This window comes from Ochotona curzoniae, unplaced genomic scaffold (genome assembly GCF_017591425.1).
Source record: "Ochotona curzoniae isolate NIBS_2020 unplaced genomic scaffold, NIBS_Ocur_1.0 scaffold_4506, whole genome shotgun sequence".
In the NCBI taxonomy this organism is placed as follows: domain Eukaryota; kingdom Metazoa; phylum Chordata; class Mammalia; order Lagomorpha; family Ochotonidae; genus Ochotona; species Ochotona curzoniae.
The window spans coordinates 38,978,506-39,122,684 of NW_024467119.1; the positions used below are offsets into that span (position 1 = coordinate 38,978,506).

General features: G+C 36.9%; 1 protein-coding gene across 1 annotated transcript; it reads right to left on the reverse strand.

The window, feature by feature from the left end:
- Nucleotides 1-40,810: 40,810 nt before the first annotated feature.
- EMCN (endomucin) lies at nt 40,811-113,224 on the reverse strand. The gene is made up of 11 exons (XM_040967194.1): nt 113,013-113,224; nt 79,118-79,240; nt 71,725-71,799; nt 65,903-66,013; nt 61,047-61,085; nt 54,363-54,461; nt 54,092-54,145; nt 52,248-52,343; nt 48,773-48,797; nt 47,648-47,709; nt 40,811-40,885 (listed from the first exon to the last, which is right to left on the reverse strand). Exons 1-11 carry the CDS (start codon nt 113,203-113,205, stop codon nt 40,851-40,853), a joined length of 912 nt encoding a protein of 303 aa, XP_040823128.1. The 5' UTR covers nt 113,206-113,224; the 3' UTR covers nt 40,811-40,850.
- Nucleotides 113,225-144,179: the final 30,955 nt, after the last annotated feature.

The window sequence follows — 144,179 nt, forward strand, 5'->3', positions numbered from 1 at the left end:
AGGCTATGTTGGATAGCTTCCACTACAACTATAGATCAACTTTCATCCTTGTAAGCCTCCATCACTGGCTTAGGGGACAGTTTTATATGGATTGCATCACAAGCTTCTCTGAGTTTCAACTAGATGAGGCCAGCAGGGACCTCAGGCAGATTTTAACTGGAGTGAGATCAGTGTATTTGTTCTTCTACTTCTTTTCCTGTGAATCCTCTTTGGCCCAGCTGTGTGCCTTGACTCAACATCACCAGTGTTTTTCAAGGTAGCTTTTTCTATATGAGCCTTTTTACTTGTGTGTTCTTGTCTGTCCTGACCCCTTGTCCTTTCAGGGTGATTTTGGCAACAAGCTCACCAGCACATCCCTGTGATTCAGATCCAGCCTGCCTACACCTTTGTAAACAGAACCTAATTTTAAAACTCCTCTAAAATTATCCAATTTGAGAGTACCATCTGTTTCCTATTGGGAAACATACCTCACACAGCCATCTCTTCTCCTAACTACACACTGTTTATTATTTAGAGCTCATGCAACTACAGGTGACAAAAATATTCTGACTGCCCTTGCTTAAGCTAAAAAAGCATAGAGGCTTATTGGCACAAAGTCCAAGGGGTGGTTCTGTCCACAGACCTGCAAGGCTAAGCACTCACATGATGTTGGCAGAGTGCTCTTCTTTGGCTCTACTTTCTATTCTCTCCTTTTCAGGCAACTCTTCTCAACACAGTGACAAATGTGGAGACTGGCAGCTTCTGGCTTTCAGTGGCTGTACAAATTACAGTCTGAAAAAAAAAGAGCATAAGAGATGCCCAAAGTGTCCTAACATGCATCACAATGTGATTCCAATGACAACCTGCTGGAGTAGCTGAGGTTGCTGCCCTGATCATGTCACTCCTCTGCAGTTCTGCCAAAGAATGGCTGTGAATAGACAGGAAGATTGCCTGGCTCAGAACAGTACCATCTCTCAATCCCCCAGTTCAAGTTCTCTCTCTCTGGAAGTGTATATTTGAAAGCAAGAAACAATACTAATAGAGGAAGTTGGACTGCCAAAAGTTAGTTCGTTTGACCTGAAGTCTCTCTCACTCTTATATAGCATCACTTATCTGAGTTGGAATCAACGCTGATTTGGTAAATCCACTTGGAATTGTCTCATTTTTATTGGTAAATCTAATAACAAAGTGAACAAGGGTTTCCTGGGGGTGAACAGAGAGGCATATTTGCTCAGAAGATTTCATAAAAGTCACGAAAGTCCTTTTGCATCCTTGCATTTCTTCTTTGGAAACTCATTCTGCAAATATGATCTGGAGCAATGTATGTGGACCGCCAAGATGCAGAGCCAGCTTGTCTAGAAAGGAAGATGGTTTCTACTTTCTATAAGGACTGATTTGTAAACCAGCTGGGTATAGCAATAGAGGCAACAGACAGAGAGGGTAGGGTAGGCTCCAGATGGGAACAACTCACATTTATATAATTAGGAGAGTCAAGAAATGCCTTAGGGATCTCATATTAAATTGAAGCCTGAAAGTGGCAGGCATGGAAAATGATTTTGGCCATGGTGTTAGGAGGCTGGTGGGAAGGGGGTTATAGCTGTCTAGGAAGGGAGTGTCTGGGGTCTAGACAAGGGAATTAGCAATTTCCTAGGGGAAAGTAAAATGAGGAGGTAAAAGTATGTTTTATGTTGAAAACAGAATAACATGTGTCAAGAAATAGTAGGCAGAATTGATTTGCTTCTTAAATTCTTGTTTATATACATCAAGCCAGAAATTAAGGTAGTACAGGAATACACACTGCATCTTTTATAGAACATATAGCATTTTGTGACTGGTGCTTTTGGCATGTTTTACTCAACAGATGTTTATTGGACTCTTTATTACTGTGTGCTTGATACATACTACGAAAGGTAATTTCATACAATGAAAAATATGCATTTTAGGATCAGGTAAGACAGGTCTTGAAAGCCTGCTTTACCACTTAATAACTTTGTGCTTCTGATGAAATAACTGAATTTCATGTTAAGAAGTAGGACACAATCCCCATCTCAGGCTGCTACTGTTGGTATTGAATTAGATAATATACAAAAATGATGGCTCATAAACCATTCAAAAATGCTATAGATATTGCCACCAATTCCTTAATCACAATGGATTTATTAAAGTCAGGTTGACATTACATTTGTTTCATGTGGCATGCAACTACAGAAATATTTATTCCTTCTATCCATCTCACTTTAAATTGTTTGAGCAAATGGCTGCAAGAATGGGAGATGAGGTGAACCGGAGCCAGGAGCCTCCTCCAGGTGCCCTACAGAAGACACTGGCGCCAAAGGCAGAAAATCAGCTTAGACAGAACAGGCCCCTCTCTCAAGTACTTTTAAATCAGAGAATGTGGCTAGTATTTATGAATGTAATCATTCTGGAAATTTTCTATTTGCTTTCTGCTAACTCTATTTGGGAGCTTGGTTTTGTGTTTTCATTTTCTCATCCATTAGCCTGTATTGACTACTTCTTGAATTTTCCTACTTACATAATTGGAAACTTTCAGATATTTGTCAAAACAGGAACATAGCTATATAAAGTAGAAGGCCCTTATTAGAGCTTTACATTATCAACTAAGGGCTGTGTGACTACAAATTTCTTTTAGTTTTTATTAGTAAGTGTGTATCTGTGCTTAAATCCTCTTTGGTACTCACCTTTTTATTGCAAAGAAAAAAGAAAAAAAAAAAAAGGGATGCAGATGCAGGGTACAAACATTATTGGATTGGTGCGAGGTCTGTCAGAGAATATGCAAAGCTGAGTCTGTGCCTCACTGGAGGACCACTGCAGAAGATGGAGCATTTCTGATGGTTGGCAGTCAGGGTTTTAAGTGCAGGTGCCTGTAAATATTGCACCACCATGTTATACACATCTCTGGTCTTGTTACTTCCACTTCTCCGACTGCTAAAAATGACTGTGACAGTCAAACTTTGTCTTTTTAAACCCCAAGAAATGGAGAGTCCACAGAAACAGAGAAAGGGAAATAGAGACTGTAAGAGAGAATTTGGTTAGATGCTGTTTGTGAACATTGTTTTTCTCAAAGTGCTTCACTGACATGGTATCATTCTTTGGTCCAAAGAGTAGGTCCATTTGTACCAAACTGAAGTCTCAAATCTGAGTGGCTATTTATTATAAATTCTGGATATTTATTTTTCAGCAGGAGATGTGGTCATGATAAATAATCGGAGTGAGACAAACTCTATCTTACATATACTGATATACACAATCTAGAAATGTCTAATAACTGAAGTAGGTACCACATCTCACATTCATCAAGGTGTCTACCATCCTAAAAATAGAAAATAATGAGCTTTGGTGAGAATGTGAAGACGCCGGAATCTTGTACATGACTGATTAGGATGGAAAATGTGACGTTCCAACAGAAACAAAATGGTGAGCTCTCAGAAAATTAAGAGTGATATGATTCAGCATATATTGAATTTATACTCTAAAGAAGTGAAAGCGAGGTCTTAGAGGAATGTTTGTTAACTCATGTTCATAACAGTACAGTTTCCAAGAGTAAGAGAGTAGAAGCAATGCAAGTGTCCAATCATGAATAAATGGATAACAAAATGTGATTTATACATACAATGAAATATTATTCAGCTTCAAATTTTGTCACAAGCTATAGCATACTTGAATGTACCTTGAAGACATCTTATAAGTGGAGTAAGCAAATTACAAATAGATAAACACTGTATTTGTTAATCTAAAGTAGTCTAATTCACCACAAAAAAAGGGTGAAAGGATAGTTGCCAGGAGTTGGGGAAAGTAGGGACAGAGGGAGGGGTGTTTGTCAGTTCTGCAAGAAGAAAACAGTCTTGGAGACAGATGGGTGGCTGGTGATGAGAGTATAACAAAGTGAAAGTGCTTAATGTCACTGAAGTGAATATTTAAACATGTATAAAATGAAAACTTTTAAGACAAATTATTTGTGGGGAAAGCATTTAGTGCATTGGTTAAGATACTACTTGGGACACTCAAGCCTTGTAGCAGAATGTCTGGTTTGAGTCCAGTCCCTGCTGTCTTGTCATTCAGTAGAGGAGCTGGATGGAATTTCTGCCTCTTGAATTTGGCCAGACTCAGACCTGCTTATTCTGGGTATTTGGCATCAGTCTGCATGTAGGCCATCTCTATTTCCTATCTGGATTTTTACCTTACAAATAAAAAAGGAAATAAATAATGAAAAAAATTTAAAAGGGAAAATTATCCTAAAAAATGTAAAAGCTTTCACAAATGTATACGCAGCACACACACACACTCATCAAATTCATATGATATTGTGAAAAAGAGTTCAATTTTTATGATCAGTATGCTAACATTTAAATTCTGCTTGGAGCACCCTACAGCTGTGCAAACTTGGGTAACTCAAGTTCTCTGGTTTTCAGCTTTTGTATTTGTAAATGAAGATACTAATTTTTTACCTAATGAGATTGAAACAAAGATCAAATGAATTCTTACTACACAACCATGCTGACACATGCTGACAATGTACTACATGCTCAAGAAACAGTAGTTCTTATTTCTTTTTGAATAAATCTAAAATAAAGTATTTTACTATTAAATTGAACATATAGCATAATAATTTTGGCAGGTGCATTAAATGTGGAAGGATAAAAGGCCTTTGTTCTTGGGCATAATAGATTGGTTACTTTAGGTCACAGCCTTGTGTATTTTTATTTTGTAATTTGCTTTTTGTAACCATTTACAATTTCATCATTCATTTAAAGAAAATATATTTCTGCATTTGGATATTTTAGCTTCTCTTTCTCTTCCACTAGTTTTCAGTAATTTTTTCCTGTTAGTTATACTTGGTTTATGTTTCTTGTGGAATGATTTAGTGAGCTGCTAAAACAAGGCTGTGCATATCCAATTTTGCCAACTAGACTAGACTAGACAAAGGATTATATTTGCATAATGGTCTTAGTACAGCTAAACTTAAAATATTTCCTTGTACATAACAATGACATTTACATTATTATACTGCTGAGACTATATCAGTAAACTAACCCAGTCAGGTCCCAGTTAATATAACACATGCTTCTCTTTCTCCTGAATATAACTAGTGAAATTTTGCTTATTCAAGTTTTCCACATCACAATCCATACAGGCCTCTCATGATTATGCATGTGTGAGTTTTTTTGGGTCAGTGAAATTTTTGCTTAAAACAAATTTAAAAACATTTTTTTCCGATTCATTTTTACTCCTATAAAAATTAGTTTTATAATATATATTATAGATAAAATTTATTTTCATAACCCAGTAAATATACATGTTAGCATAGTAATGAATTTCTACGAATGTATCCTGTAGAGTAAGAATAAATATCACGTGATACCAGAATGTTATTTTTATTTAAAAAAAACACATCAACTATAGAGTTGTTGTGACTATTGAAATGTCATGGTTTATAATGGAAGATAGAAAAATTCCCCAATTCCCCAATTCTAGCTTTTTCCTCCTTTGCCCTCAAAAAAGCATCTATAAAGTTTGGTATTTATAGGCTTAGATCTATATTTTGCCACTTATTATTTGTATAACTGGGAAAACTACTTAGTTATTCTAATCTTCAATTTTCCTATAAAGTATACAAATGCCTCCAGTTTCATGGGGTGGTAAATGACAAAATGCCTTTTCTAGGTATGTTTGTATTTACCATTTCTAATGCCTTGAATTTCTTCCTTTGTCTTTTTAAAGATTTATTTATTTTTTATTGGAAAGGCAGATCTGTGGAGATGTGGAGAGAGACAAAAATCTTTCACCTGCTGGCTCACTTCCCAACTGGCCACAGCGACCAAAACCTGAGTCAATTTGAAGCCAGGACCCAGGATCTTCTACTGGGTCTCGCATGTGTGTGCAGAATCTGAAAGATTTGGGTCATCCTCTGCTACTTTCCCAGGCAAAAAGCTGGATGGGAACTGGAGCAGCTGGGACACAAACCAGTGCCTATATGGGATGCTGCTGTTTGTAGGTAGAGGATTAGTCAGTTGTTACCGCACTGGACCATGCCTTGAATTTCTTTATGTCAATTCAAGTTCCAACCTGGTGTTGTTTTCTTTGTGCCTGAGGAGATTTAGTTTGATAAGATCGGGCATTGAATTTTAAACTGAGAATAAATCAAAACTTTTCTTTGTGTGAAGGAGTCTTTACTCCACTTTAGTATTGAATACAGTTTTGTTGGATATGTAGCTTTGAATATTAGTGGCCCCTAAAGTTCATGTGGAATTTAATGCATGACGTAAAATACTGCAATTTGTAACAAAATGGTTCCAACTACAGATCATTATGATCACTGAAATAAACCAATCCAAAAAGAACAAACATTATATGTTCTCTTTGATACAAGACAAACTTCATGTAAAATACACAATAGACAGGTATATAGATGAACAAGTGTATACACATATTCTCATAGTTTATCTGTGTACTGGAGACTAGCATACCAGGAAGTGAAGATATGTTGCAATACATGTCTCTATCTCCCAGTAAAAGGAGGACTTTCAATGAAACAGTTAAATACTGTGGTAGTATGATACTGGATGTTCTAAATCTTTGCATATACCTACACTGCTGTGGAACACTTAAGTAGCAGAAAGTGGAACTTGCAACTGTTTCAAAGGACTGTACTATTGTAATAATATGATAATTGGTGGGGCAAAAAATGGAGAGGGAAAAATAGGGGAAGGGAAGAATCCCTATACCTGCAAAATCGTATCATGGAAAAAATAATAATGATATAAAATAAAACACACAATATTAAAAAAGCATTTTGGGTTCACCATGGAAAGGGTTGGTGTTAGCATGGGAAGGTGGATGGGTGAGATAAACGGCTCAGTTTTCCCTCCTGTGTCTGCAGGGGGCGAGGAAGGGCAAGGGAGTACAGGGAGAGGAGGAAGGGTGTGAAGCTCCTTGCTGTTACACTGCATCAGTGCTCCATAGATGGAGGCAGTTGTTTGAGACCTCAATGTGGGGAAGAATAGAAGAACATTCCTAGGGCGCTTCTTGAGCGGTCTTGCTTGTTCTGAGTATTTGCTGACTTCATTACACCAAAGATGACAAATTCATTCTACGGCCTGTTGGTTGTCTTTGTCTACTTCAGCGTACCCATAGAGCTAGTTGCTTGATATAGAGCCTGTCCCGGAGTTTTGTTTTAATTGTCTTTTCTATCTTTTGTTGAGGTACTCAGTCTTCTGTCAGCTTAGATTAACTGGCTGTCTTGTGCTATGTATTCATCCTGATATGCTCTCCATTCTTGTACGAGTTTTTGTTACTAAAGTGGTCCAGTTGTATAGTATGTGCTTCAGGGTTGGAGCACTTGCCTATGTAATTTTCCCTGAGGCTGAGGATGGCACACAGCAGCTTAAAAAAATCTTACCTGGGAGGTCCTCTGATCTTACTTTTATACATGCTAGTTGGTGGAGGGTCAGGGTCAGTCTACCCCTTGCATCAGCCAACGTATGTACCAGTGGGTGCAGCTGCTGATCAGACCCACCTACAACCCTGTCTCTCATGCAAACTGGAGGATACAGCAGCCTAGCCCAGCCTAGCTCAGCACAGCCCAGAGCCAGCTCTCATGTTCACCCGTGGATTCTGTGGCCTAGCAGAGGCATCCCCCAAAATCTTTTACCAGGCCTGTCCCAAGCCCTTATTCTTGTGCATGCTGGAAGGTAGAGAAGTTCACTCTAGCATGGACAGCTGCCACCCATGTACTCCCCAGCTAGTGCTGAAGCCTAGCCTGGCCCAGCTAACCCTCAGGCCCAGGTATCACATGAAAGGAAGGGGCTGCTTAGTAAGGGCGATCCTAAGTAACTCATATCAGACTTGCTTCCAAATATGGCTCTTGAGCACACTGGTGGGTACTACAAACTAAACTAGCCTGGTTTGTCCCAGTCCCAGCTCTTGCAACCACGGGTAGATGCTTTGACTTGATTCACGAAGGTCTTCTGGATTTTCCCTTCTGATTCACTCTGTCTCAGTTTCCTTGATTAGCTGTGGATACAGTGGCTTGATTTATTGAAGCCCCTAAATATCTATACATGTCAAACAAGCCCTCAGTAGCCCCCATACTGATCGGTTCCCAACTCCCATATTCTAGCAATTCGTAGCTGCCAATGTGTGTGTTGGTGGTGATGGCAGGGGGTGGCCCAGGCTAGTGTGTACCCTTAGTGGCATAGTGGACACTTTGCCACTTTCCCCCTAGATATTAATGAAGAAATAGATTCATAACTACGCTGACATACTGCTATAATTAACATAGAGTTGGGTTGACGTTAACCTGGCGAGCAGTGTAACACTTTTCTAGATACAAGACTGATAGCTGTGGCCCTTTTCCATAAATTTTTGGAAGCATTTTAATTTTTTAATAGATATTCTTCCTTTCTTCTGTTTCTTTCTTTCTTTTCTTTCATCTTTTTTCTTCCTTTTGTTCTTTCTTTCTTTCTTTCTCACATGAAACAGTTCCATAACTACGGGATTTCCCTTCCCATCTTCCCAAATTCCTCCCCACCCACTGATTTCCCCTATATTATTACAATATATAGTCCTCCAAAAATATTCATTGTATCCATCATTTTGCTATTTTAGTATGTCTTGATATTGTAGGTATAGATAACAGTATAAACTCTAACATTCTAGTGTCGATATATTTAACAATTTCATTGGGAGTGCTCTTTCTTATATCATGTGGCAATTTAGTTCCTTTAATTGATATGTTTATGTCATTTACATTTAGCCTAGTTTGCCCATCTTTCTGGAACTATCATCTTTTTGAAGTTATTAAGTAGTAATATTTTATTTCAAAATTTAAAGTTTTAATTATTTCTCCTTTTCTGATTTCTGCTAAAAAAGTAAACTTATAATTATAATTTGATATCCTCTATTGTTCTCAGCAATGCTAAAATGCAGTGGCAATTGGTAAGAATAGCTAAGATCTGCCTGAAAGTTACATTTGTCATTGATATTCCTGGCTATTCACTTCTTTATAACTAGAGTAAGCCCAAGATAAGAAATTAATTCTGTGGTTCGTGCCATTGTACATGATTGACCACTATTTGATGCCTGATTGGCTATTCTCCCTGCCAGATAGTTTTCTTTTGTTGTTGTTGTTTTCTCTATTACAAACAGACCTGGGACAGGTTCTATCCAAGTGCTTCTTAACGAGTGGTCTACAGAGTATGTAAGCATTAGAATCTTTTGCAGTATGTCTTATAATTGTAGACTGAAAGGCATAGTGTCAGGCTCACAATATTTCAGGCATGTAAATCCCAGGAATCTGTATTTTTAATAAACTTACTAGATGCTTCGCTGAAAAGCCTGAAAACTAACCTGTATCCTGAGCTCTAATAATGGAAGAAATTTAGTATCCATCCTCTGAATTTCTACTATATTAATGTCTTATATTTCTATTTAATTTTTACACCTGTGTTAATATTTTATAGAATGATGGGCAACATAGGCAAAAATAAATTTTAAAATATTGATGTCTAAAATAAATGAAAGCAGAAATTCTAGTTTTCTATGCCTGCATTCTAGTGAGTTATATTTTTAAGACATCATGTTGCACACTCCCGTTTTTAACATTGGGAGAACTTAATACAATATGGTGTATTTTTAAAAAAATTTGTAAAGAGAAACCAAAAGGAATATTTAAAATGCATTTTTTTGCAAATAGCTCTTCAACCATGATGATGTCTAGAATATAGCATAGATCAACTCCATATCAGTGTGTGATAGGATTCAGGCTTTGGCATTTTAAAAAACTTTCTATTACAATAATCCTCTGCATGCATGGAAACTGCCTGGAGAGCTTGTTAAAGCATAAAAACTTGGGCTTCACTTGCAGGTGGGTAGAAATCTCATGCTTTTAATAATCTCCCAGGTGAAGCTGATTTTACTTGTCCATGTTGCATTTGGTAGCACTGTGTTACAGCCCCTGTATCCTTTAAGATTGGTCTTCATCACTAACAATTCAGCTTTTAGAATTTAAAGCCTTGAATTTAGTTTGTTCCTATATTAATTATTCTCTTAAGGTAAAATTATTATTTAAGGTAGCTTAATCATGATTCTTTGCTGGATGTTTAATGGGGCCCAGTCATTCCACTTTTTAGAAAGGACAAAGCTGACAGTAAGTTTTGGTACCTAAATTACATGATGGCCACATGATCTAGACATGACTGAGACATATCACTACGTGTATCAACCTCTTATTTCTTCATTCACAAAATTTTCAGTTAATGTGCAAATTGAGGACTAATTTGTATAATTATGTTGTTTCTTTTTTGTTTTTCCTCTCTAGATTTAGGTTTTCCCAAACTGCTCAGGCGTCAGTTTGTATGCCTGGACACAGGGCATACAGAAATGAGGCAGTTGTAGCCTATCTTTGCCATTAATTTTCTGGGTGAGTCTAAGAAAGGCATTAAAACTAACATGGCCTCATTTTTCCTTGACTATGAAAAAGGGATTTGGATAAGATGAGTGTTTTTAAGTTCCTTCCCAGATCTAAAATTGTCTTCTCTATCATTTTACAAAATACTACCCAAGCCAGGCAAGTTGTTTATTATGTGAAGGAGTTTGTGATGGTTCAGTAATTTGGTACATTAAAAAAAAAAGTTCAAATGCTTAGCTTTCTGAGGCTCTAGCCTTTCAGTTTCCACAGCAGACCAAATACAATTAACATGGGTATAGTTCCATAGTGGTTTTGAAACCTCTCCATAGAATCTGTTTGAAACAATTGAAACCATCAGTTTTGGTCCCCCTTTGGCTGAACAAAGAAGCATATTTTGCTGGTAGAAATTCTATTCTTCTGTACAATAATACATATGCCAATTTTTTTTAAAAAAGTAGTTGATTGTTGTCAGATTCCAAAGAAGGATGAATAATGATTTTTTAATAAGGTTACAAACTATGGTTTCTGATCTGTTGCCCTCTGTTCAGTTGTATGCTTGTGATTTGTTGTGAGAGGGCATTTAAAGGTTCAATTTGGCTTATCAGTGATTGTGAGGTCTAATAACTTTGTTATACACACGCTTAGAAAAATAATCCAAGAAACACTTTAGGGGTCTTAAAGAAATGTCTGGTTATTTAGCAACTTCATTTTGGATGTTTTTAGTAAAGAAATAGTTAAAAATGAGTTGTGTTACAAGGTTAGAAGTTTAGAATTGGGATTAGAGTCAGGATTTAACCCAGGTGCTTGGATACAAGCTATTGGCATCCCCAAAGGCATCCTAAATCGTATCAATTACCTACTCTAACATATTTTATAAATAATTCCTGCTCTCCTCATAGTCTACATTTATAATGTATTTTTAAATTGTTTCTTGTGAGACACTTGGATATATTAATCAACTTACAGACACTCCATTGAATTAAGGTTATAGTAATGAGCACTGGAGTCTCTTAAAATGAGACATTTAATTTTTATTTTTTACTCCAGGGTCTGAAATCATCACAGAGTTCTTTGGTGTATCTTTGACAAAAATGTGATTCTCATCAGCGAATAAGAGCAAATAAGGAAAACTTCTTTTCTTTCTTTTAAAGGCCCATTATGAACAATTTTTATATCCAAAAATGATGAAAACCAGAATCTAAGTTTACTTCTTTTGAAACTCCCTGGCTCAGAATTTGTTTCCACAGTTAGAAAACAATATAGATTGCCAAAAACTCAAACACATTGACAATCAAACATGCAAACCTTTGTAAGCTAATATTATAAACGAGAACATAGTGAGTAGATTAGGGGTAGATAAGCTCTGTGTATTGATAAACATTAGTAGCAGCATGAAGATAGTTCTAAATATTAAAAACATTTCCAACTGGAAGGAACCTAAAATTGTCATTGCTCCTTTCTGCACTTAATAGAAATTTGTTGTTGCCTTCATTGGCAATAATTTTCTCTTTTTCTTTCGATATTTTAAAATCATATGTTAATGATTGTTTTTCTATCAGTGTTTTTTTAATATGACAAAATAATTTATCTGGAAAGTTAATGCATTGTTATGCATGGTGATTTTTGGTTATGTCTCTTACTTTTTCCTGTTTCTTGAATTAATGTTTTCCTATTCTGGCATCCTTTTCTGTCTTCTTGCTCTGTCGAGGTTTGGTTAAAAGTCATTATTGAATATCCCCTATTTGCATCTAATAATTTACAAATTATTATCTGTAAGGTTTCTTGTTATTTGACAACAAATTTATCTTGATTGATTTTCAAATGTCACATTGAATTTATAATAGGAACATAGAACTGAATTTGTATTAAATGCTATGGAATTGTTTCATATATTGTTGTTTCTGATACGGAATTTTTAAAGTGCTGTTTGCCTCTGTATCTCTGAGATAATCCCATAGATTTCTTTTATTGCCATTGTTCATATTTGCTATCTAAGCAGTGTCAACTCTTAATACAAATTGCATCAGTTGAGAGTTGAAAGACTTTCTTAATTTTCTCCAAAAATCTGTATATAGTTGAAATTATCATGAAGCTGGAATTGTGGCATGCCAGTGTAAGTCACTGCACTCAGTGCTGACATTGCATATGGTTCCCAGTTTGAACACTAGCTGCTCCACTTCTTTCCCAGATCACTGCTGATGTGCCTGGAAAAGCGGTGGAAGATGACCAAACTACTTGCGCCTCTGCACCTAACTGGGAGATCTGGAAGAATCTCCTGGGTTTGACCTGGCCCCACTCTGGCTGTTGTGGCCGTTTGGATAGTAATCAGCTGATGGAAAGCCCCACCTCCATCCCTTTCTTACTCTCTTTGTCTCTCCCTCTATTTCTGTAACTCTTTGAAATAAATAGTCTTTTCAAAAAGAATTATTCTTCCTTAAATGTTTAGTGTAATTCATCTGTGAACCAATCTGGACATGAAATTTTCTTGGTAGAAAGTTAAGTTGCTGAATTAATTTAATATTAAATCCTATTTTAATTTTTGTGTTATTTCTTTGTTAAGATACTACTTTTATGAAGCATCTTAAAATTGTGATTTATTTGTTTTCATTTTTATTTGAAAAGCAGAGAGATATGAACATGGAGATATTGTCCATCTACTTGGGCATTCCCCAAATACTCAAAATAGTCAAGGTTGGAAGCCAGGAGCCACAAACTCAGTCAGGGTCTCCTACACGAGTGACATCTAGGCACCTGAGCTGTTATTTGGTGTGTCCCAATGTGCACATTGGCTGGAAGTTGTATCACAAGTGGAGTAGCCTAGGTTCAACCAGGCTTCTTATATGGACTGTAGGCATCCCAAGCAATGACTTAGCCTGTGCCCCATACAGCAGTGGAGACTGTGAGCCAATCCCATAACCCTCCTCAATGACAAACACCCTACACCATCAGCTGCAAAAGGGCTCCTGGCAGAGCCTTTTGGGTTTTCCTGAATGATAAGAGCTGCCTGATTCAAGCTGCCTTGCTCCTGTTGGTGTCATGGATCTAGTAAATGATAGAAATGGGATATAAATGAACCCATCTCTTCAATTTGGTACAGTGCCTTTGGTCTGCTTTAAAACTCCCCAGAGTATCAACTGAATTTGTGTCAAATTTCATCAGATCAAGATATCTCCTTCTACCCAATCTTGTTTTCTTACTTTTCCTCGACAAACACTGACCCCACCAAGAATACCTTCTAATAATCTGATGATGGCAGAGCAATCTCTGGGCCAGTCTTCTTTTTAGAGGGAAAACATCTATGACAGAAGACTTTCCAAAGAATATAATTTCCCACTTGAGCACTAGAATAAGTATATAAAGGTATTGGGCGGCAAGTACCAACTTTTCTTATGGTGGAAGGGTAGAAGGTTTTTGCAAGAATATGTGTACTCGAGTGGAAGGGTGGGGATGAAACAGTACCAAGACAGACACTGATAGCAAAGTAAATTTTGTTTAGCACAAAAGGATCTTTTCATCTTCCTTATAGCTGAAGATGCCGGGAAAGTAAAATTGACTAGAATCTCTATGCTCAAATCTTCTGTGAGAAAGACCTCAATCATATAAGGGGAGCAGGTTTTACTTAAATAGAAAAAGCACCAATTTTTGAAGTGTATTAGCACTTAGCCCACAATAAATGTTTGCAGATAAAAATGATTGCTGAGTGATTGTAGAATTTCTAACTACCAAGTTCCTCATTAGAAGTCCATTTCACTGTTGACTTACCCAGCAGGATTCTGGAAAATGTTTTTACTCTTTTGGGACCACACAGCCTTCTCCTCTTACAGCTTGCAGGCAAATGGCACCCAAAGGGAAAATTCTGCATATTGTCAGTTTTCAGATACGCAAGTAGATCACTGCTGTGCTTTATTAAAGGCATCAATCTGAACTTGTGCTGAATACGTACAAAGGTATTTTTTTTGTATGTCTTTAGGACATAAAAGACTTACTCCAGTTTCCAGACACAGCCTTTTTACCATCTTATTAACTGATCAACACCACAATAATACTTTCCAATAGCTGATCCCAGTGAGAGCTCTGAGTGTCCTGTGCTTTAAATGCAGTTAGTGCTGAATGTCACACAATCATCAGTAAGACCCAAGCTAATACTCGCTTCTTCAATCTTTAGTAATAAATGCAGGAACATCTTGCTTTGCTGCAAAAATTGTAGTTCAATATTAAACTTCAGATAGAAAAAATATTTATAAAGATTGTAAGAAAATCAGAGTAGGTAAAGTCAACAGAAAAGGAATGAAAGGAAGAGAGGCAGATGAAGGGCTAGAGCTAGCTGTATTAACTGAAGAGAACAATCATTTTTTTTTTTTTTGTAATGATTTGTTCAACCACTTGAAAACTCTGCCAGGAAAGCTGGCCCATTAGCTTTGCTCTACAACCATCAGACCATAGCAAATTCTCTTTCATGAGAGGCTACTTCAAAAGCAATATTACAACTCATAAACTACAATGTTTTTGGATGGAGTTTCCTGAAAGAATTGCAGGTAGAGTGATGTTTTGCAGTTTGTATTTGGATAAAATTAGCTGCTGTAACAATAAAAAAAAAAACAACCACAGTGGAACAGATTAATATGTGCAAATTATCTTTCATAGATATGATAATCCAGTAAGATCTAGCTGGATATTTTTACCTTACAAGGAGGATCATAAAAGCAACCTATACAAGCTATCACTATATTTTTGGAGATTTGGTGGATAGTTTAACTTTCTCTTCCACATGAACAATCACTATCTTATGCTAACACGAACCTCCTTTTTTTGTTTTTTGAATAATTTCTGCATTGGTAAGGTCACGCCTAACCTGTATGCAGCATCCTGTATATTTTTAAAAATTGCATTGGAATCAAAAGTATCATTAAGAATGCAATGTTATTGAGTCTGCATTGTAAGATTCCATAAATGATGACAGGTATCCTGAGGTGTGTTTAGGGAATTCATAGAAAACATTTTCAAATCATGTACAATTCCAACATTATGTAGTGAATAGCAGTCTCTGTTAATATTGTTGGACATATGCTCTTCCTGTATTTTAATGAAATGCTACTACAAATGAATTAACTGCCACCAACTCAAATGTGATTATACAAATTTTGACATGAGATTTACATTATGCCTTATGCTAAGAACAGAGACAAATTTTATATGATTTTACCAAATCCCTAAGACAAAACTATTATGTAGAAAAATTGCTTTGGATTATTCAGTTTAAAGGAAACACTTTTAACTCTGTCTTTTTAAAATACTTATTTTATTCACTTGGAATCAGAGATACAGAAACAGGGAAAGAGAGAGAACTGATTCACTCCCCAAGTATCTGCAATGGCCAGGGCTTAGCCAGGAGGAAGTCAGAAGTAAGAAACTCTATGAAGTCTGCTATGTAAGAGGCAGGGCCCAAAATACCACCATCTTCCACTGCCTTTTTAGGTGTCATTATCAGGGAGTTAAATCAGAATTGGAACCAATAAGACTAGAGTTAGTGGTCATATCATATACATGTGGTGGCATAATCTGCTGACCCACAAGGCTGTCCACTCAAATCTGGTTTCCGAAATAGAGGAAAAGAGCCTAAGTGTCATTTTAATTCCAAATCATAACAAGCATGTTCATTATTTATTGACCAAGTTATTGTCTTATAATCTTCACTGAAAAATGATTATTGACATTTGGGTTTAATTGGTTCAAAAGTTTTTCTCTGGTCTTAGTAGCTTAAGTGCACCAGATCTTATTTCCTGATGTTCTATTGTAGAGTAGAATTATTTTAGTAATGATAATCTACTGAACTTCCATATCTCAAAAACGCTAGAAATGAGAGAGACTTTGGGACTGTAGTTAAGGTGTTGTTTGGGCCTGTGTTTTGGGGTTTCTGGTTCTAGTTCCAGCACTTCTGATTTGATCCAGTTTCCTATGAATGTGAGCTCTGGGTCATAGTAGGAGATGACTTGACTGTCACCAACTGAAACTTCCAAACTGAATTCCCAGGTTCTGGCTTTGGCTTGGTCCAGGGCTATATGCATTTGGAAAAAGAATCAATTAATGGAAGACACCTTCCTCTCTGTCTTTCATAGAAAATAAAGATAAATGAATACAAATTTGAAAATACGGAAGAAATACTTTTATTGCTTTCACCATAAAAGAATTGTCCTGCAGTTGAAGAGATAGAAATTTTATTGTTATTTGGGCATTACAAGATCTATCTATCTAGCTAGCTATTTCAAAATATAACGTATATAGTTTTTACATGTCAATTACATGTAAATTAATAAATACCTCTTAAAAATAAGAGTATAGCTATACACACATATTAAACAATTCTTAGTGCCAAATGGACTGCGCCTTATTATACTCTCATTTTCCTGATTAAAAAAATGCATTTTGGATCTTTGTATGTATCTAGGTATTTGCAGTGGAAGGAAACTAATCCCAAAGAGCCTGGCTTTACTGTTTTGTGATCTAAAATTTGCATTCAGCCACTTGATATCTCTGTTTCCTTATGTGTGAGTGCAGAGTTTGATGCAGTATGAGTTGATTCTGTCAAGATATCTCAGTATCATTATGCTGCTTACATAGGGTATTCAAACATCAAGAAAGGGGCTTCAACAACAGTTCTTTTGTTGTTCATATGTAAATTTAGGTCTGAGGAAAAATACCATCACTATTTGGAAATCAGTTTCGATTGGCTAATTTGCTGCTTATTCTTTGGCTTCCTCTGTTAGATTTTGCTTCTTATCCTGTTAAGTGCAAATTATTAACTACATGCAACCTATTTCATGAGCTACATGGCTACAAATTTGCACAGTTCCCATGCTTGGCAAAGTTTTACTGAGGATGATAATGCATTAAAAGTAAGTAGGCTTGGATTTTGGAATGGTTCCAATTTTTGATCCTTGGCAGAGTTAGACTTCTACTGGAAAGTAAAATTAGCCAAAGCTCCAGCTCAAAATCTTTTGCAAGATAAAGCTGTGGGGATTACTCTAATATATTCAAGGTGTCCATGTACTTTGCGTACAGCTAATAATAAGCTCCTTGGAAAATATGAGAAAGACTTTGGCAGATTATCAAAATTCAACAAAATCAACTTCATACACATCTGAAATGATTATTCCCAAAATGGATTGGCAGAGTTCAGGTCTATCATTTCATCTGGATTGCTAACTTTGGAGCTGTGGGAAACATTTTGCATAAGCATAAGGATGGGGACAATCAGCATTGTCTCCCACATTCAGTGGGTATCTATCCACTAATTTATCTTACATCAGAAATTCAGAGCAGCTTCCTCCCAAGCAAAAGACCACCCAAGAGTTGAAACAAAAAGAGTTTGCAGAAGAAATTGTGGTAAAATTTGGCCATGGTCCTGAAAGTCCCCTTTCCTGTAGTTTTTGAAAGTATTGAATATCTGAGTACTCATTAAGGGAATAAATGTTCTGCCCAATACACTGAGCTTTTAGGAATGCTGGAACATCACAGTGTCCTCCTCACAGTGCTTGATATTTGAAAGTGAAGTGATTGGAGCACTGCTTTGCTGTTCCCAGATATGGAAAAGCTAACGGAAATATCTCAGATTGTAACAAATAATGCAGCTACATTTACGGTTCATAGAAAACAGTCCAATTTTCATACATGAACAAATAAACTCCCTTTCTATTCAGGAATTATATAACTTCAGCAGTTGTTTTCAGCTAAGGAGGTGAAATGCAGGCTATTTTGGATTCATCTGTGATACATATTCTCCTTTCAACAGGCCTTCCTTTCTCCAAAAGATTCTAGCACATTCTTGCCTATGAGGTAGCATGGATAGAATCTGCCACTGTGATCAATAGCTGCTTGAAAGAGTGGGCTGTGTGTCCTGGATACGGGGGTGAGAAAAGAGGTTGAGAGACACGGATCCAAGTCTTGTACCAATGTTAGGGAACGTTATGTTTACTGATAATAAAGCTGCTGCAGCTGCTGGTTAAATCATTGTCTCATTACTTCAAGCTGAAATTTGCATGAACTCACAATGAAATGCTAACTCCTGCAAACTCTTGGAAGCTCTGATGAGCAGTTACCTGTTCTTTGGCAAATAGAAATGGAGAAATGAATTTCTACTTAATTACACCTAGTCATTTGATAGATGAAATAATTCAAACCATGAGACACATAGGAAAATAATGATTAAATGGTAATTTGGTAGCTAGGTATGGAAACCTAAAGTAGAATAAGCAGCTCTGGGGAAATACTTTGATTTACCTTAATTAATATTTTTTATAGTAGAAATGTATGCATTTATAAATGCTCAGATGTCTGTTTTGTTCTACAATAGATAGGGATGAGAAAAGAACAATGACTCTATTAATTAGGAATAAATTTGTATATATACTGGTAGCCATGGTCAGGTATTAATTCTAAATATGATCTTTTAAAAGTGTTCCTGTCTTATGTGCTTTGGTAGATTTGAATTCCACGCCCTTATTCTTGCAGAGATGGGTGCTGTGGGTGGTGAGATTGTGGGAAGCTAACTTCAGAATTTGCTTTTACAAAATTAGTATCATCAGCAAGTTCTAGATCTTACATAACCTTTGAATGCTTGTCCTTAAAAGTGTTCTTTCAAATGCAATGCTCAATAATATAGTTCCTGCAAATTTTCTTGTACTGGATCATAAATTAGTTTTGGAAGACAGGATTCACTCTATTGCAGAATTAGCCAGAATTTCTAACAGAAAATAATGATTAAGAGAGTTGTAAGAAAATTACAAATACCCAGGGCATATTTAACTTCTCTGGAGTAGAAAGAGATTTTTCCTGTTCTCATTCTTTCTTCTAATTCCAACTCAGACTACTGAAGGAAGGACACAGAGTAAAAGAACTTTCTTTATTGGGGAATACAACTGTGAGAAGGCTGATACAGGTTCAAGATAAACAGATTTGATTGCCAGGATATAAATTAGAGATTGAGGAAATAAATTGGAGTGCCAAAGCTACTTCATGGAAGCATATGTCTACATCCAAAACCACATTGTGTAGTTTTATCTATATGTGCATTACATATGTCTCAGAAAAATACCACTGCTTTAAAGTCCATCTTTTTGACCTGCTTGAACAAAACACACAAATATATTATCAATACTGCCGTAATTTACTCACTTATTTACTTAGCAACATTTCTTTTTAAAGATTTATGTTATTTTCATTACAAAGTCAGATAAACAGAGAGAAGGTGAGACAGAGAGGAAGATCTTCTGTCCGATGATTCACTCCCCAAGTGAGTGCAACGGTCGGTGCTGTGCCAATCCAAAGCCAGGAGCCAGGAGCTCTTCCGGGTCTCCCACATGGGTACAGGGTACCAAGGCTTTGGGATGTCCTCAACTGCTTTCCCAGGCCACAAGCACGGAGCTGGATGGGAAGTGGAGCTGCTGGAATTAGAACCGGTGCCCATATGGGATCCTGGCGCGTTCAAGGTGAGGACTTTAGTCGCTAGGCCAAGGCGCCGAGCCCAACTTAGCAACATTTTCACATTCTTGGGCTGATACTGACCTATGCTGTTTCCAATATTTAATTAGTGCATATCAGAGCTCCTTAAAAAATTTGAACAAAAGGAAGTTGGGCAGAGATCAGAAAGAAAGAGATGAAGAATGCCAGATATTTGCATTGTGACGTAGCATTAAACAGAGTAAGCCTTTTGAATTCCCTTGTTATGTGTCTGTTTCCGCTGTATGGTGGGGGCCATAACTGAAAAGTTAAGAGCAGTTTGGTCATGTTTTCCATCTTGTGTGTGTGACATTTTGTTCTTGTTAGTGAGTTTTCCATCTGGATAGTTGAAGAAAGAGGAAGTTCAGAGCAAATGACTTGAAACTGACAGGCTGTATGGATGCCTTTTGCCAGTTACACATTTATTAAGAGAACACAGAGCAAAGTGAGGAAGGGTTTCCCAGGTCTCTGTGTGTTCTGAAAATCTAACTCATACTTACCTATCCAACAATCATAGGGAACAAAGGATAATCCTTGCTCATTGGTCGGTGATCCCAAAGTTATACTCAACTTGGTTTGAACTTTGTGACATTTTATCTGTTTCATGCTCCATTGTCATCTTAACATGTGGTATAGTAACCTGTATGGCTCTCAGCCATCATGAGCAAGCCAGAAATATGACACATTCAAAATATGAGCTTGGACTTGGACATGGAAGTGTTGTGGGCAGAGCCACTGATGGACAGCCCCACTGATGTCTTCTGAATTCAGGTGTGTGTCTACACAGGACCAAGGTGGTTGACCCATAAAGGTGAGGGACTGACCGACTCTGATGGCTTTCTTTGGTTTATAGATTCACTTAGGGCTGGCTGCTGCACTAGGGAGTAGTACTATAGTGTGAGACTCAGACCAGCCTCCCTTCCCTTCTCCTTTCCTTCCCCTTGGAAGCTTCTCTGCCTCCTCTCTTAGCTCCCATTTTTTCCCTCATGGGGGTTTTCTCCAGTACATATCCTGCAAGACTAATATGCAGTTGGTGTCTGCTCTGGAGAGGATCTAAGCACCCAGAAGAAGAAGATGCTAGTGACATGCTAGGAAACATCAAGAAAAAGAAAAGCATATATACAAATGATATTCCAAATCATTCTTTTCCATCCTCTCTCTTACTAACTTTTGCCTCCCCCCAGGTGCCAGTGCAGTGTTGGATCATTTTTTGTTTTCTGTAAAGAATGAGACACGCTCCCCATTCTTCCTCTCCCCAGTATTCTCCTCTATATTATTACAGTAGAGTAATCCTCAACATTAGTCACCAGTCCATCATTCTATTTAAGTGTATCCTGACCTTGTGGATATAGATAATGTTAGACAGTCTAGCATCCTATTGTCAAGTTGTATTTAATAGTTTCATCAGGAAGTCCCTCTTTAATTCGGGAATAGAGATGCATACTGTGATGTATCTTCACTTCTTGGTATGTTAATCATCATTATACAGTTCCTCTAGATGGGGAGGGTGGAAGAGGAAATCCCTGAGTCTATACGATTATATCTTGAAAAATAGAAATTAAAAAAAGAGGGAGGCAGCAGATGTCCTATGCTTGCAGGCAAGTACACAGCTTTGCTATTGGGTGAAAACATTCACAGGACATGTATAAATTAATGGACATGTCCTTGTTCTGATAAAGTTTTATTTAAAAAACAGGCACCATGGTATATTTGGGTTGCGGGTGACTATCTGCCAACTCCTGGTCTATTGAGTTTATTTCAGAGGTCCTTTGGCTGGCTTATCCAGTCATTTATCTGGGCACATGGAAACAGAAATAGTTTAAAGGGGAGCATTCATTCTCTGTGTTAACATCTTCTATTTTAGAGATGTTTCATCCTGTGATGAGAATGCACATTGCCCTTCTCCGAGGATCTTGTGAGTGTCTCACTGCTCCTCAGTTCCCACTCCCCAAACTCTTGGTCACTGGCTAAGTACCCCACTTTCTAAGTCTTTAAAATGGGCTTCATTTGTCTTATTGCTGCAAATTTTAAAACCTGAAATATAACAATAGGATCATTGCTTCTTGCAAAGGCAGCTAGAAACTACAATAGGAGTCACCATGGCAACTCACATTTTTTGGATTAAAGTCTTTTGGAGTGGAAATTGGTGAGAAGAAAATGGTGCATGCAGCCAACTAAAGGTTTTGACTTTAACTAGAAAAATATCCTGAAGTTTTCTCAAAGGCATTAGGATTTAGAAAAAGGAAGCAGTGTTAATAGAGGTCTTGTGGATCCCAACAAACCAAAATTGGATGTGAGTCAATCAGGTAGCCAAGAGCTCTGTGGCTGCAAGTAAAATGGGAAGGCTTTCCTCTCTTGCTTCCACTTAATGGTGAGCAAAACTGTTTTGTTATCAGTGTTCTGCATATGGTATCATTGCTTCATGAGTATGCTTGCTTAGATATTGCACTTGGATTATATCCTTCTTCAAGAGAGGGTTTAGAAAAGAGCATGGGACATGCATGGTTTAACTTTGGTGCCTGTTGTTCCAATAATGTAGAAAATAATGGCCTCAAATATTGAACTAAAGTATAAATTAGGCAGCATTAATCTTAGCCCTACATTTTGGAAGAGATCCGTGGCTCACAAGGGTTTTCCAGACTTTGTTTCATTTAACTTTATATTCTAACCTCTCTGTCTTTTCCACTTCCAAAGTCATTGTGCAGGACTGAGACAGAGGCACAACTGCAAAACAACTATCAGCTGATAGCACTTAAAATTTACCAGGTACCCCTTTAAAATGGTGGCAGTTGCCTGGCTAGCTCAGTCGGTAGAGCATGAGACTCTTAAAATGGTAGCAGTGTGCAAGACTTTTAATGAAGCACCTATAATTGTGAAGGTTAGCATCACGTTAGTGACAACTTGGCATAAGATTAACACAAGTTATTAGCAATACTAGTGTTAGTGAGTGGTAGACTAAGGATACTCATAATGACGAATAAAATAAATAGTGAAATGCATATTATCTCATGTTGTTTTTCATACCTTGTAACAAATTTAGGCTCAGAGTTGAGTTACGATTAAGTAAATCCACCAAACACATAAAACTGACAGTTTGTGAAGCTGAAAATTTCTGAAATCAAAACTGCTGGTTGTATTTCTGTCCTATGAAGATTGGGACAAAGGAACAGGACACAAGGACTGTGGAACCAAATGACCCGGGTTTGAGTTGCTCTGCCTCTTCCATGGCAAGTGACTGAACCTCTATGTGTCTATCCCATAGATCCTGGAACGTTTAAATGAGTACTGTTTGGATATTGTTAGAAACTGGCTTCAGCAGTCCATTTGTGTTTGTTAGTAAAGGAAATAAACATTCCACAGTTTCTTGATAGTTTTATAATCTGTTTGACCCTGGGATATTTAGCTGCTCTGTTTAAACTATATTTTTTTATTTGTCAAAACTTAAGTTGAGTGAGTATGAAGACTTTAACATAGAACCTGGAATCTGTTCAGTGCCAGTTTGTTGGCCATTATGGTCAGTTTGTTGCTAATTATTTCTTCTATTTTTTAAAAGTTTAATTTTTTAAGTTTGAAAAGTAGAGTTACAGTGAGTGCACAAAGGAGAGAAAGAGAGAAACAGATACAGAAAAAGAGAGATAGAGAGATTTTATCCATTGCTTTACAATCCAAATGGCCTCAATGACAGTAGCTGAGCTGATCCACAGCCAGGAGCCTAGAGCTTTTTCTGGGTCTCCAATGTGGTTTGCAGGGGAGTCTAAACAGTTGGGTAAGCTTTTGCAGGTTTCCCAGGTCATAATCAGGGAGCTGGATTGACAGTGAGGCCATAGAACTGGAACTCATACTCATATGGATGCCCATTCTCTCAACAGAGGCTTGGCTTGCTAAGCCACGGTGCTGGTCCCATGTTATTGTGCTACCTTATGTTAGATACAAATAAAAGTTGTCTTCAAAAGTTCATGGAAATGGGAGAAAGTGATGCACCAAAATAAAATTATTTAAAAATTACATTTGTCATGAATTTTAAAAATCCCTCTTTCTATATGTCTGTAGACATATATATACATATACAGATATATATACATATATATACAAATATATATAGATAGATATATACAGAGAGTACATATACATGGAGAAATACAATATATATGGAGAAATTAATTATATAAACATTGAAATGTAGGCATATAATTTGGATCATTAATATGGATAATGCATGTGAAGTTTCCAACATTTTAGGACACATAATATTCAATGAAAAGCAATTTCAACTATGTTTTAAAAATATTTCTTCTCATAGAGATACATCTTGTTCATGCTCAAGACAGTCTCAAATTAATAAGAAGCTGACTGAAAAGGCAATCAGCTCTAAGCAAACTGACATATAACCTGTTATGACTTTCCATTAGTGCTGGGATTTTAATGCATCATTTGACAATAGGCTTTCTCCACTGCTAAATTAAGTCAGAGTTCTTGGGACAGAGAATGCCCCTGCAGATGAGTGGAACTTGCGAAACTGTTCAGATGGTTTACTAAAAAAAATCCTAAGAAAATTCCTACAAGCAAAGCAACAAGTGATGACACAACACACAACTGTTCTCAAACTGCCATTGGGAATATGTCAGCTCACGGCCATGGTAGCCCGGAAGGCCCCCGTCCCTGTCTCATCCAGCCCCTGCCTGCCTCTTCACCACCTTCTGTGCCTCAGTTGTGCGGGGTCCTTCTGAGTTCTTTACTTCCAGTTCTTTACTTTCGATTCCAGACCCATGGCTCAAGTGTTTACATTTGCCCAGGCAATGATGACACCATTGTGACTGCTACAGGGCTAAAGTGATTTGAAGATGTATATCGTTTTTTTTTTTAATTGAATGTGTCATTAACCAGAAAAACACTTCATACACTCACATCAGAAGTTCTGTGCATATAGATATATAGTTAAAAGATAAAAATCCATGTAATTATATATTTATATATAATTTATAGATATATATTTATATATAATTTATATAAATTATAGATTTATGTGTATATATACATGCAATATTGCTAAGTGACTGTAACCTCTTGTTTATCAAACCCATAGCAGTTCTCTTTGCAAGGTATTCAGTCTGAAGGCAACACTGCAGTGAGCTGTCTTGGTGTAGAACCCCAGCAGGGAGCCCTGGCAGGACTGGGAGTGGAGGAGAAGTGAAGTTGACTCCTTAGGAATGTATAAAATCTGTTCTCACTATATTAATAAAAAGTCAGAATGTCATGAGAAAGAATGAAATGAAAGTGTCTTTGACCCGGATTCACATATGTGTTAGTCTCCAGCTGCCAATGCAGTGGGACAGTACACAGAAGAGGAGAAAATGTCATTCATGGTGCTTTCAGTTCTTTATTTCTACTTGGGTAGATCTGAACCATTTCTATTTCTCTACAAGTCACATTAGTATTTCAGGAATATTTATTAGAAAAAAAAATACACAGGGTTTTACCTTTTAAGTTTCTATGTTTTTCTTTTTTAAAAAATTTTACTTCTTTTTATTATTATTATATGATACAGTTCCATACGCCCTGGGATTTCCCTTATCCCCTCCATTTTCCCCTCCCCCCTCACTGAGTTCCCCTATATCATTACTATAGTATAGTTCACAGTCAAATGTCCATTATTGTAGGCATGGACAATGGCAGAGAGTTCAGCATCCTATTGTCAAGATATAATAAACAGTGTGAGTCCTTCTTTGTCCGGAAGTAAGTAAGATGGTTACTGCATTATATCCTCACATCTGGATATGATGGTCTCCATTATATAGTTACTATACATCTCCTTAAGTGAAAAGCCACAATACAAAATCAACAACAGGAAGAAAAATAGAAATTTACAATGCTATGAAGTTAAGTAACGTGCTGCTAGATATGATACTCTCCATTACACAGTTATTATATATCCTTTTAAATGAAAAGCCACAAGACAAAACCAACAACAGGAAGAAAAACAGAAGTTAACACCACTATGATGTGAAATAACATGCTACTGAATGACTATTTTCTTTTGATAGAGAGAAAGAGGAAGATAGAGACAGAAGAAATCTCCATTTTCCTGGTCAAATCCCCTTTATTTCCCTCTGCCTAAAACCCCAGAGCCGAGTCAATCCAAAGCTGAGAGCCAAGAATTTAATACAGATTTTCTCATGTAAGCAAAAGGAACTAAACTGCTTGAGCCACCACCTGCTGCTTTCCAGGGCATTGGTAAGAAGCCAGATTGGAAGTGGAACCTGAAGTCCAACCTTGACCCTCCAACCTGAGAGGTGTATCAGAATGAACCTTCATCACTAGATCAAATGCCTGCTCCATACTTCTCCTCTTTAAGTAAAAACTATATTATATGTATTTACCATACATATTTTGTCATTCCTTTTTTTTAATCTATTTTTTCTTTCCCAATCTTTTCTTCCTCAATTTAATCCCTCTCTTGTGTTGATTTCCTTGAAATCTTCAAAACATTTCCTCCCATGAGTTGTCTTAGCCTTTCAATATGTGCTTCTTATATATTTTTCTGTTCCATAGAGTTCAAATTCTTTCTTGGATTACTCTCTCACTTGTCTTAAGCCAGCTTTAGACTAATGATCCTTCTCTGAATTGTTATTATCATTCCCTGTTCTATTCTACAGCTATTTTCCCCCCAACAGGCTGTATTTCATGGAGCTACAACTGGCATTTGTAAACAAAGTACATGAATTGACCCATCTCACTAGCCATCTGCTTCAGTGTTCTCTTTGTTCAATCTTAGGTTCACAGCAAGAAAGAGCAAATGATTGCCTCCTGTTTCTATTTCAGTTTCTGGAATTTGACAGCTTTTATTTAAAACAACCCTGTTCATGTTCAGTCTTGTGACACTCTTCTCTACTCTCCCACCCCCAACATTCTTCTGTAAGAATTTGAATCAGAGCAAAAGATTAAAAAAGAGCAATCTACCGGATATCGTAGTCCACTTTGTGCATCTTGAGACGTACTCCTGCAGTCTTTGCATGGACATAGAGACGGAGCTGTGATGTCCCAGAGCCAAGGAGAAAGGGAGATCCCTTCTGACCTATGATTTTTATCTCCTAAGACTTTGCTTGTATTTGGTTTTAATTAAAAAAAAAAAAAACTAGTAAAACTTAGTTTCCCTTGGCCAGGAAAATATGCAAGCTTAAACTTATTTATATGTCTTGCAGAAATCCACAGCTCATCAAATATTGACCAAATGGTTGTTACAGAGAAAAATATCACCCTTGTATTAACAATTTTTTTCCAACCATTTTGCATTGTTTGCTGCTGTCCCAAAGTTGTTGCAATTGTATTATTAAATAAATATGTGAATTGATGCTGATATTCTCTATTCAAGGAGTTTAAAACACTTTGTACAAAATTTTTCACCATAAATGAATTAATGAATCAAATTTGATAAAGACCAAGACAACTTCCAGTCTTAAGTATTTCAAGTTCAACGAACAATGGACTTACAGGTTAGAAGACTTGTCAAATGATTATGATGAGTACATACAGTGCAGTTAGAACTCAATTAATTGAAGTGTTTCATTATTAGGAGTTAAACATTTTGTGGAGAAAGATGTCACTTTTGCTCCCTCTCCTGCCTTTTCCTTACCCCCACCATTAAATTTTACCCATTCAATAAACACTGCAGCTTTTCACTGCTTTGTTCTTGCTGTTTAGGCTCCTTCTTTGAGACAGCCCATCTCGCTTTCCAATCATTATGTACATGTTGATAAATTTTAAATCTGAATTTCCAGTTCATGTATCTCTCATGAGATTCAGCCTTCTGCTTCCCATTACACCACCACCCAGACTAGCATGTAAGTATGTATGCCTCATCACAGAGAGTGCAATTTTTACTTCTGTAAAACCAACCATTAGATTCACTATCAATTGTCTCATGTTTCTTAATTGATTCAACTAGTCATCCAAGTGGGCTATCTGGAAATCATCTAAGAAGTAGTCATTGGCACATCTTTTACGTAATAGAATTTTGCTAAACTTTCCATTCCTTTTTTTCTTGTGACTGTTTTAACACAGGTACTAGTGCAGTTTAACTGTAACTACTTAAATGACACTTTTCTCCACACAACGTATACAGACTTATACAGAAACCAGATCCCCTTAGTATCATGGATTATTTTAATTTTCACTTCATGATATTTATTACTAAATACAACTGTTGAATTAATAGGTATACCTTCTTTTTGAAAAAGATGGAGATTCTGCCATTTCATCTCTTTTCCTTCCCTCAGCTTCTTTGGAAATTTCCACCTTTACCAGGGTGTTGGGTGCTTAGAAATTTTCTAACAGATTCAGGGTAAAAAGAAGGTAGGTATGAGAACAATGTAACAGGACTTTTGCAGGAAATTTAAGGGAGTATGTTGTACTTCAATAGAGTAAGTGAGGCAGGAAATGGAGATTCTAGGACATGTAGCTCAGAAAATTTGATCATATGTAGAAAATCAACTTGTGTTGAGCAATTCAATTAAGTGAATATAAGTTGGAATTATTTTTGGTTGCCTAAGTATGCAATCAAATTGTGCACCTAAAAAATGGTGATTCTGTTTACTATCTTGTAAGCCCTGATTAAAAAAAAAAACCACAGATTTAAAGGAGATACATAAATGCAAAGAAAACACAAATTATTCAACACAGAATAAATAACTGAGTGGGTGAATGAATAAATAAGAGCTTGACCAATAAAAAATTCATATCTTCACAGAATTCACTACAGGTTGTCAATGAGGAATGGAATACAATCAGATAATGCGGTAGCATCTGATCTAAAAGAGGCAATTTTGATTTAAAAATGTTCAAGATTAGAAGATAGTTATTTCATGACAGAAAAATGTTTAACAGAATTGTATTGCAGTAAGACTACTAAAAATTAATATGCAAACACATGTGAAAGCAACTACAACTGAATCTCTGATGAGATGAATAGATTCAAATTACATCATATTTGAATATTTTCTATTTTAATATGGCCAGTATTAAACTCTATGAGTATATGTGCTTATTTTGTTATAGATAATGCTCAGTTTATATAATTATCTGCCTTCAGTTTATTTATTAGTTATGATATTAAAGCTGTTACAACCTTGGCAACCACTGACTATATTTTTGATTACTAAAGCAGATCTATCCTATCACCTAGTAACTATCTAAACATATATTGTTGATTGAAACTTTAGGACATAATGTTCATCTTCCATGTTATTAACAATGGATTTTTTTCTATCATAACTTTATTTCTGTTTACCATGATGTGAACAATTTCAGAAGCTTCCAGAGATTATTAATAGTATAAGAGCAAAAGCAGAGTGATGCCATGCAGTTCACAAATAGTTCTTCATTATGAATTTTTAACATGGTGAGTGTTTGGAGCAATCTGAAAGTAATCCTACCTTTATCTGTATATTTCACACTTATCTGAATATTGATGCTTTGCAGATGTCCCTGTTGGGACCAGGTGCAAGATAATAGACATAAGGGCTAGGTGTTTTTTAAAAGGAAAAACAGGAGAATAGGAATATAGAACAAGGTTACTGATCTATAACCCAAGAGAATTATCTTTTATAAACATAACAGAGACATCTTTTTTTTTAATTGACAAATAAAGTAGTCTATCAGTAAAGACTGAGTCTGAACTAGTGCTGTGTTTTAGGATGATATTCTATCTCTGCTTTCCCATTTCCAGGTATGGATATTGGAATTTTTAAATCAAGAACTGGAGCCCCTAGAACTCTTACACCAGTAGTATCTAATAAAATAGCCATTAAACAGGGCCTATTGAACATTTGAAGTCCTGTTAATCAGTTGAGACAAGCCAAAATGTCTAAAATCTCCCCTTCATTTCAAAGACATAATTTTTGGAAAAGTATCTGATGCAATGTGAAACACTGCTTGGAATGTTTGCCTTCCACGAGGAAGTGTGGTTCCAGTACTGGCTGCTGTTTTGAATCAGTGTCTTGCTAATGCAGACATTTGGGTGGCAGCAGATGATGACTGTCTTGTGGGAGGTCTGGATGGGGTTGGGATCCTGGCTTTAGCCTGGTCAATCCTTGATACGGGTGTCCGTGAAATCAACCAGAGCAGATGGAAGAGATTCTATCTCTCTCCACTTTCTCTCACCCCTTAAGATGAAAATAAATGAATTGAAATTTAAGAGTTGGGAGATCATTTTGCTTTTTTAAAAAATATATTTATTTCTGTTTATTGAAAAAAGTAGATTTATAGTGAGAATGAGACACACAGAAAAAGATCTTCTATCCTCTGGTTCAAATTTTTCAAATGCTGCCATGGCTGGAGCTGAGCCAAGCCAAAGCCTGGAACCAGGAGCCAGGAGTCTCCTCTGGGTCTCTCATGTGAGTGCAGGGTCCTAAGGCTTTGGGCCATCCTCTACTGCTTTCCCAGGCCACAAGCAGGGAGCTGGATGGGAAGTGGAACAGCGGGGCATTAACCGACACACATATGGAATCCTGGTGCTCGCAAGGTGAGGATGAAGCCATTGAGTCATTGTGCTGGGTCCACTGAAAGACAGTTTCTAAAATGATAATTCTTGAAGAGTTTTGTTTTTATGTGTTTGTTATAGAATCCGTAGTATATTGTTAAAGCTCATGTTTCAACTTTTTGATGTGATTATAAGAGAATTTACAATTGTGTGTGTGTGGCTCAATCTATTTCTATTGAATAACACTATGTAGGACTTTATAGTATAGTGATATCATTTGCCTAAATATCAATGAAGATGTAAAATTTAATAACTCCATAAGTCCCAAATAGTATGATAACTTCTGATTGCAAATATGTGTATATTAAGTCCCCCTTTCCCCTTCTAATTTCTCAACAAGCAAAAATGATATAAGAATTTTCTTTTAAGTTTTTGATAGCTGAGTAATATTTCTTGTTGACATCTTGCTAATTTTTGAAGACTCCACAGTCTAAATTGCATTCCAGGTGAAAACAGACGGCTATCTGATTACTCCTGACTAAAGAATGTGTAAATTTCAGTCTCCATTGGAAATGGATTTGAATTGGGAGTCAAAGGCCTTAGAAGATCTTAGACTTAAAATCACCACAAGTTAATTCTAGATAAATTGTGTTTCATGAAGCCAATAATGTACCATCTATCTACAAAAAGAAAAAGTTAATAATATCAACCCAACCTATACATAGGGCTATGGTAAATGGAATCATATTTTCTTTTTTTAAACACTTATTTATTTTTATTGCAAAGTCAGATATACAAAGAGGAGGAGAGACAGAGAGGAAAATCTTCCATCCAATGATTCACTCCCCAAGTGATCGCAACTGCTGCTGCTGCTGCTGCTGCTGCGCTGAACCAAAGCCAGGATCCAAGAACGTCTTCTAGGTCTCCTGCTTGGGTGCAGGGTACCAAGACTTTGGGCTTTCCTCGACTGCTTTCCCAGGCCACAACAGGGAGCTGGATGGGAAGTGGGGCTGCTGGGATTAGAACCAGCACCTATATGGGATCCCGGTGTGTTCAAGGTGAGGACTTTAACTACTAGGCCACCATGCTGGGCCCAATTTCTTAATTATAACTCATAATTACTCATAGTAATCAGTTTTCATTCCATTTTTAAAGCCTCACTTACATAAACTTCTTCCAGTTCTCCCACACAGGTACAGGGTCTCAAGGCTTCGGGCTGTCCTCTACTGCTTTCTTAGGCTACACTTAGGGAACTGAATGGGAAGTGGAGCAGCTGGGATTAGAACCAGTGCTCAAATGGGCTCCTGGCTCATGTAAGACATATGGGATCTATATGGGATCCTGGCTCTTGCAATGAAATAGCCACTAGGATGTTGTGCCAGGCCATGGTTTTTTTTTCTTTTTTTTGTTTGTTTGTTTGTTTATTTAAACTTAACCCTGTTAAAATAGGGTGGAATAGGGTAATTTACAGAAATTCTCAAGCTTCCGATACAAAAGGAACAGATATTGATTAAGTTTTGGCAGTCCAGTGTAAGATTTAATTATTAAGTAAGATGAAATTATATAGCAAATAAAGAAATTTTTCTGTATATCTTTAGAAAAATGTTTGAATCTTAAGGTTTTTGGACCTTTGCTGCCTTATTGAAATATCTTATTAATTGTTCTCTGCAAGAAGAGCATCACTAATTCTTAACTAATAACTATCTCCTAAAATAGATCAAGAGGAGGAAGCATAATCCTGCGTTATTAAGTTATGAATCTTAAAAAGACTATTGTAAGTGTCAATACTGCATGAATTCTTTTGAAAATATTCTCAATTGTGTTTTTCCTTTTCTGCATTAAGATAGCGAAATGAAAAATGAGTTTCTATAGTATTTTCCTTGTTTCTTGACTCAGATGTTTTTAAACTAAATACATTTAGAGGTTTTCAATTTCTAGCAGAATGTTTCTAAGATAGGACTTCTGTTAATGCTACAACTTTGTGTACCTAATTACTTGTGTGTGCTCTGTCACATATAATATTTGTTGCTCTGGAGTCATTATCTTTCATGCTTGATTTATATGCTAGGGACTGTATTAAATTATTTGCATGCATTAGTTGATTTAATTTTCTCAACATTTTAATATTGCTGTGCTAGCATTGGCAGGATAACTGATGGAGTTAGACTCGATCACACATTTACCTGGGAACTCATCCTTTGTTTTGTAACTGTGTGCATCACTGCAGGCATCAGAGAGTAAAAACAATGGAACAGCACTTGCTGTTTTCTATTTAATCTTTTCACTTCACCTGCATGTATCAGCAGTAAGTAAAACAGGAAAATCTTTCTCCTTAAGCTATGTATCTCATCTTCTTTGTTAGAAGCATCTTCGGAGGGAATTATTGCTTATCATATCTTTTTATAAACCTTGGGCATTCAACAATAGATTGGACTGGTAGGCTGCTAATGAAACTTTTGATGATATGCTGCTGAGAATAACTATTAGCATTTGGTAGTCATAATTTGAATTTTTACTCATTTCCCACACATATCTCTTTAAAATTTCAACCTTTGAAAGCTTCCCACTCTTCCGTCTTCAGATAGTTTGACTTCAGTTTCATACTTCATACCCTGAGCCTCCACAGAGTGGGAAGCTCAACTCTCAGAACTTTAGAGTCACTGTTCTTTTGTAATAAAAAGTCATGCCAATCTTAAGGAGCAGGCCATGTCACAATAACAGAATGAATTCAGAGTGCGCATTTCTTTCTATAGATGCCAAGGTGAAGTTCCGCACATTTTGGAACCACAGCACTCACATGAAAGATAAACTAATAAAACCCAACTGTTGAAGAAAACTCAATATCGTGTGGACCTGAACTCAGTGGCTAAGTGGACTTTAAGTACAAAACAGAAGGAAACTATGGGAGCCTCCCTCAAGTGCATCAGATTATCCAACTGTTTGAGGGAATTCAATGACATTGTGATCAAACAGCAATGCAGTGGCTGACAGTATTGTTTTAAATGCTCTCAAATGTCCTGAATCTTTAAAAATGCTATCATTCCTATATGGTGCTTATATTTGTGATTTAAGTGCAGGCAGCATTCTTACACTATGCTGTAACATCAGCAGGGGACATCACTTGTTGAGATCTTGCCAGCATACCAAGGATACGCTGTCCTTGTAATACTCCCCTTAACACCTCCCCACAGCTACACACAGAGCTTTGGTTTGTATTTGTAAGAAGATGAGTGTGCCGATATTCACAGGCATCTGGTGGTAGAGACAGCCCATCAAGACTTGATGTACAGATAAGGTTTTAGACACATTCTGAAAATTTAGCAAACCCACAACAATTCCTCAGAATATCCATCCTTATTGCTTTCCTTCTTGTTGTCAAACATCTCTAAGTACTAATGACATTTGTATCTACATTGTTAGATCATTAATCTTGTAGGAAAGCAGATCCATTTTCTAGCGTTGCTTGTAACAAAGTAGTATACAGTATTTCAATAAGGACATTGACTTCCTTGGAATCCAAGATTGAGATGTCAACAGGGGAGGTTTATTTTGAGGTTTGTCTTTTGGTAGATGGTTTGTACATATCCAGTTTCCACCTCTTGCTTTATGTGGTCTACCCACTGCTGCCCTCTGTGTGTGGGAATGACTGCTCCAATCTCTTCTTATAAAGACACCTGTTGCCTTAGAGTTCATGCTAATAATCTGGTTTATGATTACTTATCTTTCTAAAGAGCCTGTCTTCAAACATAGTCACACACAGAGGTACTGGGATTTACGACTTCAACATGAGTTTAGGGGCAAAGGCACTAATCAGCAGGTCTGAGATGTAACAGAAGGTAAGATAGTCTCTTCTTAAGTTTTTAGAAATTATTTTTAAAGTCAGATTTTTTGAAAGTCTATTTAACAAAAGCAAACCATTTTAGTAGAAAGCTTGAGTTTTAGAAAGCCTGTACATTTACATAATCAACATCATAATCAGACTGTAGCATATTTTGCTATTCAGAAGAACTTTGCATGCTTCTCCCGGAAATTCCCACCTATCTTTAGCTTGGGAAGGTCATTGTGATTTTTTTTCCAGTATTTTTTCTAAAATATAGCTGTAGAATAAGTACTTTATTGTCAGCAAAATGCAAAATGCTTTTCTTGACATTTTGGTTGTTTATTTCACTTCACTGCTGAGTGGCATTTATTATATCATTATATCACAGTTGGCCTATCTATTGCTTATAGATTTTTGCCTACCTGAATAGAGCTACTGTGATTTTCATTGTAAGTCTTTGTATAGTCCATTTTTGGGGTAAATATATACAAATGGAAATGATACATTATATGGAAAAATATATGTTTAAATTTAAGGCAATGGAAAATTATTTTTCAAATCATTTTATGAGTTTACATTCTTACTAGCAATATATGAGAGTCCTGGTTCCTTAATATTACTACCAATGTTTGTTATAACTGACATTTGTAGGTTTAGGCACTCTAGTGAGTAGGTAGTGAAATCTCATTTATTTAAATTTGCTTTTTTGCAGTGTTCAAATAATATTGAGTATCTTTGCTTATTGGCAAATCATTTATCTTGTTTTTTTTTTTTTGAGTTACGTGGTCAAATGTTTTCCCTGTGTTTCAGTGTACTGATTAATTATTTTCAAGTTTTCTGAATTCTTCATATAGTTTGCTAGACACAGAATGTAAATAGTTTCTTACGTTCTTTGTCTTTGAATTTTGCGCTTATTAATGCTTGTTTGAAGAGCAGAAATGCTTACCCTTGATCAAATTTTCAATTCATCAGTTTGTCTTTAGTTTTGATTTTTGGCATCTTATCCAGGAATTTTTAGTGATGCTAAAGAAGAAGATATGAATCTGGAGGTTAGGTTTTTGACCCATTTTGATGTATCTTTCCATGCTTTTGAGGCAAGTGTTGAGCTTCATTTTATTCTGCTTATAAGCATCATGTTGTGCCAACACCATTTTTGTTTCTCCATTGAAGTACTGAGACACTGTTTTCCCAGGCCACGAGCAGGAAGCTGGATGGGAAGGGAGCAGCTAGGACATGAATCAACACCTTTAAGGTATCCCTGTGCGTGTGTGCAAAGCAAGGATCGATCCAGTGAACAATTGGGCAGGGCCCAAGCTTGATACTTTTAACTGTGACCAGGAGCATAAATCTTTCACCACTTTTTATTGGTTAAGCAAATTGAGAGAGCATATAATGAAGTGAGGAAGGCAGGGGTTTACTTGTAAGTTGGAATTCAGTTTTTCCCATTTACTGGTTAAACATCCTTGAGCAAGTTACTTAAGTTTCTGCATTAATTTTTACATCTTTAACTTGAGCTATTATTGCTGTCACTACTGCCAATATAACATTAAGGACTGTGTCTTATTATCATTGTGATGATTAATTGAATTGAGGATTGTGAAGTGTTTAGTGCAGTGTTTGACACATAGTGAGAGTCAAATGTTATGTTATCAAATTCAATTTTTAATATAACTTTAAACGTGTATGTCTTATTTGTTTCTAAATGTCAGAGTTGAAGGCCATCCTTGGAAACATTTTTAGATAAGTCCTTGGAAAACTCCAAACTCTCGGTGATCTTGGCTTTGGACGAGTTTCTAATCTCAAGTATAATAATGTAATATTCTATGGAAAGATAAATGTTTTCCCACTATTTATCAGAACAGTTTTTCGTCTAGTAAGTGTCTATATCAAAAAGAGCTGCATCCTCTGGAGACAAGGGTGATCTATACTCACTGGCAAGGAACATGAAAAGTCCTGTTTGTGTTTCTAGGGAAGTTCTAAAAACAAGACTTGTACAGAACCCATCACTAACAGTTCAAAATATGTTGCATAGATTTAACTCATCACAGCAATGAACATACTGCTAGCACTAAAGTGACGGCTTTATAATCTTGCAATAGTCACTCAAAACACAAGTCTTAAAAGACATCTCTTGTTTTCTTTTTAGTACCCCTAGAAGTGTCCAGCAGGGAAAAGTCAAGGCAAAGTGAGTATGCTCATTGCTGGGAATTTGGCGATGTCCTAAATTGATCTTCATGAGGTTAAATATGGCACATAGTCAAGAAATAAAACAGATTTGTCAGTCTTATATAATGAATGAATAATTCTGGCTCAGCAAGGGGATTTTAAAAATCTTTTTCTGTTGGCTGATCACAGCTAATGTCAGCCAACATCATCTGTATATTCTCAGATGAAGTAGTGCCCACTAATTAGATCTTGTTTATGTTTGGATTGTTGATAAGCTTAAGTTATATTCATATTGTCATGCAGAGCAAACACACAAAAAGTCTTGTCTTTAAATTCAGGTTTTCATTGCTGCACTGACATTTAAAATATATATCAGAGTAAAACACATAAGCCAGACATAAAAAGTAGATGATCTAAATCTTAAAATATCTTAAAATATCTGATTAATGATAATTCTGGCTTGAAAACAAAATACCCCATCTGAACAAAAACTTAAGCTGGTTTATAAAAATTCAGACATTGCCTTTGAGATTGATGCTACAAAGCGTAATGAATGTCTCCATGAATTTCACATTACTCTTACCACTTTGACCTTTTTAAAGATTTTACGCTTTAGTTGTTAGTATAAAGCATATTTTTTGTGTATAATTCTTGATCTGGGATGAATTCTTTATGACCATTAAAAAGCTCTCCTTATTGCCATATCTTGTAAACTCTTCTAGCAGTACTCACAAAAGCTAGAGAAAATGGTTTCTCTAGAAGTTACGATAACATCAGTTTCAACAACTTAAAATTATAGCAGAGGTTGTTTCTTTGCTGTGTGCTCTATATAGCCAGACTTTTGCTAAACAGCTCAGCAGAGAATTCTAGTACCAGTGGGCTGTTTTCCTTTCAATGATGAGCACATCCTATTTAGCATGCTCCTGCCACTGACTTGCCCCTTTTAAGTATTTCTTAAAAAGCTTAAATTAAGCATGGGCTAAGCAGCCTTAAAGAGGAAGTAGACATTTGCCCTTTTTTGGTGCCTTTTACTTTCTTTAGATCTTTTCACTATCCCACAATCTCCTTCCTGAAGAAACACAGAGATACCTGTCAGAAGTACAGATCCACTTGCTTAGTGTCCTTGATTGGAAGTAGCCCAAACCTCAGGAAGCTAAAATCAAGGCAATTACATAAATTCCAAGGCTGAAAGTTTTCAACTGCATTGCAACAACAACAGAAACAATATAAGAGGTGGTTCTAAATACATGGTTTCATCTCCATTATACTGCTTTAGGAGTACTAAGATAATTTAACACCAAAATAAGTTTACATAGTCATAGAAGTTAAAAAGCTGTAGCTAGCAGTCTGGTGGTTCCTGGGATTCTTACCCAACCCTAACCAATTTGACATTTTGATTCCATATGTGGAAGAAATGGTCAAAGTTGATAGCTTTTAATAAAGGTCACTGCTTCTGATAGTGCATAAATTATAAATATGTAGTATTTTTTCAACAGTGAAGTGTCATATTTTACAAACCAGAGGTGCAACAACAGCTGCTAGAAAAAAATTACTACATTTTTATAAAAAAACACAGAAATAGTATCAAATGAATTAATGAAAAATCTTACTCCTATCATCGTCTCAATAAATGCTGTACAGATTGTCACAAACGCTTTTGCATCCTTGTTAGATGGTGTGAATTACAAAAAGAAAGATCAAAGCAATATTAAATGGATGTCCTAACATGATCTAGTCACTTTTTGCAGCACTTAATTTTCATATTATAGTTATTAACCCAAAATTATTCATAATTATATGAAGACAATACCATTGAATTTTTTCTGTCACATTATGATATTTTAGTATGTCAAATACAGCAATTATTTATTGAAAGTAGCATAGGAAAATATAAAAAAGATAACTGTATATACAAAGTAACATCATATGAATTTTACCTAATATTTAATAATGCAATTGCAAGTTATCCCTGCATTAACAGAATGGACAATAATAAATACAAATGTTAGATAATATAAGACCTTGATGAAAGGTGGAATGTCTCAATGGATATACACTGTCAGCCCTGGAAACCTCAACCTCCAGGGAAAGGTTTGCCTGGGCTGTCAGATCCACAGCTCACAAACACCCCTTCCCCAGCTCACTCTCCTAGGAATGTTTCTACAAAACGTAGTAATATGCTTTCATTTCATTTGAAAGGATAGAAGAGGCCCGATGCTCTTTCTTATCCCATCAAATTAGTGCCTGTCATCTGTCGTTGGACGTCCTTTTCTTGGTGATGTATACTGGTGGGCAGGAACGGAGAGCAGGATTGATTCAACAGGATTTTCTCCCTGTGCACCCCAGAACACAGAAGCTGATGATCAAGCCTGTGAACAACAACAACAAATCAATTCACACTCCAAAAAAGAGGAGAGTTGGGATGGTGGGGGCAGTGCTTCAGGGTAAGAAATATTATTGACTAGCCAGAGCTGTTCACCTGGTAGACTGACTTGAACATCTCACTAGCACCTCAAACTCAACACATTTGGTTGGAAAACCACTACCTGCCCGCCCAAACCTGTTACTATTTACCAGTGAAATCTGTTTTGCTGTTTCAACCATGGCATGCCCATACACCAAAACTAAACATATGACTGCAATTAGCAGTCCTTTTCTTTCACATTCTTCATTGTTCACACCCAATCAATTACTACATATTGAGATTTTAATCTTTTAGACATTTCTTTTATTCAAACTTCATCATCTCCATCTCTTGTGTAGTTGTAAATTTTGTCTAAATCCTTATCCTTTTCCAGCAGAATATCATAGTAATTTTTTATTCTCTGCTTCTGGTCTTTCTCCCTTTGAACTTGGACTATCTTGGTGTATCTCAAGAAGAAAAATTCTAACTTAAATCATTAATGGCATCCTACTCCTAATGAATTCAGTTGAAAGTAGTTGTTTGGGTGACTTTTTTAGTAGTTAGTAAATCCGTGTATAATATTCATTATGTCTTTGCTGCTTACTCAACAGGGAGAAAAATAAACAGGAATCTTGCTGCTTCTCTTTTATAGGATGGGTGTACAGGCCTTTGGTTCAGTACTTTAAAGTTTTCTTGTTAGTAGCACAAAAATAATTTTGTGTATTGGTGGGATGCTCAGCCAAGGCTGAAGGTTACACATTGGTTGGCATAGCCTGTGGTTAAGAGCCCAGAGTCCATATCAAGCCGCAAGTTATGGAAAGTATGTTAGACTGGCATATGACTAAGGTCTTCCCAGAGAGTCTGTGACTAAAAGATGGTCCAGACTATGCCAGAGGGTGGTGTATCCAAAGAAGCAATGAACTGGAGTTTTATCACATAATTCCTCAAGGGTGTCTTTCTCAAGACATGGATATTATTTTACAAATACCTTTCCCATTGGGCAGTAGTTTCAGTTTATACGTCTGTACAAATACCAGTGATTTTAATCCCTCGCATATCTCGTGTATTAAGTATAATGAAAGATTGTTCCGTCATTGCACATCCTAAAATTCTGTAAAGTTGTGATTTTCATGAAAATACATTATTATAGAAATTCATAGTAGGTGTCTTTAACAATGCTGACACCATTTCTAGGAAAGCAGGAGAAGTTTCATTCTGAGTTTGTAGGATTAATTGGCGAGCAAGTCTGAAATTGGCCTGGTCTATTTTACTGGAATAAGCAATAGACATTCATTACACTAACTCCAGGCCAGGACATGGAACACACTCAATAATACTGTTTACTTTTGGTCTCATTGAGGTACCTGGAGCACTTCTCACTAACATCAGTTATACGAATAAAGCAAGAATGCATACTTCTGTGACAGCCTAGGAATAGGAATCCCCAGCTGAGGCAGCATTTTAGGCCACCTTGACAGACTGTGTTCTGTTCATATGCATGGTTTGTGGAACCCAATGGAAAGTGCATTTTGGTATGGTGCCTTGAGAGGCCAATCAAATGACCTCCCATGCCTCTCTAGATCACAGAGCCTGAGCCAGCCTTTGTTTGTTATGCACATCCTTTCTTTAGTATGCTTTCTGTATTGGATTCTTCTCCTGAACTGCAAATTTGCAAGCTTTATCACTTAGGTCCCGCTATTTTGTTAACAATGGAAGCTTCTTTAATTGCCACTGTCAGAGTGGGCTTATTGACCCAGCTAAAGGCAGAATACAGTTACAAGGAAGCATTATCCACAAGCAAGTAGAGTGGATGGCATCATTTCCTAGAGAGGCAGTGCAATTGAAACTATCTTCTACAGCCACCAAGTTATTCATTTCTCTGGCAACTCTTCTGAGAGCTTGTTGTTAGATAAATAGACAATGATGGCTTCACTGACACTAACCAGTAACTTTTCAAAATGCTTTAAAAATGATCTCAGCTGCAGCTGCAACAAGCTCCAAAAAAGATGTTAATGAGTATCTCAGCAAGTGAAATTAGGAAACTTACATATTTATTGCCTAGCTGTAGGAAGGATACATCAGGCTGTCAGTTCTTGGTTTTTCCTTGCGCAGAGTGCTCACCTAAGAACAGAGCATATGTCTTGATTGATCAATTCAGAGAATGACTAAGAAAGAAAACAAATTTCATTGGCTTGCCTTTTTTTCTTTTCAAGGAGACTTCAATTCTCCTTCAAGAATGTCATTAGAGCCACAATTTGTCCAAAAAGTTTCAGTAAGATTTATGAGCTGTCTAAGCCATCATCCCTGATCCCCCTTAAGGAGCAAAACTCACTCACTTCCCAGGAGCTGAAGTGGGAGATCATACCTTGCTCTCTGCCTGCCTAGCCTATGTGGGAGGCCATAGGCACATAGCACATTGTGTCCCCAGCGGGCCCCTGACAGGAGTCTCTGCTGGGACCCCAGCATGGCCTGCTCATTGGGCATGGAGGAAGAGATGCAGTGGCGATCTCCCACACAGTAGTGGGTGTGGTTGGGAGATGACAAGAACATAGGCACCCTGGGGAAAGAATTCTTCACTTTTTTTCTTGTTATATGAGCTGGCACCACCTAAGTAAAAGTAAATCCATATCATAAATTTAGAATATTGTTTTATCATGAAGAAGACATACTAGCATCCTTCTATTTAAATGATTCAGCAGGATATTTGTGAAAATGAATCTGTGGGTCAATACAAACGTTCTGATAACATACATGGTAGCACAGAAACATTATTCAACACTATGACATTATGACATTATTCCACTATTCAACATTAGTATAAACCCAGGATGACTGGAAACTGAATCACTCTGAGCATTTTTTTTTTTTTTTTTACAAAATACTGGCTGCATGATCGGCATATTACACATTATCTATGTCCTTCAGATAGAATTAAGTATCAACCTCAGTCACATTATATAAAGGACTATAAAGGTACATCTTACAGTTTAGAATGAATATCATCAATTTGGCCCCAGTGGTTAGGAAATGTATCTTCTGAGAACTTTGTGGAAATCTCCTCTCGCTGGCACCATTATAATGATGAGCAGAGACAGAAACAGAAAACCAACTCAGAGATTTCCCCCGTCCCGTACTGTGAGAAATACCTGATGCAATGTAATACCCTACAGCCAGTGCTCCACTGCAACACTTGGTGAAATGAACAGCGCCCTCCTGGAATCCGTGGGTATGAAGCGCATGATCCAGAATCACTTGAAATACAGATTTAATGGATCACTACTATCTGCCATAAGTCTTCTAAGGCAAATATTGTGAAAATAATTAGAACTTTTAAAATCTGTCTTCAATAGTTGTGTAACTAAGATAGAAATCATGAGAAAGAGTTAATAATATGATTCCACCAACAGTTATAATATGTCAATGGTAAAAGCAAATGAAAAACACAGAAACCTAGAGACAATCACAACTGGATGGAAATATGCTAAAATCATTTATATCAAGGTTGTGCTTCATGGATGATTTTAAGTTCTTTTATAGTTTCCATTATATTTAATAAGATCAAGCATTAAAAATAGCAGTTTAAGCCAAGAGATCTTATATAAGGCAGTCATATGCATTGTATTGCCAAATTAAAATTGAGTGGAAAAAAAGAAAACATCATAGACAGTGCAGGCATCAAATGAAGCTTTTTTCCGTGGAAATTCAGCCAGAAGTGATGGGTTGAGAAGACAGAGATGAAGGCAGACATGACCTTACACATTTGTGAATGTTTTACTCATTGTTATCTTTTTTGTTACGTTCTTGTTGCTAATAAATTGTTATTTCTAATAACAAGCTAGTAAAAAAAAAGGACTGTGCTTTTATTGAGTAAATGTTACAATGTTTCAGTTAGTATTAGTGTACTGTCGTGATGGAATAGTAATAAGATGTGATTATTATAATAATTAGTGGGGTAGGTAGGAGTGGCAAAGACCTTCTCCTTCCAAAATTCTTCTATTCAGTGAGGAAGGCAGGCAGAAGCAGTGGATGAGGAAGGGTGGAGAAGACACACCTTGTATAGTTGATAGTTCACACACGGAATTAGGAGAGACTGAAACTCCTTAGAAGGCCATTTGGAAAATCTTGTTGATGTACTAAGGTGTTTTGACCTTATCTTGCAAGCAAGAAATTAGCAGTTTTCTAAGCAGGGAAATGTTATAATGAATTCAAATCTACTTCATTTTTTAGCAGATGATTAAAGATCAAATAATATATTGAATTAATTCAATGATACAATTTTTTTCCTGTAAAATTATGTATTCTTTAACATACTCGTGCAGCTTTCTTCGGAATTCTTACAATCTTACATATTAGGCACACGATGGTGTATATGAATGTCATGAGATATGATGTGAGAATCATGTTTAAAGTGCATGGTGATGTTTAACTTGGCAAGATTTCTTACTAAAACAGAATGATATCTACAGCTCTCATAAAGAACTCCTTGAACTACCATATTTGGTGCTATTTTTTTTTTTTTTTTTGTGGAAAATTGCTTACCCCAGTAACTTTTCTCTTTTCCATTAAAGAAACAAATGTAAACATATATGGTCTGAATTTTCAGCATAAGACTCAGCTGGAAAAAACATTTAATGGAAACAAGGAGTTTGGATGGCTGCATACTGTGACCCAAACAGAGGAGCAAGACTTAGGGGCAAGGAACTGCCATCCCAGGGATAATGAACAGAAATCCAACTGTGACTCCTAGAGGCTTCTAGAAACCAAGAGAATTAAGCATCCACTGGTATTTTCCCAGAAGGTGAAATTCTGCAGAGGTTTGTTTCCTTGGAAACCTTGTTTATTGGCCTCTACAATAGTACAGCTTACTTAGAGGTCAAAGTCCCAAGTTTCCATACTGAGGTAATGACTACTATGAAGAATTCATGTGACTGAAATTCAACTTTAACTGTGCTGCTCACTTACGCATGTTAATTAACACTGTATTCCTTAGAACTTGAAGAAACGAAATGAAATTGTGTCAGTAATTAATTCTGAGTGATAGGTGATACATATACTTGTTTTAAAAAGTTTTTTCTGTATTTTAAAAATTTCAGTCTATATATATGATAGTAGAAGCATTGAGCAGGTTTCGTAAACTTGTATCAAACTAATTGTTTCAAATTTTGTTCTAGCTATATTTTAGAAAAGGTGTCTGTAGTGGGTGAACGATTCCTAGGAAATATAGCAATAACAATTGGAGCGCTGTGTTACAAAGGTTAATTTAACACTTATGATATCAGCATCCCTTATGAACACCAGTTGGAGTCCCTGCTGTTGCATCTTCTGCACCAGCTCCTGACTAATGCTCCTGTGAAAGCAGGTCAAGGTGTCCTAACTCCACCACCCATGTGGGAGATGTGGATGGATTTCCTGGCTCCTGATTTCAGCTTGATCCAGCCTGGCTGTTGAGCCATCTGGAAGCGAACCGATGAATGGAAGAGCCCTCTCTTTCATTTCCTCTCTGTAATGTTTCCTTTCAAGGAAACAACTCTCTAAAAGAATTATTTTCTGACTGGTAGAGTGAATACTGTAAAAAAAAAATCAGTTTTAAAAACCATGGGAAGACAGTTGTTTGCTAGAAATTTAGGATCCATCAAGTGCAACTGACGATTGACTTTTATAAAAGGTGCAGTAGTAGAAACGGCATTTGGAAAACAGTACGTTTGAGATGAATTATCAATCACCACTCTGCATCACCAATTTCGGGTATGCTTTGTCACCAAATATCTTCTTGGTTACTCAGTTGGATTGACTTTTGAGAGGTTATTTTGTTAAAAATCATTGTAATTCCTACATTAAAGTTGTCAGAAATAAAAGTATCAGCAATTGTATCTTGTTCTTTTTGTGATGTTTCCTCCTTAGAACTGTGACCCAGTAAGTCACAGATGAAAGTAAGGGAGTCAGAGGAGGAGAAGGGAAGACCTAGTTTTCCTCCCTGTCATGATCTACTACACTGGTGACTGCAGTTACTGCACAAGTGGGGAAAGTCTCTGGAGAATGTTCTTGGGTCTCAAAAACGAGTCTGCTATTTAATTAGAGTTGGGTGCCCTTCTGGAAGCTAGGCTCCGGTACCAGCTGGTATCAACTAGATAGAAATGAGTAATGGAAAATTGCAAGTTTTTATGGTCTCAGCCCTTTCCTCATAGCTACACAGAAGCTACTTCCAGGTCCTGGGTAACACCTGGCCCACCGTGAAGAATCCTGACCACTGCAGTGTTTGGATCAATACCTAATGGTGAACACATGAAAAGATTGGGACACTCGCATTTTTAAACATATTTGTTACTCAATACCATGTCAATTAATTCCATAATGTTGTAAATTGATGTTGATGTTATGTTGTGGCTTTTAATTGATCAGGATGATATTTTACCAGCTCTGCTTTCAGACCAGAGATGGTCTCCCCAAGAAACCGTTGAAAATATCTGGACAACGAGATGCTGGACTCGATGCTTGCAATGAAAGAATCTTGACTGAATTTGAACTGTAATACTGCAACAAGGTGGAGGAATCCACCATGGGGGGAGGGTTTGGGGAGGGGTTTGGGGAATCCCAGAGCCTATGAGACAGTGTCACATAATGCAATGTAATCAATAAAAAATAATAATATTTTAAAAAGAGGAAAGATTGGGACACCTCTTGCAACCTCAGGCTGATTAGCGGAACTTTTCTTGTTCGATGATGTAATCATGCTTCAGGTCCTTCATGAGCTTATGAAGATTACTTCACACTTGGGCTACTTGCCCCTTCTCCAGCCCTTCTCCCTGACTCGGTAATACAGTCTTGGTTACTTAGTCAAAGTAACAGCCAGGAGACACCCGTGGGTGTTTCTAACTATTCTCTCAATAAAGTTTGTTTCTTTGCCATTTCAGGTGGCTACACCTAAGAGGATGAAAAACACAGAAATACCGGAAGTGTGCATAAGTAAGGAAAAGCGAAACACAGAGATTTCTCTTAAAATGAAACTACTCACATGAAGGCTTTGGTGCACCTGAGCGGGTTCTGTGTGCCTTGCTCCTCAATCTGCTGTCTGCCTGTTTTAATTCTGGTTTGAATTTTCCCTATGATATGGGGCCATGTTCTGGCATTAATGTCTTGCTCTTAATTGGGAAAAATATAGTTTTCTGTATTGAAAAATTATTTTTAGCTACTGTAAATATTTATAAGGTAGTTTATCATTCTGAAGATCTCAATATAAGTACTCTGAGATTTTCTAAAATAAATTTAGGAAATTAACTCTGTAATGTATTGGTTTAATACAACATTTGAATCGCAGTTTTTAATGGCTTTTATAATAGTAGTTTTAGATAACTAGTCAACTAAGAACAGAAAAAAGCACCATGTTTTTGCTAATTCATTATATTTATTTTCCTGCAAGGGCAGACATATGGAGAGGGATCCTCTATCTCATAGTTAACTTTCCAAACCTCTGCAAAAGCCAGAGGTAGATCTGGCCAATCCAGGAAACCAGAATTCAGATGGGTCTTCCATGTGTGGTAGTGCTCGAGCTATTACCAGTGCATCCCAGAGAACCTGGCATTAGATGTGGAGTCCAGGTTCAACCTCAGGCATTCCCAGGTGGAGTGAACACCCCAGGTGATATTGTAACCACTGGGACAAATGCCCACCCTCAATTTTTATTCTTATTACTAACTTTAACTAAACTCAAACGATAGTGAGATAAAGAGGCATCTGCTTGTTCACTCCCTCAAAACTCCCAACAGTCAGGGCCTGGCTAAGCCAAGTCAAGCCAGGAGCCGAGAACCCAATCTGGGCCTCCCATGAGGCAACAAAGATCCAAATAATTGAGCTCTCATTTGCTGCCTCCTGGCATATACATTAGCAGGAAGCTGGATTGAAAGTGGAGACAGGACTCAAACTAGACACTCTGATATGCAATGCAGGTGTCCCGAATAGTGAAATGCTCACTCCTGCTTCTTTTTTTAAAAGCTGTTCAGCATGTAATTTTTTATTGTTCTTCACATAAACATAACTCATACAAATCTTATCTTTATTTTGAAATAGTTTTATGTTTCAAATCAAATGAATATAATTAAGAAATTGGAAACACAAATGCAAATTATATCAACAGGAAATTGTGTTTTATCTTTAGTGGAAGCTCAATTAAAATTATATGAAATTATGTAAAACGTGATTTACATTTTGGCTGATAAACATAGCCTGGTTCCAGCTGGCTATGCATAGCCATCTCTAAAAATGAAGTAAAACAACAGCAATGGGAAAATAATGCACAAACAGTGTTCTTTTTGCCACTGCTGTAAATTGGAATTGAGTCTATTCCTTTGAGTACATCCACCTACCAAAAGGACCATTAGTCCAATAGGCTCATCAAAATCAGCATTATTCTCAAATCATTTTCTTAAAATTTTATTTAAAATGCAGAGAAACACACACACACACACACACACATTTTCATTTGCTAGTTCACAAAATGCCCACAATGGCCAGGATCGGGCCAAGCTGAAGCCAGGATTCAGGTATTCAATACCACTCTCCACATGGGTGGCAAGGACCAGGACCCAAGCACTTAATCATCACGTGTTGCCTCTCAGGATTTACATTGGCATGAATCAGAAATCCAGAGCAGAGCCAGGACTTAAGGTGAGGCACTCTGAGAAGTGATATGAGTATCCCAAGGGGTGTATTAAGCCTTATGCCAAATGCAACCCCTCAGTTTTTCTTAGTATTAGAATTTGTATTTATTTAGAGCTACTGAATTATTTCTAAAGGAGTTATGAATTTTGACCATTTTCCATGAACTAAATCCAAGGTTGTGGTTAGATTTGAAATAGCTATTTTTCATGTAAACACCTGGAAACTTACCAGACTCATGAGAAATTGTCTTAACTGTGAGAAGTTTCACACTCTCTTTATCAGACTGAGGTCTATTTGAAACAGAAAACATTAACACCACAGTAATTAGCGTTACATGTCTGTGAATCAATGACATTGTGACATAAACAGAGTGAAGCAGATATGCAGGCATGTGCATATTCATGTGTTTCTATGGCAAAACCTATATTTCTTCACAAACAAATCATATTTTAGCACTTTCCAGTTCTTACAAAATCGAATCAATAATCCCTATCATGATGTTATAGTGGCAATCACCAGATAAACTAAAGCATCTGTTTAAGTCACATTAAACCCCTGTGACAAGGACCACATCCCCAGTTATGAATTATGAAAAGGAATAAACTTGGAGGATGATGCTGCGTTCTGGGGATAATTCTTGTTTATAAGATACTTTAGTGAAGTGTCTATTCTAACCAAGATTTCTACTGATTCATTTTCCAGTTTCAAATAATGTCAAACCTTGATTTGATTCCGGCTTTGAACATCACTAGAGCCTCCTCTTCTAATTCAGATGGATAGGAAATGTGGGGATATTATTTCTAAAGTTTAAAATCGGATGACATAAAAAAGATACTTATGTAAAGCCAAACTACAAAATCAGATCAACAAAGAAGATCTAACTCTAATATTTGATTTTTCCATGGAATTCATCATATTTCCTTCAAAGCACCACGACATGACAGGTGCCTGGGTTTTAAAGTACTTTGTTTTAATAAAGTCCACATAGATTAATAATCTATAATAAGGCAAAGACGCTCAGAGCTTGCCCAAAATACAGTCACATTCTTTAATTTTGCACTGAAAATTGTATGAGGAAAACTATCTTAAAGCTTAAGAAATGTCTTTTGTAATATTTTCCCTCATAGGTATAGTCTACTAGTTTTCTATTTCATCTTCTTGTTTTCCATTTAATCCAACTTGTGATCAATTTTATCAATGAATTAGAATTTCCCTGCTGGTAGGGAGAGCTCTGATCCATAATCAAATCCCATCCACAATGCCTTCTTGAAACATTTCCTTAGATAGCAATACTAAGTGTGTAAGTAATAGATCAATCACTTTCCTTCCATAAAGCAGTGTAGCCTTACTTACTGATCATTCCCATTGTCCTGTGTTCCTGGGAAGAGAAGAGAGCTGTTGTTAGTGTTGCAAGGAGCTTGGCTACCAAAATCCAGAGATCCCCACCACTTCCCAGGTAGAGATTCACCAACCATTTTTAAATTATTTTTCGAACTCACAAACGTCCCTCCAGGTATGAATGGTTAATATTTATGCTGACACTCACAAGATGATTCTCATTAGGCCAGCCCCATTAAATTTAGTTCTGGATTAATTTTGTTCTCACAATTTCAATTATGATGAGAAACTATTGTCTGCTATCACACAACCCACACATACCAGAAAATGACTCAAAACATTTCCATGTCTCTGAAAAAAAAAATTCTCCTCAAAGTATTGAATTACCTTTTAGACCAAAGAGTTGAATTTTATACTTTCCTTTAAAAAACTGCTTTCATGGGACACAAATCACTGAAATTGTGGTGAGCTACAATGCGGCTATTGTTTCTAATTGCATCTTAAATCCACTGATTTGGCCTCTCAAAAGTGCCCTGCAAAATGTCACTGAAGCCTCAAACTGTAACTAATCATCTGTATTGCTTCCCAGGCTGCCTTGTGATTGTGTAGGCAGAAAACACCTTGGGTTTACAGTGAGAATGCAGAGTGACTCACTGTGAGAAGAACTCAGCCTTCCCAGCAGTCGGTGTCAGTGGTCAAACTTTCCATTAGACCAAGTGTCTAAATGCAATTGTTTAAGGATCCCCTGCTATATTTCTGATTCCGTTTTAGTTATATTCCCTTGCCACTCCTCTCCTGTCCCTTGAGTGATTTTTCATATCGAATCCAGGTCTTATCATTGGAATATGTTCTTTGACTATAATTTTAGGAAGACCTAAAATCCTCTAATGTTTTAGGTGATTCTATTTCTGTCACTTAGCGTACTCTTACTCCTTAGATCTAATTTTTTTCAGTAACTTATATGGTGCTTACCACTTACATCTAATCTTTTCTTGATCAGTAGAACTGTAGCAATGTTGTTGGATTCCTGCCTGGGTTAACTATATCACCCTGATGCTCATAGTCCTGTTTAAAACTGCGTTTTCATGTTTATGTTTTTCCTTAGGGTGCTGTAATAGAATTCTGGGTTAATTAGCAAATATAAGGTTGTGAACAGACTACTGTGCATATATACCATGTTTATTTGGGTTGAAGCTCAGCCTAACACTAATGACATCTATATAAGCTTAGTTTTATACCAAAATCTTTTATTTATTTATTTTTTTCACAGTAAGCAGAGTGAGTTTATCAGAGTGAGTTTTACTCAATAAAACCTCACCCACATCCTTGAAGAGGGATTAATGGAGGGTGTTTAACAGTGTTAACTTAATGGCAACAATGCTGTAAAATCTATTTGCAGGACAAAGTCAACAGCAGCCATGTAGATTTGGCTCTTTATGTAGCTGCCAAACTGGTTTTAAAGCACTGTGTGTCTTCGAAATAACTTCCCATTGAGGTAGAAATTTTATACATTCAGTGTTTCCTTCAATGGAAAATGTCAGATCTTTTTAGGCAAAGAAAACTTTCAGTTTGGGTGCTTTCTTCGAATGGATTTCACATACTAATGTTTACTTAACCTATACGCTCAACACCCACAGGCTTCCAAGTCGATGGCTGTTGGTCTGTAACAAGAAGGATTGGTGGCTTGAAAACTCAGAGTAAGTAAGCTGATTTAGAAAAATGCTATTTCCTCTCTGGCGGCTGGGCAAAGAGACATATTTCAGACATGGTCAAGAAGTTGATATGATCACTACGAAAAGAAGAAAATGCTGATTGTTTTCTTCTTGTTGTCCATCAGAAGCTTTCTCCCACCCGTGCCCACTCTATGGTTGGCTTTGGAAACAGCAGCATCACTATCCTGGGGGCACATTGTCCACGAGCCAATGAAAGCATAGAGTAGCTTATGTGACTTTTTAAAAATTAGTAATTAAAAATAAAAATAAAAGCATTTCAAAAAACTGCTCTTTACCTTTGAACAGGTTATGGAACTTAGAGGTTTGCTAGCGAAATCTTTAGAATCAAAGCAGACAAATGTAAGATTCTGTTTTAATGGATGTTATAAAACTGCATGCCATCAGCATACAGCAAAGGCCTGTATCCCAGGCATGATGCCCTGTAAACGGCAGGTGAACTGGGGCTTGCAGTGCTTGTCGGGTGTGCAGGAGAGGCTGCCAAGAAAGATGAGCTACAGTTTAGTATGATGAATGTGACCATCCATTTCTGTTGAATAGCACTTACAGAAACAAGCCACTGTGGTTGAAGAGGTGTGGTGTCACAGAAAGAAAAAAGTAAATTGGTGCTTGGGCTGAATCTTCTAAGGTATACTGGAGAGGGGTTATAAATACTTGAAGGTAAGGTGGAACTGCTGGAAGGTTTATGAACAGTCATAAATCCATGATGCTCAACATCACCAGGGCAGAGTCAGGCATGGAAAGAAGCATTGTTGAGGTAGTTAAAATAGGAAGAAAGATAGTTATGTAATACAAGAGAACTGCTGAATTATGGGAGCTGAAAGAGAAGCCAGGCAAAGGTTTGAACAAAAACACTGCGAACAACCTCTGGAACAGAAAAACAAGACTAGAGATAGAAAGAACTCTGACTACAGAGGGGAACTTAGTAAAATTCCTTAAAAGACTGCTTCATTATTTTTGACAAACATAAAATATTAATAAAAAGGGAAGCTAGGTGTAGAGTCCATGAGAACTCCCTGGGTTATCACTGCACATTTTCCATTGATTGTCTACTCTAACAAGGAAATTTCATATAAATAAAGAACAAAACTTGTAACATTCCCTTCAGTGGGAGGAATCTGTGCTTCCGAAGAGAGAAGTAAGTCACAGAACTTTGAGAGTGTGAGCCCCTACACTGAATTCCCGGACACCATTCTGTGTCGTCTCTGCTACTCCATTCTCTGACAACCCACAAAATCGATTACTCTTTCATGAATAAGATCTGTCTATGTTTGGTATTCACCTGTAAAGATTCATCCTGCCTCTTCTTACTTTTAAAGTTTTATTTGTTTTTATTAGACAGGTAGATGTAGAGAGAGAAAGGAAGAGAGAAAGATCTTCCATTGATGGTTTAATACCCCAAATTACTGCAAATCAGTTCTGGCTAGAGTTGAGCTTTTTCTGGGTCTCCCACGTGGGTACCGTGGCTCAAGTATTTGAGCCGTCCTCCACTGCTTTCCCAGGCAACAAGCAGGGAGCTGAAAGGGAAGTGGTGCAAGCGGGTAGGTGGAGGATTAGCCTGTTGACCCATGGTGCTGCCGCCGATTCACCCCCTCGACTTTAACCAGTTTTTCTCTTCCCCTCTAATTTTGTGATCAAGCAATATGATTTTCATTTGTGACTGTAACGCTTCTATCCTTTTAAGCACTTAAACTGTAATTTAGACTGTATATATATATATATTTGCCTGTAAGGAAAACGAAACAGAAACTGTTACCTACCTGGGTCTGTCTTCCAGCACATTCGATATAAACCCACCAGTACAAATACTGAAAGTGTCACTACAATCAGAGCAATAACCACTGGCAAAATCACACCTAAGAAACACAAGGAACACTGTCAGAGTGGCTACTGTGTTTTCACATTCACCGAGAAAAAGCATGCAGGATTTTCTATCCTTCAGACATCATCTTGGGTCTGAAAGCTTTATCTGATTCGTGGGTTTTTCTCTAGCTGTCATTTCTGATGTGTCCACTTGATGTCAGCCTTGTAGCCTTTCTGAAACCAAACTTTAAACCTAGGAGAGACAATCCCCCATCTTCCTGGAGACTCAAGGAATGAGGAAATGGATGCCCCCGAGAGACAAAAAACGTGCTCTAAGTTCCTCTAAGGAAGCCTGTGGCTTCCTTATACATGCCACCCCAACTAAGAGAGCTGTAGCCCTTTTGCTGCTTTTCTGAAAAACTCACAAATATCTTTCCATAACACAGTCACAAAACTACAAAGTAATTAATAATGTACGTAAATATTACAGTAAATAGGAGTCCTTAAGTGAGCAACAGGATTCAAGCAAGGGATGCGTATGTGTGTGCATTTGTGTGTTTGGGGAAAACAGAGCCGCTGCAATAACTTAGGGTGAATTTTTTCTCTTGTTATGAACAGAGGGGTTCCCTGTGGTTTTTGTTTTATTATCCATCTTCTTTTATAACTGTCAGTTCCCAAGGAAACATCAGTCATGAAGGCAAAGCATAGGGATATGTGCAGTCCTCCAAAATTCATGGGAAATGCATAATACAAAAAACCCCAGACAGACCTGGATTTCAAAATAAAAGTCCCAGAATATGTTTATCTTTTATCATCTTGAATCCCCTCTTAAAAACAGAGGGAGAGAAATTAAAGTTATTATATATTTAGTTATTCCATCTTTTTGTGCTGCACTCAGCAAATTTATTAGGAAGTGACTGTAATTCTCTGATTCATAGGGTAGTTTATGGTTCCACTCTCAGGGTTAAATATTTGTTTTAATTATGCTCTGCTGATTTCATAATAGTCCTTTGACGAGATCTTTATTGTCTCTAAAATATAGGTACCACGAAATAGCAGGTCAATAATTTCTATGGTAAGTTATTTAATGGGATGGCTTTACTAAACTTAAGAAAAATTTATGATTCCACATTCGCATAAGTTCATCTCATTTATAATCGCCCTTAAATTATTAAATATCCTGTATGCAATTTTAGCAAGCATCTAGCACAGCTTCAAAAACTTCATATAAATATTCAATTAAATGATATGTGTAGGTTACTTCAAAAATTATGAAATTTGTGTTTTTTATGATATATCTTTTCAGTGTGCTTTCATGAAGAACCCTCACATATGATTGAGCTAAAATGTAACATTTATTTAAAGTCATTTTTAATGTTATGATAAAGTTTTGTCACAGTAAAAATTCATTTTTTTTTCTATTTTTGTACTCACTTTATTTTAATGAACAAATAAAAGTGGAATGGATTCAAAACATACAACTTCGTCATTTGAATATAATTTATTTTATGTGGATCTCTGCATGCTTTGGTTTGTCTGAAACTAGTCTCAAGATATAGCCTTGGCCCTTGATCATAATTGTTTAGCTGTTCGGTAGTAAACAAAGTATTTCACCATGTCTTCCTGGAGACCTGATTCATTTGTAGGGAACTTCTCATGGATGCAACAGTTGAATGTGAGTGTAGTGGAACCAAAAATTCAGTCACATGGAGAGAAAAAGCTGTGTATACTCTGATCCTTCCCATTTATACCTATTTACCTACTTATCTGTTGCCATAAAGGAAGATATGCCTTTACTCACTGGAATAGGAGGTTTTGGCTAATGAAGCACTCATATTCTTTCCATCCTCAGTACCTGCAATTTGAAAAAAGAAAATGACAAGTCAGTTGGGTTAATGTAAGCAATTTCTACCATCTTCCCTCCACCTCTACTTCAAGAAGCATCTGCAAGTGACACATATGGTGTTCCCAATGCAAGCAGTTCTATGTCCTCGTGGCAGAGCTCTGTTTTCTGACTCGAGGCTGCTAAGGCTTCCTTGTTAAGGTTGCACTCAGGCACCAAGAAATCCTACCTGGAGATGAAAAGATGATGTCTGGAGTTGTCATTACCGATGACAATGAAGGTGATGTCTCGGATTCAGTAACTGATCCAGCTGGGTGTGGAGTGTTAACTGAGGAAAATCACAAAGCCAGAGTCAGACAGTGACATTACCTCTTTATGTGAATGGCTGTGCAGGTTCAAACTGGTTGCATTACTGAAGATCTGTGGAAACTATTTACTGTTGAATGATAGGACACATGCTGTGATAGTACTGAACAGTGAGTTCATTTAGTTCTCCTGGAAAGATGATTAAATTTGTAACCACAAAACCTAGGTATCATTATTTCATTTTCACAAATTGGCCAAGAAAATTCTTACTCTAGACTACAGCCTGTATTACATGCTGCATTCGATTCTTGTGGAATACGTCTATTGAAAGGCATTACTCACATATCAGGTATTGTAAATTTGGACAATGGTGATTTTTTTTTCTATCATAATAGTTTAAAAGTGACATAAGAGACAAGAAAAGATTGCATTTGTGGCTTTGGTTAGATGGATTGGGAAAGAACATAGGGGATGCTTTCATTTCCATCCCTCCAGTTCAGCTGTTGTTTATACTGTGTGCCTTTCCCACTGTCCAAGCTCTTTTCACCCAAGGAAAATGTCATTATACACTTACTGTTATTAGTATTCATTTGTTTAATATTCTGAGACAAATAAAAATATATTATTCAGAACCCACAGATCTGAGGGGGAAAAAAGGATGTGAAAATAAGGGTTTTATAAGTTTATGGCATTTATTCTTGTGAATTTGGAATAAAAATGGAATTCACATGTAGGAAATCACTTAAAAATGAATTCCTTTTCCTTGGCTACATCCCTGTTTGCCTTATCTTGATACAATTGACAGCTTCTGGAAGGCAAACGCCATAACTGTCACCAAACCCCACAGAGTGTGCCTGCCCCAGCGGGAGTGTGGTAGGGGCTGCTGGGCTGAGCCAAGAGGCATCTCTGATGACTGCAGCTCCTCGGGAGGCCTGAAACCACAGATAATTCCACCAAAGACATTGTTATTTCCATGATTGCCCTCGCTCCTTCCTCCTTTGCCACCCACCATTCAGCACAAGCTGCCACGCTCAGACTTTTTGACATCTGTGGGGGAAGAATGTTTAGCGTCTGTACCGTCCCTGCCTGGTAAGAGGTCTGTGGGAGGAAGCTATAGATATATGCCCACAAGAACAAAGAAAAGTGCCAGCCTAGTGTACCAAGCAGGCAGAAAAAGGAATAATAAATGAAAGAGTGGGAATGAACTGAAACCCAATGCTTTTCATTGCTGCTTGCTGTGTCAAGTGCTTTAGTGAGGCACAAATGCTCTTTTGCTTGTGTTGGTAGAAAATAAAATGGCTGATTAAATAGCCAAGGGGATTAATCATCCTGGGATTGCCTATGTGTTAATTTTTTTAAGATTTCCTGTCTAGTCTGATTGCTGTCTCATAGAGCGGCCATGCAGCAACCTTGTGACCGAGCATCACCTCTCCGGATCAGGCCACATATCCAGATGCTTCACTCCACTGTGCATTGTCAGGTCGGTGGTGACTGCCAGTCATCCAGAGATAGCAATAGAGTTAACCTTTCTTAACAGGAAGATTGAGTGGCTCCTTAAGCAACTTTCACATTTTTGTTTATCTTTTGGCAACACTTTCCAGTTTTGAAATCATTTCTCAATCTTGTACACACACGCGCGCAGTTGCTATTTTATTTTCTAGTTTCTTTTATTCATTTTTTATCACATTAGTTGTGACCCTCATTAGTGACCCAATGGTAGGAAATCCTGTCATGTTGCATGATCAGATTGCTAAAATTAGGTTACTTGGCTGAATTCACAAATTGTGAACCTGCTGTTGTTCTCTGTGTTAGTAAGGTAGAGGGATTCATGCTGTGCTCAGAGCTAATAATCTTGTTGGGTTCTGTTGAGATTCTTTTATTCCACATTCCTCCCCAACTATGTTGTCAGAGGAGATATGGGAGAGATGTAGAAGAGTTGTTAAAAGCATGGTTCCAATTACAGTTTGGAGCCAGCATCTCAATCTGAATCTAGAACTTAATGTAATTATGAGCAAGTCACTTAATTGCTTTTTGCCTGAGTTTTCACATATGTAGACTGAGATTATAATGCAAGATTGTGATATTATTATATCACAGCATTATTGAGAAAACTAAATGAGTAAAAATAATTTTAGGCAGCTCAAATTAAGGTTTAATATTAATACATGCACAGAGTATAAGGGCACTTAAAACATTCATAGAACAAATAAGAGGAAGGTTAATATTTATGCCATTTAAAAAACTCATAATCACTATAGATATATTCCACTAGATTTTAAAAAGTTTATATACTTGCATCTCAAAATTTTCACATAAAAAACCTTTCTTTCACTAGTTAGGAGCCAGAAAAACCGCAGGGTAGTTGTTCATCACATAGTTGCTCTTGGACCTTGAGTTCTGGGGATTGTGGTAATTACTGAGTTGTAGATATGATGTGTCACGATATAAATTCACTTTGTCAATGTCAGGTAAGGTTTGAGGTGACTGGTAGAGCCAAGTCTGTTGTAATAACATGTTTCCAAGTTTATCACATCAGTATCTGATAGCGGCACAGAGCTGGCTATTGCTGTAAACCAATCACCTGATGAGTCACTTGGAGTTTTAAAGACAGGAGGCTTTCTGGATGTCCTGGCAGCTATGAAGCTCATGTGAAGGCAGCTCACAGAATCCCTCCTGAAATAGTATAAGCATCACAGGTTCTTCACCTGCTCTCTGACATCCTTGGTTGTGTTTGCATGGAAGCTTGCTCCCAGCCACTTGTGAACTGTTAGGAACTCTAAGGCATAACTGTTGGGAGATATGAGCTCCTTAAAGAAGGAGTTGGCCCAGGTTTGCTGATGGCCTTCCTGAATCTTCCCTGGAGTGCATGGCAATGCAAGATGATGCCTCCCTATCTTTCCTATGGAGTACACTTGCTTCCCAGTCCGATGTCCTTCCCAGTGCCCTTGCCACTTTCCATCATGGGTGTTTGTTCCAGCAAACCTTGTACCTTTAACTACATCTTGAATTCTGCTTCTCTGGAGACCAGACTAGAGCAATCTATACCAGCAGTGGTTTAAATGACCACTTTCTGCTGGGGTAAAACGAAGCCACTGGGATTTAAAATTTTCATCAGAACATGTGGGTGCCATTTGCTTTTGCAAATGCTTTCATTTTTCCTCCTTTAGAGAACCAAACTATTTCTCTGGGGAAAAACCCTTTCCTCATTTCACATTACCATAAAAAATGACCCTTCTTATTCCAGGCTCAGGGCACTGTTACACCAGTCCTTTCTTGAATGTGATGATTCTGTTATTCCCAGCACTGATGCCAATACTGAATCTGCAAAACTACTTGCCTCCTTTTTATTCTGTTAGCTTCCTTGTATCCTTTGAATTTTTAAAAATAGATATTTTATTTAATTAATTAAGCTGGGGCCAAATTCTATGGTTTGCAATCAAACAGTCTTGAATATTTACTCTTATATATTTTTGGTTTGGCAAGATGGATATCATAGTTTGAAGTTTAAGTATTTCTATTCAAGCATTTTGAGTTTAATCTAGTAAAGAAAATGACTTTACATTTCAGAGAATAAAATTTAAGCTCCATATTTAGAGTTCACTTATATGGCGATGTTATATAGACACCAAAATAAACTCTTTTTACTTGCATTTTCCATAAACACTTTGAAGTACCTGCATATATTTCTTAACTTCTATAAGCTGTGGTTGAATTTCATCAATAACATGAGGGTAAAACAAGAACCTGGCACAAAAGTTCATTGAAAACACAAACAGACCTATATACAAAATTCTCTTGCAAGCTCTTAAATTCTGTTACCATCTGTTTGTTTTTCTATTAGTGTCTGGTGAAAATTACTATGGTTTGATTCTTGTACTAGATGTCTACAATGCTTAGTAAATGCACTTTTACAATACATTTATTTAAGGGGGTAGATATTGAGAGATCAACAGAGAAGGTGAGAAAGTTCTTATCAATCAATTCAATTTCTAAATGCCCACAATAGCTGGCCTGAAATGGACTGAGCTGAAACCAGAAGCTGGAACTCAGTCCGGATCTCCCAAATGGGTGACAGCATCTAAACAATGTGACTTATTACTGCTGCATACTACGGAATGCATTAGCAGAGAGCTGGAGTCAGGAACCAAGGCTGAGACTTGAACTCAACACTCTGCTGGGGGATGCACATGTCCTAACTTCTGGGCTTAACACCTATCACTAAGTACACTTAGAGAGAAATAAAGATTGAATTTTTATTTATTTATTTGAAAAGCAGAGTGGCAGAGAGAAAGGGAGACAGAGGGAAGAGAGAGCCCTCTCTTCCTATGATTCTATGATTCATTCTCTAATTTGTCATGACAGCTAGGTACAGGCCAGGCCAATGCGAGGAATCGGGAATTGCTCTTCCATGTGGGTGGCAGGAAACCAAGCGCTTGGACCATCATCTTTTGCCTTCCCAGGCACTTTAGCAAGAAGCTGGGTCAGAAATGGAGGAACCAACACTTGACCTGGCACTCCAGTAAGGGATACTGGTGCTGCAGATAGTGGTTAATCTTTGCTACAAAGTGCCTAAGTGCACTCTTTGTTCTGAAATCATCTAGCTAAGGAACCAATATCATCGTCATGGTATCCCTCTGCTTGAAGTAATATGTCCTTTCAGCAATGGCAAATCATTTTCATTTTGAGTGCCACCCCAGATGTACTGGCAGCAACTCTGAGGGATGTTCTATTACAAAATGATATGAAGCCAAATCTGAGAAAAATATGACATGATCAATTGGCAGGGGCTGCTATGTATGTAAGAGGAGCTGAGTGGCAGCATTACAACACACATTTGCTGATTCTGACTTGTCCAAATCTCTTAGTTTGCATGTGTCCAAATTGAGGTTGAACCCTTTAAAAAAGTATCTAACATTTTTGCAGATATTTAATGACTGAATCATAAAATCACCTGACTCTTTACAGCCCCTTTCTAAACCCAATCTATGCTTTACTAAATTCACATGCCTGCCTAACAAAGAGTAAACATTTTTAAACTCAAAATGTCCACATTTGCTTTATCTGTAGCCTTATTACTTTTGTTTGGTGGCAAATATTCTCTGTGGTTTCTGAAGCCAACAGTTTAGTTTGTTGTTGAATCTCCAAAGGGCAGCAGCAGCCATCCAGTGTTAGGCCAGGTCAAAGCCAGGAACCTGGGATTCCATCCACTCCCTGGTTCACTCCCCAAATGCCTTTAACAGCTAAAAGCGGATTAAGCAAGGCCAGTGTGTAGAATTCAATCAGCATCTGCCATGTGGCTAGTAAGGATCCAACTACTTGATCTAGGTCTTACTCTTTAAAAACAAAATGCATTTGAAGTTTGAATATGAAGAAATGAGACTGGCTTTTCTTATGGTTTGTAGAATTAGCTCAGTTCTTTCTAGTCCAGTATTCCAATCAGCAAATTTTGTGTTAGCTGGTTTATGAGAACTAGGTTACAGAACCACTTAAATTAATTAGCTTATTAACTATGTAAATAAAAGTATAGACCCTAGAAGGGTGTTATCTTCCATTGAAAATAAATTATGGTTGGCATTTTTATCTTCACCTCTGAACAGAGTGAAGGATGCTTCAGTCCTTAAAGGAAGCTGAACTTGTAGCTTTCCCTCACCAGTCAATCAGTAAAGAGAAAGGCAGCACTTCCCCGGATGTGTCAGTTCTCTGGGTTCTAGTGCTCTGTTTTTATCTTTTATTTTACCTGGCTTGTGGATGCCCGTTTCTATACTAGGAGGTAAACCAGAGCATATATATGTAGCTCTTTAATGGAGAGATAAATTACTAAACGTTGAAAAGTACACCTGAAAAGCATAATGATGAGTTTGAAATGTCTTGTACAAGAAGTAGAAGAGAGAGTATGATACTAACTGGATGTTTGCTGTGAAAATAAATGGTATTAGAGTCTCTCATGTTTTTTTTTTTTAATGACAGAATTTTCTAAGTTTATTTCACATCTTTGTCTGACTCGTGCAAAAGGAAATCAGGATTGGGAACCTGTGCATTTTGTCATTGGTGTGCGCACCAAGAAGAATCGTTTAATTGCAATTTCCAAACAAGAGGAAAACTCCACATCTCCTTCCCCTACTCCTGCCCTGCGTTCTCTGCCAGCCTCCTCTGTCCCACCATCCAAAACTCATCTGGTTTAAAGCTAAGTACTTTTGGGGATGATAACATTTTAGATTGCTAGCTGTGGTTTCTATCACCATCCGTTTGGATGCCAGGGCCAGGTTTGGTTAGAAAGTACAGAGAAATCAGTTTGTACTTCTGGGAGTGGGCACACTGACTCAGGAGCAGCCCAGGAACAGTGAGTTCTGCCCAGAGGACAATCTCACAGTCTTTAACCAGGCGTCAGGACTGGCTCCCCTCACCTCACTCACATCACTCGCGAGTGTCTTTTTATGTTCTGCTTGGCATTTTTTCTTTTTTATCCAAGCTCTTCTAAACATTTTTGTTGCCATTCAATACTTACTTTAAAATCATTTCATCCTGCCTTCAAACTGATTCGCCTGCTTAGTCTCAGTTTTGAGATGTTTACCCATGAATTTACCCAGAGAAGAGGAAAGAGACTTACCTATTATTTCTGCTGTTGTGCTTGAACTCACATTCTCAACTTTAAAGGAAAGAAAAGGAGAAAAAACACCAAAATGAAACACTCGGTGATAAATGGATTTGCACAATTAACTTCTGTTTCATTTTTCTTCAAGACATAAGATCATGAGATTTCATGTTTGGAAGAAATTTTAGAGGAGGAATCAAATTTTTTTTTTTCCCTTGGGGTCGAACACCAAATCTTTCAGGTTAGCCTGACTCTAAGTCATTTTATCACTTCTTAACTCTGGTTTTTAGTGTAAATACAATGACATAACATGTGTGCACCACTGTGTTCCAATAAAGCTTTATTTTAAAAATCAGAGGGATTTAGAATGGTTTGAGTACTATATAGTTCATTGAGTCCTGTTTTGAAGTACCTGGTTCAGATTCATGTCTTGAATACCCTGAGATAGCACAGACAGCAGTAGATCCTCCAGCATATGTCGCATGAACAAGCTGCAATGTGTACCAATCCCACTAAGACAAGGCATTGCATGAACTTGGGATGGCAAGAAGGCCCTGACGTATAGTTGGAAACCTAGGAGATCCCTTTATTACCAAGAGCCCAACAGGACTGTCTGCCAGAAAAGCCACTGAAAATAATGGCAGAGATCTTTTTTGGAGCCTTGAATTTATGCAGCATGTACCAATCTGTCATTTGAAAAACAATTTTGAAACAAATAGAAGTTCAGTAATGCTGTTTAAAAATTACCCTTTTGTCTTCTTTGCATAATTACTTGGCTGTCTATGTTAGAATTTTAAATTTAACTAGTGACCTCAACTCTGCCTATTCAAAATCATGGATCAGTGGTATGGAAGCATATTGGTCAGGGCAAAGCATGAATGGCCTTTCTTTAGTTTCTACTTTCCTTTATTCCTCCAGATCCAGCTTTACATGTCATGTATTCAAAAATGTCTCACTACCAACACCCATTTCTCTCTCTCAGTGGTGTGTTGCTTAGAAAACTGTTTAAACCTAAACTTAGTCGCTTGAGTGCTTCTCTGTTCTCTCTGATCCATGGCAGGCCCATTTTTACAGGACACAGCCCCTGGCTTGACCTCCTTCGATCTGCAAGCATTGAGGCCCTTGTTTTTACCCTTCTCCCCTTGTGTTTCTGTTGAGTACAGTAAAGTCACGAGGCTCTTCCTGACTTTGGTTTCTGTCCTTTCTCTGGGCCTCATTCTTGCAGTTTATACTGGTTCCTTATTTCTACCCTATTCTGCGCAGATGTTACCATTTGGAAAATTTGTTCCAGCTGCCCTAGCTAGTCTCTTGGCACTCATTCCATCACCCTACTTCATTAGCCCAACAACAGGACTTATATTACAAATGATGAAGCTCCCTCTCTCTGGGAAACACTGCATAACACCTACTGGTATGTCACTCCATGAACATAGATTTCCAGTCTTTTTAGAGCTGCAATTTTAGTGCTACTAGGACACAGCAGAGTTGGTCCACTGCAGAAAATACCTCATGAATGAATGAAAGCAGAAAATATTAATATGACAAGTAATACTAGTTATATGTACTTAAATGTTTAAGAAAACATTTAAGCACCATTTAATTACTAATTAGATAATGATATTACTGATTTTGAAAAGCAATTCAGATGCTGATGCTAGCATATTTATATTACCTATGAGATTTGATTATTTCTGTGTTGCATATTTGCAAATATTAGCAGAGAGAAATAAAAGCTTCTAAGGAGGGACCTATACTATAAAACTGGTTTGAAATTTCATCTTCTTTCACTACATAACTGGTTCTTGCTTCCATTAAGCTGTTCCAAACTGAAAGTGCATGGTATTTATTCCAAATTTTGATAACTAGTCAGAATACTACTGCACATGGCACAATGCTGCATTTGGGAATGCAGTTGAAACAATTGTTAGTTTTAGAGGATTAGAATACAAAAAACCCCTCAAGCCTTTGCGCCTTTTATTAATAATTGGCCAAAACCTTTCTTGCTGATAGAACCGATTGAGAATGGAAAAATTAAAGTCAGTGTTAGACAAAATCTTCCAGCTATCCTTTATTTAAATCTGATTTTAGACACAGTTTTTTGTATCGCTGGTTTTTTGTTTTTTGTTTTTTGTTTTGCTTGTGGAGTCAAAGTGTTGAATCAATCAGGAATTCTATTTAAAAATTTTAGAACTTTGGAATTATTTTTTCTAGAGGAATAATTTTAAAAATAAATGAAACAGGAGATTGACATGCAATTTTCAGAGAATAGAAAAAATATGAGAGTGTTTTTAAGAACATACTTTGCTTTTATCTGCATCCCATATTTCTGGAGAATAAAATTGCTCTATGCTCTAAGTGAAACTTGTGTTTACTATAGTCTTGATATGACATATCTAATATTAGCCATTGAATATCTAAGATAGGGATGATTCTTTAAATATTACACCTTCTATTATTATAGTTTTGTCCTCTGTGTTTTAGATGTGTCAATTTTAGATGTGTGTGCATATTATATATATAGTACATATATAAAAGATGGTACTCTGCTAATCCATAATCTGGGGTGAGAGATGGAGGTTTCGCCACTTGGACAGCAGAAATGTGTGCATTAAAAATTGGGGCTACACAGAAAACACCATGAAGAAGGAAGGAATTCCAGGGAAGAGTGATATATTTTTTAATGACTTGGAAGAAAATAATTTCAAACTGTGTTTAGAAGATAAATGAATACAGCAAGCCCTAGACCTGAGCTATCGGGGGCATTTTATTTCATGATTCACAGAGAAACTAAGAATCTTAAGTGACTCATGGGAACAAACACATATTTCTCTATAAATTCTAATTTTAATAACTTACAGCCCATGAACAAAATTTTCTTCATCAGCTACCACTGAAAGGCTGAATGGATGAGTGTTTATTGCAGAGCATCAATTACTTGAATGTAGTCTTCCAGAAATTACAGAAACTTTTGCAGATATATGTATGTATGCATGTGTATATGTATGTATATATATACTTACACACATATACATGGTTTTATTTTTGTATATATTAAAAATAATTATACAAGGAAATGGGTCACTTTTGGTTCACTAAAGTTTCCTTTCAATTATTTACACATGAAATGGGTTCTATTTGTCAGAAGACAAGAAAACACTATTATAAGGACATGCTGATCAAATCTTCTGAATTCTTCCTTGGGGCTCTGTCTCACTAAAAGGAATTATCATTTTACAATTATGGTATGAAATCTAGCTAGCATTTTGATGTTGTGCTAAATTAAGTTGACTACAATAAAAAAGGGGAATGGTGCTACACAATGGTGCTCTTGATGTTTTGCTACACAAGAGTTGATTTTGATTTTCTATCTCTTCCTTGGAGGTCTCTTAAGAGCTTTAGACTGAGTCATCCCTCACTGCTTCTTAGTAAGGGCTATGGATATGCCAATAATGCAGGAATTTCTGACAGTTACTTTTGCAGTCAAGACATTTTGGCAATACATATGATTACAGACTATTTGTATCGCAGAAACTAGAATGTGACAGGTGCTTATTGTGGGAATACATATGGACAGCATCTAGCGCAATGTCAGAAATCATGGGAGGTCCAGGTTCTGCTACTCTCTGTCTCAGGAATAATTTCATTTAACTCTCTGGGTTTATCCTCATGTTCCCCATTCTTGTCTATTAGTTCTAGTCTATTTCTCCACAATGGGCAAGACCATGAATCACCATGACTGTCTCAGACTCACTCATAAAACTTCAGTATCTGTTTCCCAATAGCTCCAGTTTTTGTGTAAATTGTGTAGGGCAGATTACTCAGAAAGGAAGTTTGATGCCCTAAGCTCCACATTTTCCATTTTTTTGTTTCTAAGCCAAACTTTGTAAATATTGCTTAGATATCACTAAGTTCATTCATGTTAACTGTGCAATGAATAATTTGGTGAATGTATAGAATTTTGCATCCAACTACACAATCTAGTTTTACAACAGTGTTTTCAGGTAATAATTTGGCCTTTTTGTGTGCCTATGAAAATGTCCTATTTGTATAGTTGGTATCAGTGAAATTATGCTGCATGACATATTTATTTTATAAGTTTCTTTCACTGTGCATAATATTTTTGAGATCCATTTTTTATTACTATTGCTTTAGATTGTATGTTGAAATTGGTCTATGTAAGGATTCTAGTGTTGTTGTTTATACAAAGTGTTTTGGGTATTCTAGGTTCTTCTCATTTCCATAAAAATTTATGGATTGGCACTTGAACCTCCAAAATTTGTGTTTTTCTAATAAATTTCCCATTTTAAGACATTCCTGTTTTGTTGGCATAGCTGCCATTTGTGGTGCCATTGATATCACAGGTTATTACTGCACAGCTTTAAATTGATATTCCCCAATACACACTCATTTGTGGCTATAGTGAGCACCATAAAAAATAGGGTTGTTATAACACTTTCCTATTTGGTAGGGAGAGACTATAAGTATAAGGATGTAAGCCCTGGGGCCTGGCATTCTGGCCTAGTGGCTGAACCTTTGCTCTACATCATCCAGGACCTCATGTTGGCACTGGTTCTTGGCTGTTCCACTTCCCATCCAGCTCTCTGCTTGTGGCCTGGGAAATCAGTAAGGAACTTTGGGGCTCTACACTCACATAAGAGAGCTGGAAGAAGCTTCAGGTCCTTGGGTTCAGATTGCCTCAGCTGCTTGGAGAGTGACCCAATAGATGAAGCATTTTTTTCTGTCTCTCCAATGCAAATAAATAAATCTTTAAAAATGCAGTCCCTTTGCAACTGTGGCATTGTGAGACATTATGAGGCTTTGTTCGGCTCAATGTGCTAAACAGACTGTTTAGAACACATCCTCATACTTACCCTTGGGTTGGGGACTTTGTACAGTTGAGATAGCATTGACAGTTGGAAGATTAGTCATTGTGTCATTTGCAGTGACAGACTCGTTCTTTGTGATGCCATTGCTTGTGGTTCCTAATTACATAAAAACATAAGCAGCAATGAGAGGTAAAACAAATCATTAGTAAGGCTTATTAATATTCATATTAGCAACCAGTTATAGCTTGAAGATTAATTTGCTGAAAATCATCTGACCAAGTTTTAAAATCAGCATTTTGACCTTCACTTTTTACTGATTTCAGTTCATTACTTTAATGATAGTGGAGGGACATTAGACTTTCCTTTGTGCCCACTCTGAATGATATAATTTGATTATGACAGTAATTCTATAAATTAAATAGTCATCATGATTACAATTACAGATGAGGCTTGGAGAAATTATGTAATTTATCCATGGTTTCATAACTTGTAATAGGATAAAGATATGGGCTGAAGCCAAGCTTTCCTGAAGCAAAAATTAAACCACCCAGATACCCTGCTAAGGAAATGATAGCAGTTGAAGATGACACCCAGGTTTTCATACCACATGGGATAGAATTTTCAGGCAGATAAGGCAGCTAGAATATCCAGAGGAGAAAGTAAACAAGCCTTTTTATTGCATTATGTTTTGTTTGAAGGGTCAAAAAGGAAAATCAAAAACAAAAAGAATCCGAGCTTTTAAAAATTGTTATTAGAATAAGATAAAATCCAAATAACCTAAAATACAACAGTGCAACAGAAGCAAAATGATTGATGCCATTTGCTCGTTCATGGTTTAATATAGAGACTGATGAGCTAGTAGAGATGGACATAGCAGTTGGTGTGTACTTAGTGTGAGCTACAAGCGACATTCACTGGAGATACATCGGAAAGCAGCTCAGAAGATTTCTGGCACAGAGCCTGAGTTGTTAATGCTGTCCAGATACGTTAATCACCATCCACTTTGTGACATTACCGTACCATGCTAATTCTTTGTGCTCATCATGGGGAAACTGATAGTTCATAGAGAGTAGAGAAATACAGGATGCCTTCAGGTAAAAACTTGTAATAATTGGTAGGCAAGCAAGCATGAGGATAAAAGCATACACAGGAGTTCTTCAGAAATCTTTGAACTTGAGCTGAAATTGGAAAGTGTAAAAAGCCGTCCAGATGGCCTAAAGGAATGGTTTATGTAAACCAGACTCAACTGTCTTGATGATGGAAATCATGTTAAGCAAGATAAAGTGCTGCTGTATTGAAAAAATGTATAAAGAGAGCAAAATAAGAAAATATTTGCTAATGTAAAGCCAAGAATCTCGCTAAGAGAATTACTTGTTGGTGTGAAATATGATTTATAAATGAGAGTGGAGTTAGAGCCGCATTCTGTTCAGGAGAGATGTTCCAATACGTTGCACTAACTGGACCATTGAGGCAAGCTTAAATGCTTTTATGTGTAAATTAGGATATTAAAAATGGACTCAAAATGAATAGAATGAAAAATATTGAGACTGACATGGCCATAGCAGTAGATTTTCAAATTTTACTAGTAAATGAAAGTGCTTAAATCCTAGCTTAGGAGATGAAAATAGTTTTGTAACTCATGTTTATTAACATATTTGAATCCTACTCTTGTATTACCGTCTTGTTGCAAAATTTTTCTGAACTGCATTTTGGTCACAGGAAGCAGATTCTGGACCACCACTGAAGAACAGACACCTCAGAGAAAAAGAAAATCAGTCTAAAAGTAGGATTTTAAAGTTACATACTTGACTCAATTTCAGATTTCGATCTGGCCAATTTTCTTCCAGATAACAGTATGTACTGTTTTCTCTAACAGATGAGACTTGTCTCTTAAGTCTAGATAACAACATGTATTATGTTTGGCAAATGTAATTTTGCCTTAGAAAACATTATTTAATAAGAGGATTACAACATCATGAGAAAATTGGATTTATCTGTAAGAATTTTGATTTTGAAATGCATATCCTCTTGGATTTTGCTACAGGTAGGAAGGGAGACAAAAACTAAGGAATTTTATCCATATTTGATTTGGAATAAAGATACAATACAAAATATGGTTAAGAGAGTCTAATTAGTATCAGATTTAAGTGTAGAGAAGAAACCCTAACTGCCAGGATCTATTTACATGAAAATCATTGTAGATAAACAGAAGCATGGGGGCGCTGCTTTTTGAATATATTGAAAGTATTAATGTAAGAGTCATTTATTATATTTTAGGGAATTAAATCTATTAAAAGGAATAAAATGATGAGCATGAATTGCACTAAATATTTAATGTAGGGGTTACAGCAGATTAACTTGAAAAGAAGGATTTATGAATTTTAATTGTATGAAGAGGGAAATTAATAGCTTTATTTTCTTGGATTTACATGATTGGAAATACAGTGTTGTTTGTTTGATGACAGCAGCCACAACATCTGGCCTTTTTCTCATAAAAAATGAAACAAAGGGTATGTAAGTTTTTGACAAAAATTATCATTTGCTAAAATAGGAACTGAAGAATGCTTCTACAGTTGCATTCTACTACAGTTGAATGTGGTACAGTATTTAGTTTATTAAAAGATACTTTTAAAACACTTAGAAATAAGTTCAATCAAGAAAGTGATAGGTCTCTACATTGAAAACCAGAAATCATCGATGGAGAGATTGCAGCATATTAAAACAGTAAGATATCCCATGTTTATAAATTAGAAAAGTTCGTGAAAACACATGTTACGGAAACATGTACATGAACTGCAGAATTTTTGCATCAAAATAAACAAATTCGTTAATGACATTTCCCATGTAAGGTGTTTTTTATATTGGGTTTTGTGTCTAGTGCTGCTGTAAAGGTTGGACTGTAGCTATCCTTATGAAGTGGTGATTTCATTTCCTTAGGGTACATACTCAGAAAATAGATTGCTAACTCAGCCTTATTTTATCATCTCTTTAGGAACACTCAAACTCTTTTCTGCAATAACCACACAAATCGACACTCCTATGAGCAGTGCACATTGTTTCACATTTCTTCTTCTTGTCATCATTTACTAAAGTGTAAAATGCCTGTATTGTGGCATCACTGCACTGTTTGTAATAATAACCATCCAAAGGCATGAAGCATTATCTCATATAGATTAAGCAAACATGCATTTCTAGAAAATCAACAACTATCAAAATGGAGATGAGAACGAATATAATATCTGATTGATCTCTATTGGGTAAAGAGGTTGAGTTATTTAAAAACAAAACAAAGCAGAATAACACTTTCCACAAAGAAATCCTAGGATCAGACTGCTTTTCTGCTGCATTCTCATTTAGTGTAAAACTTCAACTATTCCTCCCTGACAACTGCTCCACAAGTTAGAAAAAGGAATACTTTCCAATTCACGCTGACAGGTTAAAATTACTGTAATAGCCCAAACAAAGGCCTCACACACAAAAATATTGCAAACCTACATGCATTATGAATGTAGATGTAAAATTATTAAATAAGAAAACACAATAAAATGAAGCACTATATAAAAAAGATTTTTATGCAATAACCAAGTTGAACTAATGCCAGCAATTTAAGGTTCATGAAATATGCAGAAATAAGTGTCAGGTGACATATTAGTAAAATAAAGGAAAAAACAAATGATAATCTCAATATATTAATATTGATTAAAGAAAAAAATTAAGAACAATAGCCTTACATGATAAAAAGAAAACAAAATTTAACAAACTTACTAGGATAAATTTTTTCTTCCCGATAAAACTTGTCTATGGAAACCCCAAATTTAACATCATAATTAATGATGAACCCTTTGTAATTCAAATCAGATGTATCTCCTCTCACAACTTCTATTCAACATTGCACTAAGGAAAATAGGCAGTGTAGGTAGTGTAATTATGCAATAAAATAAAGGCATTTAATCTGGAAATGAAGAAGTAAAACAATTTGCAGAAGACATATCTTGTGTACTGAAAATCTCAAAGAATACACAAACACACATACCCAAATTAAAAATGAGTTCAGCAAACAGAAAAAAAAAACACAGTATCAATACATGATAGTAAATGGCTACTCTTTACAATAGCAATGAACAATTTAAACTTGAAGTTAAGAAAAATAATCCTGCTTAAAAAAAATCACCAAATTGAAAAATGCCAGGGATATATTAAACAAAGCACTTCAATTCTTATACGTTACAAACTCTAAATATCACCGTAAGAAATGAACAAAACAGAAATGGAAAAACATTCTGTGCTCATGGATTAAAATTTAAGATAATTAAAATGACTATATTTCCCTTATTCTATTACATGTTCTATATAAAACCCAAGCTAGCTTCCTACAGAAATTCTCAAGTTGATTCTAAAATTTGTTTCGAAATTCAAGTTACTTAAAAATGATAAAATTTAGAAAAAGAGAAAACTATTTTAATGACTCATACTTTCCATTTTCAGAACTTAACATAAACTTTGTTATAATTAATATAATTAAAATATATTAATGTATATACATATAAATGTATACACATAGGTTAGTAGGCTAGATTTGATACTCCAGGAAATACAATAAAGTGCTCATGTTTATGTCAATTGATTTTCATAAAGGATGTGAAGATAACAAAAGAGGGAAACAATGATTTTTTAAATAACCAAATAGCACAAATAGACATGGACATGTGGGAAATGCAGTTAGATATCTACCTCACAACATATATAGAAACTGAAGTGTGACACTTAATAGCTAAAACTTTGCTCTTTTTATAAAACATTCAGAAGACAGTAATGAAAATCTTTGTGGCCTTAAAATGGGGAGTGGTTTCTGGGATTTCATTTCTAATGTACAAATGACAAAAGAGAGGACTAATCAATTTTAATAGAAAAAATAGAGATTTTGGTCCTTAAAAGAATATCATCCTAAAACTAAAACCCACCTATAGAAAAGGAGAAAATTCTTGCAAATGATCTATCTGATAATGTTCTGTTTTTCAGTATATAACTCCTATAATTGTACACTAAAATGACAACACATTTTTGTGTTTAAAGGATTTGAATAAACTTAATCCCAAATACTGTCTGTAGTTGGCTAATAGGCATATGAAATGTTTTAAGTATCCTTAATACCTAGCAAAAGGTAAATCAAAACCAAAATGAAATACTATTTCACATGCACTAGAATCAATACGATTAAAAACAAGGGTTATGCTCTAATATCTCCTTGCTGATGGCAATGAATAACTGCTGTGGAAATCAGTTCTTCAAAATGTTAAATAAAGAGTTTGCTACAAGTCAGCAATCCCACTCCAAGCCATGTCCCCAAGATAAATGAACAAATATCAGCACATAGAAATGTATGCACAAATGTTAACTGAAGTATTCTTTGATGTCTTGCAAAAATAAGAAATGCAAATATTCATTAACTAGAAAATATGGAAAATGTGTTATACCCATACAGCTAAATATTGTTCAGCTCAAAAAAAATATGAAGAACTACAGATAGGTTCTGCAACATGAATGAAATTGAGATGATCATGCTAAGGTAAGGAAGCTAGACACACTAGGTCAAATATTGCATGTTTTTGTTTGAGTAAAAGATCCAGAATAGGTGTATATGTGAGAAGTTAGTAGTTGCTGGAGGTTGAGAAAATAGGGAATGTAGAATGAACAGTAATACAGGGTTTCCTTATAGAGAGAGAAAAATATCTGCTGTTTGATAATGGTGATGATCACACAAACTGTGTGAATGCACTAAAAAATGCTAAATTGTCAACTTTAAAGAAGGTTTACTATTGTGTGTCAATTATAAAGACTTGAAAATGGTGGCAAAAATTTTCACTCACCTTCAACTGTAACCGTCGTAATTGAAGAAACTGTTGACATCAGAGATGTTTTTGATGATTCATTGTTGATTGTTCCTGGTTTGATAAGACAGATGACATTATTATTAGTCACAATCTGATTTCACCTGTCAAGGAATAAATAAAATTAAGTGAAATCTGGATGTGAACTGAAATTCATCTACAGTGGGACTGGACAAACTTTCATTTTTCCATTTTCCAGCTTCTTTTTCATCTAAAGGATTAGGCATTGAATGCCTGAATGGATGGTAAAAAAAAAAAATTCACATATTTTTACATGTAAAGTGAAAATGGAAAATTTCCACTACAGATGCTTACTAGAGCATTATCAAACACGCAATAAATTGCTACAAAACTAATGATTTTAAGTTATTTTCTTTTTCTCTATGGGAGAAATGATCTGGTTAGCAGAATCTACATACATTATGCTTTTTACTTCAAAGTTACATTTTATTTTGTTTATTTAGTTGTGGCAATGAAACACGCAGGTGAACACAAGCAAACAAAAAACTCTATTTGTGTATTCAGGAAACATTCTTTATGTCTCCATTCTTGGCTTTTCCTAAACTACTGGTGGGAAGCATGCAACACTTACTCAACCTTCATAATCCAAGTGTTATCAAGAGGAATTACTAGCATAGAGTAGGCACTGAGTAAATGTTTCAATGGGGCACACAGGCCACAAGGATCCAACAGGACAAAGATCTGCCTTAAAAGGTCAACATGACGTATCAGCTTGACATCCACTCTGCTACAGTTAACATTCCTTGGTTTCTTAAAATCCTTCATAACTTTCAAGATCCTTTCTTGTATCTTTTGAAAAAAGTATTTTAGTATATCCTGTGTGATTAGGGTGTTTATCTCACATTTACTATATGTCATAAATATAATTGTGCTTCTCATACTTAAATGTATGCACACAGTCTTTGAGGGAAGAACCAGTTAGCTCTGCACAGTTAACCAAATGCTTTAAAATTTTAGTCCAGATGAGAGCTTTTAAAAGGTAAGTGGCTGAAGCTGTGCATCACATACTAAGGAATCATAAGAGGAAGACAACACCTGTGCAGGATGATTGTAGGATAACGTCCAGGCAGTTAGGAAAGGGTTTTCCTACTGCCCACCACTCTGTCTCCATTGCTTATCAGGAAATATATACTCCTAAAATGATGGAAAGTGTTGCCACAGATTCTGTGAATTATAATGTAATATGGAGAGTGCCTGAGCATTTATGACTTTCTAAACATCTTTCAGACTCTTATGTGATTATATTTCAAAGGAAGAATCCTACATATGAAATTGTGTTCCACTAAGCTTTGAGTTGCCTACTCACATGATGTCAACAGCGTAAAATCAGGATGAAATGATGTGACTGAACATTTCCTCTAACTCCTCTGTTGCCTTTCTTTGCACTTCATCTGTTAGTATTCATAGTATTCACAGTGGGCTGAACTGCAGTTTTACAATTAGTTTACATTATCGTTCACTGACATGTCACATGCATTGTTTCAAAACACAAAACATGAAAATCACCTAGACTCTTACAATTACAATAGTGACTATAGAACATAGGATGTGTCAAATGTGTATAACCTTATGACTTCTCAAAGCCAATGATCCTTTTCCTTGACACCTATTCTGGATTTCTGCTTGAAAAGAGGAAGAGATATGGGTTGAGTTTTGGACTTAATTTAATATTCAGTCACTTTGGCTTCAGTTTTAGTTTTGTCTTTGCAAAACTGAAGATTCAAAAGGTTAATATTTTGACTTTTTAAAAACAAAATTGTCTTATTTAAATAGCAGAGTTATACAATTAAACACACACACATACACACTAGAAAGAGAATGGGGAGAGAGGGATCTTTTCATCCACTGATTCACCATCCAAATGACCATAGCAGAAGGCACCGAGAGCCTCTAATTTCATTTCGCTTTCTCATTGAGCACTTGGCGCCATCCTCTGCTGATTTCCTTGGCACAGCAGCAAAGAGCTGGATGGAAGTGGAGCAACTGGGATTCCAACAGGTCTCATATTGGATACTGTCATCGTATGCAATGGTTTAAGTTGCTGAAACACAATGCCAGCCCTGTCATATGTTCTCAAAATTGTGCTTCAGGAATGACCTTTTGTCAATGTCTATGATCATTACAACAATCAGTGAGACAATATTTATAACTGAATCATAAATTATTTTACTTTTTATTTTGGTTATTTTTCCAGTTTCAGTGAAGTAAATTAACAAAAAATGTGTATATCTAAAGTGTACAAAGTGTGATGTTTTGGTATATAATTTGTGAAATTATTCCTACAGTGAAAATGAAACATATGTATCTCTTCACACAGTGACCTTGTTTCTTTTTTTGTTGTTGTAAATACCAAGGACAGTACTTTGATTATTTGTTAATATATTAATGCTTACTTTAAAAAAATGAATGAACATTTATGCACTTTAAAGTGATCTTCTGTATTATTAAATGCAAATGCTAAAGTATGAATGCATATTAATTATTAAAGATTAAATTTTGCAGTATCAATAACATTAATTTCTATTAATTTATGTATAAAATAATTATTACATGTCCTGAAGTATATAATTAGAGTGAGATTATTACATTCAAATGTATAAATATGTATGTGTGTTTGTCTTTAAGGATATTACATTGAGTCAACAAATGTTTATGAACGACTAAATTTTTAGAATATAATAATTCTCTGTAAAATTGCATAGTCAGGGCCCGGCGCGGTGGCACAAGTGGTTAAGGTCCTTGCCTTGCACGCCTGGGATCCCATATGGGCGCCGGTTCTATCCCGGCAGCCCCGCTTCCCTTCCAGCTCCCTGCCTGTGGCCCAGCAAAGCAGTCGATGACAGCCCAAAGCTTTGGGACCCTGCACCCGCGTGGGAGACCCTGAAGAGGCTCCTGGCTTCGGATTGGCATGGTATCGGTCCGTTGCGCTCACTTGGGGAGTGAATCATCGGACGGAAGATCTTCCTCTCTGTCTCTCCTCTCTGCATATCCACCTTTCCAATAAAAATAAAAATAATAATAATAAAAATTGCATAGTCAATCAGCATTCTTAGCATTTTCCAAAATGACTTTTTGAACCTGTGTTAAATTCCACTTAGGTTACAAATGTTTCAATAAAATCTATAATTTGCAAACATTTCTTATTTTGTAATGATAAACTAAAAGCAAGATAAACATTCTTTTTTGATATACTACAAAAAAGGAGAACCAAAAATTCAAGTTCAGGGCTGCACCAGGTGATTAATTTTCTTTTTTTATGTAAGATTTATTTTATTTTTATTGGAAATGCAGAAGTACAGCAAGAAGGAGAGACAGAGAGAAAGATCTTCTGTCCACTGGTTCACTCCCCAAGTGGCTGCAATGACCAGAGCTACGCCAATCAGAAGTTAGGAGCCAGGAGCTTTTTCTGGGTCTGCCACTGGGTGCAGGGCCCCAAGGTCATCCTCAACTGCTTTCCAAGGCCACAAGCAGAGAGCTGGATGAAAAGTGGAGCTGCTATGACAAACCTGACACCCATATGGCAAGAACTTTAGCCACTAGGATACTGTGTCAAACCCACAGGTTGTTAATTTTCAACTCAAACTTAACGAATAATAGAATAAGATTGCACAAAGAACTGCTATGGAGTAAAATAAACTAACCATGTTAAGTTTTCCCCAATTATCTTATTAGGGAAATCAGAAAAATCATATTTTTGTATTTATTCTTTGCAGTTTCATTTTGTCAGTTCCTATATAAAAGATCCTCATTTTATGTTGGTGACATTCAGTGTCTGACAAATGTTGATTTTTAACTCCAGTCACTTGGCCTTTGCAAAAAATATGCAGTGCACTTGATGTACATCTAGGACAAAGCTAAGTCCCATCTCCCTAATTGGGTAAATCTGTAAAAGCAAGTCCTGCTTTGGACAAAACTCTATCAATCAGTTCTGCCACTGTGACTCTGCCTCTGTAAGAATTCTCTTACACATTATCCATTTTTCTGATGACAGAATTTCTGCCCTTGGCAATAGGAAGAAAATTTATGTACTTTAGATAGACATAAGCATTATTAAGAAAAAGTCTTTTGGCCTTTTAACTGAGAAAATCTGACTGGAAAGCTTTAAAATGAAAATATAACAGCTTATCCATGTCCCATATTTTTGGAAGCACCTTAAGAACCATTTTCATCAGAGGAAGGAGGACTAAGGAACTGCTGTGTGTGTGTGTGTGTGTGTGTGTGTGTGTGTGATATTTTCTTTTGGGGCTGGCTTATTTGGCTTATTTAACTAAGCATAGTGGCCACCAGTTGCATCTGCTTTAGTGAAAAAGAGAAGTTTTAGATGGTAATCTTGAAAAGTGGGTGCAAGTATAAAACTCCCAAATTTAAACATTTCCTAGACTTGAAATCAGGAAGCCAAATACAACTGATCTTCAAAAAGTTCATGGAAAATGTACATTATGAGAAAACTAGACATAGATGTCCAAATGTTTTGAGATTAAATAAACATCTTTTAGTTTCATTTTCCCACAAACCATTTACAGCACCCTTGTATACTGACATACTGTATAGAACATGAAAAGTTTGGCAAAATGTTCATTGTTTGCATACTGTACTTTGATGATATTGTCTTTAGGAGCCCAGGAAACATCCAACATACAGGACCTAATGCACATGCAACCTTACTAAGTCATGAGAAGCAAGCACATCAGATGATGAGAAGCGGCCTTGCTTGTTCTTCTCCTCTGGGTTTCTCCAATTCCAGAGACACCAGGGATTTCCCAGCTGCACAGTCACCATCCCAAGCTTTACCACTTCTAAGGTGTTGACTGGAATTGCGTCACCTGCTTAAATCCCCTCCAGTCTCAGCAGAACATCCAGGATGCATTTCCTCCACTTATTCCATCCTATAGTATATTTGTGTTTTATTAGATTTTAATGTTTAAAATGTCTAGAAATACATATTAAATATATCATCATGATATTGTTAGTTTGTGACATTTGCTAACATCATAATATCTTTGTAATAAGTTATTTACATAGTTTGATATGCATATTATGTATTTTAGGGTAAAATGATAAGAAGTCTAGATTCCTTTCAAAACACTTTAATAATCAAAGCTTAATAAGTGGAATAAAACAATAAATGAAAGAAGGAATGAAGGAATGAAGGAATGAAGGAGGGAAGGAAGAGTGGGAGGATGGAAGAAAGGAAGGAAAAGGATGTATAGGTAAACAGGGATTTGGAGAGATGGGCACTTGGAAAACAATTATAATATTCTCTATTTGGGGGTATATCTGATCACTTTTATAATGAAAAATTAATTTAAAAAAAAGTTGCCCTGACCTATTACAATTTATACACTTGCAGAAGTATAATTTAAAACACAACTAGAAACTTCTGTAGAACACAGACAAGAAATTAATTAGGTAATATAAGTCAACAGAAGTGTTAAACAGAGAAATTGAAACGAATACATGCTTGCTTAAGAGTGTGAGTGCATGTATGCGACAATGTACATTTAAAAACTCAAGTGTTCTATGAACTTTCCATTGTAAGCACAATCAACAGTAAATTCGCTAAAAATGTCTCAGTAATGGTTTATTTGAACTTTTAAAACCAACGGACAAGATGCATTTCTGGTGCTACCAAATACAATTCTGTTAGAATTACTTCACTGACCCCTATGTCTATCCTTTCATGGTTGCTTAACACAGTGGTCAGGTTTGTGTTTTTATAAGGACAATGTTAGGGGCCCAGCGCGATAGCATTGTGGTTAAAGTCCTTGCCTTGAATGCACCAGGATCCCATATGGGCGCGGTACTAATCCCAGCAGCCCTACTTCCCATCCAGCTCCCTCCCTGTGGCTTGGGAAAGCAGTCCAGGATGGACCAAAGATTTGAGACCCTGCACACCCTCATGGAAGATCCAGAAGAAGCTCCTGGCTCCTAGCTATAGATTCGCTCAGCTCCAGCCATTGCAGCCACTTGGGGAGTGAATCATTGGATAGAAGATCTTCCTGTCTCTCCTCCTCTCTGTATATCTGCCTTTCCAATAAAAATACATAATTTTTTTAAAGGACAGTGTTGTTTAACATGGGTCTTTATAAACAGGGCTAGGAATTTGCCTAGAGGGAAATTACAGTTTGATGTAGTTAGCACAAGTTTTTAAATTCAAATTTGGGGGTCTGTATGTATCAGCAGCAATTGCATGTAGTTATATTTTCTAAGAGTATTATAATTCATCTGGGAGTACAGGACTGTAACAATTTCAGAAAATACAAAAAAAAAATACAGTCTGTGGCAGTTGACTGGAGGTCATTTGCCATGACTTCAGATTATGTATTGTAGAGTTTCCCATGATTGGAAACACAGATTGTACAAAACTGAGAATGCAGTTTGCCTTGTTGCTTTCTTTGTGGGATGCTCTCCTTTGCTTTATTGGACAGATACTTGAAAAACTGGCTTGGTTTCTTGTTAGAATCAAATCTTATGGATGCAGTGGACTAAGGTCCTATTCATTAAAGCTATGCATTTCAGTGCATGTGAAGGCTTTAACTGGTCTTCTGTATGTGTTTCAGCTCTGCCTCATAATGAAAATTAAAGGAGGGATGAAGAGATGAGAGGGATAGCAATAGGAACTGCAGTCATTGACTCACCAGGGTTAGTAATTGGTTGGTCTTTCTGCAGGCCTAGCATTTGAACTAATTTTTTTGCTGATAGGCAATCAAATCTGTTTTCCTTCTCCATAATTTGTTGAACTAGAATGAGATGCCTCATTGTATGTGTGTTTTAGGATGAGCAATGCATTGTGGATTGAACTACCAACCTCCTGAGTTTTTAACAAAATGAATCTAATGGCTTTTAAAATCCTTCTGGACAGAGAAATAAACCTTTAATGCCCAGCCAGAAAAGATGATAATGTTATCATTCAGTCCAGTAATGAGAATGATGACACTGTTGCTGACAAACACAAATTAATTTTATTATCAGATCATATAACCAACAAAATCAGTCTGTTTTAATGTAATTTTATTTGTTTATCTGTGCATAAGTGGATAACTATGATGTTTAAGAAGATACTTCTATGACTTGATGCATCATTTTTTATTCTCTAAAAATAAACTTTATGTAGCACTGACAACATGATTATTTTCAAATAGGAAGTGATTCCAAACAATATCCCCAAAGAAGCCAACTGAAATCCCAGAGCTCTGTATACAAGGCAACATGTGAATTTCAAAATAGTGAAATAGCACAAAGATTTATATCCACCTAATATGAGACCCCAAATTATTTCCATGTGTTAAATTAGATAACTTAGCTTTTTATTGTTGTTAAAGTGAGACTATTCAGTCAGTGTTCAAAGTACCTGGAGGAGATGTGCCAAGTGTCGATTTGTGAAGATTAGGTGGTGGTGTTACACTTGTTGCTGTTGTAAATCTTAATTCATGATTTGGTGATGACGATGTAGAGGTCCCCGTATTTTGAACATCTGAAAAAAAAGTAAGTTGTGTTAAAGTAGTTACATTTACATTTGCTTTGCTGGTTAATAGATTAATATTTCAAGCACATTTAAATGCAGAACATTGTATACACACCAACCAGTGTGGCATGGACTTGAAATCAATGTCTTGGTTGTAAGAATCTGTACTTAGCTTAATACTCTTTCACCACCTCTGTTTCTCATCAAGAGCATGAATTTTTAAGATTTCTGTCAGGAGTAGTCCATGGTTCTGACACTGAACTCCCATAATGAAAAAGCAGGACCTAATCTCCTGTCTTGTCCCTTATTCCATTACTCAGTGATTTAAGAGGGATATCCAGCTAGCTTCACAAGATTCTAAACTTCAAACTCAGTCATTTGTTTCTCCAATCACTAAGAACCTCGATGGCCAGTGTTTGTTTATGGGTGATTTGTGTTGGGGAATTCCAGGTCGGAGTAGAACGTAACTGCCACCTTCAGACAATTTCCAGATCAACTGGAGCCCATCTGACCATCATCAGTTCCCTAAAGCGCATGCATAGCATCACTGAACCAGCAAAGGAAGGTCACCGGCTTCACTGAATAACCGGGAGCTTGGACACGGGCTGACCCAATGTGTAAGTAAATGTCACTCTTAACTTCTCAGAGCCAGGGAAGTAAGCCATAGCTGCCCACTCTTTTCTCTATGCTTTGTGATAACTACTTCCTTCCTTCCACAGATTCAGCATTAGTAATTGGCTTTCTATGTGTCAAGCAAGCAGACCCAGCTTGCAGGTACTCTAGCAATCCCTCCAAGTAGTTTGGGGTGTCATTAACGGTGCTCCAACTGTACAATTTATGAGAAAGCTAGTGAAGAATAAATGTGTAAATTTGAAATGTAACATCACTTGTAAGCCAATAAACTAATTGTTAGATTAAGTAATTGTGCACTTTGTAAGTGGGCGATTTACTAAATATTATTGAAGGCATTAAAGTTATTAAACAAGGCCTAGCATGGTAGCCTAGTGGCTGGAGTCATTACCTTGCACGTGCCATGATCCAATATGGGTCCCGCTTCCCATCCAACTCTGCCTATGGCCTGGGAAAGCAGTCAAGAACAGCCCAAAACATTGGGACTGCACCTGTCTAGGAGACCCAGAAGAAGCTCCTGAATCCAGATCGGCTTAGCTCTGGCCATTATGGCCACTTGTGATGTGAATCAGCTGGTGAAAGACTTCCTCTCTGTCTCTCCTCTCCGTATATCTGACTTTCCAATAAAAATCAATACTTTTTTTTTTAAAAAGTTATTAAGTAGTAAAACATCAATATTAGTAAAGATTTTTCTAATGTTTATTTTTTTCTCATTTACTTGAAATGCAGAGAGACAGAGATTGATCAGTGATCATGTATCCCTTGCTTTATTCTTTAAATGCCTATAATAGCCAGAAGTGGGTCAGACTGAAACCTGGAGCCCAGGACTATGGGGGTGGCAGGAGCCTAAACACTTGAGGCACCGTCCACTGACTACCAGAACTCATCAGTGAAGAGCTGGATGGGGAGCAGAGTAGTTGGGACTTGATTCTGTGCTCTGACATGTGGATGTGCATACCCCAATTGGCTGTTTAACCTGCCGTCCCACACTGCCCGCCCCTTTTAAATGTTCTTGTTGTGAAGCACTCTTCTAAAACACATACATCTTGTCTCTCTGTATTTTTGTGTAAATACATTTTCAAGAAATACAACAATCCCAGCATGCTTAAATTTTTGGTAATGGAACTACCATAAATCAGTATTTTTCAAATCATTTATGTTTTTAAAAGACAATGATACCTTGGCAACAAAAGGGTTGAAGGGACTGTATTATAATCCACTGTATAGGTTTCATTTTTATCAGAATTTCTAAAATTTCTGTTGTAGGGAGTTTGGGGAAAGGAAAGGAAAGGGAAGGGAAAGGAAGGGAAAGGAAAGGAAGGGAAGGGAAGGGAAGGGAAGGGAAGGGAAGGGAAGGGAAGGGAAGGGAAGGGAAGGGAAGGGAAGGGAAGGGAAGGGAAGGGAAGGGAAGGGAAGAAGCAGGACTTGATATGGAAGACAGACTGTCTGGAATCTTGAGTTCACACAATGCTGGTGCCAGAAACCAAGGTCAAACTCTGCAGGCAATGGCCTGTAAGTGGGCAAAAGTCCAAGACCAAGGTCAAGACCTGCAGTCAAGAGTCCACAGCCAGGCAGCAATCCAAACCCTCAGGTCTGTGGGCTTGAAGATATACTTGAGACAGTCATTGCTGACTTCTGTGCATGGGTCACAATGTTGTCTCTGATCATCAAGCATTGGCTATTTAACATTAACATAGGCTGTGGTTATCAATGTGCCACATCAACTCAAGTAATCAGACTCCCTTAGAATTTCAGCAAAAGATTGAGGCAGTGAGATTTCCAGATTGACCTTCTTCCTCAGAGAAGAGGGCTTCCCTCACAGTCGTTCTTGTATCTGCCTCATTTCTTATTTTCTCAATTGCACGTCACTCCCTCTCTAAGCCTGTTCATGCAGCTGCAGGCAGTGATAATTTCCATTGAAATATATGCAGGAACCAGTCTTCTGTAACAGCTGGAGTTGGCAAAGATCATCACCACATTATGTTTTTCAAAATAAAGTATGTAGGAAATAGCTCTCATGATGCATGAAAAAACCATTTTGTGTAAAAGTATTATAACATTAACATTTTTATAATCTTTTCAATACTGCATTTTACTGCTCTCATCTCTGGATATTTACTGTTATGTTAAAAATCACAATGAAACAGATACATGTATACAAAGATTTTGGAGAAAAATTTATGCCATGAAAGGCATTTTAATGTCATTACTTGGTCTATGAAAAGCACATGTAACACAGTGTGTTAGTTAAGAAGATGGATTCTGAGTAATAAAGCCCAATACTTAAATCTCAAACTTCGTATGCCTTTATAACAAATGAATGTTGTTAGTGTGGCTCTCCAACTTAAATTACAGTCAACATTTCCTTCTTTTGAGTGTAAAGATACAATGATCTGTCATGTTAGTGAAAAAGCAGTATCTCAGATGTCATGGGATAGAGTATATACACTATTCCAATTTATAAACGGATATACTCAGAAATGCTAGTTCTCAGCACTGACCTTGTTTATAGACACAGTGAGCAGAAATCTTTTGATGTATTCAGCAAACAGGGATGTGTTGAACACATATAGAAATGACAAAATTGCTTTTGCACAGGGTCTTTAGAAATCAAATCAAAAGCTTTGTTAATCCCTGGAGGTGCACATCACACCATTGGTCCTATCCCTGATCTCTAGTGTTTAACAAGAGACAGGAAAACAGTCTCTATGAGCTTCTGCTTCCCTCATTAGTCCTCTTTCCCCAGCTGTCTTCCTTTTAATTTAGATATCAATGAAGGAACACTGATTTCTAAGCTTACATCTAAGTCGAAGAAAGTTTTCGAAGATGTAAACCAGAGAAATTAGAAACTTTCTCTACAAATGGATTGAATGATCTTTGTTGACTTCCAAAATATTAGCAATATAATTTTCTGAGCATAATCAATAGAGGTATTTCTTCTGCTTCCTCTCTCTGTCGCTCCATCATCCTTCTGTCTCTCTTTCTGCCTGCCTGCCTTCTTCCCGTCCTTCTTTCCCTCCTCCCTCCTTCATTCCTTCCTTCTTTCTGTTTCCTTTCTCCCTACCTTTACTTTCTCTTTCTTTTCCTTTCTCTTTCTTCCTTTCTCTTTCCACAACATTTTTTTGGGCAACTACTTATATGAATGTCAAGAAAGATACAACAAAGCACCAATAAACATACATATGACATTTGAAAAATGCAATCTGGTAGAGAACATAATAGTTTTGTTTAATAAGTAATAAGTAAATAAGTAAATAAGTAATAAGTAAATATTCTATTTGAGTTGTATAGATTAGTGTTCTTCAAACTGCACATGGTGATTCAACTAAAGGTAATTAAATGTTTTTAGTGAATTGCAACCAAATTTTTTGCCAAGTTAAAAAATGAGCGATACACTATTAGAATATTACTGCAAGTTGTGGAGGCTTCCTACATGAAGTGTTCGTATAGATGTGTGTATATGGGTAAGTATGCCCAACACAAGTGCCAATATAAAATGTATCACTTAGTTAATTCCAGTTGAAATTTTGGAAGCTTCTGGCAAAAAAAAAAAAGAAATTGGCAATATTTCACAAGCTGACCAACCTGGGAACATGAAAAAAGGAATAGTTAGTGAAAAGCTAACAAAGAACTAGACTTCACATGTCTAACTAGGGACAAGAATGAGAATAAATCAGGATTTGGAGCATCAAAATCAGAAATATTTGGGAGCACTTCAAACAACTATGTTTCGCAGAATGAAAATGAGGAAACTAATGAAGCAGCATGGTGGACATTGAGGAAATATTAGAGGCCAGAATGCATTACAGAGGACGTGACCACCAACCCTGGTACTTGGAATAGTTTGAATCACTGGGGAGCCACAGAGAATGTGAAAACAGAGATTTCAATGTAGAAAAAAGTTGCAGGGGAAGCTGTTGTTGAATGGAACTACAAATTCCCATCTTTATATCTATCCCTCCCCTGTCCTCCTGCCATCACCAAGTGGAATCAATGATCTCATATCCATTAATTGACATGATGTAGACCAGAGGTAGGCATATGTCCAACTTCTGATGTGCTAAAATTGGCAAGTGCTGAGGCATACTTTTGCTCCTCATCACCCTTAAATATATCAGCATCTTTCAAATAGTTTGTTAAAAATAAAATTAAAACATGACTATATTTGGGTGCAAATTTTGCTGAAATCTGTATATTCAAGGGTTTTTTTTTATCAGTTCAATGAAAATTTGTGTTATAAAAGGAAAAAATAGTGGATTTCAAAAATTTCACCCTATAAGAGAATTAACTTTTAATTTAGTTTCCCTCAATTCCTTTGAAGTTCTTAGTTTTTGGCAATTGATTTCCTCTGAGTAAACACTAACCTATTAGCACTCATTAACACCTTCATTAGCCTTAGAATTTGCTCAGTAGAGACCCCCTGCTTAGGAAAGGGCTCAGAATTGCTAAAAGTATTGTGTTATGTGCTAAGTTCAATAGAAGTACTTTCTGTGGAATAAACAATCTAGTCCATAAAACATTAAAAGACCGACACTCATGATCACCATTTTGAATAGGCAGGCTCAAAAAGAATTAATAGTTTCATTACATTATGTTGCACACTGGGAAAGTGTTGTAGTTGAATTTTTAAATTAAACTACCTTGCAACCACCAGTATATGCATAAGCTGATTGAGGCGAAGGACCCTATACTGGCAATCACATACAAGAATCAGGTCTGGGATCACCTCAGACAAAGTTTCTTTGGGGATCCCTGCAACTGAACTGCTGATCTCATAACCCAAACCATGAAGAGACTATGTCAGCCAGTGGATTTTGAAGAAATTTAATCACAATTGGAATGGCGAGATTGGCAGCAATTTAGAACTGTTGAACTATCAAACTGCTTAAGCAGGACCCAGGGAGCATGCCTCACATTGGGGACCAGGGATGCGTGTGAGGCTGCTTGGCTGCTTGGGGCTTTTTCCTTTATTTCTCCCCTGACCCTAGATACAGGGGGAAAAATGATGATTTTAATGTGGAAACAATGGTCTTACTCACTTTCCTGTAGCCCTTGATGGTTTGTGCCCTAATCAACTATGCAAAGATAATCAAAATAAAAGAATTTAAAAAATAAATAAATTAGACAATCTTGTCTTCAGAGAATATATCCTTCACAGCTACTCAAAGGAAGGTGGCACAAAGCAGAATGCATTTCCCAGCTCTACCTGCACTTTGCCTTTTACAGGGTATGATGTCACACAGGAGGAAGTAATTAGCTCCCAGATGCACTGCTGTACCTATCACGAAGAAATGGGCACACGAGTTTTCTCAAAGTACAAACATTTCATGATGCAGTGGAAAAGCAGCATTTCTTCTATCATAGTTGAAGGTTTTATTGACCACAATGCAAGTAAGCTCTAGATATTTACTGTATTATCTGTAGATTTCTTCCAGGTTCAATTTGATCTTATAGTATACTCCTGATAAAAAATGTCTTATTTTGATGTAAATTTTTCTTCACAGGACATGCTAATGTAGCATTTTCTCATCTTTTTCTTTACAAAGTAGCTAGAGAGAATTAACAAACAACCTAAATCTTATTATTTCACTTGTGCCAAACTAGAGAGTGGTGCTCTGGGGATGTTGTAGGAGAAACAGATGGCATTTTGTCCTAATTCTGCCATGTGCCTGTACACCCAGCTCTAGAAAGCCCCAGGAAAACCACAATATTAGCTTCTTTACTGTGAAAGGATGATGTATTACCTGGGTTTTATTAAAACAACTCTTCTACTTGTATAAGTTATGTAATAGATTCACACTAAGGTGAATCCCTACGTTCTGAGTTTTACATATGCTGAGTTCAAGTTAGGGAGTTCTCGATTATTCCATCTCATGTTATATGGGAATTTTCATGTTAGCTTCCTTCTTTTGTCCTGAGAATCCAGTTTATATCTAGAAACTAAATATGCTTTTTCCTATTTTCAAATGATTAGATCACCTACTGAAAACGTTTTAGACATGTTTGGTAATTATGTTACTAGGAAATACAAATTATAGCTGTGCTCAACTTCTGGTAGCAAAGAACCTGAAAGAGAGGGGTGATGGCTCAAGTAACTGGACTCCTGCCATGATGTGGCAGACCTGCATTGAGTTTCTGAATCCAGGTTTCATCTCAAGGCCAATTCTGACTACTGCAAACACAGGACAGTAAATCAGCAAATCAGAGTTCTGCCTCTGTGACTCTCTCCACCTCTCGTATAAATAAACAAAAAACCAAATAGAAAAAAAGAGGATTATAATTTAAAACATGTTTTAAGTTAAGGTTAGACAAACATCTTCACAAGAACCAAGATTTTGAGAATGAGTCAATGTGCTATGCGGAGTGACTACACGGAAAGGTAACAAGAAAGCTCTCGCAGAAAGGAAATATTCCAATGAGTGGGGGAAAGCTGCATGAGAAACTAGAATCTCCTCAGGTCGCCCGCCATCTGTGAGGCAGAAAGGGAGTGCCAGGCCTGGCAGGTTCCAGGGAGGGACAGGTGCTACAGCCACCTGGCCACTTCGGGGAGAACAGGAAGGCAGTATCACAGTAGTGAGTTTGCTAAACAGAAATCAGCAATATCTACAGAATGGACCCAAGAATCCAAGGTGTTCTGGCTGGAGGTACACTGGGCAAGCTTCCTGCACTCAGCCAGGTGGCCAGGTGGCACGCTCAAAACTGCATGGTGATGCCAGTTATTTTTCTTATCCAAACTGGTGATTCTTGAAAGATCATGCTCCATAAAAGGGAGATATATTTAGCTTGAGGGCCTTTTTTTTTTTTGTCCCCTTACGGACTTAAGCTTTTTATTTATTTCTTTTTAAATTTTATTTTATTTTATTTATACTCTTTCATCCATGCAGTTCTGACTCCAGAGAGCAACTGTGTTTCTGCACATAAGGTTCCTTCCAGGGAAGCAACACGTGGAGGCTTAGCACAGCCTTGAAGACACCATAAATTCCAGAGGCAAGTCTCCTTTTGTTCCTGGGAGAAGAAGCACTGCTCTGTCCCTTGTCTGGACCCCTGATCGAGCAAGTGATTGTAGGCGAGTTTGCACTATTCCCTAAGAACACCTTCAGCTTTCTGCTGAACCTCGAGTCTCCAACTTGAGACCTTTGGTCTTACACTACAGGTTCGATTGAGCATTTCTCCAGAAATGCAAAATATCCCACTATATGCTTTCTACTAGCAAATCAAATTTAGAACAGTGACTTCCACACATGAAATGACATGAATGGCAGTGGGAAAAATACACATTCAGACCTGGCAACATGCAACTAACAAAATGCAGCTTTGCTGTGCCACTGTACCTCTCTGGATTTGTTTCTTCATCAATAAAAAGTGTCCCTATGAACAAGGTCTCTTCAACTATGAGATTTCACTAAGTTAAAATACAAAAATCCATTATGATCAATAATACCTAATAGGATGCATTTATACATAACATCAGGAGGCTTGCACTTTAGAAGTTATATACGGGCTTATGGCATTATCATTATTGGAAGAAATCTGGGCTCAAAATAGAAATGTATTTTAACTGGAAAGTAGGACTATTAAGTATTTCACTTTAGTGTGTTTATCTACTCAGATTCAGAGAGAACGTTACAAAATTTGAATGAGTCCTGGATTATTTTATTTGGAAGTTCATCTTTTAATGTGGAAGGGCAAGTATAATAAAACGAATTATTTTCCATAGGTAAATGAATTCTTATATGAAAAAAATACAGCGTATTCTCTATGCTGATCAATTTTCTCTCACAGTGTGGTGTGTATATTTGGTCATGTTTATATTTACTTGGTGGAAAGTGAATATCTAAAATCCCATAGTATGATTTCTAAAGCTAGTAAACTACATTTAACTGAAATTTGAGATTTTTTTGTCCTCTCATTTACTAGACTTTTCCTTAAAATGTAAAGAAAATCCATATAGCTGATTCAAACACTTGAATGTATTTCAGCAAAATAACTTTCCAGTTAACTAAAATAAAAAGAAATATTTGCTCTGTTTTCCAGAAAAACAAAGATAACCTTTTCCCTTTTTTAAGATGAAAATACTTCTTAAGAGATACAAAACTTTAAATAACATATATTCCAGGAAAAGAAGGATATGCAATAGTATATACTTAAATTTACATCAAATGCCTTGAACAACAATTTCATGAAACACTTGAACAAGTACTAACTGGGTTTCTGTCTGACAGATATAAAAACCCTGGCAACTGATTTTGATTTCTCAGTATGTAGAGTCAGAAGATACCACAACTCTCAAATAGAAGAAGATATTAAGCTGAGGTGTAGGCTCCCAAATATGACATGTTGTACACGGTTGTATTATTGCCAGAGCTCAAATATTTTTATATTAGCTATTCATAATGGCTATGAAAACAACTGTATCAAGTTAGGGTTCATAAAGTATGTAAAGTTTAAAGGTCATCAGCAGTATCTCCCCATTTTAGATTGACTAACCATCAAAGATTATTAAAGGAATAAAGCAACAATAAAAAAATTCTTAGCTCAAAATTTTGCCTTATTTTGTCCAACACCAGAACATTATTATGAAACAATTACGAGAAACAGAAAAATAGAGAAGTAAACTTTGATAGTAAGTTAAGAAAGGCACATTCTAGTTTCCTGTACACTTGTCTTGTTTCTCAGATTTAGAGCAATAATACACAATAAAGATCTTCCTTATTTTGAGTAAGGCAAATGGATATTGTAAAGACATAAGTGTTTCAACTCATTTTGTTACATAATCACTACTTTACCTAGATCGCAGCAAAGTACCAAGTTCCTTCTTTATATCATTTTTATCCATTTCGTTCTTTTAGGTAAAAGAATGATCTAACATTAGCCTTTCCACCAAAACACCTAAACTCAATGTTTTCTGCTAATAATTTTGCAGTTTTAGATTTTATGAGTATTTATTCATTTTGAGTTCATTTGTATATAAGAGTCCAATTCCAGTTTTTGAATAAGGATATTCAGTTTTCCAAACCTTATTTAGAGAAGCTGCTTTTCCCAATTTTTATATTTGGCATCTTTACTAAAAAACAATTGACTAAACCTACATGGGTTCACACTGGGCTGTTCTGTTGTACCAATCAGCAACTTAATTTTCATTCCAATATCATCCTGTTTTAATTACTCTTCCTTTGCCAAGAAATTAGCACTACCACCCCCATGATTTTAATGTCCTTTCATGTGATAGCCAAGCCAATCTCCAGGCTCCACTCAGGGAGGGAGACAATTGCTGCAGAATTTGTAGGCAATGTACACAGACTAGATCTTCAGACCTAGGAATTTGTATAGTATGCAGCCCTATTTCAGAGTCTACTGCAAGGCCTTGCACAGAATTGGAGAAAAATCTTAACTGTGCATTATTACGGGACAAGCACTTATCCATTCCAACCAACCACTCCATACAACCTCAGAGTTTCAGAATTGTTTATGAATCTTAAACTCGAATAGAAATATCAGCTGAATAGATAATATCCCATGAGGCCAAGTGTTATTTGAAGTTATTTCGGTGAGTCTACAGTAACAGTCTGACTGCAGAACCCAATCAGCTGTCTCTTCTGAACTCAGAGCATAGGCAGGAGCCGTGACATCTACAGAACCCAGAAGCAAGATATACCTGACAAGGTGGACACAAATTGGCCCCTGCAGCATAACAGCTCAAACTTTGATGGCAATAAAACAAACAATTGAGTTAATAAATGGGCAGAAAACATAAGTAGATGTTTTGCAAAGTATGAAATTGAAATGACAACAGAAACATGAAAAAGTGCTCAGAATCACTACACATCTGTGAAATGCAAATAAAAACAGCAACAAGATTTCCCCTCACTCCACTTAGAATAGCTCTCATACAGAAAACAGAAAATAATAAATGCTGGTGAACGTGGGGGAAAAGTATGCTAACGCCCTGTTTCTGGGAATGTAAACTAGAGCAACCATGGTGAGAGGCATCATGGAGATTACTTAGAAATCTGCAAATAGATCTGTCATATGACCTAGCCAGTCCACCCCTGGAATTTACCTAAATGAAATGAACTCAGTATATGAGTGAGTTATCTGTACTCCCATGTTTATAGCAGCCCAACCTATAATAGATAAGATATAGAATCAGCCATATGTCCACTACCTGATGACTGAATAAAAAAGTGTGGCACCTTTTTGATTGGAGTAACTACTCAGTCCATTAAAAGAATGAATTCCTATCTTTTGCAACAAAATGCATTCAACTGGAAATCATTAAGTATTAAAAAAAATAAGCCATCCCCAAAAACATGTCTTCCCTGATCTGTGGCAACTAATACACAGAGTCCAAAAAACTTAATCTACATGAGCAAAATTTGAGTAACTTTTCCTTTCACAAATGAGGATACCAATCTAAGGATACAAGGTCATGAAGACTCAGTAAGTCATGATATCTTCAAGGGAAATTAACAAAGATCCTACATTGAGCCTTAAAGTAAGATATTAACAAAATGACAGAAAAAAAAGAAAAATCTCTTGCAGTTTATTGAGTTGCAAGAATAAATGGATGAATTAGGGTATGAAATTGGTAAACAGTACATGAAAAATGTGATTTGATCAAATAATATAAACAATCATGAAAAGCTGAATAAAAATCTTAGAGGTGAAGAATACAATAATAGAGATGAGAAAAAATGCAATGAAAATGGTAGGCTCAATCAAGCTAAAGAATGTTTCATAAAGCTATCTAAAGAAATAATGACCTAAATTTCCCTTCTAGGGAAAGATGCCAATATTTACATACAGGAAGATGAGATTTCCTTTGTCAAATTCAAACAAAGCAGAATATACTAATTTCCAGAAGAATGAAACTTTCAAATATAAAAGACAAAAAAAAATCTGACAATAGAAAGAAATAACACATCATTCATAAAGGAGTATTAAAATGAGCATCAGTGGATTTGTCAGCACAATATTCTTTAACTTTTACCCATTTTAAATTGTGAATGAATGAATAAATGGAAATAATTCATTATCAAGAAATAATTCAATGGGTAGCATAGTAAGAATGGATAGCAGTAGGACTCAGATTTTGCTGTAATTTGAGTCCAGGCTCCATAAATTACCAGGTATGTTATTATACAAATAGTTTAAACTGTTTAGCCCCTGTTTTATAATCTTACAGAAACTTGCTTGTAGCATCTTTGTGCACATATAAATGTTAGAATAAAACACTAAGAAGTACAACAAACAGTTACATTATAATTGCATTTATTCTGATGAAAAATTTAATAAAGTGGTATGAACTTCAGAGTGCTATCTTTAGATCAGGTAATTTCATTCTTTCGTTTCTTTCTTTCTTTCTTTTTTTAACCAATATTACTTTTGTAAGTTTGGTTAAGTAGCTACTGAACCATCTCTAACACCCCTCAGTATGTTCAAATTAGTGAAATAATTCTGAGAAAAACTGAAGCTTCTCAATAAATTGTTACCTAATTATTTTAGTTTTATTATGACTTTGATGGCCATCATGCCAGAGTTTGTAAATTACTTTCATTATTACATTTTTCATAATATTATTGCATAATTGCTTCCAAGAAAGTATAATTATACTGTTAGAAAAGAAATATTTCATTATATAAAAAAGAAATGTAGAAATTTGTTTCCTATAGTGAATTAAAAGCATTCTACAAGTTGTAGTTTTATAAGCTATGTTGGTTATTATCATGTGTGTACATTAGACTATTGAAAGCTAATAAGGTTTCCTCCAGGGTCTGAAAACCCATAGTCACATGAAATATTATCTGTGTATTACCCAAAAGAATCCACAGATTCTCTAGTGGTTAATAGCTTCTCTACTCATTAATTGGAGATATATATATATGATATATATATTAGAATATACATTTTTAAATGCTAAATTTTTAGGATTTTCTTTCCTCAGTTGGTGGATATGATTTTTTCTTATTGGACTGTTGTGTATTTTTTCATGCAAATAAAGTATCTTCAAAAAGTTAGGGGCCATTTCTCGTCTCTTAGCATCTCCTAGAATCAGTGCAGGACCTGATGCTGCTCACTGACGATTTCCTGGAGGACCTGGGCCCTGGACCTGGTCCTGCTCACTGAGGACCTGCTGTGGCATATCTTTAATCAGTATTATAATAATAGTAAAGTTAATTAACATCACTTAAAACTTTGTAAGGCCTCATAGGACTGAAACAAATTGAAATCTTACCTCATTCATTGCCTAAAATACTCAGGGATTCTCATCAAATACTTGTGACTCATATTTTTTAATTAAAAGCAAGAGAATACCAACAAAGCAAGGATGTATAGCCCTTTTTCTCTGCAGTTTATAACACTTCTAAGTGCTAGGACAAAAGTATGCCTTTCCTTTCTCTGATTTTTTCCCCTACAGTTTTTCCAACACAGAGATGGAAAAACAGCTTCAAACCACATACTCAGCAGGAGCCCACCATGTGATCACCCAGGAACAGAGAATAATTCATGATTGTCTACTTTCCAATTTTAAAGACCAGTTTGTTTTTTGGTATATTTTTCAGATTAAAAATATGCTGAACTATTCCATTAAGATATCATCAAAGGAGTTACTTGTGCTGGGTTAATTAAATCTAACACATTTAAAAATAGATGCCTGTTTAGGGACAGTTGCAGCCTTTGGGCAAAAGAAATCTTACACTAAACATTACAGCAGATTTTTGTATTCAGTGGTAGGCAGCAGACACATTTCTAGAACATGATTTCAAAATTAGGTTATGAAGTATTAGCTCTGCTTATGCTGCTGGAATCAAGAAATTCTTACGTAAAATGATGTCCAACAACAAGCAAAGCATATTTTGGTGCTCAATATGCCTTCCTAATTCCTTCAATAATTAAAGGTAGTAACTCATTGCATAAAACTGTCAACTTTAACTTAAAAACCTCATCACTTTAAGATCACTTTACAAATATCAAGACAAAGACTACAATGGAAATTGTCCTTATCTAGGAGCACAGAGTTAGCTGTACCTTTGCAACAAGAGGCAACTTTGAACATTTGAAAACAATGTCCAGAACTGAGTGCTAAGAGAAAGAGCTGGAAAGAACTGTTAAGAGAAAAATGAAACAATTCATCACTTTTTTAAACCCTAAGAGTGTGACAGAAGAATGAAAAGATAAGAAAAAAAAAATACGGTGTGTAAAGAACTCTTGGGAACAGACATTTAAAATACACCCTTTACATCAGTCTGATTTCAACCACACTTTCTTCATCATAGCCTGCAAATACAAATCAAGACTAAGTTAAGTGAGTTTTCTGGGTATGAATGAAAGGAAGACAATATTTTGGTTGTTACCCGATGCAAAGTTAAAGAATATTTCCTAACACATCAACAAAAGTATAAGATTTGATGGGTGTAAGTAGTTGTAAAAAAAAAGGCATGAGAATTTAATGCTTATATGCAATAAGGGATTTGCAGGAGTTGGAGGCGTTTATACCTAAAACACATAGTAAGTCTGACTTGAATTTGTGCATTAATGTGTAGCGACAGCTAGAGCACATTAAGTTGTAAAAAGTAGATTTCTTATTTTGTCAAATGTAGTTTACAAGACACCTGTTCATATTTATTGCATTGTAATCATGTGTTTAAACCCTGAAGAGGATAATCTGAAATGTGTTCTACGGCAAATTACTTCAGGTCATACTGGCTATAAATTGATTGCTTTACAGATAAACAGTTGGAAAGAGCATCAGTAATTATTTGAATTTGAGATTACAGAAAAATCAACTAATAGTAACAAAGTGACTTCTGTTTGTGAAAGTCTCTCATTAGGTCAGAAATAAAATCTGTGACCTGATCTTTTTTATCCTCAAGGCAAATTCATGCCAAAACAATTAAATTTACTTTGTCGGGAAAATGGAGGTAAAAATAAAAGACAATGAAATAGGTGTAATCCCACATTTTTTACAGCATAAATAATCCATTTTATTCAGGTCTGAGAATATAGTACTCTGTATAATAAAGTAATTTATAAGTTTAAAGGCATTGTGTAAGACACATAAAATGATTAATTTTCTTTGAATTTGAATAGATAGCATTAATATTTATCTGCTTTTCTTTAGGTGCTAATATGCATATATCTAATTGTTAAAAATACGTATTAAACACTAGATGTAAGTTTTTTTTCCCTGAATAAAACTTATGTAGGTAAATTTTTTGGCAAATCTTTATTTCTTACATTTACTTTTTCTCTATAAATATACTTCTGCTTTTTGTAATTTCATTAGGGCTAAATTCTGATTTCTTCTAGCTTTATTTCTAGATTCATTTCCTTCCACTGTAGAAGCACTTTAAAATGTAAGTTTAATTCAAGGGACATTTTCTGTGTTCTCAGCAATTTTGTATCAAATGAAACTAACATTTGAAAACTCTACTCTTTCAAATCTGGTTGATAAGGGTTAAAATAAATGTATTTGGTTCAGAAGAGTTATTTGCCTACTGTGAAAGTGTTTTTGAAAACTTTTGTCAATTTTAGCATCTTTTAGTGAGAAAATGAAAAACTGGAAGAGTAAAATGTCAAATGGCAGCCTCCTATAGATTTAATCCCAGAAATGTGTGTCCAAAGTGTCATTCATTCCTGTGCCACCTTTATGAACTTTTAGCATCATTTACTTTAATTTCCTTACTGTTCTTCTTAAAGTCAGCTCACTTCTTAAAATCCAATTGACTTCTTAAAAAAAAGATTTATTTGTTATTATTGGAAAGGCAGATTTGTAGGCAGGAGGTGTTAGAGAAAAAAATATCCCATCCAATGATTCACTCCTCAAATGATTGCTGAAACGGCCAGAGCTAAGCTGATCCGAAGCCAAGAGTCAGGAGCTTCTTTTGAGTGTCCCACACAAGTGCAGGTTCCAAAGGCTTTGGACCATCCTTCACTGTTTTTCCAGGCCACAAACAGGAAGCTGGAAGGGAAATGCAGCAGCTGGCATGTGAACCAGTGTTCATATGGAATGCCAAAGCTTGCAAGGCAGGGATTAGTCAATCAAGTCATTGAGCCAGATCTTTCAATTCACTTTTAAAAAGTAAATGGTATAATCCTAAAACAAGTAAAGGATATCATTAAGCATTAATAGAAGTATTAATAAATATAAATACTATGAAAAATTGTATTACAGATAGAAAAAATAAACTGGAAAAGGCTTTTTGTTTGGGTACTGGCTTCTTGATTTTTTAAAACTTAATTTTGATGATGTTTATATAGTTGATTAGGGTGGGAAGGTTAAGTATTAGGGGAAAGTGGGTGAGACCATTGTTTCTACTTTTTTTTTCTTCCTGTATCTGGGGGAAGAAGGGAGATAAGGAAAGAAGCCACACCCAGTCTGCCAACCACTGCTGTACCCTGCGATGGCAAAAGACCATCCTATGTCATCCCAGGGTCCCTGAGGTGGGTCCTGTTCACAAAGTTTTCATAGTTCGATAGTTCTGAAATGCTGTTGATCTCGCAGCTCCAAGCACAATGAAATCCTTCCAAGGTCCACTGGCTGATATAGTCCAATTTAGTCTTCATTTGCCCAGCTATGTGCTGCCAACACCTGGCTGGGGTAGTTTATCAATTTGTTCTGCCTTCCTGCCTCTGTTATGGTACTAGAGGTTCTCTGAATGCTCCAATGGATCCCATTTACTCCATGTTCATCTGGGTGTTCCATCTACGGCTCTGTCTTTGCCCAGTTCAGACACATGCACACCACAATCAGATCACAGACTTGTGTAATTCTCCCCGTGGTTGGAGTTCCTCTGAAGAAATCCTGAAAAAACTCATCCAAGGTGATCCCAGACTTGACTCTTGAGTTAGCTTGCCACTATAGGGTCTGACTCTGTCTGTCACCTACATCAGGCCACACAAACACTGGTAGTTGCAACCACTGGGCCAGTTCTCTCTCCAGCTCTATCTACTACACAAACCAATGAGTGCTGCAGCCCAGCTTAACCCTGCCCACCACACCCTGGCATATACCAGCAGGAGCTGTAGCCTAGTAGAAGCAATCTTCAAAATCCCCCAAAACTCCCACTAGGCCTATCCCTGGTGCTGGTTTCTGTCCTTGCTAGTATGTGCAACAGATTGATCCAGTTTGTCCCACATGCTATTAATCTCTCATATATGTCAATGGGCATTGAAGCCTAGCTCAACCCAACCAACCCACTACCCAGTCCACACGTGTGCCAGCAGGTGCCCCCACCTGTCTAGTTAGGACACCCTCAACCCTGGTTTTCATGTTCATCAATGAGAGTTGCAACCTATCAGAGATGGCCACATTTTCCCCACTGGGGCCTCCTCCAGTCCTGGATCTTGCAATCTCGAAGTGGTCCTGCAGTCTAACTTGGCAGGACTTGTCTCCAATTCTAGCATTTGCCAGCTAATGTTATGGCAAAGCCCAACCAACCCTTACCTACTCTGGCTTATACATGAACCAGTGTGTAAAATCATTTAGTCCAGCCTAGCTGTGCCCCATCCCAGCTCACATGTAGACCAAAAAGTGTTATAGTCCTGCCTGGCCTGGTATGTCCCCAGTCCCAGTTTAAAACTTGCCAGCAGGAGCAATGGCTCAGCAAGGCAGCCACCCCTTACTGGGCTGGCACCCTACCTCCCCCACTTGTGCTGGTGGGTGTTGCAGACCAGTTTGGCATGGCCCACCTAGCCTCAGCATTTCCTTGTGAGTGCTGTAGCCTGGTTCAGCCCAGCCTACCCCTAGTTCCAGCTCATGTTGGTGGGTGCTGTAGCTTAATACAGCTCAGCCCAGCCTGCCTCCACTCCCAGGCCTGATTGGAACTGGTTAGTGTTGTGGTCCGACCTGACTTATCCTATACCCCTTGCTGGTTCTGTATCTCTAGTGGGTGTTATAGATTGGCCCATCCTGGCCTACTCCAGACCTGACCCACATGTATGCCAGTGGGTACTGTAACCTGGCCTGGTTTGAACTGCTCCTAGCATTATTTCCTGCACTTACTTGTATGGATTGTATTCTGATGGAGAAGCTTGGGGAACTCCTCTAATAGCCTCCTCCCAGTGGCAGTCTTGTACAAACTGGTAGGTCCTAGTCCCAACCCAAATTAGTCCACCACCTGTCCTGGTAGGAGTAATGCCCTTGCCCAACCGGCCCACACCCATTCAGGTTCTTAGTGATGGGTGCTACATCCCAGACACACCTGGTCAACACCCAGACATAGCTCTCACGTAGTTCAGTGGGGCAGAGGTCTAGCCTAGCCAGTCCTATAGCCACCCTGGCTCTCATGAGCAGAAGTTGGTACTGATGTCTAGCCCAATCTGGTACTGCCCAGATCCAGTCCAAATCTAGGCCTTCGGACACTGCTGTCATCCCCAGCTCAGATTTCCATCCCCATTCCAGCTCCCATGCTCATCGGTTGGACCCACAACCCAGTTGGGATGACCCCTTAGCTCCCCAAACAGGCCTGTCCCCAGTCACAGATATTGCATGTATCAGTGGTTGCTCTGATTTGGTTTGGCATAACCCATTTCCTGTCTTGGCCTTTGCTATCAGATGCTGCATCCTGACCTATCAAGGCCCACGTCAGGTCCCAACTCACTGGCAGGTGCTGCAACCAGTAATCTTGGGTGTTCATAGGAACATGAACATAAGTAGAAGCATCCAAATTTTAAAGATGTGTGCCAATGAAGACTCTGCTTTCCTAAATGATTATGGAAATTATGTTAGGAGACTATCATTGAACATCTCATTCAATTATGTTACCTCTCTTCCTAATTTTCTTCCTTTGCTGTGTCTTCATATTTTTGTTAAAGTATAGTCTCTCTTAAATACATACCACGCTAAAGACCTTGAAAGGATTGGAGTTTCATTTACTTCCCATCATTCTGGTTATCATTACCAGGGTAACACAAAAATATAAACATACAAATTTTCAGGAAATGAATAAATGAAATGAACAAATCTTATCCAAAGTAGTTGTAACCATGACTCAGATTTTAAGGTGTAAATGTTACCAGCAGCTCAGAAGCCTCCTACAAACCTTCTGATACGGATGACATTCTTCCACATGTCCACTGGAAGCCGCTAATCTCAGGGTAACATGACTCCTGATCTTGGCTTTAGAGAGCAACTCTTTATGCGTTCATCTGAAAATGATGGAGTTTAGATTTGACTATTTTCACTTTTAGGTAAATGGCAATATATATGGGTAGTTTTCCTTTTTGCTCAATACAATTTATTCTTTTTTTTATTGATTATGGTGATAATGTATTGTCAGTGCAGTTGTCACATCACTGAGTGAATGAATTGCAACTTACTCATTATGCAACTGAAAGGCATCAAGCTCTGACCAATTTTTGATCCTAAGAATATGCTTTTGTGAATATTTTTGTATATGTATACATGTATTATAATCATCATTATAGTCATGATTTTCTTATTTTCCAATTATTAGTTTTCTAATACAGATTCATAGCATGATTACATGAAACAAAGGGAAGATAAAATTAAATGTTTATAACTAAAAATAACTTTTTAGGAAAGTTGAATGCAAAATATTGAACATAATATATGAGTATATTTTTTTACCAGGTATTAGAGTATCTGATATTACAAAAATGTGGGACAAATTCTATGCATATAGATTTCTCAAGCTAAATATTTAAAATCTTTTTTGTGAATTTTTGAGTCTTTTTATCCATTACATAGTATAAAAATAATCAAAGGAGTAGTAGGGAGGGAGATGTTTGAGAAGGAGTTGTCTTTGGGGAATATTGGATTTTATTATTTTTTTTTTCATTGAGTCCTATTCCCATTTTCTCTACACCCAAGGAAAAAGACTTGTGTGTCCCCTCAATTTAAACCAATCTTCACAAGCAAATCCCACAGTTCACTTATAACCCAAATACAAGCCTGGCATCTGATGTAAGCAAAAGAGATTCAAAGAATGAAGATTACAGCCTTCCCTGCTGTGGCTTAGTTCCAGTAGAGTTGTTACTGTGCAGAGGATAAATTTTTCTTGGCAGACATTGTTAGGGTTAAAAATACAGTTAAAGATAGATAACTGATTTCTGATGGGCCAAAATGAAGGGAGAGAGAATGACAGTGTGGATTTGGGGTTATTGGAGTTTAAAGTCTTGGCGCCACTTGGGAGCATCCAGATCCTCTAGGTTAATTTAGGATCCCCAGTGCTTTGGCAGGAATAGCCATGAATTCCCAAAACGGGGGTCAACCTTAGGAGTCAAGATCTGCAAGGGAGAAAAGCTTCAAACGACACTCTCGAGGGGCCCAGGAAACCATAATGCTGAGTAGTGCCAGGCTATGAACAGTCCCTTTGTAGTTCCTTTCACTCCTGTCTCTACGAACTCTACTCTCAACCTGAAATGGTTAGCACGAGGTTTGAGAGGAAACAACAAGCAGAAAAAAAGATTTTTTTTTAAGATATTCCAAATTAACATGACCAATGGAAAAGAAATTTTAATTAGTGTTTTACATTATACATTTTAGTTTTGAATTAATATACTCTGCAAATGCAGTTACCCATAGAAATGTCTGTTTCTTAAGTGTGAACAAAAGGTCATGGGGTTTCAATAGTTTCATCAAGAATAGGAAATTTATGTTAACCAGAACAATAAATAATAAGAGATGATGGGTAATAAAATAATTTTAACCATGCTTTATGATTGGTGGTTTCTATATTCTTCAAGTTGTTTTGAAAGTTTTATGTTTTTTTGATTATGAAATAAGAATAGGAAAAAGCACTAAATTATTATAGCCATATTTTAGTAAAAGCATCTGGTTTTAGAAAAAGAAAGTTGATGCTTAAAATATACCTTCACATCTTATTTTTTTTTTTTTAAAGATTTATTTTTATTATTTTTTCATTGGAAAGGCGGATATACAGAGAGGAGAGACAGAGAGGAAGATCTTCCGTCCGATGATTCACTCCCCAAGTGAGCGCAACGGGCCAATACTATGCCGATCCGAAGCCAGGAGCCTCTTCCGGGTCTCCCACGCGGGTGCAGGTTCCCAAAGCTTTGGGCCGTCCTTGACTGCCTTCCCGGGCCACAGGCAGGGAGCTGGAAGGGAAGCGGGGCTGCCGGGACTAGAACCGGCGCCCACATGGGATCCCGGGCGTGCAAGGCGAGGACTTAACCACTTGCGCCACCGCGCCGGGCCCTACCTTCACATCTTATAAGTTGATCTTGCCCTATTCATGATATGGAATGACTTCAAACCTTGTCACTTCAGTATTCATAACACCTACATAACAACTACAAAGATGGTGCTTGCTTTGTAAATGGTATATCTGAAATGCTTAGAGAAAACACTGAGGGTAGCTGAGGAATTAAAGTGAATGTCCACACACTTGGGAGAGAAGTGAATGAGAGGATTAGGTTGGGTAGGTAGCAGTGGAGATTTCCTACAGGAAAAATGGGTGCTCTCCGGTAAAAGAAATCCTCATGATTCTGGTCTAACTGAATGATATCATGAATTTCCACAAGGCCCAAGTTGCTGGAAAAAAGTTAAAAATAGGGTCACTTTCTCTTTAATTATTGCTAGGATTATTTGTGATATTCTAATATTTTAAAATATTCCCCTGCAGTCATCTGACACTGTGTGACCATGCGATACACACAGGAAGCTTTTATGCCAGTGAACTTTGTGAAAAGGGCAACTAAATTCTGCCTGTAACTTATCCCTCTTATACAAAATTAACTCAGAGTTGATCAAACACCTGAATCTATGACATGATACCACCAATTAACGGAAAGTTTAGGGAAAACTCTGTAAGATATTGGCATACACAAAGCTAAGAAGCTTCTTCATATCAAAGGAAACCTTCAGTAATGAAGCCATTAACATAATGTGAGAAAATATTTGGAAATTATGCATATTATAAAAAAAGGAATATTCAGTATATATTAAATTCTCAGAAACCCAACAACAAAACAGACAATCCAGTTAAGAAGTGAACAAAACACATGAACAAATATGTTTATCAGAGGATGAAATACAAATGGCCAACGGACATAGGAAAACATATTCAGAATCACTAATTTTCAGAGCAGTACAAGTATGAAATCAAAATGATGTTTCATCACATTCCAGTTAGGATGGGTATTATCAAACACCCCAAAATAATAAATGCTAACAAGGACATGGAGGTAAAGCTGCCCTAGTACTCTGTGGGAATGTAAACTAATATAACCATTATGGAAGACAATACGGAGAGCCCTCAGAAATCCCACTTCTGGGAATTTATTCAAATGAAATAAAATCAGCATATAAACTGGTTGTTTCTACCTTCAGGTTTCCAGCAGTTTAATTCATGGTAACTGGGACTTGAAATCAACTGATCTCCAAAAGCTGATGACTAAAGAAGGAAATTGTGGTGTATACACACTATGAACTACAACTCATCCATAACAAAGAATGGAATACTGTCTTTTGCAACAAAACAGATGCAACTGCAGGCCTTTGTTTGTGAGATAAGTCACCCCCAAAAGGTTAATTCATGTTTTCCATATGTTGGATATTTGGAAGAATAAAATGACACATTATGATATGATTATTTTTTATACATTTGTCTAAATTCCTGTGAAACATCAGTCTGCATTTTTTATTTGTTGAACATTATGTCTGTGGTTATAAACTAAATTGATATTTTGTTACTATAAAAATTAGAAAAAATAAGTAAATGAAGAAGGGGTATTCACAGAGGAAGGATAGGAAGGAAATGTGGCTATCTCCTTACAAATTGATCTGCAAATTATTTATCTATACAGTATTTGAAATATGTTCTCTATATTAATAAAAATGGAAAATGATAAATGAGTTTCTATTAAAATACTAACATATTTCACTTGGAAGTTATGAAATACACAGAATTTCAAAGGTGTTTTTTCATTGTTCTATAACACCAATACTTCAAGGAGAGTTCAAAAAAAGTTCATGAAAAATGTCTTTGATGAAAAAATAACTGTTTATGCATGCACTTCAAAAATGCTTTTGCATCAAAATAAGCTTCTTTTTCTTTTTTTATAAGATGAGGAGAACCACTCTAAGCAAATAGGCAATTTGAGAGAATCTATTAATACTATACTTAAAGCAAAATCACAGAGATCTCAATCTCATTTCTGTTACTTCTTGGTTGGATAATCTTAAAAGTGTCTTTTTAAATTTTAAGTTACATTTGTTAAATTTTTGGCAGGCAGCATGATAGAGTAACACACACATAAACAACATACATGTACTGAGGGAGAATGAGAGAGGGAGAGACAGGGAGAGAACCTATTTTTTACCTTTTGGTTCGCCCTGCACATGTCTTAAACAATCAAGTCTGGACCAAGCCAATGCCTGGAGCCAGGAGCTCCACCATGAGGATGCATGTGAGTGGCAGAAATCCAAGTACTGAGCTATTGCGTCTGTGCATTTTCAGGAAACTGAATAGGCAGCAGAAGTGGGAATTCATCCCAGCCAATCTGAGGTAGGAGTTTGACCTTCTTTGCCACAATGCCTATTCCTAAACTCATTTTTCAATTCTCATTGTCCATAAAATTTTTGAAATACCTTCATGTGTCAACAAAAGAAATGTTCTCTTTTTCTTAGCATCATATGAAACTAGAATAAGAAATTTAGGCTAAGCATATTTCACATCCTAGTAAATTTAGGATACTCAGAAACTAGATTGAAACTTGTTTGTCAGAGAGTCAGTCAAACTGGTTGTCATAGTAAGATGAACTTCACTTCTACTAAAAGGCTCAACCTCTCAGAATGAGCAATACTCAGTCTTAAAAAAAAATTCTTTCTGTTTATTGGAAAAGCAGATTTATGGAGAGAAACAGAAACAAAGAACTTCCTTCTGCTGCTTCACTCCCCATGTGGCTGCAATGGCCATTGCTGAGCCAATCCAAAGCCAGAATCCAGGAGCTTCTTTCAAGCCTCCCAGGTGGGTGCGGGTTCCCAAGGCTTTGGGCCATCCTCCACTACTTTCCCAGATCACAAACAGGCAGCTGGAAGGGAAGTGGAGCAGGTGGGACAGAAACTGGCAACCATATGGTGTTCCAGCAATTATAAGGCAAGAATTTTCCCACCAGGCTGTTGCATCAAGCCCAATAGTCAGTACCTTATAAAAATATTTGAGGATACTGACTTTTTCAGACTGAAAAATTGGATATTAACATTGAATACAAACACTCTTTTGCTTATAAATTTGAGTAATTATTGCATAGAGTAAGTTAAATAATTAGCAAATTGGAAAGGTGTTCAAGAAAATACACCCATTGGCACAATATTTTGTAACTTTATATATTATGATTAAAAGGTTTATTTACCAATTATGTTTCTTGTATCATTTTCTAACATCCCGTATAAATTCTTCTGTAAAAAATTATCATGTTTGGCCCTGTGTGATAGCTTAATTGACTGAATCCTCACTTTGCAAGTGCCAGGATTCCATACTGGTGTCAGTTTATGTCCTAGCTACTCTGCTTATCTGTATATGGTCTGGGAAAGCAGAAGAGGATGATTCAAAAGCTTTGGGACCCTGCACCCAAGTGGGAGGCCTGAAAGAAGCTCCTGGCTCCCGGCTTCATGTCAGCTTAGCTCCAGCCTTTACAGCCATTTAGGAAATGAATCAATGGATGGAAAATCTTTGTTTTCCCTTCTGTTCATAAATATGATTGGCCTTTCCAATAAAAATATATAAATCTTTAAAAAAATTATTATTTAGCTATTTTCATGTTGTGACAATAATATTATTTAAATGCTTGCTGAACATGGATTTGAATCCACTTGGAAATAATATGACTTTCCTAAGAGGTGGAATATTATAAACAATAGGGCTTTAAACCCCTAAAGTCAGCCAAACTTATGGCATCCCATTAAAGACACAGTGGACATCTTTCTGTGTCCAGATGTTACCTCACATGATCCTTCCTATATTTCTATGAGATAAAATACATATGCAAGCTCATTTTATATCTAAGGAAGTTGAAAGTAAAACAACTTGCTTAAATTCATACAGCTAAATAAAGTCAAAGCTGAAATTTAAATACGGATTGAGTCTAGAAATATTATAAATGTAAAAATTAAGTAATGAATTCAATGTTGTTTACATGCTTTTTGTATTTTGTAAGTCTCAGTTCTTTTTTCAATCAAGTAAACAAAGGATAGTTAGGCAATTTATGTCTCTTGCCAATCCATTCTTTAAGAACTGAGTGCAAGATACTAAGAAATTATTACTGCTATGTGGAAGCTAACCAGTCTCATTGGTCAGGCTACATGTGATGACGAAACTGTGCAACACAGCAGTGGTTTCTAAATTACTCACATGGCTGATCTTTATTCCTTTTTCTTCTGGCCAGAAAATCCAATTTGCTAACATTTCATTGCACTGAAACATACCAAGCTGTAAGGAAGCCTTTTTTTTTTAAGATTTATTAATTTATTTGAAAGTCAGAGTTACCGACAGAGAACATCTGCTGTTTTACTTTTCAGATGACCACGATGAGTTGAACCAGAAGCCAGGAGCTTCTTGCAGGTCTCACACATCAGTGCAATGACCCAAAACACTTTGGCCACCATGTGCTCCCAGACCATTAGCAAGGAGTAGAAGCAGAAGTAAAGCTGCCGGCCGTGAGCCCTTATGGAATGCTGAGACTGAACACTGTGGCTTTACCTGTTGTCCTACCACACTAATCTGTAACGCAAAGTTTTGAAGGCTAACAACCACAGGTTTCTTTTTTCTTTTTAGATTTATTTATTTTTCATTTTTTTAAAGATTTATTTATGTTTATTACAAAGTCAAATATACAGAGAGGAGGAGAGACAGAGAGGAAGATCTTCTGTCCAATGATTCCCTCCCCAAGTGACCACAACAGCTGATGCTATGCCGATCCGAAGCCAGGAGCCAGGAACTTCTTCGGGGTCTCCCACACAGGTGCAGGGTCCCAAGGCTTTGGGCCGTCCTCGACTGCTTTCCCAGGGCACAAGCAGGGAGCTGGATGGGAGGTGGAGCTGCCGGGATTAGAACCGGTGCCCATATGGGATTCTGGTGCATTCAAGGCGAGGACTTTAGCCACTAGGCCACCGGGCCACCGGGCCCACAGGTTTCCTTTTTCAAGTCACAGAACCCTAGGATGACTATATAGTTTGCAATTATATTACCTAATAAATAATGTGAGCATGATAAGGTGGTAGAAGTCTTATGTGTAAAGGTAGTAGACATTGGGAGAATACTTCTTTAGATTAATTTGGACGATACTCAGTGCAATCTCCATCATTTAGACTTTGTTATAATTAATGCATGTTTCAGCCCAAATATGATTGAATAAACAAATTTTTAAAATAGTCCATTGTTTAGATGAGCATTGCAAAAAATCAGTTACTTTGACATTCTGGACTACAAACCCCACAGCATAATTCTAGACACAGGCAAATGAGTGCCTTTGAACAAGCTTTGCTTATGATATTGTTCAGCACACAGAATGAAGATTCATCAGCTTTTTAAAAAATTGCCTTTTGACTAAAGAAGAAAGATGGTATGTATTGATCAGAGTGTCAGAGGAGCATAGCCACTCTTTTTGGATACACAATTTCATTCAAATCAAAATGTTTCCCCTCAAGATCAGTGATAAATTCTTAATTTGTCCAGGAAACAGAACCTAATATTAGGGACATATGGGCACACAGTTTAAAAAAAGAATTCCTCTTTAGGCAAGCAGAGGACTAAACATGAAATTAAGCATTTGTTCTCTGAATCTTTTCAATTTCTCCCTATGTGTGACATGGATGTAAATGTTCCAGTGTTTCTAATTCAACCTTCTGACGAGGCCAAGCCAGCAAATAAACCACACCTTGGCATTAGAATAACACCATTCTGAAAACATGCTATGTGCATTCATGGAAACAGTGTGCTGGCTGGCATTGCAATGGGTGAAATGAATGTCAACTAGAGAGACTTCTGGAAAAAGCAGCAATGGTCACTTCTATTGAGAGACTGACATGATGATCCGCACTGAAATATTCTACAAGACTTGAAGCCAGTTTAGAAAATCATCTTTTTCCATACACTTGCTCAAAATCTGAGAAACTTAAAAGTGGCCTTTCTAGACTTAATTGACCCATTTTTCCTCAGCTAATACTGTTTTTAATTCTTAGATTTACAAATGAATTTCTTTTCTTTATTTAAAGGGCAGAAAGAAATGTATAGGCAGATATGGAGATCTCTTCTTTAGTGGTTCACTGTCTGGAGGCCCGCAGCAAGCAGGGCTGGGCCAGGCCAAAGCCAGTACTCTGGAATCCAATCCTGGCCTCCCACATGGTTGGCAGGGCCTCTGTGCCATCATCCACCACTTCCCATGGCACACATAAGCAGGGAGCTGGAATCATGCCCAGCAACAGCATTCAACTCAGACTTAAACTCTCGTTATGTGCAACAGTACGAGGAAGCTCCTCTGCTGAGAGACTTTATCCTATTACCCAACAGGTAATAGAAAGCAATGACCTACATGAAGTAAGTAGCAGGGAAGGAGATACTGCACAAAAATTGAACATCATTTCTAACAAACGTCTGTTTTGACAGTCAGTGATTTCTCATGTTTTTCTTAAAGGTGAAAAGGAAGTTGGAAAATTACCAAGACATAGAATACATGTGATATTGGTTAGATAATTACAAGTTGAAACATTTACTCAAAGCTTGAAAAATAACTTTAGCAATGGCAAGGAAAGGAAGGATCACGATCTAGTAAAAGTTTTCTGAAACCCCATATATTCAATATTTTCCTCAATTTTAAGAAAATTATAATCCACACACACAAAAAAAATGGCCAGCGACTTTACTTCTGAAAATTACTGAATCCCTTGAAAATAGGAATGTGGAATAATCACTTTTATTTTTAGGTAGGGACCATTAAAAATAATATTGAAGAAAGAATATTAAGGAAATTATTTTGGATTAAGTACATTTTACGCCAGTTTTGTCCTATATTTAGTTATCATTCCTATAATAAACCCTTCATGTTAAGTAGGAGATGTTGATATGGACTAAGCTGAATAGATTTGCTAAGCAAAATAATCAAACCTGCAACAAGTCAATGTTACCTAGAGGACACATGCAGTAATGACGTGAAATACTCACTTAATTCTTTGTAAATTCTCTTTTTTGTAAACTTAGATTTGCAAAATAATCCTCTGTATTTTTGAGAGTTGGCTAAGAATAAAGTATCTTCTTCTACATTTTACCCTCAAAATAAAAGCAGAACCAATTTCACTTAGATATCCTTCCCAAAACTGTATTCACAGTAACTTCTTCCAAATTTCTTCAAAATTACTGTTACCTAAGACTGTACTGTTCACCTATTCCTAGTATATTTTTTAATGCTTGGACTTAAAGACTGAATTCTCTTTGATAAACCTTTTTTATGCATTTAATGATCTTTTCACAGGCTGGAATCAAAAGAATCTACTTAGATATTTGTCATATTCTATGATTGATACATATCATTTTCCAAAGGCAAGACGGTAAATTATAAGTGATATTCATAGGGAGAAATTAACAATGGGAAAAATAAGGCAACTATTTCATTTATTTATAGTCAAATAATATTGATCTATGCATTTGTAGTTATTGCTGATGTAGCAAGGACACAGTCTCAACCTTATGCCCTGGGAAATTAAATAGGGAGTTTCCACCAGGGAGCTGCTTGTGTATTCCAAAAGACCAGGATAACCTGTACCTGGTACTACTCTCCATCCCATCCTGCATATTCTATCCAATCAGTCTCTAGGGAACAAGGCCTACCAAGGTTGAAATCCCATGGAAAGCTATCCCCAGTTCCAGTTACCTTCCTATTTCTCCACCCTTTAAAAAGCATCCCAAGACCCCCAAGCTATAAAATGCCAAGCCTGTAAAAGGACTGGGCTGCAGCCATGGCTTCCTCTGTCTAAAAACATGCACTTGGCCACCCTCTGCAAATTTGTTTCTCTCTCTCTTTTTTTGAAAGACTTATTTATTTTTATTACAAAGTCAGATATACAGAGAGGAGGAGAGACAGAGAAGAAGATCTTCTGTCCACTGGTTCACTCCCCAAGTGACTGCAATGGCTGTGAGGATCTAAAGCCAGGAGCCAGAAACTTCCTCCAGGTCTTCCACGCTGGTATAGGGTCCCAAGGCTTTAGGCCAACCTCTACTGCTTCTTCCCAGACCACAACCAGGGAACTGGGTGGGAAATGCAGCTGTCGGGATTAGAACCAGCACCCATCTAGGATCCTGGCACAATCAAGGCAAGGACTTTACCACTAGGCCACCGAGCCGGGCACAATTTATTTCTCTGATAAACATGATTCTGGCTGTAAATACCTGTCCCACCTTTTTCTTTGTTCCTTGCCTCCTTCCCGTTTCTACACAAGAAAAAATTTTAATTATGGCTCTTAGTTTCAAGGAATTTATAGTCTGGTAGAGAAGGTAAGATTTTCACAAAAACAAGTATAAAACAATTGAAAAATTCATACCATATGGGAACTAGAAATAAGAACATTCTGGAAAAAGAATGTTCAAGAATTATTCATGTTGCACTGGGCAGTACTAAAAATTTACTGGTTACAGAGCACAGCAACCCTTCACCATCACCGTTGGCTCCAGAGATGCTCTGAATACCCACTAAACAACTTTAATTAACTGTTGGAATCTGACATTTTTTGAGATTACAAAATCAAAATTCAACCACCTGACTTTCAATACTTTCTGACCTGTTCTGTTGCTTAGCTTTCTACTTCTGGTTTTCAAATAATCCTACATCCACAATAAAATTACCTTCTCCCTCATTGCCAAACTCCAGTGTTCGCATTCGTTAAATCTCTTCCTAGACTTCTCTTTCCATGTTATTGACATACAGTTAGACTTAAATAACATTTGAGCTAGTTTATTTAATTTTTATTTCTCTTGATACTCTGATTTATATTGTAATGACAGATAAGTCTTCGAATGTATAGCCCTAATCTAAAGCCTGTAGTTTCCATATTCACAGCTTCTAGACTAATAAGTCGAGTCTTTTTTTAATCAATGTAATCATAATATCCTAATATTGTTTTCAAAAACTTATTTCCAAATAATTAGCTGTGCTCAACTTGTGACCTTCTTACATTTCTGGACTAAACTATGCTAACTTTTAATCTTTCTATTAAAAATTTCATCCATCTAGAACCTCCTGACTTTTAAACTTTTTCGTTATTGTTTTCCATGATATTGTTTTGTAGGTACAGGATTCTCCCCTCCATCTCACCTTTCTGCACCCCGACTCTCCTCATCAACACCATTACCCACCCACCCCATATTATTACAATAGTATAGGTCTATAGCAACAGCCATAAGACATCATTATTTAAGTGTATCACAAAATTGTAAGGATAATCAATGGTAGAAAATCTAATATCCTATTGTCAAGGTGTGTTTAGCAGTTTCATTGGGTGTCCTTCTTTTATTCAGGAGTTGACTGCATATCAAATGAATCTTCATTTTCTGGTAAGCTAGTCCCCATTATACAGTTCCTTTATGAGAATATATGTATATAAATTTTCATTTATATATCCATTGATCTTGTATTTTGCATGAAGAGAGCCTTATATTAGAGAGTACATAGGATATTTGTCCTTTTGGGATTGGCTTATTTCACTAAGCATAATGGTCTGCAGTTGGGACCATACTGTTGTAATTGTAAATGGGAAAATTCCATTCTTTTTAATGGCTGAGTAGTATTCAGTGGAGTAGTACCACAGTGTCTTCATCCATTCCTATTTCAACGGGCATCTGGGTTGGTTCCATATCTTTGCTCTTATGGATTGTGCTACTATAAATACAGGATTCAGGTAACTTTCTCATAGGCAGATTTCACATCCTTTGGATAAATTCCCAGGAGAGGGATAGCTGGGTAATTTGGTCAATGAATTTTTAGTTGCTTAGCCCTCTCCATATGACTTCCATATGAATTAGCCTATACTCTACCAACAGTGGAATAGGGTACCTTTTTACCCAACCAATCAACATCTATGCCAACGAGTGTTATTAGTTAATTTCTGAATGGAGGCCTAACTCCAGTGATGCTGGAATCCCTGATTTTAAAACTTCAAGGTTTATTTTGATGTTTCTATACCTAAAGCAAGCTAATCACACATTTCCCACAACATTCTTCCTCTTTTAAAGTCTATAGCATAGGAAAGTTTGCAATGATGCGACATATTCACCTCTCTTCTCCACTCTAGGGAAAGTTGTATTGATATCTGTAAACTCATGGCATTTAGCATGCTGTGTGCTTACAATGTATTCAATTTTTCATTTCGGAAAATTGAATGTTTAGTCATCAACAAATGAATTTCTCCCAGCAATTACAAGTTTCCCCAGATACCAATAGACTGGTGCCTGTTCCCGCTTACCTAAAACACTAATCATTAATAAATTAACCTAAGTTCCAAGGAGCAAACAATATCTAAATAATAACTTCATATTATTTCTAGAGGCATCTTAATCTTGGAACCTTTCTCCCTTTAATCTCTTTTGAGCCAGTCAATCAAAACCTCACCTGTTTAGATTTAAGAAACCATAGGGTTTGAAGAGCTACTGCTGAGATGTTCAATTTTAAATATAATAAGCAGGAGATTGTGAAATATTAGATGTATTTCAAAAGAACTACTTTCCAAATGGGAGACTGTGAAATATTACCACACCAACTGAAGCAACAAGAAGTCACAGGCTGCCACCCTGCCAGCCTCTTGGTTTCCACAAACAGCATGAAAGAATATATTTCATTTATTTAAATACAAGACTGAGTAAGATATCAGAAAGGAAAAAAAGGTTAATTTCTCCAGAAGATCGTTATTTAGAAATCAATTAACATACCAAACCATATAAACCTACTTGACTACTTGTAAATTTAAATGTCTTCTTCCTATCCCCAATATTTAACTCAGCTCGTGAAATGTGCTAATCATTGTAAGTTTGGGGAGCACATAAAGCTCGGAAATCAATGTGCTTCTGGTACAAAGGATTAAGGAAAGAATTTACTAAATCAGCTTAGGAAATGCTTCATTTCCTTTCCCAATCTGCAAAGGAAAACACAAAACAGAGCCAGGTGCAACAAAATCCTATACTTGTGTGGGAAAAAATCTCTTCCAATCCCTTCTAGGCACTATTTACATGATCAAATTATGCTTCTAAACTATAACTTCATTTCCTAATACAAGTGGGGTTGTTGTTGCTGTTGTTGTTTTCTTAGAGATGCTGTCTTGTTAACAAGCAGACTTGTCAGAAAAGGTGAAAGAAATCAGAATTTGTTAACTGTTTTCTTTGTTCAGGGAGAAAATTCTTTTTCATGAGCTAGCAGTGAATTAAAAAAAAAACACACACTGTTAACATTCAACTCATTATTACTGAATGAAAGAACTGAATTTCTCCCAAACAATTGGCAGTAGAAAAATCTTACAGGCATCTCTGGTTTGTCCCTCACCTTCACTCCTCCCTCCTTCTGGCTACATCTGGAGCCAACTTCTATTAATCCTATTCCACTTTGCTTTCAAAAGGAATAGAAATCCACTTAAGGGTTGGCATTTCGGCGAAGCCTGGCCCTGTTGATAATCGCGAATCTGAAATGGGGAGCAACCTAACACAGATTTCAGCCTTGCTGCCATCCTGGAATGTGTTTGTGGACAGTGGTTTCCATAGCATCAGGGTTGCTATCCATCTTTCCCACACATATTGAAGAGTTGTTTATGCATTAGTGCTTTGATTTCTGTTGCACCTCCTAAATATTCTTGATGTTTAAAACGTCAGAATCTTAGTAATTCTTCCAAGCTCAATGTTGTGGTCACTATACTCGCCACTTAGCCTCAAAAACTGCAAGATGCATGGCTTAAGTAAACAAACATATGTGACTTTGAAGCATTGCAGAAATTTCCCTAAACATGTGTACTTTGAGAAATTCACACAAAAAAAATGTTTTCAGAAGGATTGTGATTTTTGAATATTATTTTTGTAAATTTGAATTCTCTAGCTAGTGAACTTCTGAAAAGAATATGAGTAATGTATTCATGGAATGCATGAAATCAATTCTCTTTACAATAATAAAAATTAAAATATTTGAAAAAAATGTGATGTTTGTCCCTCTACTCTACACCCTGCCACAGTTCATTAGAGTTAGAATGAATCTTCCCAACTGTGTTTCTTTGTGATATTTTATACTCTCATTTTCATACTTATTATATCTGTCTTATATTTAAACCATATATTATTTTTCCCACTGTGTAAAAGGACAATCTATTATTCATCCTGTCCAAAACAGAGTGGCAGGCTATCAAATATTGATAAAATTAATTACGTATCTGGAAACATGTAAGAATAATTAATAATCAAGTGACATCACTTTTTGTAACTGATCACTAACATAGTATGGTCTTATGTATGTTCATATGTATCCTTATCTGTTTCCTAATTTGCAATCAATGAGTAGGGTTTCTATATCTATGAATTCCTGAAATGTTGTGCCAATTGGTACATGAATGTACTTAGATGCACATACACATAGGACAATGGAATTCAATAAACTTTAACCAAACGGCTAACCCTCTACTTAGCCCACCCCCTCAAGGTATTTTGTTTCACTTCTGTAAAACAATTTCTCCTAACTGGTCAATCTAATAGAACTGGAAGACAGATTGAACAAACACAAGCTAGCACCTACTGTACAATATTTCTCTTTATAGCCTTTCACTCATACTCAGACATGGCAATCTTTCTAGGTTTAAAAACTAAAAGATACATTTTTGAGAAATAATACATTTTTCATCAGTCTTCTAATCCCAGAGTGTTATGCTTAAAAAAATGCCATTATATGTTTGTCCCAGTACCCTTATAATTCTTTTCAACACGCTTCACAGCCACTGCAGGCAGCAATGTTCCACCACAGTGAAAACAAACACCCAGCCTAGGAAGCTTCTCCACTATTCTAATTTGACATCCACTGGCTCAACTCATTTTAACTGACCTGCCACCTCAGTAAGCTACAAGAAGCTTCCTAAAAAGTAACCTGAGGCCAAAACAGCCCCATCGTGGTGTCTAGTCAATGCTATTAGAAGATTGAAAGGAAGAAATAGTACCTTTGCTGTCTTCACCACTGCAAACACTGGACAGAAGAAGAAAAAGAAGCGTCCTTTGCAGCACTTCCATGATGTCTGTGTCTCGTCTCAGTGGCTTTTCTCCAGAGGCAAGCAGACACAACTCCCTCCCAGACTGCCAAGGCCTTGTTAGCAAATGGAAAAGGTGTGTTGACTGTGAGCAGCCGCTGCCCATTCCTACTTATTTTGGGGGCTCTGATAAAGAACGGGAGGAAATACACAGACTCCCTTTGGGAGTTCAGCAGAGGAGATTTATTGTTTCAGTCCCTTACAGGAACTCTTTTTTTTTTTTCCTCTCTCTTCCTTTGGCAGCCTCTTGTGTTTTTGTTACTACATTATTTTGTTCTTCTTCAACGGAAAGGTCAGGACAGGTTTTGAACAGAAACAGATCCTTCTTGAGAGTGGATACCAAACTTTGTAACTTGGGTTGTGAAAGTATGTTTTGGAGTGGCTTATTCAATGGTCTCATTAAGCAGCTACTCGATTGAGAAAGAGGCTTCCACGGTCTGAAACTCAAATTTTACAGTACAATCTACATGGATTCCACTTGGTTTTCTCTTTGCAATGTGAAAGACGGGCTAGCACACACTACTTTCAGCAGATTGTACTTGGTTTTATTAAATAGATCATATTTTGCTCTTGAGTAAGCAAAAATACTTCTGAAACATGTCCAGAGAGGTTTTTCAGTATACATCAATAGAGTTAAAGTACTTGGGCATGCCTACTGCTTATTGCTTGTTTTTATTGGTGGTATCATTGAGGAATAAAGTAAAATTTACTTATGCTATCATGCACTTGTAGAGAACAGAACTGAAATGAATTGGAGTGGCATCGAAAAGAATCTGTATTATTGCTGAGAGATAGATTCTTGAGATCAGAATGTCAATCAGGCAGGATACTCTCTATATAAAGGATATCTGAGAAAAGCGTGGAGCTGCTAATGCCACAGCTCTTGATATAATTCCTGTGTGAAATGTCACTTTATACTTTCCCCATTATACTGATGACATCCCTGACAAGTGTGTAACCAAACCAATGGATTTGTCTTTCTCACCAAGAGGATGTTTCAGAAATTGTACCTTCACCTGTTTCTAGGAAAGGCATGAAAGAGGAACTCTACATGGAAGAATGGCCAGAGCAAGCTGGGTGCTCAAAACAGCTTTGAGCACTAGGTCATTACATCTGAAGTCATGTCATCCAAAAGCCAAGTTTACAATTTGTGCAAGAGGAAGACTCAATTTTATCTTTCTTGTTGATTAATTTTTGAAGACATAACATGTTTATGAATCTTTAGCAAATCTTGAAGAATATAAATATCTAATGCCTATGAATAAATGTCACATGTACTCTCCAGAAATAAATTTGGGTGTGGCCATGTGAAGTCAGACACACTGCTTCACTTCCTGCTCCTTCTTGTGCTCGAACTCTGGCTTTGTCAGCACACAGGGTCAGCTCTAATGCTAACGCAATCACATCTGTGTGGTTCAATGGCATTTGAGTTCCTGAGGTCTTTCTTCATGTTTATGGTCAACTGGCATCTATTTCAATAGTGAAAGGTGACACATTGTGATCATTAAAACAAAAGGGTATGTATGAAAAGAGAGAACAAAAAGAAAAACCAAAACTAAGAAAATAATAAGTATATATTGATTAATTTTATTAATTAGCAGCTAAGTATATATACAAGCATATGCATTTCATATGTAAGAAAATATATTAAGTAACTAAGGAAATAAAGAAATAGCACACGTAACAAAGAAGGATGAGCTTTGCTTTATGAGATTGGAAGTTATAATTAAAGCTGTGGTGATTGTTACAGACACAAGCAGACAGATGGCATGGAATGAAAGTATTGAATTATGTGTATTAACATGTTTATTATTAAACATTCTGTATTCTAATCTACTTGCATGTTTTTTAATTATCAGAAGATGTATGACCTAAATTCACAAATGCTTTTTCATTTAAAAAATTTACTTGAAACAGTTATAGAGAAAGGGAGAGACAGAGAGACCTTCCATCAGTGTAAAGACTTCCCTCTGGGTCTCTAAAATGCGTGCAGGGGCCCAAAGACTTGAGCCATCCTCCTTTGCTTTCCCAGGCCATAAGCAGGGAGCAGGATGGGAACCAGAACTATAGCAATATCCATATGGGGTGCCTGCATCACAGACATAGGATTAGCCTGATATATCTTCTCTTATCCTTAAGAGCATTTTATTAAGCAAAAGGGAAACTGAAAAAAGATAAACCATTGTTCAAGAGTTGAAAAATGTCTTTGCTTTTTTGTTTTCCCCCAGTTTTTCTTCCATTCACCTTTTCAAAGCTTAGACTACCAGAAACATAAGATGCTAGGAATAGGGCAAAAACCAAGCTGATATTTAAAGATCATTCTATAAGAGATAAGGCCCTCCACCCTTTACAGAGTCAAAATGCTAATGAGTACAAACAGTAGGCAGGCTCAGCCAATTGGTCAAATTTTTTGCCAAGGAATCAAATTTCTTCCCCATTAATCAGATTTCTATTCACATATCCTAATGGCCTATAGCCAGTGTTATTTCAATGTTGTTTAAGAAGATATGGTGGTAATCAATTCTAAAAGATGCCATAGAGCTAGCTTGTCCCTCACATTGCCCAACTATGCATTGCAATTTTACTCCTCAACAATGAAAAACGTTCTCTCACCTTACATTGGTAAAGTTCATAAAAGCATAAAATCTCAGAGATGAGATATATTTAAAGTTATTTTACTACAAATAATGAACTAACACAAGAATCCTTTGGCTTTGGTTTGGATGTAGTTCATTCCCCATTTTTATGTGTTGTTCCCAATGTGGTGGCATTGGGAGGCAGTGGAAGGCTTAAGAGGAGGAACCTAGTGGGATGTCATTGGAAGTTGTGCTGTTATCAGAGATTTTAGGATAGTTCTTCTAAGTTAGTCTTTTCAAGAGCAAGTTATAATAAAAGAATAAACCTGAGGCAGGTGTTTGACCCAGCAGTTAGTATGCCACTTGAGATACCAAGTTCCACTTAAGAGTGTTTGGTTCAATCCTGGGTCTTCTACTTCCTCTCCAAATTTCAGCTAATATTCTATTCTATTCTATGTTATAGAATGTAATATATAATTATAATTATGGTTATGATGCCAGAAATGCTAGACAAACGAGAAAATACTCAATGATTGTACATTAGGAATGACTATAGTCTGGTGCTATTTTGGGTAATAGCCAATCACAAGTGTCTAAGCTATCCACCCAAGCTTGGGAATATTATAGACCAGAAATTGATAAATGCGGTTTTGGGTCACAAGCCTAAATGGCACCAAGAGTGCTTTAAGCAAATAAAAGAGTATAGGGTTTAATTATGGACTATATACCCAGGATCTCTAAGTACAGGTCCAAGAAAACTTGTATTTTAAGGAACACTTATGCGTATTCAAGTTATTTGATTTTGTTTTCTCTAAGGTTTACTGGATGTGAACTCCATGTAGATTCAAAGACTCGGTAATCACATACCAAGAAAACTAATCCCCTTACACCTGATGAGAATCAATTTGGTTTTCCTAAAGATATTTCAGTCCACATGAGATGCACAGATGTGCTTCAAAATAAGAGAATTCATTCATATACTAGACCATATATTTGGCCCAGATACATCTTTTCTAGCTCATTTGTACACTCAGGATTGTTAGTGAAGAGCAAAGGAAAATAAATGTTTCCGTTTATATAATGCTGGCTTAGTGATTTTATTTGATAGTAAAAATAAAGCACCTTAACCACAGATTCAGCTGGTTTGGGAAGCCCTAAGCTATAGTGCAGAAAAAATGTGCATTCATGGAATTTGTCAGTAGCTAAATCTACAGCTGCAAAGTGTGATGTGTGCTTGCCTTCAAAATGAAATTATTCACTTGGTGACTACATTGATTTGAGTCTTCTGAGCGGAAAAACTACATCAAGATCAGAAACCCAAACATAGTGCAATTTTTGTAATTGATAAAATGAAAAGAACTCAATGCCTATTGGACTTGAATGTTTTGCATTTTTAAGAAATGTATTTGCAATGATACCTATCAACTGCACAGAAGATAATCCAACTCTAACCTCCACCTACTTAAAAAAAAAAAAGGAATGCTCGAGTTTGTCCTTCTGTGATGTTCTTCCAGATAACGGAGTTTATAATGTTGGCTGTCTCTTGGATCAATATTACTAAAATTTATTATCTCAGTACATGTGTATTAAGTTACTTGCTTGCAGTTCCTAGTTACGTGTAATATAAATTTTATTCAAACCAGCTTGAGAAACACTATCTTCCATTTTCTTTGTAGAAAATCTTTTTAATACCCATTGCTTTAGGCAATTCTCTGGATTGCCTCGTACGAAGGCAAGTGTTACACTGTTATGAGTAAAGTAGCTTTCAGGCATTCTGCACTTTATTAATGCCAAATTTGTGTTAATTATGTCAATATGTCAACATAGTTGCTTATTCTTTCTTTTTTTAATTTTTAAGGTAAATCCCTAGGGAAGATGGTTCACTCTAGACTTGAGTATGCCACCATGACCAGGGTGTTGTGGGTACCCTGAGGATATGTTTGACAGGGGATGAATGAATTCTGGGGTTCATAAACTAATCCACTACACTCACAGCTATGCAAGAGAGCTGATATGAAGTGGTTTCGATGTGGGAAACTGTATGGGGATGTCTGATCAGGCCAAGACACCTGCCCATGTGAGAGACCTGAGCTGGGCTACATAGCTTCCTAGGCCACCTGCTCATGCATGCAAAAGCTTGAGCTTGGGGGCATGTTTGGCTTGGCAAGACCACTATACCCTGCCGTGAGTGTTCTAGTAAGGGTGGGCCATGCCAGGCTGGGCCACAGCACCTGCCAGAACACGAGAAAACCAGATCTAGGGGGCAGATTCTGTAGGGGACTTACGGTTTTCCTCCCTGGGGGTGCTGAGAATAGATCATGCCAAACATGACTGCTACACCCTCCAGCACCTGTGGGATCCGGGGCTGGGAGCAGGTCTGGTAGGGTAATTTGGGGAACTCCCCTACTGGGCTCTACTTTTGCTCACTTATGGTGAGCACAAGAGCAAGGAGCAGCTCCTTTCATGGGGACACAGAAGAAAAAAAAAACACTGAAACATGTGTCCTACCCACCTACTTCCATACCAGACCCTCCCCACCCTAATTAGAGGCCCACATGGGTGTGCACCCCTCACAACTATATAAACAGTATTAAAAATAAAGTTAGGGAAAAAAAGGAAATTTTGAAGCACTGATCAAATGTTGAAAAAAAAGAAAAGGAAAAAAATTATAGAATGTGGAGATCAAGACTCATTATGGTCACTTTTAAGAAAAAGCTCTATGGCATAAAAGTAATAGAAATAATCTATAGTGAGAGAACAAAAGCATGACAATTTTAAAAGTCCACAAATATAAAAATTATCATTTATAATACAATTTTCAAGCCCCCACAGTTTGATGGATAGTTTATGTAACTAAATCTAAAAAATATTAACTAAATCTTCAAAACTAATCACTAGTGACAGACTTCAAAACTGAGAAGAAAACATCCAGCTGGTTGGGTTTAACGCAATGACACTGTAGACTCATGTAAATGCTAAACAGGACAGTATCAGGTTCTGAACCAGTCTCCTTGCCTGAGGACCAGGCTTTTCTGATTATACTCACGGTTGTGTTCAGCATGCTGAGAAGGCATAAGGACTAAAATATCAGTGGGGACCAGTATTGTAGTGTCGTCGATAAAGCTGCTGCCTGTGACCTTGGCATCCCACATGGGTGTTAGTTCAAGATCTGGCTGCTCCACTTCAGATGTAGTTGTCTGCTGATGGCCTAGAAAAGCAGAGAAGATTGACACTGTTGGGTTACTGAATCCACACAGAAAACACAGAAGAAACTCAGGGTTCCCGGCTTCACCCTAGCACATTCCTAACCAATCTGCGAAGTGAACCAACAAATGGAACATCTCTCTCTGCCTCTCCCTTGGTCTCTGTAACTCTGCCATTCAGATAGAACTAAATCTAACGTAAAATAAAATGAAACAAAACAAAACAAAATAAATTAACAATGACTTCAGATTCAGTATTTCATGCTCAGGACTCAAAAATAATGGACGATTTTGGGTTTCTGTAAAAACCGGAGTCAAAGTCCAACAGTTTGCTTTAAAGATTAAATCTTCATTCATTCATCAAATGCCTACTGACTCCCCATTAAGAGCCCATTGCTGACCTAGGGACAAGATAAAGGAGAATTCTAGCCCTGGTACTCTTCATGATGAGAAATCTTTAGCAGTTTTATTTTGTGTTTAAATGCATTTATTTTAGAGAAAAGCACAGAGAAGACAGAAAGAGGGAGCTCTCATCCACCAGTTCCTTTCCGGAAAACCCACCCACAACAACAGAAGACCTAAACTCCATTTAGGCTCTCGTGTGTGTGGCAAGAGGCCCAATTACTTGGGTGGTTACTGCTGTATCTCAAGGTGCATTAGCAGGAAGATAGAGTCAGGAGCCAGAGTGTGAAATGAAACTCAGGCACTGTGATATAGGACACAAGATTCTTCCCACAATCTTAGATTTTTTTTTTGATTATTTAAACAAAAATATTTAGTAATTAAAACACAAAAACAAAGTACTTTAACCATTGAATAATTTCGCTACAGTTACAATGAAAGGTACAATGGAAATAAATATTTTGCAATGAAAATATGTAACAAAGGAACTCAATTCAAATAAGTAAGCATGGACTGTGGGAAATGAATATTACATCTAGACTAAGAAAAAGAACAAGTATTAAGTAGGCATACACACAGAGCTGGAAAATTCTGAAGGTCCAGGAACAGGGAAAACAATCACCACCACTACCTCATGGCATTCAAGATAGAAGAAATGAGGTTATTGCGACTTTGGAAAATGACAGAGACACATAACATAATATGAAATTGGGATAATAGGAACCAGGTTGTGTGAAAGCCTGCTTTGAAGTCTAAGAAGCAAGAGTTTTCAGACAAATACTCTGGTAGAACAGTCACTCACCCATGCTGTGAGAGAGAAATACTGTTTTCATCATAACGATTAGAGAGCAGAGGCAGAGAAATGCAATGAACAGGATTATTTCCAATGAGATAAGTGGCTACAGGAAAACTTGACTGCAAATTCCAGAGATTCAGAGATCTGAGCATGAAGGCAGATCATGTGCGGAGACTGGAAGGAGCAATCAAATAAGCTAGAGACAGAAAGAGTGAGGCCGACAGGAGGGAAACGTACTTGGGGTACAGACAAGCTCTGTGAAAGTGTGCATTTTTAGGATAACTACAAAAACTAGAATTAGTTTAGTGCAGCAAGAGTTTTTATAAAAGTTATGGGAGACTGTTTTCCACTAAGATCATTGTGAAAATGCGAATCAAACAGCTCACCAAGATCACACATAGAAAAGAAGGGAGGTGTGAGGGCCAGTGACCACAGTAGCTACTGTCTAATGACCATTTTCAATGTGACAAACTATGTCACGAGGACACTCATCTGCATTCCATCATATACTCCTCAGAAGAATTCTATGTAGTCTCTATCAGAAACTGACATTTATAGTAATTTAGAAGCCAGCACTGTGACAAGGCAAGCTAATCCCCGCTTGTAAGTGACAGCAAAAATGTTGGCACCATTTTGTGCCCCAGCTGCTCCACTTTCCTTCATCTCCCTACTTATGACCTGGGAAAGTACTGAAAGATGGTTCAAGTTCTTGGGCTTCTGCACTTATCTGGAAGACCTGGAACAAGCTCCTGGCTTTAGATCAGCTCAGCTTTGTCCATTACATACATTTGTGGAGTGAACCAAAGGATGGAAGATCTCTGTATGTCTCTCTCCTTCTCTGTAAAAGCTGTCTTTCAAATAAGAACAAATCTCAAAAAAAAAAAAGTTACAACATTTAAAGACATCTCAGATTTATTAGATAGAAATACTGGATTTGAAACTGAGACATTTAGACTTCAGTCTTCAGTCTTTTGTTTTGTTTGTTTGTTTTTTTTACCAATGTGAAAGATTCACACAGAATATGGAAAGGGAATTACAGTTGCCCAAATTTTGAAGTCTAAATTTTCAGAAGGAGAGAAATCCTTACACAATATGTTTCATGTATTCACTCAGTGGTTTACTCAACATGCATTACTGGACTTTTTATCATGTGTGTAATACTGATCTAGGCGTTACACTGTGGGAGGACCAGCACATTCTTCTCACAAAGCTGATACTTGCTCTCATGACAATCTAGCAGGGATAGGTTGATGCCAGCAACAGATATTACCCAACTGTGTATTGAAAATATCCAATTTCATGATTAATTTGACATATTATGCAATAAGAAAATATTATCCAGCAACCTGGTCTAGAAGAATTCATGTAAGTGGTAGATTTTATTCATTTAGAATTTATGCCAAGGATTCCCTGGAAGGATAAAAATTATGTTTCAAAAGAAAGGATGTTTAATAGCTGACTCACCTAAAGAAGGAGGGACTGTTGCTGTGAAAGGAAGGTGACTCAGCAAAGGCCTTGTTGAAAGAGGTAAGATGGAAGGAAACAGGTGGTATCAGCAGAGGGGTCAATGTGCTTGGAAAAGGAGTGAAATTAGAAGCTTGCATGGTGAACTCAGGTTAGAAGAAAGTTTGGGTAGATGATATAACGGTCTATGGCCCATTCTGATAATTTAAGTCTTTATCCTGAGTATAAGTATAGATTTATGGTTTTTGACAGAATCATCCTATATATTGACAGAGATAAGAGCAAATGTGGTAGTCTTATAAGATGATTATTGAAAAAACCCAGACATGAAATGATGGAAAACCTGAACTAGAGTGAAGGTAATAGATACGAAGAAGAATGAATACATTGAGAGTACTTTGATGATAGTACTGAGAGCAATTAATAAGGACTTAATTAAAAACTGGCAAAGAATGAAATGTCACTCGATTTCTGACTTGTAAAATCAAAGAATAATTGTATTATTCACAATGGTAAAGCACAATGAAAATACACAACATTTCAGATGAGAGAGCATGCATTGGATTTTTGCTGATGCTGAATTTTAAGTTCTCTGGAATATTTAAGATGGGGTACAAGAAGGCAATTCATGTTACTATATGAACACTCAAGAAAAAAGTAAGTAAAAATGTTACCATTTAAAGCGATAACAATGGAAAAATTGTCCAAAGAATAGGGACCTAAAATAACATCAGAATTTAACTACTCACTAAAGGTTGGGGAATCTACAAAAATGAAATAAAATTTCAAAAACATAAGATTAAAATCTCTGGCATACATAAAATGGAAGGAATGTTGCAAGAAGAGTAGAGAGTCCCAAGCTACCAGATGCTGTTCAATTTATATATATGAAAATTTTAATATTCGCTTTCAAAGAGCATCCAAACTAGCAGTCAAGAAGTCGAGTAGGATTTCCAAGTCCCATAATCAGAGTGCCTGGGTTCAGTATCCACCTCCACTCCTGATTCCAGTTTTCTACTGAAGTATGCCCTAATAGTCAAGGAAATGGCTGAAGTAATTGTGTTCCTGACACTCAGGGAGACCTAGAATAAGTTCCTGGGAATTAAACTTCAGTCCCAGTCCATTTCCAATTTTTATTGGCATTTGAGAAGTGAATCAATGCATGGAAAATTTCTCTCTGTGCTTCTTTTTGTATGTCTAACAACTTATAAATAAACAAACTTATTCCTTGAGAATTCAGCCACATGGAGCTTGTGGTGTTACAGCACACTGTCCTTAGTACATGGGAGCTGTACTGGGATGAGCTAGTGCATGATACAAAGACAGGGAACTAGATACAGTTTCTACAGAAATGGAAACATAGGCTGCAAGTACAAAATAATCTTTTTTTTTTTTTTTTTGAGAGTTTTATCCAGGATGAATAGGGGGAAAATGCTGGGACAAGGAAATTCTTTTGGAGTAAGTCCATCATGACTAGCAGATCAAAAACAAAATATTCAGATTCAAATACATATAAACATCCTTCTGGTTATGTGGGGGAAAAGGAGAGGAAAGCAGCCACTAGGAGGCAGATACAAAGGCTCATCATATTTTTGAAAAGTTTATTCCCACTAAAATGTGGCAACCAGATTGGAGAGGCCCATGAAAAGATGTGTGAAGACTGGTAATAACGCCATTATTCTAGTTCAGGAAAAAAATGGTTTGACATATTAGAGAACCCTATTGTGATGAATTTTAAAAATATTTTGAGAATGGAATTTGAAGTCTTAAGCTATTTGCACACGCAGAGAGAAGATGAGACTGCAGTCAAGAATGGTTCTGAAAGTTCTTAAAAGAATGGACAACAGATTGTCTACCAATATGGAAAGCTGTAACAGGGGCTGCTTGGAAGATGGAACATGCATTAAAGCTTGACTGTTGATCTTGGGGTGTCCATAAAAACATCCAGTAGAGGGCCCGGCGCGGTGGCGCAAGTGGTTAAAGGTCCTCGCTTTGCACGCCCGGGATCCCATATGGGCACCGGTTTTATACCGGCAGCCCCGCTTCCCTTCCAGCTCCCTGCCTGTGGCCCGGGAAAGCGGCAGAGGACAGCCCAAAGCTTTGGGAAGGAGACCCAGAAGAGGCTCCTGGCTTCGGATTGGCATGGTATCGGTCCGTTGCGCTCACTTGGGGAGTGAATCATCGGACGGAAGATCTTCCTCTCTGTCTCTCCTCTCTGTATATCCGCCTTTCCAAAAAAAATAAAAATAATAAAAATAAATCTTAAAAAAAAAAATCCAATAGAAATAGTCTGTCAACTGTTGAGTTGGAGTTCAGAAAGTAAGGATTGTGTCAGAGTTATAATAGGAGAATAGCAAATTCTGGATTATACACAGCAACTGAAGACTCAAGCATATATTAAAGAAGGGCACGTAGAAAAGGATTAAAATGAACCAAAAATGCAGCCTCAAGAATCTTTACATTTGGAGAAATCCCCAGCAAGAAGAAAGTAGTAAGGTTGCCACCAGGTAAATAGGGAGGAATCTGGAAACTTCTGTCTTAGAAACCAAGGGTGAAGATTGCCAGTTTACATCAAATAATTCTAAAAGCTAACACAAAAATATGATAATCTTAAACATAAGTATTGCGGTCATGGAGATAATCATTGATTATGCTGATAATCATTTGAATAAAGGGTTAATGTTAGTGTGGAATCCAGAGTTTGAGTTAATGGGATATAAAAAGAACAGCATGTACAAATGTTTCAGTAGGTTTGCACAGGATTAAAGAGGCAGGAGAAAATTTGAGGAAGACCATAATAACCATAAATACTACGTGACTCATCATATTGCTCTGGACACACCTGTCTTGTAGATTATTAGTTTGGTGGAAACTGACCAACTCTACGTAGCTAACAAAGTTCATTTTCTGGGCCCAAATTCCCAGGGAAAAACCAGGTTCTATCTTTCAGTTACTTTTGTGCAGCCAATCTGACCATCTGAACCTATGGATGTTTTGACTTCTCATGGCATTTTGAACATAGATTGATCACAGCTGCATACCACACTGATGGATTCTGGTATGAAATTTGGCATCCCAAAATTACTGGACCCCAAAACTTAAAGCAAAAGAGAAGTTAGCCCTTCAAGGATCACATGTCAGCCAGCACAAAATGAGATGCAATCAATCTCCTCATATTTTATTCTCCACAGTACCTTTAGCGGCATATTCCTTCCTTGCAGATTGCCTGGAGAAGGTGCCAGTGCCAAGCACATGTATGTTTTGAGAAATGCATTGCACATTATAGGACCTGTAATGAAGGTATGACTGTTGCTAACACCCCGTTTAGTGTTGTTTTACACTCTTTCTGACTTACTTTCTTTTCTTCTTGAATAAGCCATCAATGCTTTGTATAAGGCTCTCTAATGCACAATAAACATGAGCCAAAGTAGAGTCCAGAGATGCTTTTTTTTAAGATAGGGATGACTTGACCATTCAGTTACTGAAGAGAAGGATCTAGTCAAGAATAAAATGTTGAAGATGCAAGAGGAAAGGAGCATTATCATTGGGTGAAATATGTTTCTTTTTTAAAAAATTTAATTTATTTATTGAGAGGTACACGCACACACACACACAGAATGACAGGAAACTGACACCAGAAGCTCAGCTCATATCCAGGCAGGGGAATTTAAAATGTGGGTTTACCACATAGGATCTTAATTCTGTACAAATGCCTACCTGTTTGGTAAGGATTTCAAGCGAGGAGGAAGGATGCGATCCATAACAACTATGGCCAGTGAAGCAAAGTTTTTGAGCTTAAGTTATGTTCCAGGCTCTCTCTATAGCAATGTAAACATATTCTTTAAATGATTACTATAATATATGTTGAGGTAATTCTTATTCTAGACTTTATTTTTCAGACACACAAACTAATAATCTATATAAAATGCTAAGTTGCAAAATTCGGGTGGAGGAGGAAATAATTACACATTAAGAATCTACTTGCAGGAGAATCAAGATGGCAGAATAGGGTGAGAACACATTTAAACTGACAGAATAACATTTAATCAGGATGAAGCAGAGAGGACACATTCCAGCAAATATGAAAAGACAGAACAACAGTAGAGGGGTGCCTGGAGACTGACAGACACAGGAAAGCAGCAAACACAATTGTGTGGTGTTGCAGTGACTGATAATCCAGTGGCATTCAACCAACGGCAATCTGAACTCCACCAGCAGCCGGAACTCCACCAGCAACCAGGTGGAAAAGGACTTTCACTGGGAGCTTGGAAGGTAAACACAGACAAAGAACTGTCTGCCCTGCTGGTTTGTTTGATTTGACCAGGAGCAGAGACAGAGCTGCACATCCCAGACGGACAGTGCAAGAACAGCATGGATTTTGCAGCCCAGTCACCCCCTAAGAGCCGAATTGGGCACCATTTTGCTTAAGGAGGCAAAGGCAAGGGAAAGGACTGAGCATACGCTGAGCTGGGAGTGAACTCATTTCTGACTCAGTGCACTGCAGCAATGTGACATTCTACAGGTTTCACCCAAGACAGGTCTGGGTAGCCCTCAGATCTGACTGCCAGCTGATCAAGAACATTAGTAGTGGTACATCAGGGGCCATTTTGTACACTGTGGCAATAGCTTTAGGACTGCAGCACACAACAGTGAACTGTGCATGTGCTGAGCTCGTAAGAACTCACTGAGTTAATCCATGGATTACACTGATCCTGCAGGAAAATAATACTGACTGTGACATTGTACAGATGACAGTAGGTCCATGTAGCACCCAAACCTAACATCCAACAGCTTCCATCTGATGATTCACTCCCCAAGTGAGCGCAATGGCCGATACTATGCCAATCCGAAGCCAGGAGCCTCTTCCAGGTCTCCCACGCGGGTGCAGGGTCCCAAAGCTTTGGGCCGTCCTCTGCTGCTTTCCCAGGCCACAGGCAGGGAGCTGGAAGGGAAGCAGGGCTGCCGGTATAAAACCGGTGCCCATATGAGATCCCGGGCATGCAAGGCGAGGACCTTAACCACTGCACCACCGTGCCGGGCCCGAAAATAAAACTTTTTTTAAAAAGAGAATCTATTTGCAGAGTCAATATGCTCATACAATGTGTTTTACTGTTTACCTTTTATCAGAAGAGGAAAAGTCCTTCATTATAAGGTATACCACAATTGCAGACTTGAAGATGTTTACAGTAAAATGAAAAAGAAGTTCCCATTAAATTACTCCAAATTTTCTAGTAGATTACACATTAACAAAGAGGGAAAGGAAGATATTTTGAGAACTTTGCCAAAAAAAATAAGAAAACATTTCATTATAGTTTTTGTTATTACACCATCCTTCAATAGATTGAGACTACTTCTACCCTCATCTCAGTCCCATTTGTTCTTGATGCAGCACTGTGGGGACACTCTTGAATTCAAGTGAAGTTGTATCTACTTATAAGCAACAGTTTTCTGATCATTGTAAGAATACCTTATAAAAATCTATGTGGCATATACATTGCTCAGTTCTTGCCTCTCTGTGTCCTCATTGAGCAGATCTGTTACGTTCTTTCTCTTTGTTCACCCAGCTCTACCCTTCCAGGATGAACATATTAGTCAAGATCCTTGGACTGTGCTAGGATGCGGGGGCGGGGGAAAGGGAACCCTACTCCACTGCTGGTGGGACTGCAGGTTGGTACAGCCTCTATGGAAATCAGTATGGAGGATGCCCAAACAACTCAAAATCTGCATGCCATATGACCCAGCAATAGCACTCCTAGGAATATATCCAAAACACCTGTTTCACAAAAAACCAACATGAACCCCTATGTTCATAGCAGCACAATCAGTAATTGCAAAAACATGGAAGCCCATCAACAGAAAACTGGATAAGAAAGTTATGGTTCATCTACTCCATGGAATACTACTGAGCTATTAAAAAAAATAAAATGCAGTTCTTTGTGGCTAAATGGGCCCAACTGGAAACCATAATGCTAAGGGAAATGAGCCAATCCCAAAAGATTAGATACCACATGTTTGCCTTAATTTAAGATGAGATGATGTCAGTATGAAAAATAGTACCTGTAAAATGTATTTTTTTAGCGTATTGGTTACTCAATACCATGTCCACTAATTCCATGATGTTGTGGATTGTTGCTGTGGATGTTATGTTGGGGCTTTTGATTGGTCGGGATGACACTCTGCCGGCTCTACCTTCAGACCAGAGATGGTCTCCACAAGAAGCCGTTGAACTTATCTGGACAATAAGATGCTGGACTCTATGCTTGGTATATGCTTGCAATGAAAGAACCTCAACTGAACTTGAACTGTGGCAATGTAGCAAGGTGGAGGAATCCACCATGGGGGCGGGGTTTGGGGAAAGGGTAGGGGAAATCCCAGTGCCTAAAAATTGTGTCACATAATGCAATGTAATAAAAATAAATAAATAAAATGAAATTTAAAAACCAAAAAAGATCCTTGGACTGTCACAACTACTACTCACTCCTACCTGGCATGGAGGCCTATTTCTCAAGAGGTTCAAGGGACAAGTATCCACACACTTTTTAGGATTTTGTTGAAGCTTGCTTCTTAGAGAAGTCTTCTCAGATCATACTAAGTCTCAATTGTCCCAACATTTCTCATCTCTTTTTCTTTCTTTACTATTTTTCCCTATCAAATTATTTTGCTGTGCATTTTTTTTTCCTATTAGAAATTCAATCTCCATGAGGAAGTCGGTTGTTTTGCTATTGAACTTTTTCACTTCTCTACTCTTAGTTGGTTACGTGATGTCTGGCTCTCAGGGACTAAAAAATATTTGAACAGTCATACAGACTGTGAGCGGAAGGTGTTTAGCAAATTGTATTAAGACATCAAGGCAACACAGGCCACCCAGTTGAGAGTGGTGGCCGTGAGCATCCAGTTTTTCTATTTAGCACTTATTTTGTGAGTACAGATACAAAAGTGGGACATATTTTTCACACAATTTGTTTCAGAAATGGCTCATCTTTCTTGAATTCTACCTGAAACAAAACCTTGGATTTCACTCGATAGATGAAAATGGACGATGACCCACTTTTGCGGAGGGGAGGTTAAAATATAGATGAGCATTATTAAGTTTTGGAAATACGGCATGTATTTTAAATAAAGGACAATGTTTTCACATTAACAAGGTGAATTTAAGTTCAGACCTTAAATTATACATCTGGTCTGCTTCTCATTTAGGAAAATCTTGTATTTGTTGGCAGATGAGAGAACTTGCAGCTTGCAGGGACTATCCTGTGAGCCCTTAAAGTTTGGACATCATAGGCCAGGCTTGGAGTCAGATAAGTGAGTTAGTACATTTCCATCTAATTTTCCACTTCTAAGAAATGGAAAAGATTGAGTCATTACATGATAACAGGCTTCCTAATTGAGACAAACAAATTTTCTAGCAAACCATGGAAAGTTAGATCTTGCCTTGATCAAGCAGGCTGGAGAAAAAGGAGGAATTATAATAAAAAGTGAAAGAAGGTATCCTGCCATTCAGTTTCTATGGTGACAATATTTTTTAAATACGCTGGGTCAGGGAAACCCCTGGTATGTTTACCAAAATGCAGAATCCTCAGTCTACATCTAAGCCTCTCTAAGGCTGCAACTTTGCATCCCTAAATTTCAGTAAGTACCACAGCCAACTATATTGTAAGTTGTTAATAAACCAGGACAGACATTTTTGTTGAATGCTGCTTACCATAAAAATGCAAAGTGACATTGGTCGAAATTTCCCAACCGGGAAGAGTCAGACACTGAAGTTCCTACTTGCTCTTAAAGGAATAAGCTTTATGCCATTATTTGGTCTTTTCACTTTTACTTTCAGCAAACCCACAATGTCATTTCTTAGCTATCTATTTACAATTTTTATAATTGAAGTGAAATAGCAATTAAAAGAGGGGATAATACCTGCTCGAGCCAGGCAAGCTGAAGTTCAATAATAAGAAATAACAACTGAGAGTCGGTTGGGGAATTAGGAAAACAAACTTATTTCCAAAAGCACACAAGAGCCCCGGAAGGATTGCCGTCTAGGACCTGCTTAGAAGGGATACACAAAAGTCAATAGCTCCAGTGGGTATTGCTGTCTTACAGACAAACTGTGTCTCTGAGTTAGTAATGAAAGATTCAAACATTTTTAGTATTCTCTGGTAATGTTTCTGGGAAGTGCAATAAGTCTTATGAAGCCTCGGTTGCACAAAACAGCATGAAATATATGTTAGAGAAAATGTTTGTTACTCTGGAAAACTAATGAGAGTGGAAGCACTTATACCTCAGATAAATGAGACTACATAGTATCCATGTGGATAGTGGCTTAATAACACACTTCTGTTGGACTTGGGACAAGACCAGCATAGGAAGCGGTCTGGCAGTTAGTAGTATGGTTTTTATTTAAGGATCCAAGATATTCTTGCCGGAGACAGAGGAGAACAATCAAAGTCAGAGAGGAGAGTCATATCAGTGTGCAATACAGCTTAACAACCCCAAGGTCAGTTCATGTACGGTAGCTACAACATCACCGGGGAGCTCGTTAGAGCTCTGAGCCCTTCTTGGACCTCCTGAGTCAGAATCTGGAGTTTGGTTAAATTTATGGGCATATTAAAGTTTGAAAAGGCTTACTTTGGTAAAGCTGGGATTTTAATGTCAATGTCAAGTTAGTGTTGAGAAGCTGAAAGTTCAGTGACCGGGAATGCATAAGCAGGTTGAAATCATAAAACCACCAGGAATAGCCCAAGAGAATCCACAAATCTCTTAACAAGAAATCAGAAGTAGTCAGGGTCACAGATTTCACATGTTTTTAAAAAAATCTCACACAATAATCTTGAATTTCTTTAAAATGTTTTTGTCATAATATAGCAATGATATGTACACAAATCAATGAATTTCAACAATAGTAAAATTTATATGTAATAAAAAGTACATACAAGTAATATTTACATATAATGAAATGCATATGTCTTGAAAAATGCATACCTCCTTGGGGGCTAGTGCTATAGTCTGGCAGCTAAAGTCTTTGCCTTGCACACTCCAGAATCCCATATGAGTGGCAGTTCTAATCCGGGAAGGCTCCTCTTCCCATCCAACTCCCTGCTTGTGGCCTGGGAAAGCAGCTGAGGACTTCTCCAAGCCTTGGGTCCCAGCACCCGAGTGGGAGACTGTAAGAGGTTCTTGGCTCCTGGCTCTGGCTCAGCTCACCTCTGACTGTTGTGGCTATTTGGGGAGTAAATCAATGGATCAGAAAGAAGATCTTCCTCTCTGTCTCTCCTCCTCTCTCTAGGCTACTGTGCCGGGCACAAGAGACTACATTTGAGGTACAGGGTGGGGTAGTAGCTTAAGCCTCTGACTGTAGTGCCACCATCCCATATGGGCATGAGTTCGAGTCTCAGCTGCTCCATTTCTAATCTAGCTTCCTGTTAATGAACCTAGTAAAGCAGCAGAAGGTTGATCAACTCTTGGGGCCCTTGCACCCATGTGGGAGACCTGGAAGATGCTTTTGGCTCCTGGCTCCTGGCTTTGGACTGGCCCATTTCAGTCTGTTGCAGCCATCTGGGAAGGGAATCAGCAGGTGGAAGCTCTATCTGTGTCTTTCTTTCTCAGTAACTCTGCTCTTTAAATAAAAATAAATATACCTTTTAAAAGTACACTCTGAAACAAGTTTTTTTTGTAGGAAATTCATCATGTGTAAGTATCCAAATGTTGAACAGTTGTTAACATTCAAAGAAACTACAAGTTGTCCAAAGTGATGGTAACTGGTGTCACTCCGTTCAGCAGTGTATAAAGGTTCCCATTGCTTCACATCTTTGCTTGTTTTTCCTAACAAGGTGTTACCAGTCCTTTAAAAAATATTTATTTTTATTGCAAAGTCAGATAAATAGAGAGAGGAGGAAACATGGCTCATTACAGCATTACACATATCAATAGGCTTTGCTTGTTGCATAATAAAATCTAAAACAGGTGGGCAGGCATCTAGCACAGCCATTAAGACGCTGATTTGAGGGACTGGGGCTTACATCTCAAATCAGAATGCCAGGGTTTGATTGTTGATTCACGTCTGATTTTCAGCTTGCTGCTAATGCACAGCCAGAGAGGTATTAGCTGAGGACTCAAGCACTTGAGTCTCCACTTCTCACAAGAGACACAGGTAAAGTTTCATACACCTGGCTTAATCCCGTCTCTATCCTGGCTCTTATATTCTTTTGGAGACTGAAGTGCGGGTGGGAAGGTACCTTCTGTATGAAAACAAAAACCTTAACATGTGACATTGGATTTATTACAGGATTGTAAGTGAAAACTAAAGGATGCCTCTAAAATCCTGATTTTAGTGCAGGAATCTAAGGAAATCTAGAAGGCTGTCAATGACGTTTGTATAGTAATGTAAAATTTAAAAAATTATGATTAGAATTTGGGACACCCAAAATCCTTATTGTGTATTAGTATGTGTATTTTGTATTAGTATTGGAAACAACCAATTGAGAAAGAAGCATTAACACAAATCTGTCTTTTTTACACTGGTGTCTGTTTTAGATAAGTTTTGAGTCTCATCAAGTAATATATATAGATATAATATTAAAAACATTTTTAAAGCACATAGGTGTATTTTATCTGGGAAAAAGGCAGAAGTAATTTAGTACTTGAGGGTGGATGGCGGCATTTTTAAAACACTCCCAAACAGAACCTTTTCTTCTTGCTCTATTACATTGTAAGCTGTATGGCACAATGGAGTTTAGACACTGCGACTTCCTGACCTATTAAATAAAACAGAAGAAGCATTGGACTGAGTTCTGAGCATAGTCCACGCTCTCTTTACATCGTTACTCTTGACAGCCAACCATTTGAAATAAGGAACTGGAGCAGTCACACAAACAGGCCAATACTTAGTGTGTTTGGACAATGATTCTTCTTGATTTATTAACCTTAATCAGAAACAACATAGAGGTAATCATGTATTTGCAAACACCATGTTTAAAGTTATCCTCTGTCTTCAAACCATCACAATCATTACTCCGCTGTGCAAATATATTCTGTCTTCTCACAGCCCTTCCCAAGTTGTAGATTTGTGAGAAAAGTGGAGGATTATGTTTTAAGTCATTAAGCTTTCAATAATTTGTGTTAGTACACAGAAGTTCTGCTTGCTGTTAAATTGAGTAATTTAAGTGCTTGAAAAAGTGTTTAGTATAGACTTCATATGCTTATATTCATGATAAAAGACTGTCAGACTCTTCATCCAATCTATGACTTATTTTTCTCTTTCTTAAGTTTTGTCTAGTAGGGGTTTCATATTGCAATGCAGTAGAATTTATTATTATTATTCAATGCTTTCATGCCACATTGAAGTAGGGTAGGTCCCCTGTAACTTCATGAAGTTGTTTTGTAATATTTTTCAAGATGCTTATTAGTTTTAGCTTCTACTTCTACAATCCATCTGAATTTACTTTTTTTAAGATTTATTTATTTTTGTTGGAAAGGCAGATATACAGAGAGGAGGAGAGAGAGAGAAGAAGATCTCCCATCTGGTGGATCATTCCCCAAGTGGCCGCAACGGCTGGAGCTGAGGCAGTCCGAAGCCAGGAGCCTCTTCCAGGTCTCCCACCTGGGTGCAGGGTCCCAAAGCTATGGGCCATCCTTGACTGCATTCCCAGGCCACAAGCAGGGAGCTGGATGGGAAGTGGAGATGCCGGGATTAGAACCAGCACCCAGATAGGATTCTGGCGCGTTCAAGGTGAATACTTTAACTACTACACTATGATGCCAGGCCGGAATCTATTTTTTTTGTTGTGATTCAGTGGGTTAAAACTTGCATTTACTTTTTCTTTTTCGTTTTGTTTTCTGTTTTTTCTTCTTGTATTTTATTTTATTAAGTTTTGAAAGTATTTTATTTGATTTGATTTTAAATCATTTTATGATAGTTTCATAGGCTCTGGGATTTCCCCAGCCCCTCCCCAAGCCCTCCCTCCATATTGAATTCCTCCATATTGTTACAGTAGTACAGTTCATAGCCAGTTATGTTTCCTTCATTGCAGGCGTGGACCATACAGATAGTCCAGCATCTTATTGTTCAGATAAATTCAACAGTTTCATTGGGAGACCATCCTTGGTCTAAAAGTAGAGCTGGCAGAATATCCTCCGCTCCAATTAGATGTCACTATACAACTTCAACAACAGGAAGAAACATCAAAATTAACAACATCATGAGGTTAATTAACATGGCATTGAGTGACCAATATGTTAGAAAATGCAAGTTCTTAACGACATCCTTTAACTACTTCCTTGACATTTCAATTTTAGTATATACACAACCGGCTGCTATTAACCTTCTGTATAGAATGAGTGGATGGTCCACCAAAGAAGTAGGCCATAAACAGAATGGAGAAAATCTTTTCGTGCTATACAAGACAGGGGACTCATATCTAGGATACACAAAGAACTTCAGAAGCTCAACTATAGCAAAACAAACAACATGTTAAAAATTAGGTAAAATATATAAACAGGTATCTTTCAAAAGATGAAATTTAAATGGAAATAGACACATAAAAAATTCTCAGGCTCCATTACCCATCCAGATCCCTGTTTCTGGACTAGGAAAGTAGCTGAGGACGGCACAAAGACTTCTGACTCTCCACAAATGTGGGAGACCTGGAGAAGCTCCAGACTCCTAGCTCCACAAAAATAAATATATTTTTAAAATTAATGCTACCTTCAATCCACAACACAATCTTTTAGTTTTGTCTCATTTACAGTTTCTATATAATTAATTTACAAAGATTTATTAGTAATTAAAATACTTCTAGAACACATTCCTGCTATCTAAAACATTAAAATTCACTTTTTTGATTGTGAGGTACTACAAGAGCATCTTAAGTGTTTTCCTGTTTCCAGTCATGTTGTTTCCAAAAACCTCAGTGACAACCAGCATCAATCATGAATATTCAACCAAGTGTATGAATCTGTTTGCAACTGCCAAGAAAAGGAAAAAAATAAAAAGCAAAAAACAGTGAGGGTTGCATACTAATAGCTCTCTGAATTTGACAAGCATTGATTTTCTTTGCCATTTCTAAAATTTGCTATATAATATATCATATCTTTGTGATTTTTTTAATAAACTGATGTTTATAAACTGATGTTTTCTCTCTCTGTGTGACCATAATTATTCTTCTATTGATCCACAACATATTTATCCCTCCTATAAGGCCAAATATAAATGTGACTCCCATGACAGACTTTCCTTACATCCACAGCTCCAGTGTTATAGGCATTCTCTCATTGTGTTTCATTCCCTTAGTCATTGATTCTTTAATTTCCCCTGCCATCGTCAACTTCATAAATAGTGGTATATGTTTATGACATTAACTATCACCAAAATGCTTCTTATATGTATGCAAATATCCTTCTATATATGGGCTTCTATATGGTGTTCATATCTTAAGATTGGACAAACTACAAACAAATTACAAACAAATAATATGTAAAGGAAAAAAGGATTATGTACTATTTATTTCTTTTCTTTACACTTTATCCAAAAGAGCATTATATAACAATTATTTGTATAGGGTTTGAGCTTTACTAGTATTTTAACTAACCTAGAGATGACTGAATGTATGTATGTGGGGGTATATTTTCAACATGTGTAAATATTCATACTATGTTGTTGTTCACAAGAGAATTGAATGCCTGTAGAATTTTGTATACTTGGGGGTTCTACTGCCTAAGTTCTGCCAATAATCAGGCACAACTGCATATATAGATGATGTGCGTATATATGTGATATATATTTACTAGTAAAAGGGTCAAGTGAGTCACAGCATGCATTGACCAATTTTATTATGTCCACTTCATGGGCAAATCTAAGCTACTGGTGTGCCAGTATTGTGCTACTAGTGTGCCAGTGGTTCATAGAAATTTGTCTTTGTCTAACCCAAACATGATAAAACCTTTTTTTTTAAGATTTATTTATTTCAATTGGAAAGGAAATAGGAGGAGAGACAGAGAGGAAAGTCTTTCATTTGATGATTCATTGACCAAGTGGCCGCAATGGCCAGTGCTGTGCCAATCCGAAGTCAGGAGCTTGGAATCTCTGCTGGATCTGCCACATGGGTACAAAGTCCCAAGGCTTTGGGCCATCCTCGACTGCTTTCCCAGGCCACAAGCAGGGAGCTGGATGGGAAGTGGAGCTGCTGGGATTAGAACCAGTGCTCATATGGGATCCCAGGGTACTCAAGGCAAGGACTTTAGCCACTAGGCCACAGTGCCGGGCCTGGTAATAACCTTCTTAGTGTCGAAGTGCTTACATTTTGAGAGATGCAATCACTGACTTTGTTCATCTCTTTAAATACCCATATGCAAGACTAACACAAAATGAGTTCTCAACAATAATTATAGAACTTTTAAGTTTCGTTTTTATTAAGGCCAAGATTGAAAATTTTGCATGCTATGAAAGTGTAAAAGCACAATGCATTTCTTTTAATACTTTATTTAAGAAACAGGCCCATGAATTGAGTAAGCATGTGGCATGTAGAGACTTGGGAAATAACACAGACCTTTGAAAAGAACCTCATTAAATGAAGAATCAAATTTTCATTAACTATTGGGAATTGGGTAGTTTCCCTGAGAAGTCATAAAAATTAATTTTGAAAGGAATTAAAAATGGAGACTCATAGTGCTATGCAGATGAGTTCCTGTCCTAGAAAGCTACTTCAATATGTTTATGAGCTGAGCATCCTGTCCTGAGAGTTTAAATATTAGAATGCAATATTTAAAGTTATTATTTTTAAAAGGAAATCATATTGAAACCAAAATTTCAAGTGAACATGTACATGGTAAAGAAAAATCATGGATGAAGATACACATTTAAAAACATGTTAAAATTTTTCATGATATGAATAATACGTGATTTTTGCCTTTCCTTTTCAAATGTGAAATTTAAAGATAAAATATGGAATTTTCACACAAGAAAAAAGCACAGTCAGTTATCAACAATACCCTTAGAACTCATTACCTGTCCAGGAACACAAGAGTTTACCTTTCCAGCATATCAGAGAATTATAGGCTATTGTAGGCAACTTGAGACTCGCACCAAAAGTCATCTGAATTTTCATTAGAATCCACGAAACATGTTCCAGAAAAGTTTCATAGACTGAGGTCCATCCCTATAGGAAGAGAAGTGAATGACTTTCTCCAGTGATTGAGTGGAGGAAACAATAAAGGTTCAGACGAGTGAAGAACTCAAAACTGGAATTGATGTTCAGAAAAAAAAAATGCACTGTAAAGGAGAAATAAAGAGAATATACAGCACTTCTTATGATGACACCCAGTGGTTGTCTGTATGCTCTTGTTTTCTTCTGAATCAACCCAGAAAACTGGGTCTATTTTCTCTATCTTACTGAGAGAAACCTTGAAATCAGGGAGTAAGTGCCTTGTAGAATGTCACGTGTCTAATGAGTAGGAAGTATACAATGCAAGCCCAACTTTATCTAGAGTCAAGTCACATTTTCCAACAAGGGATAAAATGATTTCTTTAGACAGGGCATGAAGTATCAATTCCTAAAAAAGCAAACTATGAATTAAGTGTACTTTGGTATGCTGAAGAAAAATCAGGAAAAATCATGATGATTTTTTCATGATACTGCAAAAAACTTCTAGTGATGGTTATTCCCTTACCGAAACATCCACAGTGGTCATTTGACATTGTTTTTCATGAAGTAACTAATTTTATTGTAAAAGAGAGATGATAGACACAATCTATCTCCCTCTCGCGCTCTGTGAGTGTCTGTAGGAGTGGTGTTAGTACTTAGAAAATCAAACGGGTTTAATTCCCTCCAAACTGGGATAGGAAAACGAAAGATTTGTGAAGTAGGATGTTGTTTGAGTGCCTTTCTCCATTTGAAAAAGAAAGGAAAGGAAACAGAAAATGAATTATAAGGATTGTGTATAAATATTTGTTTAATAGTAGTTTACAGAGATAGAAATTCAAAATGCTTCAGTAGCAGACCACCTAGTATTTCCATTAATGTCCATGTTTTCATTTGTCTTGACATGCCACCAAATTATATCGTAAACTCCCTTTCCTTTGGGACCTCACGGCAAATTTACTCTCATGGCATGTGAGTAGAAGTGAAGTGTCCAGTGGATGTGGTTAGAAACAACACACTCTTTTTATTAATCTATCAAGCTGATATGAAGGAGCCACTCAAAAAGGCCCAAGGATATCCAGGTAGGCTGCTCCCCAAATGATTACAGGGAGCAGAGAATTTTCTGTGGACACTGAGCACTGAAAACATGATAAATTTGGATGCTGAAAATTTGTTACCTTGGTTGCTCTACATTGGCACAAAGTCCAGGAGATTATGTTTACTTTTTACTTGCCAAAAGCTAACGTGATCACTATTTCAAACTGAAGTTTGAGTTCCAGAAATATAATACTCTGATAAAAGTGGATACAGAGTGCTATGAGAATGAAGGAGTAAAAGAAATACATGGAAAAATAATGTTGAAACACGACCAATCAGTTCCCACAGTATAATAAATAACATAGCTATGAGTAATTTTATTCATCACCTCATCAAGGTACGGCTAATCAAAATACAAGTATTCAAATGGTGGACTTGAAATTACGGTACACAGAATGTAGTTACAGCCATCACTGATACCGGATAATGGGAGTTTTTGGCTAATTATACACTCATGAACAGAATAAAATATGTATTTATAGACTAGTCTGATTAAAAGGTGTGGTGAAATTGTTTATCTAGAAAAGAACTCTTTCCTTGCCTTTCCCATCCTTGGTCAGTAATTATTACCAGTGTCTTAAACCCAAAAACTCCTTTATTTGTTTTCCACTTGAAGCAAACAAAATCCAAAATCTGAGCTATTGCTCTTGTATTTTCCCATCAGACTAAAATCAAGCTAGGTTTGACTGCAAGAAAAATTGTATCATGGACTTATTCCTCAACAGAAAGCTCATCTGTACGCCAGGGCCTGACCTCAAATTTGCGTGCATAATTCTATGCCATCAGCACTTCAGCCCAATGCAGCCTGACCTTCTAAGTTGTTTCATTATTAATTTTCAGTTGAGTCATAGACTACTGTGATGACATGCATTTGGATGCTCTTTGAATGCCAAGAAAGGGAAGACAATAAGAAAAAAGCAATAAGGAATGTTGATACAAGATAACATATTAGATCAATTGGCAGATGTGAGTCAAAGAATCAAAGTACGGAGATACAGAAATGCGGCTTCTGTGTAAGTTAAAAGTATTGACACCCTCTTACATAAAGTTGTCTTGTGGGAGCCTTTCTCCTCTTCAAGGGGAAAATCGGACACAGCGTTGCCTTTCCTCACAAACAGATCCATCTTCAGGAAGCAACGGCAGAATTTCTATCTGAAGATCATTAAGGAAAAAAAAAGTGAAGGCCTGGTATTCAGTACGTAAACATTGGCACAAAAATCAAAAGAAGAATACATACAGGGTACTGCATGATGTGTGCACTGATCCTTAGGAAAATAACTTCAAAATATTTACAGAAAACATGAGTCTATGCTCAGAAATTTAAAAAGAAGAGGGTAATTCAAAACAAACAGTAGTCCAAAAAGAACGTGGCCTTTCTAAGAAAATAAATTCTGAACATTCAATCATAAATCACTCTAAATAAGAAGAAAAAAGGGAGTGATTTATAGAGATCATACAGGAAGCTGTCGAAGAATACCCAAATGACAGAGAAAGAGGCACATTTCAAAAGAAGACTATAAAGCAAATGTTGCTCAGAAAATTCACTGAAAGCATATAAAAATCGAGAATTAGTTAGGGTTTTGAAATAAATGGAGAACAATATAGATGCCTATGTTTTCCTATCGGGCCTGGAAAGGGACCATATCAAAGATTAGTTGTGGCCTTGGTAATGCGATATTAAAAGAAATAAAGGGAAATAAGTCAAATTTATCTCACTTTCACTTTCCATTTAAAAGACAATGATCTTCAAAGTATACAGGGTAAAACTTTGTCAAGCATTGTTTAAATCAGACTCCAGGTAGGTAAAAGGGAGCTATTGAACCAATTATTATTGACATCTACTACGTGCTATGTGCCATATGTTCATTCACCATTTCTTTTTTTTTTTACGATTTATTTATTTTTAGTGGAAAGTGAGATATACAGATTGGAGGTGAGACAGAGAGGAAGATCTGTCTGTGGATTCACTCCTCAGTGGCCTCCACAGCCGGAGCCAAGTTGAAGCCAGAAACCAGGAGATTCTTCCAGGGCTTCTACACAAGTGCAGGATCCCAGGGCTTTGGGCCATCCTAGACTGCTTTCCCAGGCCACAAGCAGCTAGCAGGATGGGAAGTGGGGCCACCAGGATTAGAACCAGCACCCATATGGGATCCTGAAGTGTGCAAGGTGTGGACTTTAGCCTCTAGGCTACTGCACTGAGCCCTATTCACCATTTCTTTTGGGATATTTTCCATACGTACTTTATTTTTTTAAGATTTATTTTACTTGGAAGTCAGAGACAAAGAGAAAGGAGAGAGAAAAAGATCTTCCTCTCTCTGGTTCATTCTCCAAATGGCTACAATGGCCAGAGCTGGAAACGTCAGAAGCTAGGAGCCAGGAGTTAAACATGCAGGGAGGTTCCCAAAGACTTGGACCATTCTCTGCTGCTTTCCTAGGCAATTAGCAGGAAGCTGCATTGGGAAGTGGAGCTAGCAGGATACAAACCCCACATGTACTTTAATAAGGCTTTGGGTATATGCCCATATGTAAATTAAATTATTCTCTATACTCAAGAAGTTCATATCTCTAGTGAAATACTAATCACACATATGATGTTTGCAAAAGTGATCATGATTTTCACATAAAAGGCAATCTAGTCTCATAGAGGGCCATGAATATGCTAAAGGAAATCAAGCATTGTCAGTGTAGACACTGGACCTGTAGCCTGAATCTGATTTAACTCCAGAAATAATCTATCTTGTATTTTTCTATGATCCGGTTATCTCTAAATTAGAATGTAGAAGGCATAGGAGTTGCATCCTATGGCAATAATTAATTGCAAATAGTTGTGAAACATTGGCTGACATTTTACAAAATTAGAAATATGGAACGCTTTGATGCATTACAAAGATACAAATGCTTAATTATCTGCAGGGGAACTACATATATTCTGGAAAAAATAGGCTAATAAAGTGTAAGTAGAGATTTTTGTTAATGACATATGAGCTTCCAGAATTAACAATATAAAATCTGAGTTTTCCAGAAATATGTCACATTTCATTTTCAAAACAGGATTTATGATTCTGGAAAGTATCTGACCATGTAAATATTTTAACAAAACTAATTTTATTCCTTAATGTTTCATGATAGCAGTTGGATGTTGATTATTGTTTGTTGCAATTTATCTCAAATCGCTACTGGAAAAAGGCCTTAGTTGTATGCCACAAGGCTGTTACTGGTTCTGTTTTTAATTTTGTCTTTACCTAAATACCTTTGTCATTATTTACTTATTTATTAGCAATTATTATTTTATCTCAATTTTTCTTCCTTCCTTCTTCCTTTCTCTCCTTCTTTCCTTTCTTCCTTCCTCCCCTTCTTCAGCGCTATCTTCCATTCACTAGTTCACTTCATAAGTCCCTGCAACAGCCAGGTATAGCCAGGCAATCACCGCAAGCCTGGAACTCAGTTTGGTAATTGGGTATCAGGGACCAAAGTATTAATCCCATCATCTGATTCCTCCCAGTTTGTGCGTTAGCAGGAAATTGTATTGTAAACATAGTAGCTAGGACCGAAACCAGCCATTTTGATGTGGGAGGTAAGCATGCCAAGCAAGAAGCTGTTTTGTCAAACATCTCTCCCCTATTTTCTGTTTCTCAAATTGCATTACAAACATGTAAAAGCTTATTACAGAAATATGTTGCCATGCAGAAAATTTTTAAGATGGCATAACACATTGAATTTCTAAATAAAAATGAAACCTAATTTTCATAAGTCCAAAAACCATTAAGACATTTAATAAGATAAATGTAAAATTTTACATAGAGCTTCAAATGTTGACTATTAGCAAAGAAGGGAAAATGCATAGTTCCACATTTCTTCATGTACAAATAACAAGCCCCAGAGAATTTTAGCTATTGCAAATCCAATTTTTGTAAATATTTATTTATATTTATATGTGGTATATATAAATACCATAAACAACAATATAAAATAGCTTTTAATAAAGATAATGTTTCATTTGTAATTCAATAACATGACCACACAAAATGCATTTTTAAAGGGATATTGACATAATGAAGTCTGGCCAGAAAGAGATACAAAGACTTGAAAAATGCACTGAATGCACACCTGTATCTCCATTGCCTCATTCTTGGTTTGAAGCTGAGTGATTCAGTAAACATTTGTAGAATTAACAGATACAGTGTCATGGGCATAGTTAAATGAGCTGAAAAGTTTCTTTCTAAAAAAATAAAAAGTAACATGACAATTGCAAAGACAGGTAAACAAAGCCTAAGTGTGTCTATATATATACATATATATATATATGTAGCTTCAGAGGACATATACCACTCTTTTCTTCTGTAGCAGAATGAAATCTTTTAAATCATTACAGGTCTAAAAGGGAGTGATAGCCTTTCCAAGTTGGCTTCCTTGCTGCTATATATGTTAAGAAGGTAAAGAGTTATCAAATGTGAGGGAGACACTGGGTGGCTATCTTCTGCAAGCAGTTCCGAAGGAAAAGCACTATGATTCAATACATAAATGTGATTGGGGGTTTTCCTTATTGCCATATGAACTTTCCCCAAATTTCAGGAAAAATTCAAAAGCAAGGTACATGGAATAGAAATGACAAAGAACAAAACATTTTAACAAGAAGCCAACCAAGGGGTGAACTATGGTGACTGCAACAGTTTGCAAATGGTGAGAGGATGATGCCATGTGGGCTGGCCCAGCCCCTACTGGGAGCCCTGCCGAGTCTGTATGTGTGGTGCCTTCCTTTTCAGAGTTTCTATACACACCCTTCCCATGGCAGGTAGTGAATTTTGTGAGAAAGGTGCATTTTGTGTGACTCACCCTAAGACTCATGCCACCTCACAGAGAATTTAATCCAAGGGTTTTTTTTTGTGTGCGTTTGTTTTGTCTTAAGATTGATTCATTGATCAATTGATTGGAAAGTCAGATTTACAGAGAGGAGAGACAGAGAAAAAAAATCTTCTGTCCACCGATTCATTCTCCAAATGGCCGCAGCAGCCAGAGCTGCACCAATCCAAAGCCGGGAGCTTCTTCCAAGTCTCCCACAAGGGTGCAGGGTCCAAAACTTTGGGCCATCCTCGCCTGCTTTTCCAGGACACATTCAGGGAGCTGGAAGGGAAGCGGAATGACCAGGATGCAAACCAGAGTCCATATAGGATCACAGGGCTTGTAAGGCAAGGACGTTAGCTACTAGAGTATCGCGCTGAGCCCAACACCAAGACTAAACACACAGCTGTTAACTGAAATGCATGGATAGATTACAGAATCCTTATTCATTTCAAAATTCAATTATGGTATTTTATAATGTAGCTACTTGAGTTTTGGAGTGAAATAGTAAGGCTTTACTGGAAAGATCTGGAAAAGCTTATTGTACCTGTGGAGAGGCCGTTTAAAGATGTGATTTATTTTAAGGCTTATTTGGGCTTTCAGTCAATCAGATTAGTTTTTATTACTATATTATGACATACGTCTTCTTAAATCTACCTTTTAGCTTCGAGTTCATTGCTATCCTCGAAAGAAGTGTTTGAGTACCTCCTAGCAGATAGCAGGGATAATTATTTGAAACAAGAGAGATCTTCATTCACTAATTCTATAAATGTTTATTGATACTGTGTTAACAAAATGAGTAGAAAAATGAGTGGGCATAGTACTTGTTCTGAAAACTCAGCAGAGTGGAAGAGATAAATGTGTAGGGAATTATGTGATAAGAATATATGAACAGAGTTAGAGTGGGCCAGAGCGTATAAAATACGTAAACCAACACCAGAGGGCCAGATATTACGGTGCAACAGGTAAAGCCACCAACTGCAAAATTGAGAGTCTGTTGAAGTTTCTGCTGCTCCATTTCTGTCCAGTTCCCTGCTGACGTGTCTAGGAAAGCAGAAGATGGCCCAAGTGCTTGGACCTGTGTACTGCACCCATTTGGAGATCCAGAAAAAGCACCAGGTTCCTGGTTTTGGATCAGTCCAGTTCGGCCATTGTGGTCATTTGCAGAATGAGCAAGCTGATGGAAAATCTCTCTCTCTTCCCCTTACTCTTTCTCTGTAAAAGTGTACCTTTAAAAAAATACATTTAAATCAACATCAGATAATTCAAAATACTCACAAAAATAAAATGTTCAATTCTTTCTATTTCAGAAATGTTTTGAAATTTATAGTTACAGGACATATTCAAATTTGTGCAACTAGAAACCTTTATGCTTAATGAAATAAATTAGTCCACCAAATACAGATTTTTCCCTAAATGATGGTAACTAACACATAAAATGCAAAAAAAATATATAGCCTATATGAGCAAGATTGATATTTTGAGATTTAATTATTGCTTGCAACCTTTGTCTATGCTATCTGAGGAAAAGTTGGTTTGTTTGCTAACTGTTACTTGTTGGATTACTTACCTGATAG

Bases quoted from the DNA above. Each gene is read 5' to 3' on its own strand.
- EMCN (XM_040967194.1), bottom strand. From the start codon at position 113,205: ATGGGCAGCGGCTGCTCACAGTCAACACACCTTTTCCATTTGCTAACA. The intron at 54,146-54,362 runs GTAGGATTTCTT...TTCAAATTGCAG, and splicing joins CATCATCTTTTCATCTCCAG to GTACTGAGGATGGAAAGAAT. The intron at 52,344-54,091 runs GTGAGTAAAGGC...TGTGTTTCTTAG, and splicing joins AGCCAAAACCTCCTATTCCA to GTGTGATTTTGCCAGTGGTT.